Here is a 144,179-nt window from a genome sequence, read left to right on the forward strand (position 1 = left end):
CACAACATCATAGAGAAAAGAATCCAAAGCAAGGAATCACTCCTCTCACCACAAAATAATTGATCAAATAACGCATCAAAATCTTACTCCAGACATCCAAGAGTGCTAAGGATGACATACACAACCTTTGGACAGATGAGGAAAGACATTGAGAAAATGAGCGGAATGGAGAGACTTCTATCAACTCGAATGAACTTCATGTATAAGACTAATCAAGTTAGCTTCTTTGTGATGGAATAGAAAGCTCAACAAAAATAATCTAAATAGTCTGGAAATTCACAAATGTTGTCCTGATCCTGAGATGCCTTGAGATTTGGCTAAGTCTGAAATTTGGAGAATCTTCCAAAAACTAGATTTTGCATTATAACTCTTAGAGGTCCGAAACCCCTCTCAAACATCCTGACAATATATATGGAATATAGCTTAAAGTATAAGAAAGAGAAAAGATAAGAGGAAATGCCACTTATACTTAAATGTTATATTCCATATATGCATCCCAATGAAATGGACCAACTGTGACTCGATAGACACTCATAAATATGGAAAAAGACTCAAAACACAGAAGAAAAGCTAGAACAACGCTTTTACTCTATAGTTTAGCGCTTTTGACATACAAGATAGCACATATACCTTATTGTTTAGCGCTTATGACATACAAAGCAATGCTTTCATGATACATATTAGCACATTCAAACTAAAACAGTGCATTTAACGATTAAGATAATGCTTTTGATAGGTATGACAACGCATATGAAAACAAGGATAGCGCAAATGATCAATGGGTTAGCGCTTATGCCATTTTAGCACAAATACCCAAATACTCAGACATAAACATTAAACTTACGGGAATAAAATAAATTCTAAGGCTTAACCAAAAGACCTGGAAATACAATCAAGAGGAACACAAACACCGTAAAAACCTAAAGAACCAAGTATCAAGCTCAAATAGAAAGCATATAAGGCTCAACCAAGGTTTGAGAAAACTCCTTTTGGTATTATCCAGACATGAAAACTCACAGATAAATTGACACAAACTCCCGACTTCAATTACACAATATAGGGGCTCAAAACAAAGTCCAAGCCTCTAATCTTAAGCAAGAATCAACATATAGGAACCAACAATCACATAGACAACATTCATAGTGCCAACCATACACGACTATGAACAAGTTCACAAAGTAATAATTTTTTTCCTCAACTATAGTTAAACTTTATAACAAACTTCATACATAAAATTATACAACTATACCAAACTATATAAATAAAATATTTTTCCCCAAGACACCCGAGAATACATAGAGAAGACAATCTTTTCAAATCTGAAAAAATGCAAAGGTAAGAAATCCTCAGACCTGGTAAAAGCTGAAAATGAAAAGATGAATTTGCTGAAGTCAATCCAACAAGCTACAATCCAAATCCCTCTAAGCAATCCAAATCCAAAATCACAGAAAAATACTTTTGGAGCCAACCCCCGTGAAATCATAGGAAAGCAATTAAATAGAAAACCAAACCAAAACCATATAATATGTCGACCAATAAAAATATTAGACTAAATAATATTTCTTACCAACCCATATCAAACTCCAAGGTAAAAATAAATAAAATAATAGTTAATTTACTTACCCAATAATTCAACCAAACACACGAAAGGGTAGGTAAAATAATATATGAACAACCCAAGAGGTAAATAATAAATCAATCAATTTAAAATAATACTCATGGGCACAATTAACTATAAAGCCCCACAAATAATTAAATATAATAAACCAAAGGCTATAAATAGATTAAAGCCACAATAAAATATAATCAAAGGCTATTTATTTAATTAAATATCAAAGCCTTTTATTACTAAGCAATATTAATAATAATATCAATAATAATTCCAAAAGCCCAAGAATAATAAAGACATCCAATGATTATAAAATCATTTACAAACATTACTTTCTCAACTATATTAAATATTATAACCAAACATTTATTAATTTTATTATTGCCAACTATATATATTTTTTATTTTTATTATAAACAATATAAGTCTATTAATTTAATTTAACATTATTAAACTATATAAATTACTTAATTAATTAAAAATTAAACCAATCAATACATACAACACTCCAAGCATACCAACAAGAGACAACTCAAGAGATCACTTAACGCCGATCGAGAACTCACACAAAGACTGACAATGGTAATCAATCTTAAATCTAGAGTGTAGAATGGGTTTTCATGTCATCTCCGATCAACTTGCCATTGGGATAAGACATGCTCAGACCTGTGAAGCTAGGTAGAGTCGATATCTAGTACTTGCAAATCTTGCATCCACAAAGCCACGATACAACATATACAATATATAGTACAGACAAGTGATAGAGAATCGCAATGGCACATCCTGCTCGCAATGAGTGGTGTGACATTGTCCCTATCACAAAGACAATAGAAGACATTCGCAAACAATCAAGCAATATCATAATCGTGATCATATCCAATATAATCATGAATTAAGGTTAGTACATGGTTAGATACCATCAAATCATCATAAAGTAAACTAAGCTATATTAATATGATCTATTAATGCAAAATAGACAAGATGAATCAGGGAGGGGCACTACAAAGGTGGGCAAGGCTTCTGCCTAGATCAACATGAACAGAGTCAAAGACTACTTGAGGGCAAGGAAAGCACATAGCATCTGGGAAGAGCTTGCAAAATGGGGGCCACGTGTTGAGTGCTCACCACCAATTGTTGAAGCTTCTACTTCAAAGCGCAAATAAGGGAGGTCGATGGGGTCGACGAAGATGAAGTTGATTTATGGTCTGTTGATTGGCTAGTCTCCAAGCCACATAGATGTTGTAGATGGGATTGATCCCATGGCTGCTCGGATAGAATTAAAGGATGTCAAAGGCAAAACTATTAGGGAGGCAAGTTAGTGTTTTTCCACTCTGTCGGAATAGAATTGTTTGAATCTAGGGGTAAGCCCTTTTGTATTTTGTAATATAGATGGGTTGGATGTAGGATGGGTCGACTGTTTTGGCTGGTGTTGTAGCGTTGGGTGATGTTTTTTGGTGTTTTGTGTATAAGTTTCATGACATTATGCAGACAATGTATTTTCTTTTTCGATATCAATATAAAGCACTATTTACCAATCAAATTAAAAAAAAAATTCAATATAAATGCCTAAAATTTTATATACATACAAAAACATTTAAATTTATTCTATCTACCTAGCTTAATTTTTTTCAATGTTATTCTAAAAACTAAAAATTTGATATTTTATATTTAAAATTGAAACTTTTTGACATTATTTAAAAAAGTCATTAAAAATATATATATATTTTTTGATCGATAAAAGGCCGAGGCCAAAATTTATTTCTTTTATAATAAATATTACATCTCCATTCAGTGTGGGCACCGGTAGGAAAGAATGGAGAAAAGAAAACCTCCGGTCTAGCCCAGATCCCTTATGGGATCAGATATCATAAACAACTGTAATTTTTACAATTCCTCATCTGAGGATGGAGGTTGTCTTTTATAGACATTTTAGTTTCCTTCTATACATAGATTCTTGCAAATCTTTTCCCGGATGGATCCATCCTCTCAGTTTTGGCGGAACCTCTTATACTTCGAGCTTTAGCTTTTGTCCTGTATCCCGAATATGCAAAACCTTATTGCATCTTACCTTGCCAGACTGTTAGTAGCATAGTAAACATAATAACTTGCAACAATCATTCAATGATTATTAACATCTTTTCTATCTTATGTCGGAGGATTATAGCCTGGATATCCCTTAGCTTGAAACCATCTTAACCTTTTGGGTCTCAATTTAAGAGATTATCCAGGCTACAATTCTACCAACACTAATGAAAAGGATCAAATTCTGTCAGTTCTTTAATTACTTCTAACTCTGCAGACATCTAATTCACCAAAAACATAAATATATTCATATGCATATGTATGTATTTTGATATGCCTATATGCGAGTTAATCTAGCATTGAGTCGGACAGTATTGTCATGAATATATACAGATGCACACAGATATATATATATATATATATATATATATATATATATATATGTATGGAAAAAGGAATGAAATGACACAAGAGCAAAGAGCCTATCCAGATGCAGAACATATTTAGTTCCTTCTAAATATCTGTATACCTATCTGAACATATCCTCTTCTACCCACCACAATACATCTAAAAAACATGCAACCCATACCTCAGATGTTTGTAAGAGCTCGAATGAACCTCGTACTGTAAATAAAGGGCACCTCAAGATCCTCGAAGATGTCAAACACTATGTCATACTATAAAACCTCTTATACCATATAACCAACGTAGCTGTAACCAAAGATTTCTGACTCGTGTTAAACAAAAGGCTTAAATCCTATGCTATAATGATAACTAACACTATCCAATACATAGAATAAGGGTCTTAAGTACCAACTTTCAAAAAACCAGTAATCTTAGCACGGAGACACATAACCTGTCAGTACCTACTTGTCATTGGAAGGCAAAATAGATTCCTCATAGATGTCAATTCCCTCGCTGACCAGGTAAGTCTTGACCCAGTCCACTCGCATTGGAGGGGTGACCTGCATGCACCAGAGCAGGGATTCCAGGCTACTTCCAATCTCCTCTCTTCTCGCCTGAAACATCCCTAATTCACCCACACGCAGAATTAGGTGTCTAGGGACAGGTGAGAAGAGAGATATACTAACAGAAATACGAATGTTCAAATACGGATAGATATAAATATATATATATATGTGTGTGTGTGTGTGTGTGTGTGTGTGTGTGTGTGTGTGTGTGTGTGTGTGTGTGTGTGTGTGTGTAATTGTGTATGTGTCTATTTACACCCACACACACACATATATAGATATATATGAGTATATATATGAATATATATATACATATATATATATATATGTGAATATATATATGTATATATTTATATATATATGAATACATTATATATCATGAATCTAACCTTAAATACTTGACGATAAAAATATATGTGATTATATATATATATATATATACATATATATATATATATGTGAGTATATATATATATATGTATATATATATATAAATCTGAGGCTTAATATACCTATTATGCTGCTATATGGAAACGGTGACATCACCTCCTAGAACTTATAAATGAGGGGCTTGGAGAGGAATGAGATGGAGGAGTGCCCCGACCATCCCCCTAATTTAATCCGAAGGAATTCCCTTCCTACAGACATACGAATTGCCATCTGCCCCTAAATTGGCTAACTTGTCTGCTATAGTATTACCTTCCCTATAAATATGTTTAACTGAAGTTTCCTCAAAGTATTTGATCAAATCCAGGATACTTTTTAATTCTGCTTTCAGTTTCCAGTTTGACACTTCTCTAGTCCTGACTGCATTTATAGTTAAGGTCAAATCACCTTCAATTTCTAGATTTTTAATCTTGAGTGACTTAGCTATGATCAAACCCTCCCTCAATGCTGTAAACTCAACCATGTTGTTTGTAGCCTCACCAATGGGTTTATTAATACTAGCTATTAATGCTCCGTTATCTTGGTGAATAGCACACCCTATACCTGCTACACCAGGGTTCCCGCGGGAAGCACCATCAAAGTTTAGCTTAGCCCAGCCCTTTCGGGGGGGTTCCCATTTTGTTAGCTTCCTATCTATCTCAGCCTGTCTACCTCCAATCCCAATAAATGGGGGAATTATCAAACCCATCCATTTGGAACGAAGTATCTCATCCCATCTGGTTAAATTAATAGACTTTTCCTGTGTATGTCTTAGTATATTATTAACTTTTTCCACAATTGTTACCTCGATCTTATTTAGAAGGGATTCTACCCTCAATTTTGATTCTTTAAAGATTCGCCTGTTTCTCTCCTTCCATATTTCCCATATGAGGATTGTCGGTGCTATTGTCCACACTAAATGATATATATCCTTTGTGTGAGGAGGTTGCCAACTAAGCAGCCATTCTGAAATGTCCCTAGGTCTCGGTGTCTGCCAACCTAGGCTTGAGCAAAGCCAGTCCCAACATCTTTGGCTGAAACTACATTCGAGAAGCAGATGATCCGCATTTTCTTCCTCTGATTCGCATAGAGGGCATCTCGATGGACCTGCGAATCCTAATTTTGAGAACCAATCTGTAGTAAGAATCCTTTTTTGGGAAGCTGCCCATGAGAAGATTCCTGCTTTGGGGAGACCAATGTTATTCCAGCATAGGCTAATCGGAATATTAGGATTGGTTACAGCTCGTCTAAGTTTTAAAAGTGAATATCCTTCTTTGGCTTTATAAATGCCCGATGAACTACCCGCCCATATTATCCGGTCTTTCCCACTATGTAATGAAAAATGCCTATGCCTCAAATTATTCCAGAGGATATCCTTTTCTGCATTTGTCAAGTTCAGCTCATCAAGGGGTTTCCACTCCCAACCCAAAGCGGGGTCATTGGAGATTAGCTTAATATAATCCTTGACAAACCTACCCCTGATTGATTTGCAATGTTCTATAACATCTCCGCTTATACCTATTTTATCTAAGGCTGTATAGCCCCCCCAAGAGTTTTCCCAAAATAGTGCCTCATAACCTTCCACAATATCCCATGTTAGATAATTACTGATCACCTCCCTACATTCTAGCATAAAATTCCAGACTTTGGATCCCTTGGGTAGTATTTCCGTCCTCAGTATACTATCAGGATTGGAGTTAGTAAGATATTTTGCTTTGAGGATTCTTACCCATTTAAGATCAAGTTCCGAATACATTTTCCAGACTAACTTTGCCCCCAGAGCCATGTTTTGAACCCCCAAATCTTTGATGCCAACTCCCCCTATACTGATAGGTTGGCTGATTTTATCCCAAGAAATTAGAGCAAATTTCTTTTTGTCTGAGGTCATATTCCAAAAGAACTTCCTCATCTTTTTTACCATTTCTAGTCTAGCTCCTTTAGGTAATTGCTGGCAAGACATTTGATATATCGGTATAGCCGCCATTACAGCTTTTAATAATGTAATCCTCCCAGCCGAAGAGAGGCATTTGTTCTTCCAAGAATTCAACCTGAAATCCATCTTTTCTAAGATGCCTTTCTATAATGAATTAATATTGTTACCCTTATGCAACGGAATCCCTAGATATTTACACGGAAGTTTCCCTTTATCAAACCCTAAGATATTACAAATATCTGTCTCTATGCTTTGCGATGCGTTGAAGAAGAAGATTTCAGATTTACTCTTGTTTACTTCCTGACCAGAAGCTAATGCATAGATGTCAAGTATCCTTTTGAAAGCCATGGCTTCAGTCCTATTCGCATTTCCCATCAGCATTGTGTCATCAGCAAACTGCTGATGGGTGATGGCCTCCAACCCTCTAGTAATTTTAATGCCTTTAATAATCTGATTCATTCGAGCACTAGAAATGATTCTCCCAAGGCCCTCTGTCATTATGATAAATAAGAAAGGGGATAAAGGATCTCCTTGTCTAATCCCTCTAGATATCTGGAAGAAGCCAGCTGGGGAACCATTTATAAGTATTGAAACCCTGGGAGATGAGATGCATTCGAATATTAAGTTAATCCATTGTTTAGAAAAACCAAAGGATTCTAAACATTTACACAGAAATCTCCAATCAACTTTATCATATGCCTTCTTAATGTCTAATTTGATCATCATAGCAGCTGATCGATTCTGTTGTAACGAGTGCATGACTTATTGAGCAATAATAATGCCATCAAAGATAGATCTCCCTGGTACAAATCCGGTCTGTTCTTCTGAAATAATGCAAGGGAGGATGCCTTTTAATCTATTAGCTAAAATTTTAGTAAATAGTTTGTAAATTGTGTTGCATAAGGAAATAGGTCGGAAGTCTTCAAAATTTCTTGATTCCTCCTTCTTTGGAATCAAGGCGATGAAAGTATTGTTGATCTCCCTCAAAATGCTTCCCGAATTTCTAACTGCTTCCAATGCTTCCACAACCTCCTTGCCAATAATGTGCCAGCATTTTTGAAAAAAGCAAGCAGGAAAGCCATCGGGACCAGGGGCTTTATCAGGGTTAAGTTGCCCCAAGGCTAATTTAACTTCTGATTCCGTAAATTTGTTGCTGAGCGCTTTGTTTTGGTTTTCAGATATGATCTTAGGAATATTCCTAAGCAAGGTTAAATTGGCGTCTAAAAGGGAAGATTCCGAACTGAACAGGGTTTTAAAATGGTTCATTGCTTCTGTAGCAATGTCCTTTTGATCTTCCAATAGAATACCATTATTACTCATGATCTTGTGAATACTATTAGTGTTCCTCCTGTTTTTTGTACTGTTGTGAAAGAACATAGTATTCCTGTCCCCATTTTGAAGCCAATTCTCTCTTGACTTCTATTTCCAAAATATTTCTTCCTTAGTTAATGTATCCTCATATTTCCCGAGAAGCTCCTTTTCTTTGAGGAAGCTATCCTGGTCCATTCCTAGTCTAAACACTTTTTCATTTAGGTCTGCGATTTCTTTTTCTAATGAAATTTTGGTTTCAAAAATGTTACCGAATACTTCACTATTCCATTTCAATAGCTTGCTCTTGATATGTTTTAGTTTATTTACTAGGCAAAACATCTTTGATCCCTGAAAATTTACCTCTGACCACCACCTGGAGACGAGATCATAGAAATCCAGATTTTGCATCCACATTTTTTCAAACTTAAAAGGGCAACACCTTGGTGTTACTTCACCCTCAATGTTGAGGATGACAGGATAATGGTCAGATCCTGATGATGGGAGTAACGAAGCTGAGAGATTAACAGCTAGATCACTCAAGTTCCCCCTAAATAGGAATCTATCTAATCTCTCTGCGATTTGTGTAAAGCCTGATCTTTTATTGTACCAGGTATACACTCCATTACTAGTTTCTATATCTACCAGATTGTCATGAGCAACCCACTCTCTAAAATCTTTTAAGGACTGCGGTTCCCTACGAATACCACCCTTTTTTTCCGATAAATTTAGGATAGCATTGAAGTCCCCTCCTAGAATAACAGGGGAAGAGGTGTCTAGCCCCATCATAAACGAGATTTCAGACCAAACTCTACGCTTTCCTGCATCTGGGATCGGGCCATAAATGTTTATTAGAGTAAATGTGAGATTGCTGTGTTTGTTAGTTACCTTTCCCAATAGCCAGTTTCTGTTTCCTGCTATTGGACAAAATAATGTGCTACGCGGATTCCAAATGATTCCTAAACCACCAGAAGCTCCCCTGGCTTCCACAAATTCACAGCTAAGAAGACCTAATTTCCTTTTAAAAGCCTCAGCTTCTACCTGGGCTAGTTTAGTCTCTTGTATGAGAACGATGTCATGTTTCCACTTTATGATGTTGCGTCTAATTAGACGCTGTTTGTTAGGGGCATTCATGCCCCTAACATTCCATGATGAGATTTTCATTGGACCGTGGGAAGGCCCTTCCCCTTCCCAGCATCAAAAAAGGCTGTTAATTTGCCTTGGTCCTTTGCGTTTCCATCCTGCATTCTCAATTCGCTCAATGATTTTCTGCCTCTACTTTTAGCTTCTTTAGCGCAGTTAGGAAATTTTTTTCCGTCATAGATATTTGTTATTCCTAAGGTTTGCTGGGAAACTTTCACTTCCTCTCCATCATCCTCTCCCAGCTGGGGCTGAGCTACTGTGTATTCATTATCAGGGAGAGGTATGATATTTCCTACCCTATTCTCATTATCTTCCTCATCCATAGAAGCCATGAGCTCTTGAATTAGATACCTCTTCTCGGCTTCCTCTTCAGGAGAAAGATTTTCAATTTCTTTATTATTGAAAACCTCTAATACTGCAGCCATTCTAGAAGAAATTTCTTCTTGGTCTACCTCATTTTCTTGTCCCATGTTATCGACTGTCTTTGTTTCAGATGGTATTCTCAATGAATCCACCGAATTGGAGATTCTTTTTGACATCTCCACAAGGGCTTCTTCTTTTATAGAATTAGCCTCGTCTATTATTTTATCAAGATCTCTGATATTACTAGTATTATTGTGTTTATTTTCATCTGCGTTAGCCACAAGAGGGCAATTAGCATGTACAGGGGTTGAATTCAATATGATGTTATCATAATGTGCTGAAAGAGGGTTTTCCTTTTGATCGACACTTTTAACCAGTTCTGGGCATGATTTCAACCATATATCAGTTTCATTTATGTCCCCATTGTAGAAGGTGGGATGAATGCTCCACTCCCCCCTGTTTGAAACTAACATGGTGGGTTCTAAGTCCGGAGAATTGATGGCTGATTCTACTAAGATTTTGATGTTCATATTTAAAACCTCTCTATCTAATCCTTCACAGCCCAGAAAAGACCCAAAATGTTCCCCTATGCATTCTAAGATTTTGACATTTTTATATTCGACTGGTAATGCGCCCAGATTAATCCATCTTGGGCATTTATTTAAAATCTGAGAGTATGGGTCAAAATTCGGCATCCATTCACAGCGAAAAAAACCATATCCTTTATATAATTTTAACTTACCATAGAGAATGCCATTCCTTATATTTTGGTTATCACACAGAATTGAGAGAAAATTATTTTCCAGGAGAGTAATACTTACCTGTCCCGGGTATAGGGCAAACCACCAATCGATAATCTTTTTTATATCTTCTCCAAATCCTATCCATTTTGCTAAAACCCCAAACTGGCTATATATATTCCATTGGGGATCCATCAAATTTGCCGGGATGTTACATATTCGCCTCTGCCTTATTTTAGGTTTTGGCTTAAAAACTCTAATTTTCTTGAGCGGCACCAGATTAGCACCAGATGTCGGAGTTTGATTTGTGGCTATGCATTTGGGCTTTTCGAAGTTTAATGAAACATCTCTTCGTTTGCCCATCTTCCTCATGACTTTTTTTGAGTGATATACCTGCCATTTTTCGACGGAGGGTTGCGACATAGCTTCGGCTTTACTTGCCCTAATTTCTACATTTTTCCCAAATATGCCCGCTCCGAAATCCGAATCCCACCTTGCGTTTAATGTCGATTTATCTCTTGCAGGTTTTTTCATGCATGGCAGACTGAACACAGTGATACTCCTCGGGCAAGTGGCGAACACCTGTCTGCACCCCCCCGACGGAAAACATGGAAAATTCGCAGAATTATTATTTCGCATATTTCGCAGAGCTCAATTTTTCTTGCATTTGTAATTAATGCCCGGTTGAATTTGAATATTCATTAAAAATAATATTTGCTATACATTTTAATTATGAAATGATAATGATTTTTTAAATATCTTTATTTTTTATGTGATGTTTATTTTGAAAATATTGATGTTTATAATTAATATTTAAATTTTAATATGTAAATAACTGTCAAATATAAGATAAAAAGTAAGATTTTTTTAAATTTTTTTAATTTTTAATTTATTTATTAAAATTAGCACACTCACAAGACCATCCTTTTCTTCCATAAGACATCTTGACATTAATTCCATTTTAGATATCTGCAGTGTACTACTATTAAATAACTATACACCTATTAAAAAAATCTATAGACTAAATATTTCTGAAAAATAAATTTAACAAACCTCCTATAAGAGGTTTAGATACTTTCAATTATATTAGTTTTTAATTAAATTATTTCGATCCATCATAGACCTTTGAAAAACATTTTCTGTTAATAAATAAAAATAATAAACAAGTTAAAGATTACTTCATTTGATGGCGAATATTGCAAACAAACATAAGAAACAACTTAGCTTCGCATTGCAGTTAGTACATACAAAAATTGTTTGTCCCTCTCTACACTGCAGTATCCCATGGAAAGGTAACTATATAATTACAAAATAAATAATCCATCAATTATAACTGAATTGATTAATCGCAGGCGAGAAATTACTAGATTTCGTTTACGTAAACCCATAGAGCCATTCAGCGATCAATTTGGGACACAGATCAGGTACAAATTCTCAAAATTCTAAACAGTTTGTTATTTCAGTGTAAGACGTTTGCAGTTTAGAAATCAACCACCTGATTGCAAAATTGCCATGGATGAAAAAAGTACAGCAAACTAGGGTTTAAATTACAGCATGATTAAAAACCATCATTCCCCGGCTATTCTAGGGTTTGATTATGGCCTGGATTTAAGCATGACAGAATATTTTTCATTAATGGGTATTTGAAGGTCCAAGGAGTTTAATGCGAGACTGCTGTATTTTTGTTTTCAGAGTTTGTATGATTTGTTGTTGGGGTATTTAGGGCAGGGCCGAAGATGATGGAAACTATGATTTAGTGCTAATTGAAGGGGTTATCACAAGCCATTATTTGGATATTCAGAGTCTAAGGGTTATCATGAGAAAAACTGTTTTATTGTTGTTAGTGTTTTTAGGGTTTCTGAGAAAATAATTGTGAAGTGAGGTGTTCAGAGCGCAGCCTAAGACTAGGAGGCTTCTGATTTAATCATAACGAAGTTTCTATTATAAGATTTGCTGGGTATTCAAAATTCCAGGTGTTTTCATGAGAGAAGACCATTGTTTTGTTTTTCTGAATTCCGATTTTCAAGAGCTTTTGGGAATATAATTGGGATTTGGGGTTGTAGGGTAGGGCCAAATATGGGGAGGCCCTTGATTTATCAGATTCTTGATAAGCCAGCCACAAGCTGCATAATTGGCTTGTGCAGTGCAATATGGTTTTATATACAGAAGAAAAGTCTTGGGTATGGAGACGTGGGGCTTAATTATGAGGCTGCTATGGAGGGTCAGCATTGGAGGTTTATAACTTCGGCATTTTCACATATAAGTGTTATTCATCTGGTTTTCAATATGAGTGCCCTGTGGAGCCTAGGTGTTGTGGAGAGCCTGGGGCACATGGGTTTGGGGGTTCAGTTTTATCTTCAGTATACATTAGTTTTGGTTGTGTTGTCTGGATTGTTGGTCATAGGGACATATCATGTTTTAATTCAGAGATTCAAGATTGATTATTTCCGAAGAGTCACGGCAGTTGGGTATTCTTGTGTGGTGTTTGGGTGGATGACCATTCTTGCAGTTAAGCAACCCTCTTCCAAGTTGGATCTTTTTGGGGTACTTTCGTTGCCTATTAGCTTCGCACCATTTGAATCTCTGGTCTTTACATCTATAATAGTACCACAAGCAAGCTTTCTTGGGCACTTGTCGGGGATCATTGTTGGTTATGCTATTGCTTGGGGTTTGATTCAAGGCATGAATAATTACTGGGCAATTTCTATGCTTGGGTGGATTGTCATTGCTTTCATTTACAGCTTGAAACGGAGTGGTATGATTGATCTACCTTTTATTGAAATAGAACCTGTGATGGATGCTTCATTGCCTACTGTTGGTTTCTTTACACCCAGCAATGTAAGAGGGTTAGAGGGGAATGTTCTGCCCACAAGGGGATCTGAACTTGTATGAATAACATGCTTAGATGGGTGTGGTACACAATGTTTTCTTAGTGAATTTCCATTGTATTGCACTCCAATGGGCACTCATGTGACAGGTTCATTATTTGTAATTTGGAATTCTTACTTTATGAAGAACCAGGATTGGGCCAAGTATCTAACTTATACGCGTTTTAAGCATGTCATTAGGCCAATATATCTGGTGCCTATTGCAATGGGTAAGGTAAATATTTATTGTAAAATTGTATCTGATATTTTTGCTTCATCATTGATGGGGAAGAAATTGGCTAGAAATTTATATGTTTGGAAATTAAATGGTTCATGTCAGCAGGGGTTTTCCTAGTCATGCCTTGCACAAAAAGACATCAAGATTGTTTTACAAATTCAATCTCTGCAGCAACCAATAAATATTGGAACTGTGAATTTGAGATGCTAACATTGGTAAGATATTGTCATCCATCAGTTGCAGCTGTCATTTTTCCTTGGCAATCTGACCGCCACATTGCCTGTCAAACTTTCTTAATTCGTTTGTGGTTTGTGTTGAATATTATATTTTTTATGTTGTGCATGCTTTTTATCAGATTAATAAGTAATTGGGAATGGTAAAAAATGTATGTATTTAGGTACAAATGTGGAAAAAATTCTGCATAAGGGATATATTTTTTTAAGCTTTTTAAATTGGTTAGATGTTTCATGAATGATGATTATGGAGGTAATTTGGTCATACAGACTCTGATACTTTAAAAAATTCTTTATTCTTTAACTTTTGTTGTATATAAAATTGTGGTACTTATTTGATATTATACTCTTCGAGCAGAGTTCAATTGATGATTATCATTAGAAAACGTATGTACTCTTTCTTATGCATATCTTAATAGATTTGCAAGTTTTCGCATAAAAAAAATTAGTAAACTTTGGGGAATGTTTTAATCATTTTCAGTGTACAATACATCTCCTTCTTCAGAACCTGAAGATTAAAGAGGATTAAATCTGATATAAATATAGTTTAAACTTTATATAATATATTGTAGACCTTTGATTTGTCGTTGTTACCTGCAGTGGCATTGCTACTTTTCGCAATTGAACCTTGTGATTTGCCTCTCTGTTTGATTAACCTAATTGTCTGCAGCATCCATGGCCAGTGCAAGGAGGCAAATCATGTATGAGGTACATGATGGAATTTTTTCATGGTTTTCTTGCTTGATGGATGCACCTCAATATGCCAACTTATATTAATGCTATAATTTTGATGCGTAATCAGCTTGGTTATACCAACGAACAATTCACCAAGATCCATTCTAACCATGTATGGCTGAGATCATATGTACTAATATACCAGTTCTATGTCTTCTGCTTGTCAAATTAGATTTAGCATAAAAAATCACCAAGGAATAAACATGAACATGAACATAAAACAAGTATAAGTTACAGTATACACCTCACAATGAGCATAAGTTTACCTTGGTGAAACTAGTGCAGATGGGGTTTCATTCTTTTGAAGTGACCAATTTCAAGAATAACAGCCTTATCTTAACTATGGAGCATCATAAGACCATCATGAGATGACAACACACTCCTACAATCACCTTCACACTTGCCTTGCAATGAATTGACTATTTACATGGAGAGTTATCTACACTAAGTACACTTTGTTGCAATCTTATGGTTAATTCTATGTGCCTTGGCCAACTTCAATGCATACTTACTTATGCTTACTAAGGGATAATAAAGTGATGGAAGTGCCCATTGGGCAATGGTAGGATCCTTTATTGATTTACTTACTATCTAGGTAGTTCATTTTGCCCATTGTTGTGTTTGGGTGAGTTTGGCACATTAGTAGATGCCTAACTCGATATAATTTGATGAGGTAGCTTTCGATTGGTTGTCTCATGGTCCTTATTATTGCAAAATGATGAATTGGTCAGAGTCATATTTGTAGATTTTTCCATAGTTCTATAGGATGTATCCATGGGGTTCCAACTGATGATCTTGGGACAAGGATGAAATACCCCCTTCCATTTTTTTGGGAAAAATCCAAGGATGCCCTTGGATGTTCTTAACTTCTTGTTACATTGGGACTTCTTTGTCAGATGGTAACATCCCTATAACTTTCCTATTGTATTGGGAGTTTATTGTTAGATGAGAGCATTCTTGGGGACATCTTTGAAATGTCATGGGATGTGTTGATGATAGAATAGCTATGGTCGGACTCCATTAGGGCCAATAGAGACAACGTAATTGTCTAATTGGCCTATCAGCCTTAAACAATTACGTATGCCGACTATTAATGAAAACGCTATTAAATGTTCATATGTGAGGTTTAATAAATATGCAATTAGTTAATGATTACTATGGATTTTACATAACCGATTCTATTGTTATCGGGTTGGTTAATATCGGTTATGCTGTGTTTGTTATTGGTTGCATATAACCAATGGTATTTGAATCGGTTTGGTTTATCATCGGGTAATACCATATAATCGATTTGTTTTATTATCCGTTCTACATAACCGATTGTTTTTGTAAATCTGTTTGTTTATAAAATCAATCATATGTGTGAATCGGTTTGTAACCGCTGATGGAGAGCCATCGGGTGTGATAGTATAGAGTCACGACTTTATGTAGAACTCTCGATGTTTGTATATTAGTAGTCTGCGTTTTCCTTGGCGGGATGATAACAGCGAAAAAAATAAGAAATCAATATACAGCAGTTGGTGATCACATAGTTCGTGGCATATAGAAATAGGTAACAGTTCGTAATTATCTTCAACAGGAAGAAAGTCAATAACCTACAGCAATCGATGATCAGTAAGATTGAATTACACACATACACTGCAGATCGGATTACATATATGTTGGATTACCTACAACCTGTGGCACTCAGCAATTCATGATATTCACTCACAGTGAATTCAACATATATTCTGCAGATTAAATTTGTAACTTTCATAGTTCAAATTAATATCAGACTGAGATTAAGTTCAAATAAAATTTAAAATTACCTTCTATTCAAATCTGATCGAAACTCAACATGGTATCAGAGCAGGTTTAAGGAAAGATCAGATCAGATTTATAAGAGCAAGGTTACCCTCCATTATTGTTTTCGACTACTTCTACCAAATGTCAAGATGGTGAATGGAATTAGAGTTGAAGACAGACTTGAGGGAGCATCAAACTTCGTATCTTGGAAGTTTAGAATCATGCTTGCTTTGGGGGAAAACGAATTAGATGAATTCGTGAAGGATATGGTACTAGAACCAAAAGAAGAGGATGAGAAGCTTCAATAGAAGAGAAAGAACAACAAAGCAATGAAAATGCTGGTTGACTCCGTGAAAGATCACATTGTGCCAATCATCTCCAAGATGACGAAGGTATGTGACATGTTCAAAACATTAGAGGAGATGTATGAGATCAACAACACAAGTTGAGCGCTCGCACCGAAACAACAACTTCACCACATCAAGATGACGAATGGAGAATCCATCATGTCTTTCTTCATGAGGATAATCAAATTGAGTGATCAACTCTCTACCATCAGACACATTGTAGATAGCAAAGAATTAACCATGTTGGCTCTAAATGGTCTTCCTTCATCATGGGAGTCATTTATTCAAGGGATAAGTGCAAGATCAAACTTCCCTAAGTTTGATCGATTGAAGACAGATTGCATTCAAGAAGAGTCAAGATTGGCTACAAGAGGCATTTGCCAAAGCTCCACAAATGGAGATATTCATGCTCTTGCATTGCACTCCTCAAAGAAGAAAGGTAAGAAAGGACATTTCAAAAGGAAGAAAGATAAGGACTCCAATAATGCTCCTACATTCAAAAGAAGGAAAGATATTTCAGAAATCCAATGCTTTAGATGTGACAAATATGGTCACTACGCAATGAAATGTCCAACCAGGGCTATGCCTCAAGTTTCCATTGGGGATGTTGGTGAGACTCTTGCACAAAAGGATTCAAATGGATTCATATTTTGATTTGAAAAAGATTTTTTTTTATGGTTGAATAATGTTCATGAATTTCATATTTAGTTATTAATTCATTACATTATGCTTGTTATTTGTGAAACAACATTATTAGTAGATGTCTGCTTATGACAAGCTGCATTTGGATACCTTGTTGTTTAAATTTCTTCAATTTACTATGAGAAACTTGTCCCTTACATACATGACATCTTTAGAATCACAACTTGTTGCTTTTCAGGTTATAGAGTTTTTTTTGAAGTTCTATTTGTGATGAGGAGATTGAAATTCAGGAGGAATATACAGAGGACTTTAGTGAAGATTCTGAGATTTTTTGCATTTCCATTTTTTATAAAACAAATGTTTACCTGCAGAAGTGCAGCAGTTCACTTGTGCAAGACATGGAGGCATTTGTGTAGGTGATGATAGCATCTAGGGTTACAAAGCAAGTTGAGACAAGAAGGCTCTTCCAGTGAGAGGGAGCATACTGCAAGGAGATTTTTTTCTAAATCTTAGGATGGTCATATTCCTGCCTAGGGCTCGATCTTATGACAGTAGATTCTTGGTGGTTTTTGATCTAGCACTTCTAGCCATATGAGGATCATACCAGATGATGAGAGTCTCCTGAAGCAAGATATCTTCCATGATTGGGACCATGTGAGCAGGGGATACTTCAGTGACAGAGGGAGCAGCTAAGAGGATGTGCTTCGATTGATATCCAAGGACCTTGGTCATATTGCTTCAGAGGGAGTGGACCATGTCAAGATGGTTTCTCTAGTAATCAGTCAAAGGACTATGATTCATGGGATGGAGCCCCATGTATGTAGGCTGGAAGGCCTTTTTGCTGACCCCTAAGTCATGATATTCCTGAACAGATGAATACTTGGTGAGCTTGAAATACACCAAGAGTGATGCAGACTCCAACCTTGTATTTCATGAAAGGTCAAAGCATGTGGAGATCAAGTATCACTATGTTAGAGACATGGTTGAAAGGTATGTTATTCAGTTAAGATACATTAGTACTAATGAGCAAACGACAAACATTCTTACCAAGCCTCTCTTCAGAATAAAGTTTGTGTGCTTTTGAGGTAAACTTGGTATGGTGGAAAATGAAGCCCTAGCTGAGATTGAGTCTCAACATCATTGATTTGTTTATATTTTTTGTACTAATGTATTCTTCTCTTTATAAGATGTTTAAAGTGTAAACTCTTGTTATTGCATTTCTCTTTGAGAGAGACTTAAGGTGAAAGCCCTTATCTACACCCTCTGATATGGTTCATGGTGGATGTCATGTGTGTGACACCATGACAAACATCACTTGAGATAGTCCGTGATGATTTTATTGTACTTGTGTGTTTACCCTCTGGATGAGCCATGGTGAATATCATTGAGAGGTGATGATCTCACAATGATGAACACTTGTACATCTCACCATTATTATGAGGTGACTATATCACAATAATGGTTGATACCATGTGAGGTGATATTTATGTATAAACCATAATGGTGGATGTCACGTGAGGTGATGTCTATGGATATGCCATAATGGTTGATATCACATGAGGTGGTATCTATGTATAAACCATAATGGTGGATGTCACGTGAGGTGATGTCTATGGATATGCCATAATGGTTGATATCACGTGAGGTGATATCTATGGATAAGCCATAATGATTGATATCACGTGAAGTGATATCAATGAAGGAGCCATGATGGTTGATATCACGGTGAGGTGATATCTTTCCTTTCCACATATGGATGTAGCCATTGTGGTGAATCATCATGATGAGGTGATGTGACTCATAGAAATTAAGAAGGATTCCTCTCTAGCTAAGAGGGAGTGTTAATGATAGAATAGCTACGATCGGACTCCATTACGGCCGATAGAGAAAACGTAATTGTCTAATTGGCTTATCGGCCTTAGACAATTACGTATGCCGGCTATTAATGAAAACGCTATTAAATGTTCATATGTGATGTTTAATAAATATGCAATTAGTTAATGATTACTATTGATTTTACATAACCGATTCTATTGTTATCGGGTTGGTTAATGTCAGTTATGCTGTGTTTGTTATTGGCTGCACATAACCAATGGTATTTGAATCGGTTTGGTTTATTATCAGGTTATACCATATAATCGATTTGTTTTATTATTGGTTCTACATAACGGATTGTTTTTGTAAATCGGTTTGTTTATAAAATCAATCATATGTGTGAATCGGTTTGTAACCGATGATGGAGAACCATCGGGTGTGATAGTATTGAGTCACGACTTTATGTAGAACTCTCGATGGTTGTATATTATTAGTCTGCATTTTCATTCGAGGGATGATAACGGTGATAAAAATAAGAAATTAATATACAGCAGATGGTGATCACATAGTTCGTGGCATATAGAAATAGTTAACAGTTCATAATTATCTTTAACTGGAAGGAAATCAATAACCTACAGCAATCCGTGATCAGTAAGATCGAATTACACACATACACTGCAGATCAGATTACATATATGTTGGATTACCTACAACCTGTGGCACTCAGCAATTCATGATATTCACTCACAGTGAATTCAACATATATTCTGCAGATTAAATTTGTAACTTTGATAGTTCAAATTAATATCAGACTGAGATTAAGTTCAAATAAAATTTAAAATTACCTTCTATTCAAATCTGATCGAAACTCAACAGGATGCCCTTTCATTTCTAGGATGGTAGAGAAAACATCAAAATGGCCGTTGATTGTCCTAGGGATAGTAGGGCATCTTTGGTGCCATACACAATTTTTGAAAACTAAAAATAGTAAAAGAAACTAAATTAAGAGATTTGGCAGACTTGGGTGGCATATTGCATGGTTTGGTTTGGGTTTGGGGCCCGAGCACCTTGGCTTCCTTGTGGGTCGGTCATTGGGGCTCTACAATATTTTTAAGGAAAAATGGGAACATAGGGAAAGCATTATGCTTTTGCTTATCAAAAAGAATGTGATGGTGCTCATCATAGGTGTGTTGGGCCAATGTGGGCAACTTGACAAATGTGGTGATGGTGATGAAAGATCCCTGATGGATCTTTTAAGCTGACAGGCTGTAATTTTTAATTATTTGTTTTAAAATAAATTCTTCCTGTTTATTAAATGATCTTTAGAGAGAGACAGAAGTTGCAAAAAGGTTGTGTCTTTTGTTTTTGTTTGTATTTTTCCAGATATAGGTAAATAATGAATAACAATAGCAGCAAATATGAAATAGGCTGGAAAATAATGTGCAATAATATAATATTCAGCCAATCCACCTATAAGACATCTTGCAAGGATGTAGAAGTCTCATATGAATTATTCCCTAATGCTGAGATTTTTTTTTCACCAATCAAATCGGCCCGGCTATCAAAGTCATCAACTAATTTTCTGCCAATCTCATTTGCAGACATCATTTCCTTTGCTCCTCCACTGCTTCCCTGGTTCTCAAATGACTCATGTTGCATCCTTGGTTGATGACGTGGACTCAAAAGCATCAAGTCATCTTCATCGGGTATTCCCATGAATTGTGTGAAGGAAAAACAATCGCGTATCTTTTTCGGAAGGGAACAATAGTTGTCATAGTTGTTCATAACTGTATCATTCAATGTCTTTGCAGGAGACCTCCTCTTTGTACTAGTTGATGAAGTCGTACCCTTAGAATGTCTGGAACTCCCTGAAGGTGTTTGTTCAAATTTTTTCCTTGTTTGTTTATTCTTAGACAACCCCGTCATGATGACCAATTTGGTCTGCAACCAAGCTTCAATATAAAATCAAACTATTGATCTTCACCCAACAGGCTGGCAAGATCAAGGCTCTGATACCACTGAAAGATCCTTGATGGATCTTTTAAGCTGACAGGCTGTAATTTTTAATTATTTGTTTTAAAATAAATTCTTCTTGTTTATTAAATGATCTTTCAGAGAGAGACAAAAGTTGCAGAAAGGTTGTGTCTTTTGTTTTTGTTTGTATTTTTCCAGATATAGGTAAACAATGAATAACAACAACAGCAAATATGAAATAGGCTGGAAAATAATGTGCAATAATATAATATTCAGCCAATCCAAAATAGCTACAAATCGTACCAGGCAAAATACATAAATGATATGCCAGCAAAGTATCTACCAACCAAAACAATGTTGCCGGCTGCAAGAAAGACCATCCACACACAATGAAAAGAGATGGCTGATGAATACCAATCAGCAACCCACGTGCCAGCTGGAAGGAGGCCGTACGACTGCTGTAGTCACGTCCAGGAAGCCAAGGAACTTCCACGTGCCAAGCAATATACCCAACGTCCAAAGTCAAAGCTCTTCCAATGCTGAACTTGCACTCCAATCAAAGTCTGAATCCAAATGAAGCTGCTGAAACCTTCTATTGGGGTTTGCGTCCCAGTTCTCCAGAAATCGCTCCTCAGAGCAAATTCACAAATGCCAAGTTTGAAGATGTAAAAAGACTAGGTTATCGAGTTTGCCTCTGGGCCCCCCTGGTACGGGTCCGGGTTCGACCGGGTCCGTGGTACGGGTCCGGTTCGACTTGGGTTCAACCAGGGTTCGAAAAATCCAGAGTGGGTTCGACCCTGGTCGAACCCAGTCGAACCTGGGGTCGAACCCAGTCGAACCTGGGCGGACCAAGTCGAACCTGGGCGGCTGGATGGCCCGTAAAGTCAAAAAACAATGCAAATTTAATTTTTTTTTCAATTCCGCCTTGTAAAAAGTGAAAGTTATAACCTTAAAAAGCAGAAAATTAGACATCTTAAAAAAACAGAAAACTGATGCACGCCATGGAGTTCCGTGTGAGTTTGAAGGTTGTGATTTGGTGTTGGCGGCGGGGCGCTGCCCCTCGACCCCGCCCTATACTGTGACAGGGAGTGCGCACTGGGCGCTGCCCTGGGACCCTGCGAGGGGTGCTGCGCCTTGACCCTGCTGGGGGCGCTGCCCCCAGACCCCCGCAAGGGGCGCTGCCCCTTGACCCCATTGGGGGCGTTGCCCCCAGACCCCCGCAAGGGGCGCTACCCCTTGACCCCGTTGGGGGCATTGCCAGCAAAATCCAGGTCCTCAGTTTGAAAAATTAAACTTGGATGTTCTTAGTTTGAATCCATTTAATGATCAAAGTTTAAATTGTTGAAAGTTGAAACAATGATACTTGAATATTTTATCATTTTGATATTAGACTTGATGTATATGATGTTGTTATGGTATGATCATGATGCTACGATTACAAGTTTATGTTGGTTTTGTTGTTTATATGATGCTATTTGACATGCTAATCTTAATTCATGCTTATAGGTTGCATATATATATAATTTACATGTTTTTGTATTAACGAACCCAAACGAACCCAAACCCCTTTTCAAAATTTTGCCGTACTGGCGTATCGGGTTCTTCGAACCCGAACCGGTGCCCGACCCGAACTCGAACCGGTAACTTAGTAAAAAGATAATAAAATAATGAGCCAACATCTCCTTTTATCTCCCTCTCAAAGCTACTCGAACCCTAAAGGGAGAATATGCTTTTACCTTTATTAAATAATGGCATATTCTTAATTAAAAGGCCTTTATGTATAGGAAAAACACCCCTTTCGTCAAATAACAAAACTCAAGGTGCCAGAATGTCTCCGGATGATGAAAATAAGTTATAATAATTCAAGACCTTTCCAACGAGCTATAACACATATGCCTGCTTGACTAGAAGAAGCCAAAATCCCCTTATTACTCCAATTAGCTATATAAATAGCTTTATTTAATTAATAAGACGCTAACTTAGGAAATATTAAAAATATATCCCAAATAGCCGTATAATGCTCATCTGACTCCACAAGTCTGAAATGGAGCCTGCCACCTGTCTGTGACTGTTGTTGGAAATCATGGATCCTCGAGCAATCTTGTCCCTAAAATCTAGGGATGCTCCTAGAAGCTAGGAAACATACCCAAATCTCTTGAAATTGAACCCAAGGAATAGTCTCATGGTAACCCAACCCTGGGCACTGTCAAATCCTCCTAAATAGTAGGAATAGCCTCCACAAAAGAAGGAAATGCCTCCTAAAATTAAGGAATTGCTCCAAACTGGTCCACTACTGCCAGAATCCACTACTGCCAGAATACCAAATCCCAAACACTGAATATCCTCTCTGAGTCTCCATCCACCACTGTCAGCCTACAAGACCCCAAAATAAGCTGACTCACATGTCTCTGCTAGACAGAGCTAAAGAGGGGACATGACAGGTGAGAATGTAGGTAGATAGGTGGCTGCCCTTCAACAAAAGGTGGGAAGTATAGAAATGTATGGATGAGATGGGGCAAACGGTTAGGTAAGGGGGCATCATCTGAAAAATAATCAAATGATCTTGAGTGAATTGATAACGAATATACAAGCATATATAAAGGAATTAGAAGATGGCATTCTAAAAAGAACGAACTGTTAAAGTAAAGCTGTTAAAGTGAAGCTTCAAGATGAAGCTAAAGCACAAAAAGCACTAAATAAAGCTAAGAAGCTAAAACTAAAAAGCAAATTATGCGATCTTATAAAGAAGCAATAGTTGACTAAACGAACTAAAAAGCTAAATAAGTCGACAGCTAAGATGACGAACTAAAAAGCTAAATGATTAACTAAATGACCATTAATAGAACCACTAAAAAGGTAACTGACTAAAATAGTTAATTATTCTAATATTATCAAATCACTCACCATGCCGCTCTAGATGGGCCTAACTTTGATGGTGCAGAGGGCCATCATTGTGACAACCTCATAATTGGCTTTGTATGAGCACTTCTTGGAGTTCATTCTTTCCCATAATGTAATGGTGGACGTAGTGGGCATGCATGTGACAACTAGCAGTGGCACTAGATTTGTGGCAATTGTGGTGTCAAATCCTATGGATGTTATAAAGACATGGATCATAAACGCAAAGCTAGACCCTAGGTAATTGACACCTTATTCTAATGCCTTTGACTACGTTCTAAAATGCTTTAAAGTCGAGGTTCTTATGGCTCTTTATAAAGGATTTGTTTTGATTATCACTAGATAAGGGGTGTTTTATTGTTGTACTTTTCATCACTTTGGAGCAAGTTAGGAAGATTTTAAAAGATATCAGTCTCTAAATTTTGTTTAATATTATCAAGGGATGTTGTTACTTTCTAGATCTTAAAAGTTGTATTTATAGTATTTTGCTATGTTACTAGTTCATCCTTAATTGGTTTCATATCTATGTCTGCTTCGAACTTGGTTTGGATTTTGAGTTGATCTAGTTGAGGTTTTTAGTAGGGGGTGTTTCTCTTATAGTGGATTCATCTGGAACAAACTCGTGCAATTTAAGAACCTACGTATTTTTTTAATTATTTCATATGAATTTGTCAAATATCTTTGCATGCTTTTTGTTTTTTAAAACTTTAACTCCTACTCAATATCTATAACAAATACTCAACTCTAAAGGTAAGATTGTTGGGCATGACTTCTTCCTTGTTGCTTTGTTTTTTGTTGTCTTGATCATGTGAATTTATTCATTTTGCTAGCATCAATGTACATGGACTCCTTGCATGCGATAAGCATGCCAAAATATACTTCATAGTGATGATGCACTCAACCCACCAGACTTTAGCGATTGATAAAACAGTAAACACCCACCCATAGCCCCAACCACTATAGGTAGAAGTAGCAATTGGGATGATTGGTTAATAAATTGTCTCACTCCAATAATAGTATACAATGATAGATGTGCATTGGGAGATGAACAAGATGTAGCTAGACAATTAGAAATGTGCCTTGAGAAATGTCAGTGGGCTCCTAAATACAATTGCAAATATGCCATAGCAATAGTTTTGGTAGTGCGTAAGAATAGAAATTTATTTATTTATTTAGTTCAATGTTTCAAGTATTTAGTTTATTTATTAATATAAACTTCATTTATAAGTTTTTATTATATTATATTTTAATGTTGTTAATATTGTATAAGGTTTATAAATGTTTCTATAAACTAAAAATATTAGGAAATAGGTATTTGTTTTTTATTAGGCTGCAAATATGTATATATTTATTATTTTAATATGTTTTTGTTAGGACGAACCCAAAATGAACACAACCCCAATTTTATTGACCTAATATGCAAATTGAACTCCAAGCCTAAATTAGTACTAGGAACGTTAACCTAAGTATTTTGAATACAAGTTTGCTGATGGTAGATCAATGAATTATTAGGGTTTTGATTTTTTTTCAAATTATCTGCCAAGAATTACCTAAAGTTCTTTAAGTTACTCTTGCAGACCCCATGCACAAACAACTACAAGCATTTCTAGAGATTTGTGTTTGAGTGATTGAAGATTCCACCAATGTCATGCCCAGCAGCTAACCTTTTGTAGTTTGAGATGGTAGAGAATAATTTCTCTTGCCATATGTTTTGCACGTGTTCATTCGCTACCAGCTTTCCATACATTTTTTGCCCCAAGACATCTATGGACACCATTGGGAAGTTTGCAATGATTTCTTTATTGTGAATGTGCCCTGCTTCCGAGAAACTTCTACCCACAATAGAGACAAATGCTTCATAAGTTGAAGGAACAACTATGATGAACGAATAATTTATTTGTGCTTCCAACAATTTAGAGGTTCACTTGTATTGCACCCCTCTTATCAGCATGTTGTTTGCCATGCTTGACCCTTCCGGCCAACCCAAACATCTATATATTCTTTCCTTGTTACACTAGGGACTTTCAATGGGGAGAGGATGAAATCCATCCTTAGGATTTTGTAGATTTCTTGGATCACCCAAGTGGACTATTTGCACAAGGGATGACAGGTGTTTTGTCATTTTCTAATCCAAGCCACATTTGCATACAGTTCAACAAAACTAATAATTTTGATTGATTTATTCCTTGGTTGGACAAAAAGTTTGTCGCATTGTTTGCTTCGTGATAAACATGCCTTAGAGAAAGTCTTTGATTATATCCAAAATGGGGCACATCGTGTCAATCCACTTGGAAAGCTTCCACCTATAGGCTGATTGGGAGGAGATTGCATTAATACAAACCTATGAATCAGCCTCGATGCCTATTGAAGTTAAATTCTTTTGTACACAAATCTTTGAGCCCTCATATAATGCAACAAATTTAACATCATTATTGGTGCCCTTAGGAAGATACATTGAGAAGGCCCATTGGAGGACTCTTACCTCATTTTTGATGATGCATCTAGCACTAGAGGCCTTGGGAGGTCCTATTGAAATCCATCTTCAAGCTACCACATGGGTGGGGCAAGCCATATAGCCTTTTCTCTCTTTTTTGTTAAGTGTCCTTTTAGGTGAAGAGAAAAGCGTTGTTGGGGACTTTCATTAATGTCCAACTTTACCAATTTTGTTGTCCCAATCTAAGAAATGTTTTCTTCTTACATGCATGGCGTTCATATTTAGAAATGGACACACTCTTATCTTGATCTTTTTTAGAACTCCTTTAGTCGGGGAAGCTTTATCTTTTGAAATTTTGTTGTTCCTCTCCTTTTAGAGCTGGTTATGAAGGACAAACTAGGCAAAGGCACTCGATTTGGGAAGAACATACAACCCCTAACAAAGATCTATAGGCCAAGTGGGGGCAAATGGGGCAAGAGTGTGTTTGTATTGAAATTCATCTTCAACCTACCATGCAAGGGGGTCAAGCAATTTAGCCTTTTTCCTCTTTTTTGTAGAAGCATCCTTGTTGGGTGAAGAGAAAAGCATTGTTGGGGACCTTGAACGATGTCCAAGTTTACCAATTTTGTTGTCCCAATTTGAGAAACATTTTCTTTCCACATGCTTAGTTTTGATATTTAGAAGGTCACTCGCTCCTATTTTTGATCTTTTTTAGAACTTCAGCTGGGGAAGCTTTATCTTTGAAAATTTAGTTGTTTCTTTCCTTTCAGAGTTGGCAAGTGATCATAGGACATTTTAATCGAATTCCAACCTAGATTGAGCTAGGAAATGGTTGATGCTAGCTTTGGAATGTTTCTAGTAGGTTATTTTATATGGCACCAAACCACCTAGGGGGCATTGAATTAATAGATGTTCAATCTTTCTTCTGCATTTTGACATAGAGGATGTTAATTTTAAACAATCAGATGTTAATTTAAGCAATTAGATTATAATCAGACTGTGAATAAACAGTAACAGCAATAAAACACAAGACAAGACACCAATACCCTGGGAAAACCTCCCTCTTGGAGGTGAAAAATCCAGCCTTAAATATGATATGTATTATCTCAAATGTAGGCAATTACAATATAGCGAACTTATCTCAGATAGCTGTCCAAACAGCAAGTTGGCAGAGCAATGAAGGATACAGCTCTAATCAACAGCAGATGACTAAAGGAGATCAGCAGCAGATGTCTAAGGTAGGCTGGAGTAGAATCACACAAGGAGAGCCTTCAAGTTCGCTTGAAGATCTTGACAATTTCACCTAACAATAGCCTCAATAAATTCGCACAAGACAAGGAGAGTTTGCCAATGTAGGAGAGCAGATTGTATCTGTGGTGAATTGATGATCAAATGACTTCATTTTGTTGTTGGTTTTATATCAACCTTTTGGCACCAAATATCCCCAAGTCGGCTTGCATGTTTATTTAATTATGTTACATTGTCATTGTGTATTCCTCATGCTACACATTTGGGTCCAGCCCAATAATTATTTTTAATTGCCTTCCACGTTACATGCTTTTACATTTGGGTCCAACCCAATTACACATTTACATTAGATAATACATATGAATTTTAATTGTCATTGACAATATGAAAATTCGATAATCAGGTATCCGAGCTAGCTAATATTTTCAACACTCCCTCTTAGCTAGGGAGGATATCTGCCATTTGTCATGATTCATTCATGACTTTCATCTTGCATTGCCCACAAGGATGAATGTATAAGCTATATAGAGTATACTTGCAATAAAACACATAAATATCATGAACTCATTTCATGATGTCTATCTTGTATTGCCCACAGAGGATGGATCCACCTTGCATTGCTCATAGAGGGTGGAAGAGGTCTTACACCTCAGCCTTCTCCCAGAGAAGGATACGATGTCACCTTGCATTGTCCGCAGAGGGTGACTCCACCTTGCATTGCCCGCAGAGGGTGGAAGATGCAGACTGAATTGCATCACTAAGATTGAGACTCCCTCTCAATCAATGCTGTGTTCTCCACAATTCCAAGCTTCTCTTTGAAGTACTCAAACTTCACCTGAGCTAGAGGCTTGGTGAGAACATCAGAAACCTGTTCATCAGTGCTGATATATTTCAGCTGGATGGCACCTCTTTGTGCCATATCACGAAAATAGTGATAATGAGTTTCCACGTGTTTTGACTTGTCATGAAACATGGGATTATGAGACATTTTAATACAACTCTGATTATCACAATAAATAATAGTGGATTCCCAAGGTTGTCCAAACAACTCAGCAAGAAGGTTGCGAAGCCAAACTGCTTGTCTAGTTGCCACACTTGAAGCAATGTATCCAGCTTCCGCAATACTTAATGCAATTGAGGACTGTTTCCTACTGGCCCAAGAGATCATAGCGGAACCCAATCAGAATCAGAGTAGCCTTCCAAATTGATTACTGTGTTGATTGGATACTTCAGCCCATAGCCAATTGTTCCACGCAAGCATCTCAGGATGTGCTTGGCTGCCACCAAGTGAACATGCTTTGGCTGGTTCATGAATTGACTAAGTGCACTCACTGCATAGCAAATGTCTGGTCTAGTGTTGACTAGATACATCAAGGATCCAATCAACTGCTTGTACTTTGAAGGATCTGCAAAATCAGAGTTAGCTGTAGAAATACTCAACTTCTTCAAGTTAGTTTCCATAGGTTTACAATCCACCATACCAAATCTTTTCAATATATCAATAGTATATTTGCCTTGACTTCGAATAATTTCATTAGGTCTTTGCCACACTTCTAACCCTAGAAAGTAATGCATTAGACCTAGATCCTTCATTTCAAATTCAGTAGCTAATTCTTTCTTACACCTAATGATGAGACTATCTTCACTAGTTAGAAATAAATCATCAACATATAGAACCATAATTCGCATTTCACCATTAAATACTTTAAAGTAAATGTTAGGGTCAACATCATTTTTATAAAATCCTAAACTGACTAAGTACTTATCAATTCTTTCATACCAAGCTCTAGGAGCTTGCTTGAGGCCGTAGAGAGCTTCTTCAATCTACACACGAGTTTCTCTATTATGAATTTCATAACCTTCAGGTTGTTCAATATGGACTTCTTCCTCAATAACACCATTAAGGAAGGCAGTCTTTACATCCGTCTGATGTAATTTCCAACCTTTGGCTGCAGCAATAGCTATACTAGTTCTAATGGAAGTATATCTAGCAACAGGGACAAATGTTTCTTCATAATCTATGCCTTCCTTTTGAGAAAAACCACATGCTACAAATCTAGCTTTATATTTCTCTATACTACCATTAGCAACATGTTCAATTTTAAACAACCATTTGGAAGAAACAACAGACTTACCTTTAGGTCTAGGCACAATATCCCAGACATCATTCTTGATGATGGATTGATACTCGTTGTCCATGGCTAACTTCCATGCTTGCTGGTTCATGGCTTCTTCCATGTTGGATGGTTTAGCCTTAATGATGCAACATAGTTGGAGAGCTTCTGAGGTCTCTTACTTTCTTTGAAAGTGTCACTTGGAGCTGCAAACTTTTCTGCATCTTGAATTGTGCTTCTAACCCAAAGAGGTCTTTTCTTGCTAACTGCAATGTCTCTAGGTCCATCAATTGGAACCAGACAGGATGATCATCATGCTCAATAGGTTCAGGAGGTTCAATAGACTCCCTCTGAATCTCAGGGTTAGTATCAATATCCATATCATTGACTTCTTTATCAATATCAATAAGAGAACCATTAGATTTCTTGAAAGCAATATTTTCTTCAAAGGTGACATCCCTACCTACCTCAATGTACCTTTGACTAGGAATGTAGATGCGAAATGCCTTGGAAGATTCACTATATCCAACAAGGATACCCTTCTTCCCGGAAGGCTCTAACTTAGTCCTCTTTTCCTTTGGCACATGAACATAGACAAGACTTCCAAAGATCCTTAGTTGGTTGCTATCTGGTTTGACTCTAGTGAAAGCTTCCTCGGGAGTTATGTTCTTCACGACATGGTGAGGGCATCTATTCTGAATGTACATTGCAGTCTTGGATGCTTCAGCCCATAAGAAGGTCTGGAGGTCCTGATTGTGAATCATAGCTTTGGCAGCTTCAATAATGGCTCTATTCTTTCGTTCAGCTACACCATTTTGTTGAGGATTGTAGGGAACGCAGAACTCCCTCTTAATTCCTGTTTCTACACAAAAGTCATTGAAGCTACTTGAGGTGTATTCACCTCCATTGTCAGATCTTAACACACTAATCCTTTTACCAGACATATTTTCAGCTAGAGCTTTAAATTCTTTAAGCCTACTTAGCACTTCATAAGATTCTTTAGATTTTGGAAAGTAAATCAAAGTCTTTCTAGAAAAATCATCTATAAATGTAACATAGTATAGAAATCTGCTAGGTGAAGGAACATACATGGGTCCACATAGATCAGAATGAACAAGTGCTAATTTCTCCTTAGCTCTCTACTTTCACTTTTATGAAATGGACTTTTAGTGTTCTTACCTAATGCACAACCTTTGCAAGCATCATCATGAAATTGATTAAGTTTAGGCATACATTTAACCATTTTTTCAAGTGAAGGAAGTGCTTGATAGTGAAGATGATCGAGCCTTCTATGCCATAGCTCGCTAGATTCAGGAGCTTCATGAATGAGTGCTCGAATGGGGTTAGCTGAAGCTTATACAAACTATCATATCTATTTCCAATAACACGAGTAGATTTAATACTAGATTTCTTAGGCCATGCAAGTACTTTACCCTCAGAAAATGTTAGAAAATGCTATTTGATAACCTTTATCTTCTAGAGCAGAAATAGAAATTAAATTCCTCTTAATTCCAGGGACAAATAAAATATCACTAAGATGCAAGGACATGCCAGATTCTAAATTTAAAGAAGTGCTACCAAAACCTCTTACCGAATACTGAGCATCATCACCAATTACCACATGAAGGTTGGACTCTTTCTCCATCAAGTTTGAGAGATGCTCTCGATATCTCGTGATGTGTCTAGATGCACCACTGTCTATCAACCAAGTGTTGCTATCGGTTGGCACATTGCTGGACAAGGCAAAAATGAAGAGGTAGTCTTCATTATCCTCTGAGTTTGCAACTTCATTCAGGTTGGCCTCTCCTTGCATGGGCGGGTTCTGACATTCTTTAGCATAATGTCCAAACTTGCGCATCTGAAGCAACGGACACGTGAAAGATCCCTTGGCTTCTTCCTTGAATCGTAAGCAAGAGGTCTGAAGTCTCTATCTCTTTTGAAGTTGTTCTTCTCCCAATGGCCTCCCTTTCTTCTAACATGTTGAGATGCAAGCACATGTTGATCTCCTCCATGAGAGCCTTTATGCATTTCTTTGGCAGCAAGGCATGACTCCTCTTGAATGCAATCTGATCGGAGGTGATCGAAGGAAGGGAATTCAACTCTTCCACTTATGCTTTGAATAAAAGAATCCCAAGAGTCAGGAAGACCATTCAAAGCAATCATGACAATATCCTTGTCCACAACCTTGCTTCCAATGGCGCTGAGGTGGTCCTTCAATCCTGAAATCTTCATGAAGAAGGACTCATTTTGACTTGAAGAAGTTGCTGCCTCAATGTAAGTGTCCGGCTGATGTTGTTGATCTCATATATCCCTTCTAGATGTTTAAACATCTCTCGGGCTGTCTTCAATTTGGAGATGACTGGAACAAGATGATCCTTCACGGAATCAATAAGGAACTTCTTTGCTTTGAGAGCATTCTTCTTGAATTGCTTTAGCTCTTCCGGATCCGAAGGTTCAGTCAGATCCACGTCTTCCACAAACTGTAACAGCTCTAATTCTTCAAGAGCAAGGAGGACACGAACCTTCCATGATGTAAAATTGAGGGCACCTGCAAGTCTATCCTCTACTTTCAGACCTGTAACCATCTTGCAAAACTAAAAACAGCAAACTGAAAGTGAAGGACAAGTAATAATCTGATTATTTTGAATGAACCTGAAGCTCTGATACCATGTTAATTTTAAACAATTAGATGTTAATTTAAGCAATTAGATTATAATCAGACTGTGAATAAACAGTAACAGCAATAAAACACAAGACAAAAGACACCAATACCCTGGGAAAACCTCCCTCTTGGAGGTGAAAAACCCAGCTTTAAATATGATATGTATTATCTCAAATGTAGGCAATTACAATATAGCGAACTTATCTTAGATCGCTGTCCAAACAGCAAGTTGGCAGAGCAATGAAGGATGCAGCTCTAATCAACAGCAGATGACTAAAGGAGATCAGCAGCAGATGTCTAATGTAGGCTGGAGTAGAATCGCACACGGAGAGCCTTCAAGTTCGCTTGAAGATCTTGACAATTTCACCTAACAATAGCCTCAATAAATTCGCACAAGAGAAGGAGAGTTTGCCAATGTAGGAGAGCAGATTGTATCCGTGGTGAATTGATGATCAAATGACTTCATTTTGTTGTTGGTTTTATATCAACCTTTTAGCACCAAATATCCCCAAGTCGGCTTGCATGTTTATTTAATTATGTTACATGTCTTCGTGAATTCCTCACGCTACACATTTGGGTCCAGCCCAATAATTATATTTAATTGCCTTCCACGTTACATGCTTTTACATTTGGGTCCAGCCCTATAACACATTTACATGGGATAATACATATGAATTTTAATTGTCATTGACAACATTAAAATTTGATAATCAGGTATCTGAGCTAGATAATATTTTCAACAGAGGACACCGAGAAGGTCTACAATACCAGTTGAGTTCAACTTTTTTGCTATGAGGATTCACTTATGAAGGATAGACTAGGCTAAGGCACCCGCTTTAGGAAAAACATACAGCCACAAGAAAAATTTGTAGGCCAAGCAGGGGCAAAGGCAGCAAGATTTTGTATTTTATAACTTCTTGTCGTGTATCTCCGAAATTTTACCCCACACTAGATAATTTCATCCTTTTTCTTTGCTAAGATTTTTTCTTTTTTTCTAATTCCTCTTTTTATTATGCTCTTTACCCTCAATGGTATGGGCACCTTGTCAAAATTCCTCTAATGACACTCCAAACCCATAGACCTGCTGAGCAAAATAATATAATGTGGTACTTTATATCACCCCAAACTTTTTTTATCAAGTCTTTGCATTCAGCTAGCCTTGGGTTATCCATGTCTATTCCACAAATCTGTCCAAAAGTTCGCATGTTTACCATCATTTACAATGTAGGAAAGATGATTGGTGATAATGTGCTTGCATTTCATCAAGAAATTCCACACAAGTATTAGATTGCATATTAGCAAGAGTGAGGATCCTCTTTGGGTCATCACTTTCTCGATATTTAGTTTGTAGAGTTTTGCTCCATTCTTGAACAATTTTCTAAGTTAGATCTACCTCTAAAGCTAAGTTGCATTCCCTAAGTAATTGAATACTTGCACCATCTACATCTTTCTTTTTCCTTCAACATCCTAGTCAATTAGTGGGATTTTGTTTGTATTGCTTGAACCTTACCATAGGAATCTCAAAAGTATTCCATCCATATCATTGGAGGCTTTCTTTGTGAGTTCCAGACAAGACAACATATAATTTTAGATTATTGATAAGACAACCTTTAGCATCACAATTCTACAAGCTTGCATTAGTCCCCTTTTTTATGCTTCAAAATTCACTATGCAAGCACCAGTTGTGTCCGCCACAAACTAGTGTGAATTTGCACCCTTATATAGTGGGACACCGAAATATTTGCATGGAATGTTGTCTATGTTGATACTTGAGAAACTTCATGATTCTTCTCTAAGTTGTTTTCTTGGTGTTGAAGATTTAAATTCTTTTTCTTTATTTATCAATTGACTAGAGCAAGAAATGTGTGTATTGAGTGATGCTTTTATCATCACAACTTCCTCCACTCATGCATTCCGATACAAAATCATATCATCAGCCAAAAGTCGATGAGTAATTGAATCAATGTTGCAGGCAATTTGGATGCCACACTGGCTCCTTGACACAACTTTAATGGAAATAGCTCTACCTAGAGCCTCCACCATCATAATGAAGAGTAAAGGGGACAAAGGATTCCCTTGTTGTATGCCCCAAGCTATTTAAAAGAAGCCACAAGGATTCCCATTGACTAGGATGGGAAATCTTGGAGTAGAGATACAATTGAATATCCAATTAATCCACTTCTGTCTAAAACCAAATTTCTTTAGAACCCTCATCAAGAACAATGAACTTTACCCTATAATAGACCTTATTGACATCTAATTTAATTACCATAGTTTTCCAAGTTGTCTTCACAATAGAGTGAATTGCTTCAAATGCTATGGAAATCCCATCTATGATGTTTCTACTTGAGGTGAAGCCACTTTGCTTAGGAAAATTTAAGGTGGGAAGAAGATCCTTTAATTTGTTTGCAATCACCTTGGACAAGATTTTATAAATTGTGTTGCTTTGGGAAATGGGGTGGTAATATGAGAAAGACAAACAAACTATTTTCTTGGGAATCAAAACATTATTGGTGTTTCTTAGGTCCTTCAATATTTTGCCAATTCTCCTAAAGTCCTCCACCAATGTCCACTCATCCTCCCCTATAAAGTACAAACATTTTTGATTAAAAAGGGAAAGAAATTTATCCAGTCCTAGGGCTTTACTTGGGGTGAATTTGAAAGATGACAACCTTCTTCACCTCCTCCACCAAGATAGGTGCTATGAGCATAGCAATATTATCATCCTTGACCAGACATGGGAATATTCTCCAATAAATTAACCATGTCTTGGAGATTTAATAACTCATCCCCTGCTAACAAATTTTTGCAGAAGAGAACCACTTCGTTTTGAATTTCTTAAATGCTTGTTAAAATCTGTCCATCTCTTGAAGTGACATTGATTGTGGTTTGTCCTTGCTGAATTTTTGTTGTGTTATGAATTTTTTATTTATTTAGATTGTCCTCTACCAACCATATCTCTCTTGATTTGGACTTACTATAATAAATTTCCTCTCCGACAGGGATGTCTACATGTTCCTCCAATTCTTTTTCCTTTAAATAATTGGATTGGAACATACCATTCACAATTATTTTCTCATTTAAATCTGCTAAACCTTTTTCGATCTTGTCTTTTTCTTCAAAGATATATTTGAAGGAACACTAATTTCAAACTTTCTATCTCTCTTTAATGTGCAACAAATTCCTTGTGAAAATGAAATTTAAGAGCCTTTTATATTCTTGGGCTCATTCCACCATTGCACGAGTAAGTCTTTTAGATATCTTCTAAACTACATCCTCTCAAGCTTGAATTGATGTCAAATTGGGGGCTCATCTTCGAGTAAAAGAAAGTCGGATAGTGATCTGATCCAGAAATTGGGCATATAGAGGAGTCCAAAAAATGTGTAGACTGGAGCTAGTTAGTTGTATGTAAGAAACAATCTAGTCTCTCAACAATGTTGGTGAAACCATCTTGTTTGTTTGTCCAAGTAAAGGCCCCATTGTTGTGAGGTACATCCATAAGGTTGACAACTTGAACAAAATTTGGAAAGTTAATTTGTGTTTGAGTCATCCAACAAAGATGCTCTCTTTTTCTTACAGTTTCATCGATCACCTCAAAATCCCCCCAATAATAAAGTTCTCATTTCTAAAAGGTTGCATTGTGGCCAAGATTTCATTCCATGCTATAAGTTTATCTTTAATTTTTGTGAAAGTCAAGATTAGAGAGATTGCTTTGTACCTTTAGAAACACCTAGTGTGTTTGAGAGAAAATCACCTCCACCAAAGAGTGCAAAGGATTCCATAGAACCCCCAAGAAATTAGTGGAACCAATAGCATCTTCACACCAGCCATACCAGCCTTTACAATGTATTATGAAATTCTCTGCCTCCACTTAATAGTATTATGTCAACCAATAAATTGTCCAAATGGCACCCAATCATTTGCTGCTTGTTAGAGGCATAAACCCCTAACATTCCAAGTGTTTGACTAACCAATAGACATGGTAGTTTCTTTGCTTACCTGTTGATTGGTTTTTCTTCCTCTTTTTCTTCCAATCCGTAGTTATTGTTGAGAAAATTAGATTTAGATTGGCTAATGCATCATTAGTTCACAATACCCACTTCCTCCTCCATCTCATTGTCAGAGCTTTTCCTAAGTCTCCAAATCTTTTGCACACTCCTTTGAATCCTCTGCTCTCGCCAAAATCTCCTGCAATAAAATTATAGCTAGATTCGTAGACAAACTAGTAGGCATATTAGGTTCCCTTTGATCCCACAGCCAGTTCCTTACCTTTTCCTAGTTCTTCCCTTTCTAGATTTGCATTGGCCAGTTGTTTTGGAATCTAGTGTTGAGTGGGAGTTGATAGAAATTGTGGACACATTGGTGCCATCTGGTCTCTATCCCTACATTCTAGACAAATAATTTTTTCGCCTCCACTTTGAATGATTGAATCCACTCTCTGAGTGTAGCAGTTAAAGTATTATGGATTAGAATTGCTTTGATGGATGCCAACTTAATTTTAGCAAAGATGCATGAATTATTTTGTAAGATCTCCTTGCCAACCTCAACAATCACCCCAAGGCTGCTGCCTATTTTTGAGAGGCATTTTTTTGACTAGTATTCTAATGGTACATTGTAAAGTTTGATCCAACAAGTTGTGTCACACGGGTAGAGAACAGTAGGGTTGAAGTTAGGGTACCTTTTTTGGCATATATAGCATTTTAGAGCCAAGCATTGTTTCCTCATCACAAAATTCCTATCTTCAACTCTCCAAAAGATTGTAGAAGTGGCAGTATTCAAAAGGGGATTGAGTCAGAGCAATAGATCAAGTTGATGGAGTGGAAGCACCCCTTCCTATTCAACAACCACTGATGTAAGCACCTGAACTAGTTCCTTGTCAGCATCCTACTTGAGAAACAGACCACCATATATATACAGATACACACACATGTATGCACGTGTATCTGTATGTATGACCAGATACACACACATATGTATGCATGTGTATCTATATGCATGACCATACCTAGCCATACCAAATCTGCCATATCAACAAGCTTGATCCCAAACCTGAACAGGTAACTTAGAAAACAAAACTGTAATAACCCTAAACATTGTATCTGAAATTTGCATTTGCAGTTCCGAGTTTTACAGTTTACCGAAGTTTTGTATATGTAGTTTATGAGTCAACACATTTTAATCATTAATCGTTATTATGTGAATGTCTATTAAATCAATGTTTCTAGCCATTTATTGGAAATTTGGAACCATTAAGTATTTCTTGTTTATACCAATATCTTTTTCTTTTGAACCCTACCCTAAAGGCCCTGACTAATCTTTGTGTGTGTTTGTTTCTGTCCTCTCTTGTCCTTCTAACTTTGACACACTACTATGAGGCATAGTTGGCAGACTCGGAATTGACAAAAACTCTACAAACCCAAAATTTTTGACTTGGAAAAAACTATGCAAAAAACTTGACAACTTAAAAAATTGCTTAAATTTCTTTAGAAACACATTTTTGTGGCAAAATTCAATGACAAAATGTATCTAATGAGTCCATAAATGAGTACAAAAGTGTTTTCTATTAAATTTTATTGATTTGAATACAAATTGTGTACAAGATTGCATCATCATGCAAAATCTTGATGGTTGATGTGATGTCCCCAAACTGAACCTCATCAAATATTGTTGATATTAAGAAAGCTCCTTGTATTATCTTTACAAATGAGGAATGGTAATGTATATTACAAAGACCATGTCAGAATTATGGTAAAGTCTCTTGTATTGAGCACAAGTATACTAGTTATATCACAAAGACTGATAGTTATAGAGGAAAACAAAAAACAAATATTGGCCACTGAACCAGCCATCATCTAGAAAAGACAGCGACTATGCTTCCTCAATGATGGTTGATTCATTCATGCAAAAGCAGAAACTATACATTCATACTAAGAAGTCGCTTGTGTCAAGTCAACGGATACAAAGGATGCAAATTCATTAAGAATAATAAGGACGATTTATTTATCATCACAACAGAAAACATATGTTAAAGTGATTATCATTAAGGTCACCGATATAATTGGCTACCTAGTCTGATGTGGATACAAGTTATGAGTCTAAATGGTGGTCAAAGAAATGTTTGCAGCTTAAATTGGTGGATGTTCGAAGCTTAAAGTGGTGGAACCGATACACAATATGAAACGGTGAAATTAGTAATTAAATAAAAGTTTTTTTGAACTCGTAAACAAACAAATCGAGTCAGCAACTGATGAAAAGCTACGACCCTTCCACGTAAGATCATTGAGTGTCTCTTTGTGAAGGGACAAATACGTGAGTATATATTCACATTTGAAAATTAGTTTTATTTGGGAAGGGAGTGTGTGGTCTCTGACGTGTGCAGATGATCACGTATGGAGTGTGGACTAAGTACGTGACTAATAGATAATAAAGTATCTATTCAGATCTGCACTTGTATAGATTAAAAGAAGATTACGAAAGGAGTTGGAATGGAGATATAAGAGAGTGGGAAAGAAATATACATGAATAATCAGTTGTAGAAGAGCATATATCTGAGATATAACAGCAGATATATGAACTTAGCACATGCAAATTTGAAATGAAGAATATGCAGATTTAATGATCAGATTCATGAAGATTCTACAAAGCATAACTATGAAGATTATATGAGACTAATGAAGAGTGTGGTGTGTGTTGAAATAAAAGAAATATCAGACGTACCATTCAGACCTGTACGTAAAAGTAACAGAAGATTGTCAAAGGCAGATGTCTGAGTATATGTCTATTTGACAGCAGATATAAAAGTACATTGAAGCAAAGGTTGTGAAAATTAGTAGGGCAGATTTATGATCAGGTTATAGCAGATTTGAGAAAGAAATTGTGACATGTAAAAAAATGGGTGGTGTGTTTATGTGCTTGAAGACAATCATTATAAACACCTAATCGTAAGAGGGCTGACCCTGAAAACATTATATCAGAGGAATTGATAGCAAGAGATTTGGATTATGCATCATCTATTTATGACAAGCTATCAAGATAAGTTCTCCATCCTGAACTATATTTAGAATTATAAATCAAATATTATAATAAAATGTTTCCAGTTTGATGAAATCTTATTCATAAATATATTACATTTCTCACTATAAGCTGGAATTGTTGTTTCAGGACTGAATTATTGTAAAATCTCAAACTGGGGACATTACAGTTGATACAACAGATAACTAACAAAATGAAAATCCAACATTTTACATCTTCCTCTTCCCTAATTCAGTGAAAACTTCAGGAGAGGTTGAGGTTCTAATCCATAGAGTTTGTTGTGGCTCTTCGCTTGGCATAGAGGCTTTGGCTCAACCTCCATCTTGCTTGTACATGGCAGTGACACCTCACCTCACCAATCTCATCCAATCCTATATTTTCTGCTGCACCCACATTCTCTAATGCCTACCTTTCAAAATCAAGAATCACATCTTTAGTAAATAATGAATGCTGCTCATCCTACTTTGTCCAATTGCTATAAGGATCAATCTCATCCAAATCAATGAGCTCTTTGATTTGTCCTCTACCCTTCTTGTGTTCCACCAAAGGTTGTATTTCACAAAGACAAGGTCATTGAGGTGTTTTTGAGCTAATTTGTTTCTCTTGTTTGTGTGGATGGCCTCAAACAAGCTCCAATTGCACACACAACTTGATGCACTACAAGTTTGCACCGCAATCTATCCACCAAGAATCTACAAAATAGAATATTGAAGAGTTAGAAAGCAAAGTCGAAACACATTTTATCAAATTATCAATAGCATTATATATGAAATTTATAACATGTAAGATGCATGTATAGAAAGACCCCAAATTTTATACTCGGTGTCTGAGTGATTCTTCCTTGATTAGCCAGCTCTGAAGAAAAAACCTACTCCAAGTCCTCTAATTGTGCAATTCTTGGATAAGGAGTTCTCTCACCTCAATCTGGGGTGTCATTCTTTGAATGCATGTTGTGGGATCCTCCATAACCTCTTCATTGAATGAACGAATGAATGTTTTTTAATAGCATCCATGAGGCCGAACAGCCTATGGGACCCACAGAAAAAAGGGGGTTGAGGACGTACTTTGTTGCATAGATGTTCCAATCAATGATCTCCCAACTTGGATGGAATTCGTGGCTGTCTCCCTTGTAATAATTTTGGATGGACTCTTTGGCCCTATCCATGGCCTCATAAATATATCCCATGGGGTTTTGATTCCCATGTACCAAATGGAGAAATCTAATCAAAGGATTTGACACCTATAATTTACAAATACAAAAAGGATAAAGTTACAAATTTATAATGAAAGACTTAAATTAAGAAAATAAAAAATTCAATTTGAATTTAAATTCAAAGTTTTGAGGTTACCTTAATGATCTCTTTAGCTCTTTGTGCAAAAAGGTTGTCAAAGGCTATGATTGCAACCTTCTCTCCTTCAAGCTCTTTTGAATATGATGTGTCTAGCTATGCTCGACTCACAAACATCTGTTTCAAATAAGTAAACAAACAAATAATGCTTTGCAACATTAGGAAAATTGTTGCAAACTTTGTGACACTTGATCGCATCACCTCTTTCTCTGGATTGTGAATTCTTATCAAATTAAGAACCCAAGGGTGATTGTAGATAATTTCGGTTATGCTCTTTGTATCATCTACAACTGGTCTCATCCAATCAAGTTTGCCTATGTCCTCCAAAACAAGGTCAAGGCAGTGTTGTAACATATACCCCAAATTTTTTCCACAACACGTATTTGTCAACTGCTGGCATGCATAGATAGTAAATTCTTCTGTTTTGTTTCTCTTCTGAGAAGTCTAATTGTGCATTTGAGTATTTATTATCATACATGCAAGAATCATAACCAGGCATATAATTCACAGCAAAACTAGAACATGAGCTAACTGCAAACTGAAAATGTGCATATTTCTGGGTTTTAAAGAACTTTCTGTGTATAACAGCAGGCTACATGAAATGAAGAAGTCAAATTTTCTGACCTTTGACATAGAGCTAAACAGGGAATACAAGTCTGCAATCTTTTTTCTTAATGACTGCCAGCAGTGAAAGCTACAGGAGTAAGCTTCATGTTTCCTATCACTCCAAGGTCAGCGCTCCAGGGTCTTAAAGTGGAGCCTGAACATCTGCAACAGCAGCAACCAAACCCAGATCTACTTCCCAACTCCTCAAACTACTTTAAATGCCCTTTGCAACCACTTCAAGGTCCACGCCAAGCCTGAGAATTGTCAATCAAGCTCCCATGCCACTCTGCAACAGTCATATGCCCCTCCAAATTTCCAGTTAAACCGGCTTTTGGTTAATAACCTGCACCTTCATGTTGACTATCTCAAAACCTTCATTCACCTCGAAAAAACCAAGGATTTTATGTTTGCAAATTGCAACCCTTGTTACCTGCACCATTATTCACACAGCCAGGTCTCTAGTGGTTTATTCAGTAGTAAGAATGCTCAGAAGAACTAAATCTGCACTCCAGCTCATATTTTCCACCACACCAGCCATCTCATGCCATGGTAGTGGCTCTAGGAGAAAGTCAATCCTCGGAAAAAATTCCAGTCGTCCAATACCCTGCTCACAACCCCATTTCTCTGATATGAGAATGTTCATGCCTAGCTCTAAATGGAGAGGCACCATTTTAACAAAAAATCACTGCCATTCAATGAAAATAACAGTGCCCAGCAATAACACAACTCCACGCCTATCCCCAAAAGTGGAAACAGTGCCAAACATCACCAAGATTCACTGCTAACAATTCCTCAGATTTAAAATCAAGCAAACATAAAATACCAAAAAGGTCTTCATAGTCTGAAAGAACTTGGAAACCAAAGAAGCTCCAAATAAATGCTCTGTCCAATCCTGTAAACCCCAGCAAAGTGTTGTCATTATGATCAGATTAACGAATAAGCAGAAAATAGTACAACACAGTGAGCAAAGAACACATCATTTATCCTGGGAAAACCCTCCTACTTGAGGGAGAAAAACCCAGCAGTAATATATCTCTCATATATTAGAAAGTGCAGGATAAGAACAGAAAACTGCTATACAATCAGGCCACATACAAGGCTAGTTTGATACAATAAATAAGGCACCTCTCAGATGCAAAGACACTCGAGCAATAGATGAAGAAACGATCTGTTGAAGATGGCAAACTCCTTCCTGAGAACATGTGAACGTCTGCTTTGCTCATGATGATCGAATTTAGGAAATGAATGAATTACTAAATGAAGGAGAATGATTTCCTATATATACATCATTGGCACCCCTTCATAAGAAGTCGGCCTTTACTCAAGAGGGACGACTTTACACAATAAATAATATGTATTTGATTAAATGCATCATTTAATGGAGGTGCCAATTTACAAGGTCGGCCTCAGCAATTTTATAAGTGATTTAAGGGAGAAAGAAATGTCCCACAGCTATTATATCAACACAAAGAAGCACCTACGATCACGCCAGTTCAAACTATGTCCAATCCTCTCTGTTTTCACTCCCAAACTAAGTAGAAATTTACTTGCAATAAAAAATGAAAAAACTATAAAGATCTTCATTTTGCTCGGAAAACTGAATCAAAACCCCTGAGTAAATCATCACATTTGAGCCACCAGCATAGCCTCTGTGTGAGACTATCAACAATCACCCAAAGAGGATTTTAAACCACCACAGATGATCTTCTTCTTGAAGATTTTCGTCCTCAAGGAGTTCCTGGAGAAACTCCAGCAATATATCCTTCACCAAAATGTTCACACAGTTTGCAAATGAGCTCTAAATTCTCTTTTTTATATATATCACAAACTTCAATCACAAACTACTATTTATGTACTCATTTTGTTTGTGTCAGGAACCTGTTATCATTGTCATGTACACATTGCATATTGCAATAAATGCTCTATTTCCAAAGTTATATTGTACTTGGTATTTCTATGTTCTGAAAGTTACAATTCGTTCACTCTGTATGTAAGTAGCATAATCCTACCCAAGTAAACATGCTATGCAAGGTGTCCAAAAAGGTGTCTTATGTTTGTCTTGGATCAATCTCCAAGCTGCCACATTAGTAATGATTTGTACCACATTTTCGGTACCCACCTCCATGGCAACTTCCTCAAATTTTTGTGCATTTTTTACTTTGTTAGAGACATCATTCGATTTCAAAAAAATCACCTCACCATTTGAAGCTACAAAAAATTGATAATGGTGCAGTTTTTTCCATTTGTCCATCCATTTGAAAGAAAAGTGCAGCCATATTTTTTCCATTGCTTTTTGTTCTTCCACTATTAGCTTTGCCTTTTCGGTTGCTTTCGTGAACAACTTACGAGTACAAAGTGGAAGTACAATATTAATTTTTTTTTTGTCGGTAATGAGAGTTTATTATTAAAAATAAAACAGTCTACATCTTGCATGAGAAAGTTTAACTTCCAGCCACGCAAAAAAACCACCCATCCAAACCACCCATTTAAACCAAAACCTACCAACCAAAACACCCTTCCAAACCATCAACCCCAAACCCATTACATGATCAATTTGAGCTCCAAAATTTGCTCATTTAAACAGTTACAGTTCAGATTTAACAAGGAAATTAAAAACCTTATTCACTGTCTGATCACTTTACATACATGGATTAACCCCGCCCGAGCATATAAACAAAAACCATTAAATCTTACGGAATTTTAGCTTGAACTACCCGGGATTACTGCTAAAGCTTGCTCATCATCTGCCTTACTCTTCCTCGGCTGCAGCTTTCTACGCTCCACGAGCCCCGCCTCCTCTTTGACTTGGTTCAGAGCCGCCTCAACCTCCATCAGCTGCACAAAAACCTTCAAAGCTTCCCAACCTCATCTCGCCTCCTCTCTGCAATGTGCCTTGTATTGCCCTTCAGGCCATCTAACAAATGGAATGCATCCATCGAAAACTTCATGGTGTAAATTCTCAATTCCCTCTCTCAAATCGAAACCCTCTCCAGGTTTCTCCCATTCCAAGATTGAATCCATTCTCAAAAGGTATTCCTGCAGGACTACAGCCTCCATTACCTGCTTAACTTGCTCCACTGAATTCTCTAGGTCCAAGACCCACGCCATAATCAGGGAGTGTACATCCATGTTCGTTCGGTATCTATGTCTCAAATCACCAAATGAGTTGCCCAGAATCAACTGTACACACTTCACCAGTCTGTCATCCTTAAACAAAAACATTCCCTTCAACCTCCTTTCTGATACAGAGCCAAAGAAGGGACAGTTTTTTCTCTTTTTTCAGCGTAAAAATTTCTTCCATGGCTCCCAGTTTCAACAATGGTACCACCTTACTTCAAACCCATTATAGGCAAATAATACCGCCGAGACCAATAAAAGTTACTTCTCAAAGAGCTACCACCGATTCCAAAAAAACCTCTTCCATAAATGCACTGTACAAACCTTTCCCCGCCACCTTTCTAAAACCTGTATAAATGCACTGTACAATACTGCCCATTTAGAAAGTTTATCCGCTTCCACATTCCCCATTCTTCTGATGTGGCTAATTCTAAAGTCTTCAAAGGTTGCCAACTCTTCTACTATGGTGGAAATTGTATTCTGAAGATACCACACATCAATATTTCCCCTCATAATTGCTTAGAGTTATGATTAGGGAGTCCCCTTCTAAGTGTATTCTCTGAGCTCCCAGCATCTTGCCAAATCTTATTGCTGCTAAAGCCGCTGATGCTTCAGTCGCATTGATCGTCCCCACCTCCAATTTCTTCGCCCCCAAAGCCAAAATGTTGCCATTCCAATCTCGAGCAATGAAGCCTGCCCCTGACGGTCCAAGATTTCTTTTTGAAGCTCCATCAAAGTTAACCTTCCACCACCCCTCCAATGGTTTTTCCCATGCAATATCAATGGACACACTTGGAGCTGAACAACATTTTAATCTTTAAACAAAAGAAAATAGTCTAAATTAATGAACATAAATTACTAAGTATAATTTAGCATAAATTAATCGACCTCCCATTCAAGTCTTTACGAGAAGGCGCATTGTAGTTTTTCCCTACCAAATTCTCCCAATGAGGACTATGCACAACATTGAAAGGAATTTTGTTGAAGTACCAAAAACTAGAACATGCCATATTTGTTTTTTCATGTACCTCCTTGTTCCACCCTATAGCTTCTAATGATGGTTGTGCACTAGGTGTGTTTTTGGGCACAAAAAAACTATGTGGCGTGTATGTAGGTGTAGGCACTGGCACTTTACTTGAAGTAAATAAAGTGGAGGCTGATGTGCTTAGAATGCGTGGACCTCAAAAAGAGCCCACTATGCTTTTGACATGTCGTATCTCCATCTTATTCTAGTTGCACTTGAGGACCATGATCATTAGATATGGATGCTACTATGGCTGCCCTTTTCTTCACTCTTTACAATTTATTCTATTATGTCAATGCAAGGTGGCAATTCATCTCTCTTTTTATCTCTTTAGTGGTGTTGATATAGGGTTTGACATCATGATGAGTAATGCTTGCAAGATGGTATTTGAGGCTATATATGTCTTCATGATATAATTTTGTGTATCTCGTGCAAACAATTGTCTGTGGTATTGGTCCTTCTACGACATATTTCTAGGTAGGGTCTCTAGCTCCAATAGGACGAGTACTTGTAACTGGTAGTGACACCGATTGGGCAGAGCTTGAGTCTGAACCTATCCAAAAACTTCTCAAGGTGTCATTATATTATGTATTTAACCTACACATCAAAGTGAAAGCACAACCTTTTAATTTTTAAAGACAAAAAAAAAACCTAAATTCAACATAAATCACTAAAAAATCAGCATAAAATTAGTTTAGATTAATACAAATTTCTTTAAATTAGCAAAAAATTAATATAATCTTAAAATTCTGAACATTTGATTCCAAGAAAAAAAAGGTTAATAAAAAAGGTGTGTATGCAAAATATAGTGAATGCTTAAAAAAAATCAGTATAAGTGATTAAAAAATGGTGATGAATCCAATATTTTGGAATTTAAATGCAAAAATATTACTAGTTTTAGCAAATAATAACTTTTGTTATAACCCAGATGGTGGATTTTGCAGCCAAAATGAAGTAAAATGTTTTAAGAAGAACAAAAAATGAAAAAGAGAATTTACGGGTCTGCCTTTCAAATTTGCCAAAAAACCCTTTTAGATCTTCTCTTTGAGATGCAAAAGCGCTTTGAATGCTGCGTTCAAAGAGGGAAGGGCATTGGAGGTTTAGCACAGCAGAATCACACTTTTCTGGAGTGCTTTTTGGTGTTTTTGGTCTGTTTTTAACCTGATGTGCTTTTTAGGAACTGCTTGCGATTTTTTCCCTCGGACTCACCGAGTTTCTAGTGAGTACTTGGCAAAAAATCAGCGAGTACATGCCAGAAACTTGACGAGTTGCTCTCTCAAGTTTTTTTGGCGAATACTCCGTGAAATAAACTTGGTGAGTACTCGCTGAGTCTGCAATCTATGCTGTGAGGAGCAATCATATTGTTATTTGATGGCATACAAACCTTCTTGGGATCATCATTTGACTTGACTTTTGTTTTGTTGTTTGTTGGGGCAAGTTGATTGCTTCACTTTGACTTGAACCATCATTTGCTTGAGCCAACCCTCTTTCCTTGATTTCTTTTTTGGGTCAGTCTTCTTTGCTTTTGACATAATGATATAAAATTTAAATGACATAGCACTCAATGTTTGATCATATGATTTGGATAAAGTTTCTACTATTGCTTAACTAACACACACGCACACGCACACGCACACGCGCGCGCGCACATACATGCGCACACGCACACGCGCACACATGCACACACACTAAATAGTCCTCCTTGATGCGATCTCCCAAATTTTGGAATTTTTTTCCCACCCCCATGATTGTCCACTCCTCTCACACACGCAAACATATATTTAATAGTCCTCCTTGATGCGATCTCCCAAATTTTGGAATTTTTTTCCCACCTCCATGACTGTCCACTCTTCTTCCCCAATACCTTGAACTTGGAGAAATGCTGAGAGTTCTCTGAAAGCAGCGCAATGAGTTTGGCAGGGGCCAAATTTGTCAAGATGGCTCTCTTTAAGCTAAACCTGCTACCATCAGGTTTGTGAGGGTACAAGCATACCCCACAACCCTGTTCTTTGTTCAGCTCTGCTTGTTTTGACTGTCTGAATGCATGCTTCTTTTTTGTCTTGTTAGTCTTGTGATTGACTTGTTGATTTTGAGTGCTTAGTGTGCTTGGTCTCAATAGGAGGGTGTTACAAAATATTTAATGAGTTTTATCTGATCCATTTTGGATCACGTTTAATATGAGACCACCATTTATCTTGAAACTAGTTCACTTTTGTGAAGTACAACTGTAATGTCCTCTACTAGGTTTAGGCAAGTTGTAGCCATAATTAAACTATTTCAAGATACTTATGACTCAAACTAAATATATTAGGAGACAATTCCACCTTAACATGCTTCAAATCAGTGATATTCCGCAGCCCAATCAACTATTAATAAATAAATTGTTCATCTATCATACATCCATAGTTCTTAATGCAAGTGTCAACCCAATTGTAATGTCTCCTATTAGGAACATCTCCTTTACCAACTTCTTAAACACAGACAGTCATAAACAGGAAAAACATATTTTTCTTCCTAATATTAACTTAAGAATTCTTCTGATTTATATTCTAATGTTTATTTGTCTGATCAAAGCATTAATTTTATATATATATATATATATATTCATATATTTTCATCTATTTTCATCTATTTTCAGATATTATTAGTATAGTTCTTAAAAATATTATAATAATTATAATCAGTTTATTATTGCCTACAATTATATTATTATTAAGTTCTGCGTAAGAACATTATCGTACCTCATCTATTAAGCATTCATATTAAACACATCCCATGCATACCAACAAAAACAAAGATGTTACTGCCTGTAACTTAATAACATTTCTGATCTGATCTGGACGATCTTCCTGATTATTATTATCTCCTATCTTCCCGTCCTCCTACCCTCTACAAATTTCATTTACAATCACCATATATATGGCTAATTAATTCTGAAGAGACATATCGTTTTTGAAAATAGAGATCTCTTTGAAAAGAGACACATCCTCTCCTTTTTCTAATCGCTTCCACATCATGATTATTTGTTTTATATATGACGGTGTAATCGCACCTTTCTGTTTTGTTTATTTTTCTTAACGAAACTTAACTAATAATTTCGGTGTGCTTTTGCTTAAATTAGATTCCCACATATCGACCAACCTTGATGGAACACCAAAAAGTCAATTGTCACATAAACATAGAATTACTTATTAGTTTGAGAAATCTCCTTAATGAACCGGGCTTTATTTGCTGAACTGAAACATCCAAATGTAATGCTTACTCATGTTAGTACATTGAGCCATATCTCGATACCATTATTAATTGAAATTTTTTTAATGGGTTTAATAATGATAACAATATAAATATGGGAATGGAGATAATCATTATATGGATTTGTTACATATACGTTCACGTAAGCAAACAAACCATACGTTGTACTGTCTTTACTTCTTAATAAATTGGTTTATTTCAATCTATGAGTCTGTATAATATATTAGTGATCAGATAAATATATTAATAATTGATAATAATTATTCTTAATTAATTAATTAATATAAAATTATTAATTAAATAATTACTGTTAATAGTGTATTTATATTCTTGGAAATAATTTTTTATTTTATTTAAGTATTTTAAATATATAAATTGTGTTTACTATTAAGGATATGTAAATTATGTTTATAATTTATAATATATAAATTAGGTTTATAATATAATATTAATTTATTTTTATTTGATTATTTCAAGAATATTATAAGTAATAAATATAAATAAATATTCATTAAATAATAATATTTAATAAATAAATAAATTTCAAATAATCATTCGTTGTTAATTATTATAGTGATCAATAATAATAATAATTGCTTCATTTGGGATATACATAACGATCAAGGAGGGGACATGACAACAACACTATAACAAAGGAAACAATTTATTTGTTTCTTTTCCGATATTTCTTATTCTCATAATATAAACAAATTCAATTTGTTTCTGACAATTGTGATAATTATGTTATGACACTTAGAAGAGAGTTAGCTTGAAAATTCTGAAGCCGTTGTTTTATGTTGATTTGTGCTTTATACTGTCAATTATAGGAAATAAACTTAATCTGAACATGGCACACCGATTTGAAGTTAGACATGTCAAACATGGGACTTCGTAAATTTGCAAATGCTTCATGTTGGTTTTCTGAAATTATGAATAGTTATTGCAAGGACTTATTTATTTTATTAACTTCACCCAAAACATATGAGATACTTTTGATCCCTTGATTCTCATTGACATTAGCTAAATCTCCTTGGATCTCGTTCTTCTTTGGCTGGCACTACTTCTCATCATACATGTTTAATTTAGTTTTGGGCTTGTATAGCACAGAATGCAAGAAGGTAGATTATAAAGATGCCTTTGAGCTTCTCTGGGTCCTCTAACGTTTAGCATTGTATCTACAATATTAATAATTTTTCTCTTAGTATTTTGAACTTTGAGTTTTGCTGGTTATCTCTGTCTGTCTCTGTCTCTCTCTGCTGTACCCCCCCTTTCCCCACTATTCTCTTTTACTTCTGTTCCTTTTCATATACACGACTTCATATTATATCACATAGTTTTCCATTTGATATATGTTCTTTCCGATTTCCACAGATTTCTCATTTCAAGTCTTCTAGATTTGCATTGTACTTTGTTACAGAGCTGATGATTTTGCATCCTTTGTTAGGTTCTGTAATTCTTGATTTTTTTAGTTACTATTGTACTTTCCTTGCACAAATAGAGTGGGGTTTTAATCATCTACTGTTTAAGAATTAGCTCATCTCCTATAACCCTGTACAGCTCAAATTCTTTAGTTAGTCTTTCCCGCTTTTTCGTTGAAACTCTTTCTTCTTGGGCACATACTATCTCACAGCATTCATTATTTATTTAGATTGTTCTTGTATAGCCTAGAACCTATGTTGCTAGTTTGGGTTTGCAATAGAATGAATTGTTTTCTCCAGGCTTGGCATGGCCAGGTACAGCTATATATATATATATATATTTATATATAATATTATTGAAATATTCATAATTACCAAAAAAAAAGGTACGCATAGTTCATTGGTTCAATGTCAAATGTCAATAGAAAATGAATATTACAATCAATAATATTTATATTGCTCTCATCAAGAGCATCAAAGTCAACATATGATTCTTTGAACCGGCCATAACACCACTCCCACTAACCATGTCATATGGATTTGAAGAGACTAAGGCAAGCTGTGCCATAGAAATGTCTAAGTTAGCACAGTTAGGGCTACATCTCAATTCCTCATCACCCCCTCGTTGTAATTGAGTTATTTATGTGACGAGATGCAAATTACAATACACAAAGATCAAATTCTCAACTTTTTTTGTTGCTAATTGTTTGTGCTTAATTGAATGGAGAAAGGAGCATGTATTTTAATTCTGCTTAGTCAAAGAAATTATAGCTGGTTGAAATTGTATAGAAACTCAATACAACATTTGCAATTGTAAAATGTAATATATAGCAGTGAGAGAAAAAAATGTAAAAAAATAAAAAATGCATATATGAGATAGAAGTTTTATTGCAGTAAACTACAAGTAAATAGAGCCTTGGTCATGGATGTACCACCATTCATGAACATGTTTCTTATTCTTGTCTCAAAGAGGGAAAGCTTTGATTCTTTGAGAATATAGAGTTGCTAAACTCAACCAAGACAACATTATGTGCATTTGTATTTGGGAATATTATTCTGAATGCAGCCATGTACCCACCAAAAACCTCTTGATTTCTATACGGTGCTACCCTACTTGCAAGGAAAGTGTTTTTGTGCTGTAATATTTTGGGAACAATGCAAATGTTAGGAGATGCAATGGTTTGATCATCTTTTTCTACCAGTCATGAATGATTATGTGCTTTCTTTTGAAATATGCTTCTGTGGGGTCATTCTCCTTGGGTTCTATATGGTTCTTATTTTTTCAATCATAATCATGGTTGATCCATTTTAACATACCTAATTATACTCATGACGGGCTTTGTGAAACTCAAATCATATTCCACACAAGCCCATCATCCATCATCTAATTAAAGTCATTGCAATGTACCCTCAAATGGGTCTTATGGATGGAAGAATTGCAAAAATAGACTACTAATTAAAGTCGTTGAAATGTACCCTAAAGGGGTCAGTGAAAGATTCAAACTTCATTACCAAAATCCTCATGATGGGCTTTGTGAAACGAGTTGTATTAGATTGCACAGTTTTCCCTTCTTGTATATTCCCTGTCTGATTCCCAGACTAGTCATTTTCTTGTCTAGTATTTGTTTTTTGATTCATAATTTGAGGGATTTTTTGCCCTCGCCTGTAATAAAAGAGTCAAATAATATTAAGATGTCTGAGAGAACTCAGCCTTTTACAATAGCATAGGTATGCAGCCGTTTACAGAGAAGAAAGCTGAAAAAACTTAATTTCCCAAGAAAAGTAGAACAAGAAGCAGTAGAAAGAGGTGGAGATTCTGCCCTATCCGAAGAAACTACCTGAGGAGCTACAAACTAATCAAAACTGAAGAACACAATTAAGCGTGTGCCATATGAAGTCTCCAAAAGATTGTTTTGCAGATTGCTTCTTCCTACTTCTGGTGAGCAGGGCATCCATAGTTCAGCGAGTGCCATTGTCAACTGAGTCACGGCCTTCTAAGCGTAGCTTTCCTGCTTCTATTTTCCTCCCTTGCCGCTTCCCTATAGCTCTGCAATTGGGTTTTGTGATTTTGCTTCCAGTCTGGGAGATTTCTGGGGAAGGGGACCGAAGGAACTTAAGTTTTAACATATCTGACTCCTGCACTTCTGCGAGGTTCTAGAGGAAGTGATCCTCATCTTCCAGAATTTGCCCTATCCGAAGAAACTACCTGAGGAGCTACAAACTAATCAAAACTGAAGAACACAATTAAGCTTGTGCCATATGAAGTCTCCAAAAGATTGTTTTGCAGATTGCTTCTTCCTACTTCTGATGAGCAGGGCATCCATAGTTCAGTGAGTGCCATTGTCAACTGAGTCACGGCCTTCTAAGCGTAGCTCTCCTGCTTCTATTTTCCTTCCTTGCTGCTTCCCTATAGCTCTGCAATTGGGTTTTGTGATTTTGCTTCCAGTCTAGGAGATTTCTGGGGAAGGGGACCAAAGGAACTTAAGTTTTAACATATCTGACTCCTCCACTTCTGCGAGGGTCTAGAGGAAGTGATCCTCATCTTCCAGAATCTGCTCCACACACTGCTTCTAGTCTAGTGGATTTGCCTTGTACTCTGTTTATGAATTAAAAGAGCTTACATCCTTTCATTAGGCTCTGTCTGTGACTTTTTGATTTTTATAGTTTTCACTGATATTTCATGCAAAAAAGTAGAGCAGGATTGTAACTGTCACTTGTCTAATAACTTACTCATCTGCTCCAAGTTTACATGGCTTAAGATATTGTAGTTAACCATACTGTCCATCTCTTGTTAGTTGTTAGTCATAATGGTTGCCTCAACGACCTCTAACAAGCAATGAAATATAGCAAACATTTATAAAATTATAAAATGATAACTGTAATGTGAAATTATTCAACATGATTGGAAGCAACCATTTCCACATATCTTGTAGATTTATTGGCTTGATTTAATTCCTTCCATTGATGTTTCTTTTCAACATTTATTTACAGTCGATGCCTGTTTTCATAACGAGTTTCCTTCAGATTCTTGCTTGTATATGTTCTGCAGCAACATTTCAGATCACATCAATCTAAGATTGTAGGTTAATTTCAAACTGTTGCTATTTAGACATTGAAGAATTACTCAATTTTCAATGCATTGCCATTCAATAAGCTTGTAACAAAATGGACCTATAATTACCTTTTGTTATTTCATTGTTCTTCTATCTCCACAGCACAGATGGCTTTGATATAGTCATTAATTGCTGAGAAGTTTACTGGGAATTATGTTGCATATTCAGAATCAATATAGCCTATTCTGGGGTTGATCCGAAACTGTAATAACATTTTTTTTTTCAGTTCATGTAAGGATTTAATAGGTGATATGTACATTTCTGAACAAGACAATTTCCTTGTTAGCTTGAACAAGGAGTACAATCATTCTAACAGTTGATTGCAGTTGAGATGGTGGGATGCAACCATTTAATATATTAACCTGTAGAAATTGAAGAGAGTTGTGGGCTATACTCTCAAGTCACAAGACCCTGTCGTAAAGAGGCCATTGTTCAGGTATGTCTGGAGAGCGACCTTGGTGAACTAGGGTGAGTAAAGCTTGGCACATGTAGCACTAGCACCGATCTTACAAGATTTTATTTCAGTATGAAGATTGTTGTCACACAAGATTATTGGACGTAATATCATATAAAAGCCAAATCAGCGATTAACATGCAAAGATCCAGAAACCCATTTGAGATGGTACTTTTTTTCACTTTTGTGTTTCAACACCAAAATGTTGCTCAAATGCACATGGATAGACACCAAGGACAATGCAATTATATTTCTTATCAAGATTTTAAGACATTGTACTGTATGTGTCAATCATTTAAAGATTTTGTTATGTGATGCAAGTTATAAAGATGCTATCAATTTTCAGTATCCATATCAGTAAACTAGAATTATTACAAGCATATACACAATTGTTGAGAAAGCAAGCTTTCTAATTGGGAACTGTCGGATTAATCTAGAGCTTGCCTAAATCTTAGAGACATGTTTAACTAGTTTTCTCACATACGTGTTTGAATTCATGAACGTCTAATGATTTTTCTCAAATATGGATAGTAAACTCTTTTAAGAAGATGAGGCTTCTCCATCAAAGGACGTGCTTCTTGCTGATACTCTCCAGACTTGCTGAAAGCCAACTAATTATTTAAAAAAGACTTCAAGTTTGTCTTCCAAATGGTATTAGTTTCAATAGATAATCTACCCAAAAAAGACGTTTCATTCAAAAGAAGTTATTTTCTTTAATAAGACAGTTATTATATTTTTAGGATTATTAACGTGGGAAATATCTCTAATAACTTACGAATATAGGTGAATGATCACGCACGCACCTCTAATAATCTGTCTCTAAAGAAGAGGAATGCTGATTTTGAAGAGAAAATATTTTCAAATGGATAACATCGTTAGACAGTAACATCCATGGCCTCAGCACAATATATTTAGGTCTTGTTTAGGCCTAATCACAAGACCGCAAAGTTTTTTTCTACCCATTATAATTTTGACCAAAAATGTGAAAAAAAAGGATGGAATGCCATTGACACAAATCCAGGTTAAGTTAGGGAAAATTGATTCAAGATATATAAGATTTGGTTATAGAGATGGTCACACAATCAAAGAATTTTAATAAAATCATTCAAGAGGTTGAAAATGAGAATAATTTTATTCTTTTTATGAATGCATGCGCACAAATCCTACTGTTTACAAGAATAAATGATTGTATATAGGATAAACACCAAGAGGTGTGAATGTACAATCAATGTGGGATAAAATCATTAAAGAGGTTGAAATGAGAGAATAATTTTTTTTTTTTTTATGAATCCATGCGCCCAAATCCTACTGTTTACAAGAATAAATGATTGTATATAGGATAAACACCAAGAGGTGTGAATGTACAATCAATGTGGGATAAAAGAGATGCACTCCATCAAATAAGAAATGTATGCCATTTGTACAAATGGAACCTACAAAAGTAGGCACCTACTTAAGTAAGTTTGTAAAAAAAACATATACACATCAGCACACATAAACATGATTTAGGTAGGTAAGAAGGATGTACCTTAACAAATGTTTAGCCATAATAGGTATCCATATACAAAATGTTGCCTCTTAGAAGATGAGAGGGGAAACTTGTAGAACAAAATTTCATAAGAAAGATAGATGAGTTGTAACAAATTTGTAGTCATAATAGGTACCCATGTAGAAAACGATGCCTTTCAAAAGATCAGAGAACTTGTAGAACAAAATTTTATAAACATAACTTGGATGGGTAAAAAAAATGATGGGTCCTAACAATTGTGTAGCCATAGTAGGTACTCATGTACAAGATGAGGCCTCTTAGAATATAAGGGAACTTGTAGAACAAAATTATCTCCCAAATAAAGAAAAAAGTAGAGAGCCCTGTTGCCCCTCCCAATGCATACTCTCTTGTGTTGATGGTAATGTTGGATAGTGAATTTCTCCTTTATGAAAGAAACAAATGCAATGGTGCATGTGACATGTCATCCATTTCAAAAAGGAGTATGAGGGAAGAAAGATAAGATTATACAATGCCTTCCATTTCAAAAGGAATATGGGGAAGGAAGATAAGATTGTTCATTGTCTTTGCAAATTTCCTAGATGCTGACATGTTGATGCTAAGAGTTGCCACAATCAAATTAGGTTTTTTAGATTTAACTGAAGAAAGTGGTAATCTAGAACTTAGTGGAAATCATTGGGGAAGCAAAAGAGAGCCATATATTAGAAACTACAATGGTCCAAATTCAAGGACAACTCTCCACACTACAAGAAGTGAAAACGCATGGGAGAAATCATTCAACCAAGTCAAGGTCACTTATTAGGGCCTCCTCCCCAATTTAGCATCATGTCTTGAGGACAAGGTATCATTTTAAAAGGGGGGATGACATTAGCAGGTCAAGGAGTATAAGCAAAGCCAACTACATGCTACTGCAAATGATCACTAGTTGTATGTGCCTTCATGGGATATCATATATACAATGGTTGCAAATCATATTTGAAAAATATATAGATATACACAAAGATGAGAAGATATATGTGTGAAAGCAAAGACTAGACCTACATTTTGATACAAAGTTATACTATAATAGAAGATAAAGGTTTTATACATACGCGTTGTGGATAAATGAATTTCTTTTGTTGATGATAAAGTATGGGTTATCTATTCTCTTAAGTTACCTACCTGCAAAAGTTTATTTCTCTTATTGTGTCCTTTCGGATATAAATTGACTACATAAGAAATCTTGGGGTACAAATTTCCAAATTGTGTAGCTCCATATGACTTGCTAATATAGATGTAGAACAAAATTCAAAATGCTGAGACAACTATCATGGAATTGCCATTAAAGATGTATAATTATCAATGATGTCCTCCAAACTTGCAAGATGGGATTCTCAAAACAAATTTGATATATCTATCAAGTACTCATTCCAAAACATATCCAGAAGATGATGAATACAATCCTATTGTGTTGCATCATTGGAACCCTAAAGGAAGTAACACAAAAATGGAATTTGAACACAACTATAGAACCTCAATCAATGAGTGGATACTCAGGTTTAGATGACCATATTGTATCTCCTAACAATTGCCAACGCTAGATGCTAGAGTGTGAACATTAGTTAAAGGAAAATTAGGTGTACGATCTAGATTGATCATTTACCTTTCCAATTGTTGCAATATATTTGTTGAACAAAATTCCAAATTATTATAGGATTTTGTGTGAACTCAACACTATTCCTTATCCAACTATGCGTGATTTGATATATAGAAATGAGATTAGTTGATAATGGTAGTGGTGTAGAACAAGTCCCATGATGACTTTGTGATGAAGTTGTATGTTGTCAAGATTCAAAATCAAGGATCCATCTCCTTGACTTAGAATTTGCAACTATAAGTGTATTACCATGGTGTTTTGATAACTGTGTACAAGACAATGATGAATCTTGGCATAGTTTAAGGAAATTTGATTTGTTTCTTCATTAGAAAATGCTTCATCTCATCAATGTATTTTGAATAACATCGATGTTCATCATACCCAAGGTTTTTGCAATATGTACACTTGGGCTTCTCCTTCTTAGATGATTTCCCTTATGTAGATGGGTTTTTGTGCTCTTTTGTTGATGTTGATGTAGATTGTTTTTTTTTTGGTCGATAAGAGGCAGAGCCACAAAATTATATTGGTTTTTATGAAAAATTTATAGAAAACTAAAATTTCTACAATTTTGGTGCAGTAAACCTTAGAGAGCTAGGGCACATAGACCTTGAAAGACTATATCTGTTCTTGAGAATGTACAGATGATTAAAGTCTTAGAAAATAAAAGACTAACAACATTCAAAGCCCTAAGTCTAACTCGACTCAAAATAGGCTTAATCTGCTAAAAATATATCAATTGTCCTTTGCTGGTAAGACTACAACTTTTTTAACCAAACATCTAGATTCTGTGACATCGTTTAAAGTTTCACTTTAAAGATTTAGAGACAAAAAAGAAAACCAAGAGCCCACTAAGTGCTCTGAAAAGGGCGACCAAAAAGAAGCCAAAAAGAAGCCAAAAAGAAGCCAACTAATAGCATATTTGATTAATCCTCTCCTCAAGGAGTGAGAGGAGGCATTGGAGGAGTAGATTGGTTTCTTGCATGTCCACGTCCATGACCCCTTCCTGGAGAATATTTTCACTTAAAGATTAAAGCCATGAGGATTGTTGTTATCCTCCCACCAGTGTAGAGAAATACCTTTTGCTGCAGATTTTGAGAGCTCGTCTACTTCTGTATTAGCCTCTCTATAGACATGTTTTGAAACAAAATTCTCTAACTTGGTCAAATTCTCTAAAATGCTATCAAGTATTTCCTGTAGTCTCCAGTTTGGAATTCTCCTTGTTTTGATTGCATTAATTGCTATCACTAAATCTCCCTCAACTATAAGATTTCTGATCCCATGTTTGTGACAGTCTATTAAGCTTAGGTGCAAGGCTTTGGATTCTTCTATATTGTTAGTATCCGGTGGCATTGGCATGGCCATCTTGCCAACTACTGTCTCTTTGTGATCCCTTATCACATGTCCTATTCTAGAGGCACTTGGATTTCCTTTCGAGGCTCCATCAATGTTTAACTTGAGCCAACCCTGTTTTGGAGGAGACCATTTAGCATCCGCTCTTGCACTAGTTTTTTTCCCCAAGGTAGGAGGAATCTTGATTCCATTCCAATTGCATCTGATATTGTCATCCCAGGATGAGAACACTTTGTTGGAATATGTTGAGAAGGCTAATTTGCAGTTTATTGTCTCAACAATAGATGCTTCAATTGAGGATAAGACTGATTCAAATCTTCTTGCTTTGTCATCAAAAAGTCTTATATTCCTCTGTTTCCAGATTTCCCACACAAGGCAGGAAGGAGAGATTTCCAAAATCTAGCTTAAGGTGCTTTCCTTGGATGGTAGAGGCCAGCATTGAAAAAGTGAGACTATGTCATTAGGGAGAGCTGTTATCCAACTGAGTTTTGCACATAGCCATCACCAACATTTTGAGGCAAATGGACAATTTAGAAGGAGGCGATCCACTGTTTCTGCTTGAGCTTTACACAAGATGCATCTAGAGGGTCCTTCATAGCCCATCTTGGTGAATCTTTTTGTAGTGAGGATCTTCTTTTTGAATGCCAACCATGCAAAAATACCTGCCTTTGGGATGATCTTATTGTTCCAAAAGAGTTTTTGAGGGATTACTTGATCCTCCTATTTTCCATAGTTTGCTAAAACCTTGTAACCATATTTAGCATTATATTGGCCTAGTTTGGAAGAGGCCCATACTAAAGAATCCTTTCCTATTCTAGGATTTAGACTTCTAGCTCTGATAAGGTCTGATAACTGACTTATTTTATTGATAGAAATAGGTAAACCCTCCCTTTGCTTCCATCTCCAACCCTGTATACTGTTATCCTTGTCAAGTGCCATATAATCACTAACTCGAGTTCCCTAGTGCTGTTGCAGCCATTGTTTAGTTGTTGGTATGTTTAGAATACTGTCAATGCTTGGGTATCCTCCTCATGAGTCTTCCCAAAAGAGGCTAGAGGATCCATCGTGAACATCCGAAGATATGGAGTTTGCAATTAAGTTTTTGCATTTGACAATGAAATTCCAGATCCTGGATCCCTTTGGGTGGGAAATAGATCTTAGGAGGTTATGAGATTCTCCATCTGCAAGGTATTTTGTAGCCATCATCCTGACCCATCTTGCTTTGGGATCTTTAAGGATCTTCCATACTAGTTTTGCTCCCAAGGCCTTGTTTTGTAATTGTAGATTTCTAATTCCTAAACCTCATAGGGACTTAGGTTTGATGATTTTCTTCCTTGCAATTAGAGCTAGTTTATGCTTTTCTTCGGTGTTTTGCGAGAAGAAGTTTCTCATATTTTTAATGATAAAGGAATTTACACCAGTGGAGAGAGAAAGATAAGATAAAAGGTAGATGGGAAAAGCAGAGATGACTGCTTGGAGCATAACCCGTCTACCTGCCCCTGAAAGCCACTTCCCTTTCTAGGAGTTGATATTCTGATCCATGTTTATTTTAAGGGGGTCCCATAGCTTTGAACTTCTCAGTCCTTTGTCAATTGGAATGCCTAGGTAAATACAAGGAAGATTGCCTATTTTGCAGTTAAAGATTCTTTGGATCTTTTTCTCTAAGGGGGCTAGGGTGGAGAAAAAAAAAATTTCTGGCTTTTCTTTGTTGACTGTCTGACCTGAGGCTTTCCCCTAAGCATCCAGAAGCATTTGCAGCTGATTTACTTCGTTGATCTTAGCTGAGCCAAGAAGAAGGTTGTCATCTGCAAATTGTTGATGTAGATTGTTGTTGTGTGTTATTCTTAGGCCTATTCTTTTTATTATATTTTCCACCAAAACCTTCTCATCTCTTGCAAGAAAAGTTTGCCAAGTCAAAGAATTCAAAGTGCCCATTTGGATAAGCTTATCTTGACCATGACAATGCAAAATCCTTAAGGGTAAGCATTTTAAACTCACTTCCCAAAACATTATTTCTAGTATAAAAGGTAGACACAAACATTTAATAGTCACATCTAAGCTTAAAGAGAACACTTAATGTCAATTGTGTATTCGATTTTTTTATTTTACAATTCTTCAATTGTGCTCTTAGACACTTGAACTTGGTGACAGTCCTATCTATTGTCAAAATTACAGGGATTGAGACTTATTAGTTTACTTCGAATAAATGTCCTAAGATATTATTTGTTTTTGTGAACAAATTTGATAATGTACTCCACACAACCATAGGTGTAGCAAGGTGCTCAATGTGAAACAACTCAAGAGAGACTATAAAAATAGCCAATGATTTCTTCACAACTACAAAACCACTTACTTTTTGTATGTTCATCTTTTTAGTCCACCATCAAGCTAATAAACATTTTGGTATAACTTTTTAATTCTTAGCGATTTGTTTATTTCATTTTTTCAAAAAGAAATTGTAGTGGGAGAAGTAGGATTGAAGTTTGCTCCATGATGAAGTAAGAAAGCTACAACACAAATCAATAGGAAATATAAACACAACCACATAAGACACCAAATTCACTCAAATCAGTGATCCCCCAACAAAATATAATAATGATGCTTGATAATTGAAATTATAGTTGTCACTTTCCAGGCTAGGTAAGTGGCCTTGATATCAATTTATTACAAAGGCTAGAATATGCTACAATGTTGAAAGTACAACTTTGTCATAGAATGTGATAAGTTAGATTTCATCAATCAAAAGTACATGAAAAATTATGCATTTTAAAAAATTACAAAAATAATGTTAATATATAAGCTCAAATGAAGCTCTAAAAGTTACTAAAACAAGAATTACTTAGCATCAACTATGAGAATAAAAAATATTGAAATTAATATTGGAATTTATTTGCATCACTGCAAAGCTCTCAAAAAATTAGTTTAGATTAAAAAATTTCTTAAAAAAAGAGTTAATATGACTCAAAATGGAGCCCACAAAATTTATTGCCAAAATCAAAATGCAAACAAAGAGGGGGTAGAAGTTGGGGAGAAAATTTTGATATCACTTTGGTGTTAGTAGAGACTAGATGACCAAATTGCTTAGGCTAATGACATATTCCCTTGATACCCAAATTGCTATTCGTTTGACAGAAAAACCACCTCGAAATCGTAAAATTACCTTTCTAAAAACAAAACCATCACATGAAATCACCTTCCTATGGATCAATCTATTTATTGGTTGTTTTGGTAGATTATTTTGTGAATCTTTGATGTCTAGGTGTTGGTCCCAGTTGGGCTGAGTGAAGGATTCAAGTGGCCGTGATTGTTGGAATTCTTGTTAGTGGTAGTGGTTGGTGCCATAGTTGTATAATTGTTGGCGGCAATGAATATAGATCATGTACTTTTTGGATTTATAACATTTTTAAAGTGACACCCTTTATAGATCTAGCCTCCAATATTGGGAATTGGACACAACGAAATAAAAAATAAAAAATAAAAAAACTTTTTCTAAACATAGTGGAATTAATGATGAGTTCAAATTTGATGCATCAAGCTCTAGCACTAGTAATACAAAACCGCAAAGACGAACCCCTTTAAAATTTGACTTTTTTCTATTTTATAATTGTTCAAGTCAATATTCAAATTTTAAAGAAAAATAAGATTTGTAACCTAGGTCTCCAAAAAAATAACAAAAAGGAGTCACAATAGTTTTGATACCATTTAAGATTTGGCTATGGAAATTGTAAATGTATTGTAATTTCCAATTTAATGGACAGGTTATATGCAAGCTGGTGTATTTGAATTTAATATTATGTCAATGATACTAATATTGTAATCTTTCACTTTTACTGCAGGTAAGGAGAATGAACATTTATTGATTTTGATGTCATCTCCTTTGATTGGAATGATGTATAAGTAGTAGGGTGGCCACGATCAAGTGGCACCTTGATCGGACATGTCTTTTAGACATGTTCGACCAAGATGTCACTTGGTCGTGACCCCTGCTAACAACAACCGATTCATAACTAATCGGTGCTTCATACATACCCAATAATGAATCGGTATCTTTAATGATAATAGCGTTTATACCATGCCCGATAATGAATCAACATCATTAATGATAACAATGTTTATAACATGCCTGATAATGAATCGGTATCATTGCTGATGATAATAGTGCTTAATCATATCCGATCGATATGTTATGTTAATTGTTAATTGTTACAGATAAAACATACCCGATTATGAATTGGTATCAAAGCATATGGATTATAAACAATAACAATAGTTGTGTCTTGCATGCTATTGGGTTAATACCCCGATAGCATATTAATGCCGATATGGATCGACATTAATATGCTATCGGGTTAATAGCCTGATAGCATTATAGATTGACGCTTAACATAGTTAAGCAGGTCGTCAATCTAATCCATTATTAATATCATGATTGTGATCAAAACATAAAGCAAGAAATGAGTAAACAGAATATAGGAGATTATTGAGTTAGAAGGTTCTTATCTTGCAGAGGCTACTAATGCATTAACACTCCCTCTTAGCTTTTGGAAGATAAGGTAACCTACATCACATTTCTTTTTCAAAGTGTCAGTCTTCAAGAATATATATCATCTATACATATAATATGAAGTACCATAAGAACATAGGATACAAACATAAAACATTATCCTAAGTATGTGACATAGAGTATCACCAATCTATGTGAGATAATAGATTCATCATTTTATTATGACAAGATATCACCTAAACACGTGATATCAGTATTGCCTAAACACGCAATACGGAGGATAAACATATGAGGATGGTTAAGTTCTCATCTTATCCAGGTTGTGATATGTGCACAAATATTTCATTCAAATATTTTATCACAACAGCATCATGGCACATCCATGACATACCAGAGATCTAACATTATAACTACTTTGAGAATCATAAGATCGTCACCTTATGATGTCTGCATGCAAGTGTTCATAATCTGAGAGATCGTCACCTCTTAGACATGAGGACAGGGGGTAAAAACCCAGAATGTCTCAACATGACAAAAGAAGTTTACATTTTCAACATCTTATTTACAAAGCAGATTACCTTTCTATCATACCTAAACCCTTTTTGAAGTGATCAACCTTCACTCTGGAAAGTGGTTTGGTCAGAATATCTGCAGTCTGATCTCTTGTACTAACATATTCTAATTTGATCACATTTTTGTCTACCATCTCTCGCACATAATGGTATGGGATCTCAATATGTTTGGATCTATCATGGAACACTGGATTTACTAAAATTTTTATGCAACTTTGATTGTCGCAATGGATGATAGTAGGTTTCATCGGTTTGCAAAACAATCCCACAAGCAACTTTCTAAGCCACCCCGCTTCTCGGGCTGCCATGGAGGCTGCAATGTATTCGGCCTTGGTGGAACTTTGCGCTACAGAAGACTGCTTTCTGCTGATCCAGGATATCATGGCTGATCCCGCACCCAGAGGTGCTTTTCCGATCAGTCACACTTCCAGCCCAATCTGAATCTGAGAATCCGTGTAGATTAAGATTAATTTTCCTATACTTGAGACCAAGGTTTAATGTGCCTTGTAAATATCTCATAATGTGTTTTACTGCTACTAGGTGTATTTCCTTTGGCTCACACATAAACTGACTCAAGGCATTTACTACATAACAGATATCTGGTCTTGTATTTACCAGATACATAAGAGACCCAATCATTTTCCTATATAGAGTAGGGTCAACTGAAGGTGATTCTGCTGCTGATTCTTTAAGTTTATGAAGATTGGTTTCCATTGGAGCCGTCATAGGTCTACAGTTGAGCATTCCAAATCTCTTTAGAATATCTAATGTATACTTGCCTTGGTTTAGAACAATATTGTCAGGATTCTGCCATACTTCCAACCCTAGGAAATAATGAAGGAATCCCAAGTCCTTCATATCAAATTCTTTGGATAGCTCTTTCTTGCATTGATCTATAAGATGATCCTCTCCTGTGATTAATAAATCATCAACATATAAAATCATTATTAGCATATCACCTTTATTCTGTTTGTAGTAGAGATTAGGATCTGCTTCATTTTTAGAGAAGCCTAGTGTTGATAGATATGTGTCAATTCTTTCATACCAGGCCCTGGGAGCTTGTTTGAGTCCATATAGGGCTTTCTGGAGTCTGCACACATGAGATTCTGTATGATGGATCTCAAACCCTTCAGGTTGCTCTAGTTATACTTCTTCAGATATCTCTCCATTAAGAAAAGCTGTCTTTACATCCATTTGATGTACCTTCCATCCCTTTGTTGCTGCAATAGCTAGTATAGCCCTTACTGAGGTCTATCTGGCTACAGGAGCAAATGTTTCTTCATAGTCTATCCCTTCCTTTTGAGAAAAACCTCTGGCTACAAATCTTGCCTTATATTTTTCAATGCTGCCATCTGTTGCATGTTTGATCTTGAAGAGCCATTTAGACGAAACAACAGACTTCTTAGTTGGCCTAGGGACAATTTCCCATACATCATTTTTCATTATGGATTGATACTCTTCAGACATAGCATCCTTCCATACTTGATGTTTAAGGGCATCTGTTACATTGTCAGGTTCATTTTTAGATAGGTCATTCATAAGAGCAACATAGCTAGTAAACTTATTAGGTCTTTTGCTTTCTCTAAAGGTTCCAGAGGGAGCAACAAACCTCTGAGCTTCTTCTACTGTTTTGGTGGCCCATAGTGGTCTTTTTTTGATATTTCTAGGTGTGTTTTCATTTTCATTTTCAGTTTCATCTAGATTCTCCCTCTGAAACTCAGGGGCAGGATTTTCATCTAAGTTAGAGGTAGGTATGTAGATTTCAGGTTCTATGAAGTTCTGAGCTCTTTTGAAAGCTAGGTCTTCTTCAAATATTACATCCCTACTTAGTTCAATATTTCTTTGACCAGGTACATAGATTCTATAGGCTTTGGAGGTTTCACTATATCCTACAAGCAATCCTCTTTTTCCAGAAGGTTCTAGTTTTAGTCTCTTTTCTTTAGGTATATGGATATAGACAGGACATCCAAATATCCTAAGGTGACTAATATCAGGGTTAATCTTAGTGAATACTTCCTCAGAGTTTTATCCTCAAGATGGGAGTGAGGGCACCTGTTTTGTATATATACAATAGTGCTGGAAGCTTCAGCCCAGAGATTAGTGTTAAGGTTTTGATCTAGTATCATGGCTTTGGCAGCTTCAACTATAGTCCTATTTTTCCTTTCTGCTACCCCATTTTGTTGAGGGTTATAAGGTATGGTAAGCTCCCTCTTAATCCCATTACCTATAGAAATTTTTTAAAATGAATATGATGTGTATTCTCCCCCATTGTCGGTTCTTAGGGTTTTAACTTTGTTTCCTGAGTGGTTATCAGTTAGTGATTTAAATTCTTTAAACCTAGAGAGGATCTCTTCTGATTCTTTACTTTTCAGAAAGTAGATCCAAGTCTTCCTAGAGTAGTCATCAACAAATATTACATAATACAAGAATCCCCCTAGAGAGGATACATACATAGGTCCACATACATCAGAATGAACTAATTCTAGAATTTTGCTAGTTTTCCTAGTACTATTTTGGAATGCACCTTTGGTATTCTTACCTAGGGCACATCCTTTGCATGCCCCTGAATGATCTTGCTTTAATTTGGGTAGACCTGTGACAAGGTTTCCCATTGAAGATAAAGCCCTAAAATTCAAATGGCCTAATCTTCTATGCCAAACTTCATTTGCATTAGTGGCTTCATGGATTAGAGCTAGATTGGTTTCCGTACACAGCTCATACAAATAGCTCTGTCTCTGTCCAATGGTTTTTGCCTTCTTGATGGAGGAGTTCCTTGGCCAGGCCAATACTTTGTTGTCCATGAACGTTACTCTGTATCCTTTATCTTCCAGTGTTGATATAGAAACTAGGTTTCTTTTGATGGAGAGGACATATAGCTCTCCTTCAAGCTGTAAGGTTATGCCTGTCTTCAATTTGATGGTGCAGGTTCCTACTCCTTTGACTGGATATGTGGATTCATCTCCGATGGTTACGTCCTCATCACTCTCCTTTGTCATGGAATCAAGTGCTTCTCTAAACCCAGTGATGTGCCTGGATGAACCACTGTCAATTACCCATGAGTTGATTTTGTTAGAAGCTTGACTTGTGAGTGCTGAATAGAATACAAATTTCCCTGAGTCATCTTCCCCTTTAGTCTTCCCTGCTTTGACAAATGTAGCATGCTTCTTGGTTCTTTCTGGGCATTTTGCAACAAAGTGTCCGAACTGATCACATCTGTAACATTGAATATGAGATAAGTCCTTCTTTGAAGTGTTCTTGCCTTGACGACCTTTTCTTGTTTTGCTTGTTGGAGTTGGTGTTTAGAACCTGCAGGTCTTCATCTATATTCTTGTGTTTCATTCCTATTTTGTTCAATCTTGATTCTTCTGGGAGACAGTTATCTCTTAATCTTTCAAATTTGGGATATTTGGACCTTGCACTGATGCCTTGGATGAATGTGCTCCATCCACTAGGCTACCCATCTAAAGCAATGAGTGTTAGCTATTTGCCTTGGATCTCGTAGTCCAGAGGTGCAAGTTCATCTTTTAGAACTAATATCTGCATGAAGTAGGCATTGATTGTCTCCCCTTTGTTCATGGTGATATGATTTATTTCTTGTTTTAGTGGTAGAGTTCTACTTGCATTTGATATCTCAAATGTGCTTTCAAGAGCTTTGAACATTTTATAGGCTGTCTGATGTTTTATTATGATGGGCATTATGTTGTTTCTCACCCCATTAACTATTATTTTTATTGCTTTCTCATTTCCTTCAATCCATGCTGTTTTGTCAGGTTCATTCTTGGGTTGATCATTTTTAGTTTGAACAAATGAATCCACTTTGTTCTCCTTTAAGATCATTTGAATTCTGAATTTCCAGGCTGAAAAATCATCGCCACCTCCGAGTCTGTTTTTGAATCTGATAGCACTGGCCATTAGAAGAAATGTGATTTAGTATATAACCTTGTTCTTAAATTTGTTTCACGAAATTAAATAGCCTCAAGTTCGATCAACTTGGCTCTAAGTATAACCATGTAAATGTATTGTAATTTCCTATATTCTGTTTACTCATTTCATGGTTTATGTTTTGATCACAATCATGATATTAATAATGGATTAGATTGACGACCTGCTTAACTATGTTAAGCGTCAATCTATAATGCTATCGGGCTATTAACCCGATAGCACCCGATAGCATATTAATGTCGATCCATATCGGCATTAATATGCTATCGGGGTATTAACCCGATAGCATGCAAGACTAACAACTATTGTTATTGTTTATAATCCATATGCTTTGATACCGATTCATAATCGGGTATGTTTTATCTGTAACAATTAACAATTAACATAACATATCGATCGGATATGATTAAGCACTATTATCATCAACAATGATACCGATTCATTATCGGGCATGGTATAAAAGTTGTTATCATTAATGATGCCGATTCATTATCGGGCATGGTATAAATGCTATTATCATTAAAGATACCGATTCATTATCAGGTATGTATGAAGCACCGATTAGTTATGAATCGGTTGTTGTTAGCAGGGGTCACGACCAAGTGACATCTTGGTCGGACATGTCTAAAAGACATGTCCGATCAAGGTGCCACTTGATCGTGGCCACCCTACTACTTATACATCATTCCAATCAAAGGAGATGACATCAAAATCAATAAATGTTCAAAGCTCTTGAAAGCACATTTGAGATATCAAATGCAAGTCGAACTCTAGCACTAAAACGAGAAATATGCAAGCTGGTAAATTCCCAAGTCATGCTGGTAAATTCCCAATCTGAATCTAAGAATCTGTGTAGATTAAGATTAATTTTCTTATACTTGAGACCAAGGTTTAACGTGCCTTGTAAATATCTCATAATGTGTTTTACTACTAGTCGGTGTATTTCCTTTGGCTCACACATAAACTGACTCAAGGCATTTACTGCATAATAGATATCTGGTCTTGTATTTACCAGATACATAAGAGACCCAATCATTTGCCTATATAGAGTAGGGTCAACTGAAGGTGATTCTGCTGCTGATTCTTTAAGTTTATGAAGATTGGTTTCCATTGGAGCGGTCATAGGTCTACAGTTGAGCATTCCAAATCTCTTTAGAATATTTAATGTATACTTGCCTTGGTTTAGAACAATATTGTCAGGATTTTGCCATACTTCCAAGCCTAGGAAATAATGAAGGAATCCCAAGTCCTTCATATCAAATTCTTTGGATAGCTCTTTCTTGCATTGATCTATAAGATGATCCTCTCCTGTGATTAATAAATCATCAACATATAAAATCATTATTAGCATATCACCTTTATTCTGTTTGTAGTAGAGATTAGGATCTGCTTCATTTTTAGAGAAGCTTAGTGTTGATAGATATGTGTCAATTCTTTCATACCAGGCCCTGGGAGCCTGTTTGAGCCCATATAGGGCTTTCTTGAGTCTGAACACATGAGATTCTGTATGATGGATCTCAAACCCTTCAGGTTGCTCTAGTTATACTTCTTCAGATGTCTCTCCATTAAGAAAAGCTATCTTTACATCCATTTGATGTACCTTCCATCCCTTTGCTGCTGCAATAGCTAGTATAGCCCTTACTGAGGTCTATCTGGCTACAGGAGCAAATGTTTCTTCATAGTCTATCCCTTCCTTTTGAGAAAAACCTTTGGCTACAAATCTTGCCTTATATTTTTCAATGCTGCCATCTGCTGCATGTTTGATCTTGAAGAGCCATTTAGACGAAACAACAGACTTCTTAGTTGGCCTAGGGACAATTTCCCATACATCATTTTTCATTATGGATTGATACTCTTCATACATAGCATCCTTCCATACTTGATGTTTAAGGGCATCTTTTACATTGTCAGGTTTGTTTTTAGATAGGTCATTCATAAGAGCAACATAGCTAGTAAACTTACTAGGTCTTTTGCTTTCTCTGAAGGTTCCAGAGGGAGCAGCAAACCTCTGAGCTTCTTCTATTGTTTTGGTTGCCCATAGTGGTCTTTTCTTGATATTTCTAGGTGTGTTTTCATTTTCATTTTCAGTTTCATCTCCCTCTAAAACTCAGGGGCAAGATTTTCATCTAAGTTAGAGGTAGGTATGTAGATTTCAGGTTCTATGAAGTTCTAAGCTCTTTTGAAAGCTAGGTCTTCTTCAAATATTACATCACTGCTTAGTTCAATATTTCTTTGACCAAGTACATAGATTCTGTAGGCTTTGGAGATTTCACTATATCTTACAAGCAATCCTCTTTTTCCAGAAGGTTCTAGTTTTAGTCTTTATTCTTTAGGTATATGGATAAGATGAGAACTTAACCATCCTCATATGTTTATCCTTCATATTGCGTGTTTAGGCAATACTAATATCACGTGTTTAGGTGATATCTTGTCATAATAAAATGATGAATCTATTATCTCACATAGATTGGTGATACTCTATGCCACATACTTAGGATAATGTTTTATGTTTGTATCCTATGTTCTTATGGTACTTCATCTTATATGTATAGATGATATATATTCTTGAAGACTGACACTTTGAAAAAGAAATGTGATGCAGGTTACGTTATCTTCCAAAAGCTAAGAGGGAGTGTTAATGCATTAGTAGCCTCTGCAAGATAAGAACCTTCTAACTCAGTAATCTCCTATATTCTGTTTACTCATTTCATGCTTTATGTTTTGATCACAATCATGATATTAATAATGGATTAGATTGACGACTTGCTTAACTATGTTAAGCATCAATCTATAATGCTATCGGGCTATTAACCCGATAGCATATTAATGTCGATCCATATCGCCATTAATATGCTATTGGGGTATTAACCTGATAGCATGCAAGACTAACAACTATTGTTATTGTTTATAATCCATATGCTTTGATACCGATTCATAATCGGGTATGTTTTATTTGTAACAATTAACAATTAACAATTAACATAACATATCGATTGGATATGATTAAGCACTATTATCATCAGCAATGATACCGATTCATTATCGGGCATGGTATAAACGTTGTTATCATTAATGATGCCGATTCATTATTGGGCATGGTATAAATGCTATTATCATTAAAGATACTGATTCATTATCGAGTATGTATGAAGCACCGATTAGTTATGAATCAGTTGTTGTTAGCAGGGGTCATGACCAAGTGACATCTTGGTCGGACATGTCTAAAAGACATCTCCGATCAAGGTACCACTTGATCGTGGCCACCCTACTACTTATACATCATTCCAATCAAAGGAGATGACATCGAAATCAATAAATGTTCATTCTCCTTATCGGTAGTAAAAATGAAAGATTATAATATTAGTATCATTGACAAAATATTAAATTCAAATACACTAGCTTGCATATAACTTGTCCATTAAATTGGTATCAGAGCCAAGTTGATCGAACTTGAGGCTATTTAATTTCGTGAAACAAATTTAAGAACAAGGTTATATACTACATCACATTTCTTCTAATGGCCAGCGCTATCAGATTCGAAGACAGACTCGGAGGTGGCAATGATTTTTCAGCCCGGAAATTCAGAATTCAAATAATCTTAAAGGAGAACAAAGTGAATTCATTTGTTCAAACTAAAAATGATCAACCCGAGAATGAACTTGACAAAACAACATGGATTGAAGGAAATTAGAAAGCAATAAAAATAATAGTTGATGGGGTGAGAAACAACATAATGCCCATCATAAGAAAACATCAAAGAGCCTATAAAATGTTCAAAGCTCTTGAAAGCACATTTGAGATATCAAATGCAAGTCGAACTCTAGCACTAAAACGAGAAATAAATCATATCACCATGAACAAAGGGGAGACAATCAATGCCTACTTCATGCGGATATCAGTTCTAAAAGATGAACTTGCAACTCTGGACTACGAGATCCGAGGCAAAGAGCTAACACTCATTGCTTTAGATGGGTTGCCTAGTAGATGGAGGACATTCGTCCAAGGCATCAGTGCAAGGTCCAAATATCCCAAATTTGAAAGATTAAGAGATGGCTGTCTACAAGAAGAATCAAGATTGAACAAAATAGGAATGAAACACAAGAATATAGATGAAGACCTGCAGGTTCTAAACACCAACTCCAACAAGCAAAACAAGAAAAGGCCATTTAGAAAGAGAAAAGGTCGTCAAGGCAAGAACACTTCAAAGAAGGAATTATCTCATATTCAATGTTACAGATGTGATCAGTTCGGACACTTCGTTGCAAAATGCCCAGAAAGAACCAAGAAGCATGCTACATTTGTCAAAGTAGGGAAGACTAAAGGGGAAGATGACTCTGGGAAATACGTATTCTATTCAGCACTCACAAGTCAAGCTTCTAACAAAATCAACTCATGGGTAATTGACAGTGGTTCATCCAGGCACATCACTAGGTTTAGAGAAGCACTTGATTCCATGACAGAGGAGAGTGATGAGGACGTAACCATCGGAGATGACTCCACATATCCAGTCAGAGGAGTAGGAACCTGCACCATCAAATTGAAGACAGACATAACCTTACAGCTTGAAGGAGTGCTATATGTCCCCGACATCAAAAGAAACCTAGTTTCTATATCAGCACTGGAAGATAAAGGATACAGAGTAACGTTCATGGACAACAAAGTATTGGCCTGGCCAAGGAACTCCTCCATCAAGAATGCAAAAACCATTGGACAGAGACAGGGCTATTTGTATGAGCTGTGTACGGAAACCAATCGAGCTCTAATCCATGAAGCCACTAATGCAAATGAAGTTTGGCATAGAAGATTAGGCCATTTGAATTTTAGGGCTTTATCTTCAATGGGAAACCTTGTCACAGGTCTACCCAAATTAAAGCAAGATCATTCAGGGGCATGCAAAGGATGTGCCCTAGGTAAGAATACCAAAGGTGCATTCCAAAATAGTACTAGGAAAACTAGCAAAATTCTAGAGTTAGTTCATTCTGATGTATGTGGACCTATGTCCGTATCCTCTCTAGGGGGATTCTTGTATTATGTAATATTTGTTGATGACTACTCTAGGAAGACTTGGATCTACTTTTTGAAAAGTAAAGAATCAGAAGAGATCCTCTCTAGGTTTAAAGAATTTAAATCACTAACTGATAACCACTCAGGAAACAAAGTTAAAACCCTAAGAACCGACAATGGGGGAGAATACACATCATATTCATTTAAAGAATTTTGTATAGATAATGGGATTAAGAGGGAGCTTACCATACCTTATAACCCTCAACAAAATGGGGTAGCAGAAAAGAAAAATAGGACTATAGTTGAAGCTGCCAAAGCCATGATACTAGATCAAAACCTTAACACTAATCTTTGGGCTGAAGCTTCCAGCACTGCTGTATATATACAAAACAGGTGCCCTCACTCCCATCTTGGGGATAAAACTCTTGAGGAAGTATTCACTAAGATTAAGCCTGATATTAGTCACCTTAGGATATTTGGATGTCCTGTCTATATCCATATACCTAAAGAAAAGAGACTAAAACTAGAACCTTATGGAAAAAGAGGATTGCTTGTAGGATATAGTGAAACCTCCAAAGTCTACAGAATCTATGTACCTTGTCAAAGAAATATTGAACTAAGTAGGGATGTAATATTTGAAGAAGACCTAGCTTTCAAAAGAGCTCAGAACTTCATAGAATCTGAAATCTACATACCTACCTCTAACTTAGATGAAAATCCTGCCCCTGAGTTTCAGAGGGAGAATCTAGATGAAACTGAAAATGAGATGAGCCACCCTACTACTTATACATCATTCCAATCAAAGGAGATGGCATCAAAATCAATCTGAAATTACAATACATTTACAAACCATGTAAATGTATTGTAATTTCCAATTTAATGGTCAGGTTATATGCAAGCTGGTGTATTTGAATTTAATATTATGTCAATGATACTAATATTGTAATATTTCACTTTTACTGCAGGTAAGGAGAATGAACATTTATTGATTTCGATGTCATCTCCTTTGATTGGAATGATGTATAAGTAGTAGGGTGGCCACGATCAAGTGGCACCTTGATCGGAGATGTCTTTTAGACATGTCCGACCAAGATGTCACTTGGTCGTGACCCCTGCTAACAACAACCGATTCATAACTAATCGGTGCTTCATACATACCCGATAATGAATCAGTATCTTTAATGATAATAGCGTTTATACCATGCCCGATAATGAATCAACATCATTAATGATAACACCGTTTATACCATGCTCAATAATGAATCGGTATCATTGCTGATGATAATAGTGCTTAATCATATCCAATCGATATGTTATGTTAATTGTTAATTGTTACAGATAAAACATACCCGATTATGAATCGGTATCAAAGCATATGGATTATAAACAATAACAATAGTTGTTAGTCTTGCATGCTATCGGGTTAATACCCCGATAGCATATTAATGCTGATATGGATCGACATTAATATGCTATCGGGTTAATAGCCCGATAGCATTATAGATTGACGCTTAACATAGTTAAGCAGGTCGTCAATCAAATCCATTATTAATATCATGATTGTGATCAAAACATAAAGCATGAAATGAGTAAACATAATATAGGAGATTACTGAGTTAGAAGGTTCTTATCTTGCAGAGGCTACTAATGCATTAACACTCCCTCTTAGCTTTTGGTCAAGGTGCCACTTGATCGTGGCCACCCTACTACTTATACATCATTCCAATCAAAGGAGATGACATCGAAATCAATAAATGTTCATTCTCCTTACCTGCAGTAAAAGTGAAAGATTACAATATTAGTATCATTGACATAATATTAAATTCAAATACACCAGCTTGCATATAACCTGTCCGTTAAATTGGAAATTACAATACATTTACATGGTGGTTGTTTTGGTAGATTATTTTGTGAATCTTTGATGTCTAGGTGTTGGTGCTAGTTGGGCTGAGTGAAGGATTCAAGTGGCCGTGGTTGTTGGAATTCTTGTTAGTGGTAGTGGTTGGTTCCATAGTTGTATAATTGTTAGCGGCAATGAATATAGATCATGTACTTTTTGGATTTATAACATTTTTAAAGTGACACCCTTTATAGATCTAGCCTCCAATATTGGGATTTGGACACAATGAAATAAAAAATAAAAAATAAAAAATAAAAAAACTTTTTCTAAACATAGTGGAATTAATGATGAGTTCAAATTTGATGCATCAAGCTCTAGCACTAGTAATACAAAACCACAAAGACGGACCCCTTTAAAATTTGACTTTTTTCTATTTTATAATTGTTCAAGTCAATATTCAAATTTTAAAGAAAAATAAGATTTGTAACCTAGGTCTCCAAAAAAATAACAAAAAGGAGTCACAATAGTTTTGATACCATTTAAGATTTGGCTATGGAAATATCCACCCAAGATCAAGGAGTTTCAATGAAATAAAGATACCCAAAATGAGAGAATAATTCTATTCTATCAAATGATATACACATAAATAAGATTATTATAAGAAGAAATGAGGTGTATATATATAATACATCACCAAGATATCTAAATCTACAATGAATGTAAGATAAATGACATGCACTCACATGTGTAATACAATTTCATCAAACAAGAAAAGTACATGTCACATGTACATATGCAACCTATCTAAGCAAACCTTATCGTATACTAAGAGTAAATATGTAATAAAGAAATTCATTAAATGCGGGGAAATAAATATGCACCAATCCCCTCCATACGAATATCTTAGGTGGATCATATAGATGGATAAGTCCCAATAAATGTGAATCCATCCATGTTATGTACCTACATACAAAATGATGTCTCTTAGAAGATGAGAATGAGATAACTTGTAGGATAAAATTGTCCCCTAAAGAGAACAAAAAAGAGAGACCATGCAACCCCCTAAAGTTTAGTCTCTTGTGCCAATAATGGATTCTCAACATTAAATTTTGAAAAGAACCCATAATCATTAAATAACATTTATTTCCTTAAGAAGAAATAAACTCAAAGGTCTATGAAGGATATCGTACCATTCCAAAAGGGAATATAAGGAAAGCAAGATAAGAATTTATAATGTATGTAGAAACTACTTAGATGTCACCAAGTTGACCTTGAGAAGCACCACAATGAAATCAAGAGTCCCAAGCCTACAATAGAGGTAAAATGTTTAAACCTTCCAAATTAGATGATTTAACCAATTTATCACCTAGGTTAGTTTATGTTTAAAAATGAAAAATTATTGTGGGTAAAATGGATGCGTATATGTATATGTGTATATACATTTAAAAATATTTACATAAATATGTTAGGAGTAGTGCTCAACCAATATAAGATTAAACTATCATCCAACCAAACCTAACTAACAGAAAGCAAAGCTCAACCACAAGTTTTTATAAGCATTATGGTTAAGAAAAACCAACCATAACCAAAATGTTGAAAGCAAAACTCAACCAACAAAGTTGAAAACATTCTACCATCCAGTTTAGAAGAGAGTAAGGCTCAACCCACATAGTTTTACATACAAAAAATCGTGTATAATGCAAAGTATCAATACAAAAATATTTTTAAATGTATTCACAAATTTGGAAAACAAAACAAGTCACAAAACTCAATCCAAGAGGTTTTCCTTCACTTTTTCCTCTTTTAATTTGACTTGAGCAGCATGGAGTCACCTTTTTCTATTTGAACCGAGCATCCCTGAGGAGAACAAGAGTGCTTATGATGGTCCACTGAGTTGATAGGCCAAAAAGCCTTCATTATGGCTATGTGCTCTATTGTTGAATGGTTTACAAGAAGATTCACTGCTTGATATTTATTTTGCATCATCTCTAATTTTGCAGGTCCTAAACGATTCGAGAATGCAAATAGGGCCCTACCCAAGATGGTTTCATTTTGGACCTCTATAACTACTTTAATGCATCATACATAGTTGCAAGTGAAGAATATTTTGCAAGTACCTCTCTTATGAACAAACCTCCAATTTCAACACCCCCTTCAAATAAACTGTATCAATGATTTGTATCATCCAGAGATTACCACACGATGTACTCATCGTGTACAAACTCATTGACAATATGCACTATCTGTTTATATGACTACACTAAATCAAGACAATTTGATAGAAATATAGATATAACTTGGGAAGGGAAGATCAACCTGGGTGAGGTGGCCAACAAAAAATGATACCTCTGATTTATTCCTTTAGGACAAATGGGATTTTCTATTCCTTTATGACAAATGTATCCCAATCTGAGAACAAAAAGAATCTAATCTTTTTAATTTCATCACAGTAAGCATGTGTAACTTTTAATATTGATTTCTGAATTTTATTTAGGGTGTGATCAAGGTCTGATATCTCTTTTCTGAAGATCCTTTTATTTCATTTCCACCATAAATTTCATATAATTAATGACAGAGCAATTCTCCATATGCATGGAAAAAATGAAGATTTGTTTAGCAATGACCAACTTGTGAACATGTCCTAAAGATTGTCTAGGAGAGGGGCATACCAATTTAATTTTCTCATAACATATAGCTAGCAACTTTAGGCAAAACTAAACTAAAGCAAAAGGTGGTCAACATCTTCACTACATTCTCCACACAAAACACATAAGGAGGGATGCGGGCCTTAACTAGGAAGGATTATTTTATTTAAATAATGTCAATCATGCAAAACAACTTGTTTTTGATAAAAGGGAGTTGTTTCAATAGAAGGAAAAAGCTATATGTCTTTTTGTTTGTTCACTTTGAGACATTAACGATTTGTATTTTTGTTTGACTATATATTGGCTCGACTTAGATGGAATGTTACAAGATTCTTTAAAGAACTTATATGTCCCACCCACAGTGACACCTAATAATATGGCTTCTTTGATTGACTCTATGAAAACACCTAAAGCTCAATTGTGTTCTCACAAGATGGGTTACCTTCTACGGAGATTCAAAATCAATATGATCCTCTTATGATTGTTGTTCTTATTAATGGTAATTCTATAAGATGAACCTTAGTGGACAATGGATCTGGCCTTAATGTTTGTAGAATTGATTTATTGCGTACGATTGATGTGGATACTTCTCTTATTAAACTTGAATTTCTTTTTATTCGTGGTTTTGACAATGTTGCTAGAGCTTCTTTAGGTAATATAACCTTACCTATTAAGGTAGGACCTATTATTTTACCTACACCTATTCAAGTCATGCTTGATAACCTTATAATATTTTGTTAGGATGACCTTGGATTCATAGTATGCAAGCTATTCCTTCTACCCTTCATCGTCATGTAAAATTCATTTATAATAACAAGATGTATACTTTGCACACTGATACCAATTTACAAGCTTGCTTGCAAACTTCATCTGATTCCAAATCTTCTCCAAGTACTCCTACTTCTTCTACCATTCAAGATGTATCACCATCTCCTCTCGATGATACTTCTTCATCTGAAGAGGTACTCTTAGATGATGATTGGGGGTCAATAAATTTTACACCTTTTCTTAGAGAATATAAAATCCCCCCAATAGAGCCTGAGACTAAAAATGAGGATGATATGGTTAAACCTAAAAGGAAACCCACTTTGTCTAAACAACTTAGTAATAACTTTGTGGTTGCTTCAAAATCAAACAATTCTTCTACTTCATCTACTTGTGACATTGAGACATATGAGGCCTCGCCTTCCCTTACATAAATGTCTACTCTTTATGGTCCTGGTTTACACATCTTAGCTATGAGTGGATATAATGGAAATGGTTGTGGAGTAAATGAACAAGGGATAAAAGTTCCTTTAGAGAATCATGCTCATGAGGCACTTTTGGACTTGGATATAATCCCTATAAGCCCACCAAATCCTCTAAGAGACCATCCCTTAATGTCAATATCATATTTTCTTCTAATTCTCTTTCTTTAACACATCCTCAATTAATTGATTCTGACTCATTGCCTTCCTTTGATATCCTTTCTACAGATGATTCCTTGGCTGAGTTCTTAGTAGTTTAAGTTAATCTTCCTCGTTATCACCATAACCATAGATTTTCATATTGTTTAAATATCGAGGCATACTTTGGAAAAGGCACTAAAATAGGAGTTGATAGTGAAAAGATGCTTCACGACTTTCCTCAACAAAGCAATCTTCTTGTGAGTGATATTATTGATGTCAAAATGGATCCTCACAATGAGGAGAAAATCAAAAAGATTGGGAAGTGTTTAAGCAATGATTAACACGATGAATATTCTTCTCTTTTATGCGAATTCCTTGAAATTTTCACTTGGATTTATTCATATATACTTGACATTGATCCTAAGATTGTGACTCATAACATTGTGTTAATTCTTGATGCTAAACTCGTGAAGCAGAAGATTAGGAAAATGAATCCTAAAATAGCCTTGCTTGTTAAGTATGAAATAGAAAAGCTTCTAGAAGCTGACTTTATTCACTCTATTGATTATTCCCCTTGGATTTCAACTATTGTTGCCATTGCCAAACCCGATAATAAGATTAGAATGTGCACCAACTTTCACGATCTCACTAAGGCTTTCTTGAACGATGATTTTCCGCTTCTGAACATTAATAATATAGTCAATTCTATGGCCAGTCATGCTTTGTTATCTTTCATGGATGGTTTCTAAGGATACAATCAAATCTTTATTAATCTTCAAAATCAATATAAAACTAATTTTATGACTCCTTGGGGTGCATTTTCTTGGGTTGTGATTCCTTTTTGGTTGAAAAATGCTAGTGCCACCTATCAATGTGCTATGGCCCTTCTATTTCATGATTATATGCATAAAATTTTGGAAGATTATGTTGATGGTATCCTAGCCAAGTCTATCTCTTATCAAGACCATGTTGGGATCCTTCATCAAAGTTTTGAATGAATTCGTAAATATAACATGCGCTTGAATCCCCAAAAATGTGTTTCTGGTGTGGATGGTGGAAAACTATTAGGATTCATTATTTCACATTGTGGTATTGAGGTGGATATGAAAAAAATAGATGCCATTGTAAGCATTCCACCTCCCTGAAATATCTCTCAATTGCGAAGTTTACAAGGAAAAATTTAGGCTATTCATAGGTTTGTTTCACATCTTGTAGATCATACCTTCCCTTTTACTCAATTGATCAAGAAAGATAGTACTTTTCGATGGAGTATGGATTGTCAAAATCCTTTTGAAGATTTGAAACTTTATTTGTCTACTCCTCCTATTTTACAACCTGCTATTCTCAGTCAACCTTTCCTTCTATATATTGCCGCTTCTTCTCATGCTCTCATAGCTTTATTGGTGCAACATGACAATGATGGTAAATAATATCCAGTTAATTATATAAGTTGCATTTTACTCGATTATGAGTTCTGATTTACTGCAATAGAAAAGTAATGTCTTGCTCTTGTTTTTGAAATTCAAAAGTTAAGACATTACGTTTTGAACACTGAGACACATGTTATCATCAAATTTGATCCTTTAAAACATCTCTTTTTCTAAAAGTGATCTTTTAAGATGCTTGGCAAAGTGAGTTATATTGTTAATCGAATTTGACCATTAGTTTGTTTCTCAGAAAGCAATTAAAGGGTAAGCTTTAACCAACCATTTGGCCAATGAGGATCTTCTAACTTTACCTAATTAGGATTCATTCCCTGATTATTTTGTTCTTCCTTTGGATATTGATAACACTTGGGAATTGCATTTTGATGATCTAAGTGTCAAACTAGTTTAGGTGTTGGTGTTATTCTGACACCACCTTTTGAAAAACTGACCCCTTTATCCTATCGCCTAAATTTCCTATGTTCTGACAATATCGACGAGTATGAAGCCCTTATTGCTTGTTTAAAACTGGCTTTAACCTTTAACATTAAATATTTGTATATCTATGGTGAATTATCACAAGGACATACTTTTATTCTCACTGCCATAGATCATTTTGCGAAGTGGGTAGAGACCGTTCCTCTTTGATCCACTACTGTTGATGTAATTTGTCAGTTCATTCTAGATAATATCATTTATTGATTTGATATACCTTCTACTTTGATTATTGATAGTGGTACTTCATTTAAGAACAAATATGTGATGAAATTCCATGAGAAATACCATATCCAACATCAATTGTCTACCTTGTATTAGCCTCAATCAAATGTTCAAACTGAGGCTTCTAATAGGATTACTGAGCAAATTCTCTGCAAGACTGTAAATAAGCATGGTAAGGATTGACATACTCAATTTACCTATGTTCTTTGGGCATATCAGATAAGTGTCTGCATAACTATGGGTACAACTCCTTATAATCTTGTTTCTAGTGCTGACACAATTATGCCTTTAGAGTTAGAGATTCCTTCATTGAGAATATCTTAAGGGGATAACCAATGTCGATTATTATAGGGAACAATGTCTTCACAACTTGAAATTATTGATGAACAATGCATACACTCTCTTGAGCATATCCAAGCCTATCAAAAAACTCTACAACATAGTTATAATGACAAGGTTATTCAACGTTCCTTCTTAGTGGGTGATTTGATACTCTATGAGAATCAACATAACGTGAATGCTTTGTTGGGTGAAAAAGGAAAGTTTAGTCCAAATTGGCTTGGACCATACATCATTACTGATGTTTACGGATTGGGTTCTCACAAAATAGATGGAAGACACGCCTCTTAAGGAACCCATAAATGCTACGCACCTTCGTAGAAATTATGCTTAATGTTCTTCTCTCTCTTTCTTTCCTTCTTTTTATTTCATCATTATTGAATGGTATGCTAACATGTCTTCATTAAAGCATGTGATATTATATAGTTGTTATTTAATATGCATTGCTTCATTCTTGACAAAAATTGGTTGTCTTGAATTCATTATGCATTTTCTTCTGAATTTACATTTCTTTATGGTAGCTTATCATTTCAATCTTTCTATGTGTTATGTTAGATTACATCATGTTGTGTTTAGTTAAGACATACTTTAATTAGATCACATTTGTCATATACTCTAACATAATCACATTACATCATCAATAGTAGTATTTATTTAAACACTTAGTTTGCTCAGCTAAATCAAACATGTATCGATTTCTAGCATCCTAAATTGTACTCCCTTACAATTTGGTCCACATTTGGCCCTCCTCTTAGCGTTCATGTCCTGAAGCCAGACTAGGACCTAATTTTGCTCATACCATTCAATTCTAGTCTCATTTCCACTTTACACATCACATGGCCCCTTGATTTTGGCCCTAAAATGGGGTAGGACTAGGGCATGGTACCATGGTCCTTATTGGGACTAAGGCATGGTGCCTTGGTCCTCTCAAATAGGACCTTAATTTTGCCCCTCCCAATGGTCACAATGAACTATTGGGATTGTGATCTCCATGTCAGCCTATGTCAAAAAATTAAGGTGTTTTTTGACAAGAAAGTATAATAGGAGGTCCATACCTCTCATTTGATCACCACAAAGAATAATAGGAGAATCATAAGGTGCCTATTCAAGCAATCTATCATTCAAGCATTGAATTATTCATCATCAAGCATCTCTAGATATCTTCCAAGCTGCATATTCTTCATTTATCCATTGTGGAGCAACATTACATCATTCATATGTAAGCATGTGTGTGTGATTAGGGTTTTGTCATGTTCATGCCATTTCATACAACATGCTCGATTACATTCAAGAAGCAAAACATCATTATGAGTTATTGCAGATCTATGATATATCTTTCCATTTTAGTATTTTTAACATTTCATTCAAGGTTAATTCCTAAACTAGGGTTTGACTTAGGCAAAACCCTATTCCCAACCTATTTTCCCTTCTTTCTGTGTGCAAGAAACATGTACAGAGCTGTGATCGTCAAAAGAAGCATTATTTACAGTGTCGAATCAATCCCCCTTTGGAGTGCAAAAAGTTTGGAGGGCCAGAGCGTGGGTGAAATGGTCCCAACATTTTAGGAGCTGTTTCTGGGAAAAGTTCCGAATTTTCTTATATTGCTTAGATCCAGGTTTGTGGTTCAATTTGACAATTGTAGCTTACTGTTTCCACATTTTTACCTTCATTTTCAACACTTTTACCCTAATTTCAATAGATTCAATTTAACTCAAGGGAAAGAAGAGGAACATCTAATACCCCTGGAATTTGATTAGAATTCACATCTATTAGGTTTAGATCTATCAAATTACTATCTTTCTCTAATGTGATGGTCCCTAAGAAAAATTAGTGGTTTTACTACATCCAATGGTGGAAACCCTAATTTTCACCATTACATTTTGGTGAACTTGACTCCTTACACCTTAATTTATGATTTAAGTTCTCAGATTTGAGTTCTTTGTGCATTTAAAATTCTAATTCTCACTTACAAGCTTAATTTCCAATTAAATTTAAAAAATTTAGAGGTTAATTTCACAAAAACCCCAATTTTTAAATTTAAAATTTAGCTTGTGGGATGTTTTAATTTGGATTAATTATTTTAGATCTGATTATTCATGCAATTTGAAATTCAATTTTGCATTCATAGATTTTATTTTAAATAAATTACATAAATTAAGAGGTTTAACTCACAAAAACCCTAATTTATTAATTTGATTTTTGGGTTGCATAATTTTTCAAATCCATTTTTCAGATATGATCTTTATGATATGTTATACTATGATTCAAAGGCATTTATCTTTCAAAGTCACAAATGAAATTGCTTCATTAATTGGTTAATCAATCACTTGCACAAATTTTTGCATTGTTTAATCACAATTTTCAAAATTGAAATTGAAATTTTCCCTCCTTTATAAAATTTTCCATGCATATATTGAGTGAACATAACATTGTTACATAACATATGAGTTTATTGTTTGAGCATAAGTGCATATGGAGTTATTATCTTATTTGCTAGTTCAATTTCAAGTTACATTAAAGATGTTCACGATGTTCTCTTTCATGCATATGATGATAACTTAGTTCTTCCTTTCATTCATAGCTATGATCTACCCTCTCCTAAAATTGATCCTACCAATGAGGGCACATTGGTGCAAGAAGAGATATGAACACTACTTTCAAAGATATCCCCCCTAAAGAGGGAGCTATGGGGAATGATGTTCATCCTTCTTCTAAAATTTACCTCCCCCATAAGGATTATTTGGTCTAAGAGGATGATATTGTAGCTATCTTTCCTAGCAATACCATACCTTATTTTCACGATCTCCCCCTAGAGATGAAGCATTAATTACATTAATTACATATGATACTCCCTTTCCTTTTGTTGGTCTTAATCAAAGAGATACCTTAGAGAAAGAGAATGATCCTATTTCCCATCATTATAATTTTTTAAATACTCTCTCTCCTAAAAATGAAGAGCCTAAAAAAGATCAAAGCAATGCCATTCACATTGCTGAAAACCCTAAGATTTTTCCTAATTATCATGTCATGCCTTACACATATAATAATGAAGTGTTTGCTTTGGAAACTGATGAGAACATACGAATTGAAGCACATTATGCTTTGTTATTTCCTACAATCCTCTCTCCAATTCAAACAAATACACCATCTCCAACTAAAGAATTTCCTAAAGAAGAACTCTTGGAGGATGATTGGGGGCCATTAGATTTCACACCTTTTTTTGTAGAAAATCTAAGATGACTGAATTTGATACTCAAATTTTTTAGCCTAACACATGTCTAGAAATTGACTGGGCCTCTTTAAACTTCAATCCAATTCCACCTAAAAGTGAACCCTCTCTTGATCCTACACATGGATGCAATGCACAAGTTTTAGGGTGTACACAACAAAGTCTTGAAAGTCATGAGAAATAACACTTTTATAATGAAAAGGTAGGTTCCCAACCTCTTCCTTTGTCAACATCCCCTACTCCATCGTCTACTGAATCCACACCTTCTCATTCCAATATGGTATTACAACAAGATAATATTTTGTCCGATCTTCTTCATGCTAATTTAATCTCTCTTCTTTGGCCTAAAAGAAGAAGGAAATGTAGACAAAATCTTGAAAATTCTCCTTTTTGCAAGTATCATCAAATTCATGGCCATTCTACTAATGAGTGTTAAGCTTTGAAAACAAAAATGTAACATTATATTGATTTCTAAGGCATTATAAAAATAACATTTATCTTCTCTACCTCCCCATCTATCTCACTAGGCTCCTTGGACACCTAATCTCTTTCCTCTTGGCTGTGTGACTCTGTTGGTATCACCCATTGATCAAGATTCCCTCTCAGGTAGTCTAGAGGAAATTTGGCTCCTAGATATGAAGCCTCCTAGTATCTAGTGTAGCTGCGCTATACACTTGCATCATCCTCTAGTGGGGGAACATATCTATTGTGCCTCCTCCTCATTATAAGTGATCTCCACATCCTATTCTATAGGTCTAGGCCTAGCTCATGGGTTCATAACACTGCGAGAGTGTCGTATGTAAATCGACATAGTTGTGGGATAACCCTTCTCTAGACCGAATTGCCTCATGATTGTCAGAATAAAACGACACACTAATGTAACTGTGGTGACCATCTATAGTCAGTCCTTCTGCATATGATGTAGCTATACATTCTATCCTACACAAATGATACATCCATATGTAGGCCTCTATACAATATCATCAAACCAAATATGGTCTATCAAAACTCTCTAATAAAATAAGTCTCCTTGAGTTGCCAAGGTCTTATGCATAGATACACATGTGCTCGGGGAACCTTAAGGCTAAAATCTATAGGAAACACCATAGGCCTCATACATATGATATGCTCAAAAATCTAGACCTAGAGGAGAGTGCACGTCATCAAACTCTTCCCCTCATAATAAACAGTCTCCCAAGTCATGGTAGAGATGCGCTAACATGCCGTGTCCCCATGCAAACATAGTATGTGGTTCCTCCATCTCGCGTATGACATAGGTTAGTCCTCTATGCATGTGACTACCTTGACCATCTAGACATATGACTAATGCCACTGTAGAAATTATCAATCTCCTCACCAATGGGACATCATCTGTCAGATTGAGAAGACATTGAATAAATATCCAACCCCTCCTCTCTCTAGGTGACACTCTCAAAACATAATAGATCTAATCTCTCCTCATCTCTGCTTGTTATCAAGATGACTGATATCTCATAATCCTCCCTATCACTAGTATTCACAAGATGTGATATACATCCTCTATCATAACTGTCATCTCTTTGACAAGAAGGTAGAATGTAGATGTATCAGGATCCCATCTCTCCATCAAGGCCATCAATATTGGCCCATGAAATTTGATCGCTAACATACAACATACCTAACATAAAGAAACTACATGGAGAAGCCTCTAATGATCCGATGTTAAGTGAGGGATCTGGCTCCAAAGATGGCTGTATATGTGACCCAAGGTATGCTCTCGTAAATATGGTATCTCCTACAAGAATCAACTGTAATGTATCAGTATCATCATCATCATCAAAATCTGTCTGAGCCCCATGAGCGCCACCTGATGCTCCTTTTCTAAGACCATGGTGCCCATTATGGGTGGCCCATGTTATAATTAGGGCTTTGAAAAGCTAATCTAACCAATAAAAAGACAAAAAAACAACAAAGTATAGGTTGGTGGTCATACCTTGTCTAGTGGGATGTCCTCTAGGATCGATTGCCTTCGATTCTTCATTTTAGTAGGCACTTTGGGTCATCGACACGACATTTCTTACTCCATGGGATCGTCCTATGCTCTACATGACTAAAAGGTGAATAAGACAAATGAATAGTGTTCTTATTAATATTTAAAAGGTAATTCTTTTCAAAATCCTATTTCTACATTTGTACTTAATCTTTTGCATCTTGAGCTAGAGAGCTTCAATTCTCGCCCTGTCGATTCTGTTGGAATCGTGCTTTGATTCGCTTTCTTACCAACTGGTTCTCCATTAGTTTTGATCCTATATCAAACCTTGTTGCGGGCATCTATTATAAATTTTCCTTCACAATTCAAAGTGGTAAAGATAATATTCTATTCCAACATACTAATTAACAAGCTGAAATAGGAGAGCATATAAATACCCTCGAATTTCATCACTCTTAGTAAGAATTTTAGTAGATTTTGCGATTTCAACTAGTAATGTAGTTTTGTAGAATGTGGTTCCTAACATTGTACTACATATATTGTCGGGGGCTTCATTCAAAATATTATGGACATATCATTTTCCCCATGAATGTTTACTTTTATGTACTTTAGCTTTCATATGTATGTAGGGTCATATGACCGCTAAAGTGGGGGATAAATGTAGCATCATAAATTGTACACCCTTAATTAGGTTGTCCAATTCCACACTTGGGTTAGCACCCACCTTAGTGTGTCTCATTGCATTTTGCATTATAGTAAGTTTTTAGCCATTTAATTATTGATTTAATTAAATCAAAGTCCTCTCTCATCAATCTACATATCATTAAATTGGGCCCTTGATCCTTGGTGCACCCCTTTTTATTTAATCTTGATTTAATCCTAATATTACCCTAATTTCAATCTTCAAGGTATGTTTCACACATATTCACATCTTGGTTTGAGCCACCAAGCTGGATTTAGTATTAGAATCATGCTATCTTGCATCCTAAAAAAAAGGAAAAAAGTTGATACTACCTGGTCCTTAACTTTTTTCTCAAATTTTGAAAGAAGATTAAGGCATTCTTACCATATTCAAATCCAAATTTAATCAATTCTAAGTAGACCTTTTATCAAATTCAAATTTAGGGTGTTATATATGATGGTTCTTTCCCTCATTTGAGGATCCCTAATCTAGCAATTTGGAAGGAGATTCTAGTGAAGTGAAAGTATTGCTTTGTATGAAGTCTTAGATCTACAAATATCCACTAATTAAGTCTTCATCAACATCTTCATCAATTATGGAAGTTTAGGAGATATTGGAGAACAATAAGGGAATCATCGACTGCTGATTGGCTTGTAGCTCTTCCTTAGGATTTGGTATGATTTCATGTTGCTTTTATGTCTCTATATTGAAATTCAAATCTACATTTCTTTAGATTTGCATTATAATTGTGATTTAAAGAACTCTCATTACAAGTATTTAGGGTTTTCTAAAAAACACAAGATAGAACGCTAGTTTGTATTTAGCTCATAGATATATTACAAGCACATAAGATTTAAGAGAACTCACATATTTGGAGTTACAATATTTGGGTATTTGGGTATTTGTGGAGGGAAAACCCTTATATAGACACAACACCGCCAATTTTAAGATTTTAGGTACGATTATAGGTTTCTGTTATAGCAGACAGTTTCTAGAAGATCTCAGACAATAGGTACATACCTCTTGTTAGAATTTGGGCCTTGTTTTTAGAGACTTGGACACCCCATGCCCTTGTCCTCTAGGACTAAGGTTCTTGATACCCTTTTCTTCCAAGACCAAGGCGCTCCACATCTTGGTCCTCCTTGATCTACTGCAGATATCCAGAACAATGTCCAAACAGTCTCATGAATTGGATTTCTAGTGCACAACTCATCATGGTTCCTTAGACTAGGCCTTATTGCACCTTGGTCCTATCAGTTCAGGCTTAGTTTTTGATCATAGGTGCACAATATAATCTCATTATTAGATATGTACTTATTGCCTCAATTCTGTTATCAATCAGTTTATTTTTCTTACTATTTTATTCATTTTTGCTTGCATTCTCATCATAGTTTTACATTCTCCTGTCTTACACATTCCCTTTCATACAAGTGAAGGAATAGAAACCCTAGAAGTATCCCTTGACTCTCTTTCACAAGAGTTAGTCAAAGATGACCACCCCTCTAGGTGCTTTTATATTTCAATGTTTAAATGAAAGTGGATTTAGGTCCTAATACTACCTAATTTAATTTTCACCTTAAACACCTAGTACATGCTATGTGCTCAAACATTCAAAATTGAAGAAGAGTGCATGTCATCAAAATCTTCACATCATAATAAACATATATACCAAGGTCGTGATAAAGATGTTCAAGAATGCTCCATCTCCATGAGTAAACAATTTGACTCTCCTCTAGATCTTGTATGGTATGAACAAGGCTTCATAGAAGGTTAGTGCCTTATCCATCTAGTGTGATGGCTAGAGCTATGGCAGTGATGGGTATCCTCTAGAGAAGAGGAATGATATCAGTAGTATGTAGTAGCCATCATATAAAAATTTGACCTTTGGGATCTCTAGGTGTGGCCTAACCTTGATACAATACATTTGGTCCTCCATTATCATGGTGTGAGAGCACCACCCATCCAGTCTCACGATTTGAACTCATACTAGAAGCCACAAAATTCAATATACATCCACTAGTGTGACCGTCATCTCTCCTGTCAGTAGATGTAATGTAGATTTGTTCGAGTCCTACTGCTCCATCAAGGCCATTAGTATTACATCATTATAACATGTAGTAGGCATGCGATATACTCAGAAAAGTCTTATATCCTAGAGTAACTTTCATTCCTCTAGCTTAATCTTTCTAATCTGACTATGAATATACATGTAAGTGTGGCCACTTGTATTCTCTTGCATCAAGGGAAGCACTTGCATACACAACAATCAAAATCTCTTACCAACATTTCTACCGTCATATTATTTATCTCTCTATCATCATTCTTGTAACCCTTGTATGTGCCTCATGGTGTCCATTTTGGGACCATGGTACCCATGTGATACCATGATGCCAATATGGGACCATGGAACCCAGATGAGACCATGGCGCCCAAATGGGAGCATGGTGCCCAATCCGGGGGTCCTCATGAAAACTTAGGGTTACATGATGAAATCAAATCTTGACGTCAACAAAATTAAATGTAGGGTAGAGTTGGATGTCCTATCTCATGTGCTTGGCCACCCTCCTTGACTACTTTCCTTAGAACCTCCATCCTCGAAGGATGGTATGTGCATCTATTCAATATCTTGACCTTGGTATTTTTACAAGTGTGGTTGCCGTTGTACCAAAAGATCAACCTGTTAATGCCCAATACAACCAATAGACTTATAGAATTCACAGGAGGTGGTTAAGCCATGTCACAAACCTGAGCACCACGTTGCACAACACAAGGAGACCAAGGGAGCACACCTTGAAACAAACCCCCTAGTGCAAGCGAGGGGTTTGAACCTGTGACCAATCTATGATACCAACAGCCAAGAAGGAAGACCGAGAGGAGGGGTGTGTGAGTTAGTCTTCACTGGAATACCAAACTTTAAACACAAAATATAGATCTGATAAACTGTAACTTTAAGATAGATAACCAAATTGAAGGCACAACACACAACACCAAGATTTTGATGTGGAAAACCCGGTTAAGGGAAAAATCACAGTGGAAACCTACTCACAGTAAGATGATACTCTGTAGTAGTATGAGAAAATATTACAATGGGGAATGCACATGCATTTAGGCACACTTCCTAAAGCTCACTAGTCAAAAGATAATGGCCCGAAAGGCTACAACCCCCAGGAAAGTGTCACTGACTTACAATAAGATTTAGACAACAATCTAGAAGAAATGAACTGAAAGAATAACATCTCCAAATGCCTGATTATAGTTCCGGTTAAGCACATATGTCTGCCCTGCAACACCAATCTTTCCATAATCACAACACTGAAGGATAAATCACTTGTTCACATGTAAACCTCTCTCTGATAATGAAGACATAACATTGACACCTAAATTACATGAATATATCACCTATATATACAAATCATCAATCTTGATAACAAGGTCAGCTAAACCCTCAACCCTCAATTACAAAATTACATCACAAGATACAAAGATCAACCAATAGATGAATATAATGGTTTACATAACATAACATGGTCTTAAAAAAAATTCCCAAACACGCAAAACCACCGAAAATCATGCTAAGATCAACCGCAACACGCTACACCACCAGGAAAACCACATAACATGAAAATCATTACCGGTTCATAGAAACCACCAAAAAATCGCACAACGATCAATACAGACCATTGAAACAAATAGGAAATGACTAGGAAACACCAACAAACATGTTAGAAACATCAGGAAAAGCTTCACTGGCACCACTTATCAAATCTTCATCAATCAACATCCAAAAGCTCAAGAACACAACCAGTCGACAACTGTCACAAAGAAAGATAACTTGTGGAGCACCAAACCATGATCCATCTGAAATGAAGATACACAAAACCATCCCAAGAAATATCCCAAAATCTCAGCACAAGATCTGATCACACCATAATATACCAAACTCTGTAAAATAGTGATCAACAAAACAAAACAACAAACTAGATCATAAGATCTTCCCAATTTGCAATTATCAGAGCAATACATAGGAATGTGCTAACATAAATGACAACAACATATCCTAGTAGCAGCAATGACCAACAATATTCAACAATCTCCCCCTTTGGCATTGATGGCAACATATGAATGTGAAAAATAATCAATGCAAAGAAAGAAGACATCTCCAGCAAACTCCAACAAACTCCCCCTAAGATCATGACATATAAAGTAGTTTTTCACATGATCACTCTCCCCCTTTGACAACAATGCCAACGATCTCAAAACAAAAAACCAAAATCTCTCTCCCCAAAACAAAAATACGAGTCTCATAAATCTCTCCAAAAACACAGACTACTCCAGCAAAGGAGCAACATCAATTCACCAATTCGGATAAAAGGATAAGACCGTGAAGTCTACTGGATTGATGCAAATCAATGCATCTAGTTCTCATCAGGAGGGGTGGATACCCCTAACTTATCTCTCAAATAGAAAAATGTATCTACAGGAAAAGGCTTAGTGAAAATATTAGCTATTTGTTCCTTTGTAAATACATACTCCAGCTTCACCTTCTCTTCACTGACTTTCTCTTTCAAGTAGTGATATTTGATTGATACATGCTTAGTCTTTGAATGTTGTACCAGATTCTTTGACATGTTAATAGCACTGGAATTATCACAGTATATAACACTAGGCTCATCATAAATAAATCTGATATCCTTCAACATTTGATTCATCCAAACTACCTGAGTGCAATTACTAGCAACAACAATGTACTTAGCTTCAACAATAGATAATGACACTGAATCTTGTTTCTTACTACCAGTAGAAATGTACTCAGCTTCAATAGTAGATAAGTGTGGTTTTTGTTGCACCAAAAGATCGACCTGTTAATGCTCGATACAACCACTAGACTTATAGAATTCACAGGAGGCAGTTAAGCCATGTCACAAACCTGAGTGCCACACTGTTGATGCAGAACCATACAACCAACCAGGTGATAATCTTCTTTCACCCACAACTACTATGTTCAAATCAAGTTCTTTTGTTTGTTCAAGGTGTCAAACAACACACCTACCAACTACTCAACTCACACAACAATTTGTGTGATTGGGTCCATACCGGTTTAGTATCTTCTGGTACCGATGGGATGAAAACACTCTACCCTTGTGTGAATGGAAAACAATCTTCCGGTACAGATGGGATGGAAGCCTATTGGATTTTGTCTATTGGTGGTCCAAACAACACAATATCCATAAGATCTGAATATCAAATGTTTTAGGGGGTACTTGTCTCCCAACTATCCTATTTGTCTAGTAGCCCTACCAATAGACTAGTATCCCTATTGGTTTAGTTCTTCACACACAAATTAATAAAATTCCAAAGGAAAAGACATACTAAGGGTAGATTCAGATACCCTTTATCAAGTTACACAATTTCACAAAGGCTTAGACTCTAACCACAAGTTTGAAGGGTCTATATCCTTACTGTCTTTCCACACCTAATTAAGATAATTAGGCCTAATTTACAAAGTAAGTACCCCTTGTATTAATCCCTTGAATAAACCAAAACTTTTGGAAGGTGGGGTAAGGTGTCAAACAACCAAATCCAAGGTTTCAATAATTGATCCCATCTTCTTTGTTTACTGCAAGTGATTTTCACTTCTTCAGTTCAGGCAGTCACATAGAGATGCCCGCTTAGGGTCAATTCAATCTCTTCAAGCTTGGAGCCTCCTTGCAAACCAACAACAAAATATTATGATACAATGACTCCTCTAACATTTTCCCACATGTTGTTTGGGCCTCTGGTGAAAATTTTAGATTAAGGGCATCTTTACAGTGAAACCCTAGGCACCGAGATGGTTTGTGACCAGTCCAGTTAGTTTTTGATGGATCTTTACAAATTGATTGTTACAAGACCTCAAAATTGATTCAAATGAAAGGTAAGAGACTTACCTAACTCATATTATTGGTTTCAAGAATCCACCAATCCGTATTGGTCAGAAATGAACAACAAACACGTAGAATTTCAGGACTCCAAAAAGATTGTATTGCTCCAAACTCCAAAACATTACCAATTTCAACAACAACACCAATAACAACCTTGGAATCAATCCAAGTAGGAATAATATATCCTCCCTAATGGTTTACAAATACTTTTCAAACTTTGGAACCGTTGGAGGACTAGTTACCCTTTTTTACAACATTTTGCAATGACAACAAAAGTTGTCAACTTGCACTTTTCAAATTTTGCGACTCCAAGGTGTATTCGGCCTATTCCAAGGATTGGTCTGATGTTTCTAAGACCAATATTTATTTTCGTAACTCATGCCTAGACTCCTACTGACCCAAATGGTCATTTGTCCATGGTGGCTTATAAAATGCAACCATGACAATGCCTTACATTAATTGGATCTTATTGACTCACAAACCTATCAACCTATTACATATGAACATTTTCACTTCATGAGTGATATTAGAATATTTTAGGCTTCTTGTGCACCATAATCCCCGAGTTGTTGAATCTCAAGTCCACTTGAGATGAGTTCCTGTAATGTAGTCCCATGTTTCTTGATCTGGTCTTCATCCATCCATACTGCATCTGCCTCAGGGAGTTCTTGCCATTTGACAACATATTATTTGTAGACCTTATTCCTATTTTTCTTCACAATCTTGGTGTCTAATATCCTTTCAAGTTTGGGTGGCCCTTGACTTGGAAATTCTTTCAGTATGGCTGCAACATCTTCCACCGAGAATGTACCATCTTCCTGCACTGTACCTTTGAATGGTGTTAGATCTGCAACATTAAAGATTGGGGTTATACCTATATCTGAAAATAATTGGATTTAATATGCATTGTTCCCAAACTTGTTGAGTATTTGACAAGGTCCAAACTTTCTCATCATGAGCTTTGTGTGTTTCCCTTTTGGCAATCTCTCCTTTTTTTAGATTTGCCCATACCATGTCTCCAGCTTGGAACTACACATCTCTCTTTCTTCTGTCAGCCTGCTCCTTGTACTTCTCTGTACTTCTCTACAATTACATCCTAACTTGGTCATGAATCTCCTTTATCCCTTTAGAAAATTCTTCTCCACAAGCAGTGATATGTTCAGTTGAGGGTAGGTTTCTCAATTTCAACACATATCTTAGATTTAATCCATAAACAATTTGGAAAGGGCTTCTTCTGGTACTCCTATTTACAGTCATTATAGGCATATTCTGCTTGGGAGATGATGGAATCCCACTTTTCACCATGCTAGTTGGTGAGACACCTTAACAAGTTTCCGAGTGACCTATTGACCACTTCTGTTTGGCCATCCATTTGGGGATGATAAGATGAACTAAAAGACAAGTTTGTGCCTAACTTCCTCCATAAAGTCCTCCAAAAATGTCCTACAAATTTCACATCTCTGTCTGACACAATGTTCAAGGGTAAACCATGTATCCTCACCACTTCATTAAATAAAAGGTTTGCAACATATGTAGCATCATTTGTGCTCTTGCATGGCAAGAAATGTGCTATCTTTCTAAACCTGTCAACAACCACGAAAACACTGTCAAAACCTTTTTGAGTTCTTGGAAAACCCATCAAAAAGTTCATGCTCACACTTTCCCAAGGTCTTGAAGGAATGGGCAATGGCTTGTATAGTCCCACGTTTGTTTTTGTCCCTTTGACTTTTTGACACACCACACATGAATCCACAAATTTTCTGACATCTATCTAGAATTTAGGCTAGTGATAAAATCTTCTCATCAACTCAAGAGTTTTGTCTAGTTCAAAGTGTCCCCCCATGCAACCACTATGCTTATCCTTAGATATGTTATCCCTCATTAAACATTTAGGAATGCATAACTAGAAACCTTTGAAAATAAGACCATCTTGAATCAAATAATTAGAATACTCTAAATGATACCTACTACCAAACTCAGTGCATACCTTGTAGATTTGTTTGAAATCTTCATCTGCAACATACATACCCTTGAGGGAATCAACTCCTACACTCTCCAACTGAATTTATGAAACTATTAGTGCCCTCCTACTAAGAGCATCTGCAACTTTGTTTGAGACACCTTTCTTGTGTTTGATTGTAAAGGTGTAGGCCTGAATGGACTCAACCCACTTCATATGTTTATGGCTCAATTTCTCCTGACGATTTAGAAAATTTAATGCCTGATTATCTGTATACACAAAAAACTCTTTGGGAAGCAAATAATGCGTACACTTCTTTAGTGCTTGAACTAATGCATACATCTCCAAATCATAGGAAGAATATTTATTTTTTAGCATCATTCAACTTTTCACTAAAAAATGCAATTGGTCTACCTTCCTGGCTGAGTACTGCACCTATTGGTAAATGATTGCATCACATTCAATCTGAAATATTTTGTCAAAATCAGGTAAGGTAAGAACCGGTTGTTGGGATACCTTTTTCTTCAAGATTTAAAATGCTTCATCCACCTCCTTGGTCCATGAAAATTTTCACTTTAGTCCCCCCCTGATGGTCTCTAACATGGGAGCACAAATCTAGCTAAAATTCTTGATAAACTTCCTATAAAAGGTAGCTAGGCCATGAAAACTCCTTACATCACCAATTGTTCTAGGATTTGGCCATGTGAGAATGACGTTCACTTTATTAGCATCCATTTTCAGATTTCCTCTAGAAATCACAAACCCAAGTTAAGTCAGTTCTATTGGCAAATGCACACTCCAATGAGAAATTGTAGGTGATTGAAGGTTTTGTCATTGATGGAAACCTTGCAATCATATGAAACGGGCAAGACAAAGATACCAGCACCGACACCGACAGACTCTACACCGACATATAGAACACCGACAGTGAAAGGAAGGATACCGACACCTTGACCAACTTCAATTTTGTTTAAAATATATTTTGTAATTAATTGTAAAATCATTGTAAGCTGACATGGCAAGTTGTAATATGACTCATATATATATATATGAGATCATTGTAGATCATTTTGTAATAAGGATATAGGCAAAATTATGCAGACCTAATATGCGAATTATTGGTTAAGGGTTTATGTATGTAGTAGAGCTTAAATCGGTACTGAACTTGACATAGGAGATGCTAATCTGAAGCAGTACAAGACATTGGATTTTTATAATCCTTTTTGTAAGTCAGTGTGACTTATTTTGTAATTGAGCATCGAGCTCTAGGCACTTGGCCTTCCTGCATGTGCAGGCCCCTATTGTAAAAGTAATATTCTCTTATCGGCCAGTAAGCGAATATTGTGGGTCACAAATCCCACCGAGGTTTTTCCCACATCGGGTTTCCTCGTTAAAATACTGTGTTATGGTGTGCTTCTCATGTTGTTGTTATTGTTCTTAGTTACTGCATTGTTTTTGGTTTACCAGTACACAGTTTTGATATGTTTTTCATGTTTTAAGTCAATTTAATTTCTATACCGGTTAGACAATGATTCACCCCCCCCTCTCAGTATCTTTGGGAATCCTAACAAGTTCTTCTTGCAAAAACACACACTTTTCCATGTTTATTATTAATTTCTCTTCATTCAACCTTCTCAAGACCATATCTGAATGTTTTAGGTGCTCCTCATTTGTCTTCCTAAACACTAGGATGTCATCTAGATACACTATTACAAACTTCGAATGAACTCCTTCAACACTTCATTCACGAGTCTCATGAAAGTTCTAGGGGCATTTGATAACCCAAATGGTATCGTCCTCCATTCATACAATCATTCATTTTAAAAGCAGTTTTCCATTCGTCACCTGCCCTAATCCTTATTTGGTGATAACCACTATCAAAATCAATCTTGGAATAATATCTTGCACCTCCTATACAATCAAGCAAATATTCTATTCTAGGCATATGGAATGTATACCTGATGGTTATCTTGTTAATGGCCCAGGAATTAGTGCATAATCTCCATGTTCCCTCCTTCTTTGGTACTAAGAAAGTTGGAAGTGCACAAGGGCTCAATCTCTTCCCTATCAAACCTTTATCACGAAGCTCTTGGATCTGCCTTGCAACTTACTCATTTTGTTGTGGAGTGATTTTGTAGGCTGGCTTGTTTTGTAAGGTGGCACCGGGAATGAAGTCAATGCAATGACTTATCTCCCTTATTGGTGGTAGGGTCCTTGGAAACTCTTCTGCAACTATGTCCTTGCATTTGCTCAACATTTCCTTCACCTCCTCAAGGACTGTCACCCTTTTCTTTTCTACCTTGCCATCTACAGTAGGCTCTTCTTTTTGCCTTGGTACTGACATCATTGCAAAACAAGGTGTTCCTTCTTCCTTGATTGCCTTGAGGAACTCTTTTCCTTCCATGATCATGATCTTGGCCTCCTTCTCCTTCTGATCCTCACTGTTATCAAAAAGGGTATCAATTCAATCACCTTTTCATCTTTGGTGATGGAGTAGGTGTTCATGTGTCCATCATGACAGGCCTTGAGGTCATATTGCCATGGCCTCCCAAAAGGAAGATGACAGACATCTATCTCAACAATATCAAATAAAATTTTGTCTTTGTATGCTCTTATCTAAAATTCAACCCATGATTGCTCCTCTACCAAGGTTTGTTTTCCTTTAGTAAGCCAAGAAACTTTATATGGAAATGGATGAGGAATTCTTCTCAATTTTAGTTTCTCTACCATTTCTAAGGATACTAAAAAATTAGTTGAACCTGAATCTATTATAACATTCCATACCTTGCATCCTGATTTGCATGTGGTCTGTAAAAGTGTCTTCCTTTGTGGAGGTTCAATATTGCTTGGTACCTTTAATAATGTTCTCCTCATGATCAAGGCTTCTCCTCTCTCTGGAAGTCCATAGGAATTAGGTGAATTGACACTCTGACAATTAGTGTTTTGAACCAAATGTGTTCTCCTCTCCCCTTGGGAGCTTGATCTGGTCTTCTCAGGGAACTTAGCTGCGGTATGACCTACTTGATTGCAGTTGTAGCATCCGAAAGGCTCTGAGTTTCTTCTACCAAATCAACCTCTATGATTGTGTCTTTTTCCTCTAAAACCCCCTCTTGTGTATCTCCATGCTGACTTTTTTGATTAGCCTCTCCTTGTGGTATCATTTGAAAAAAAGACCACCTTGAATCAAATAAATAGAATACTCTAAATGATACCTACTACCAAACTTAGTGCATACCTTGTAGATGTGTTTGAAATCTTCATCTGCAACATACATACCCTTGAGGGAATCAAATCCTACACTCTCCAACTGAATTTATGAAACTATTAGTGCCCTCCTGCTAAGAGCATCTACAACTTTGTTTGAGACAGTTTTCTTGTGTTTGATTGTAAAGGTGTACGCTTGAATGGAATCAACCCACTTCATATGTTTATGGCTCAATTTCTCCTGACTATTTACGAAGCTTAATGCCTGATTATCTGTATATACAACAAACTCTTTGGGAAGCAAATAATGCCTCCACTTATTTAGTACTTGAACTAATGCATACATCTCCAAATCATAGGAAGAATATTTATTTTTTAGCATCATTCAACTTTTCACTAAAAAATGCAATTGGTCTACCTTCCTGGCTGAGTATTGCACCTATTGCCAAATGACTTGCATCACATTCAATCTGAAAGATTTTGTCAAAATCAGGTAAGGTAAGAACTAGTTGCTGGGATACCTTTTTCTTCAACATTTCAAATGCTTCATCCGCCTCCTTGGTCCATGAAAATTTTCACTTTTGTCCACCCTTAATGATCTCTAACATGGGAGCACAAATCTGGCTAAAATTCCTGATAAACTTCCCATAAAAGGTAGCTAGGCCATGAAAAATCCTTACATCACCAATTGTTCTAGGATTTGGCCATGTGAGAATGACATTCACTTTATCAGCATCCATTTTCAGATTTCCTCTAGAAATAACAAACCCAAGGTAAGTTAGTTCTTCCTGCAAAAACACACACTTTTCCATGTTTACCATTAGTTTCTCTTCATTCAACCTTCTCAAGACAATATCCAAATCTTTTAGGTGCTCCTCCTTTGTCTTGCTAAACACTAGGATGTCATCTAGATACACTATGACAAAATTACCAATGAAATCCTTCAACACGTCATTCATGAGTCTCATGAAAGTTCTAGGGGCATTTGACAACCCTAATTGGATCACCCTCCATTCATACAATCATTTGTTTATTTTAAAAGCAATTTTCCATTCATCACTTGCTCTAATCTTTATTTGGTGATAACTACTATTTAAATCAATCTTGGAATAATATCTTGCACCTCCTAAAAAATAAAGCAAATCTTCTATTCTAGGCATAGGGAATCTATACCTGATGGTTATCTTGTGAATGGCCCAAGAATTAGTGCATAATCTCCATGTTCCCTCCTTCTTTGGTGCTAAGACAACCGGGACTGCACAAGGGTGCAAGATCTTCCCTATCAAACCTTTATCAAGCAACTCTTGGATCTGCCTTGCAACTTCCTCATTTTGTTGGGGAGTCATTTTGTAGGCTGGCTTGTTTGGTAAGGTGGCACTGGGAATAAAGTCAATGCAATGGCTTATTTCCCTCATTGGTGGTAGGGTCCTTGGAAAATATTTTGCAACTATGTCCTTGTATTTTCTCAACATTTCCTTCACCTCCTCAGGGACTGTCACCCCTTTCTTTTCTACCTTGCCATCTGCAGTGGGCTCTTCTTTTTGCCTTGGTACTGACATCATTGCAAAACAAGGTGTTCCTTCTTCCTTGATTGCCTTGAGGAACTCTTTTCCTTCCATGATCATGATCTCGGTCTCCTTCTCCTTCCAATCCTCACTATTATCAGGCATGGGTATCAATTCAATCACCTTTTCATCTTTGGTGATGGAGTAGGTGTTCTTGTGTCCATCATGACGGGCCTTGAGGTCATATTGCCATGGCCTCCCAAAAAGAAGATGACAGGCATCTATCTCAACAATATCAAACAAAATTTTATCTTTGTATCCTCTTATCTAAAATTCAACCCATGATTGCTCCTCTACCAAGGTTTGTTTTCCTTTAGTAAGCCAATAAACTTTATATGGAAATGGATAAGGAATTCTTCTCAATTTTAGTTTCTCTACCATTTCTATGGATACTAAATTTTTCAGTTGAACCTGAATCTATTATAACGTTACATACCTTGCCTCCTTCTTTGCATGTGGTTGGATAGAGTGTCTTTCTTTGTGGAGGTTTAGTATTGCTTGGTACCTTCAACAATGTTCTCCTCATCATCAAGGCTTCTCCTCTCTCTATAATTCCATAGGAATCAGGTAAATTGACACTCTGACAATCAGTGTCTTGAACCAAATATGTTCTCCTCTCCCCTTGGGAGCTTGATCCGATCTTCTCAGGGCACTTAGCTGCGGTATGACCTACTTGATTGTAGTTTTAGCATCTGAAAGGCTCTAAATTTCTTCCACCAAATCTACCTCTATGATTGGATCTTCTTCCTCTGAAACCCCCTCTTGTGTTACCATCTCCATGCTAACTTTTTTGATTAGCCTCTCCTTGTGGCCTAGGACTCTGTCATCTAGCATTCATAGGGCCTCTGCCTCTAAAGTTTCTGTCCCTTCTACCTCTGTTATTCTAATCGTTCTTTCTCTTTAGCTTCTCCTCTGCTCTTAGTTCTAGTTGAAGCACTTGTTCATTGTCTCTGGTGCTAGTATGCTGATCTCATCTTGGATACTATATTTCAATCCACTAAGACATCTTGCCACTTTCTCTGGTTCCTCCTCATGGTGTTTGGTCCTTAGACTCAACCTATGTAACTCCTTGGTATATGTACTCACATCAAGGTCTTTTTGCCTCAAACCTTGCAACTTCTTGTAGACTTGGACTTCATAATCTACAAGGATGAATTGCACCTTCATTTTTGCCAACATTCTATCCCATGAGGTTATAATAGCTCTACCTTCCTTCACCATCTCACCTTGGAGGTAATTCCACCAAGTGAGCGCTGCTCCTTTCATCTTGGACTTAGCAAAGATAACCTTCTTATTCTCAGGGGTCTCTTTGCATTCAAAATGGTTGTTCAATTCCTCAATCCAATCCATTACTTCTTCTACATTCATTTTCCCACTAAATATAGAGATGCCATCTTTACTTGATGAGGATTCTCTACCAACTTCTTGCCTTGGGGTCTCTTCTTCTCCCCCCTGTTCTTCTTCTTCATCAAAGTCACATTCACCCTCCTTTCCTTTGCCTTTGGCCTTCTCCAACTCCCTCACTCTGGTTTCAAACATCTCTTCAAACAACTTCTTGATGGAATCTTGAGACATACTCTTAGGAGGCATGTTGCTAGCCTCTCCCTCACTTCTTTTCACAGACATACACCAAAAATCACTTTCCCCAAGTGATCCAACTCGCACTTTGATACCAATATGATGCAGATCCAGGAAACTAGTTAGGTGATAACCTTCTCTCACCCACAACTACTATGTCCAAATCAAGTTATTTTATTTGTTAAAGGTGTCAAAAAACACACCTACCAAGTACTCAACTCACACAATAATTTGTGTGATCGAGTCCATGCTGGTTTAGCATCTTTCGGTATCGATGGGATGAAAACACTCTACCCTTGTGTGAAAGGCAAACAATATTTCGGTACCGGCGGGATGGAAGCCTATTGGATTTTGTCTATTGGTGGTCCAACCAAAACAAAACATCCATAAGATATAACTATCAAATGTGCTAGGGGGTACTTGTCTCCCAACTATCCTATTTGTCCAGTAGCCTTACCAATAGACTATTAGCCCTATCGGTTGAGTTCTCCACACACAAATTAATAAAATTCCAAAGGAAAAGACAAACTAAGGGAAGATTCAGATACCCTTTATCAAGTTACACAATTCTCCAAAGGCTTATACTCTGACCACAAGTTTCAAGGGTCTATATCCTTACTGTCCTTCCAGACATTAATTAAGCCAATTAGGCCCAATTTACAAAGCAAGAACACCTTGTATTAATCCCCTGACTAAACCAATACTTCTGGAAAGTGGGGTAAGGTGTCAAAACACCAAATCAAAGGTTTCAATAATTTATCCCATCTTCTTTGTCTACTGCAAGTGATTTTCACTTCTTCAGTTTATGCAGTCACATAGAGATGCCCGCCTAGGGTCAATTCAATCTCTTCGAGCTTGGAGTCTCCCTACAAACCAAAACTCAAATATTATGGTATAATGGCCCCTCTAACATTTTCCCATAGGTTGTTTGGTCCTCTAGTGAAAATATCAAATTAAGGGTATCTTTACAGTGAAACCTTAGGTGCCGGTCGGGTTTGTGACCAGTCCGGTTGGTTTTTGATGGATCTCTACAACCCGATGTTACAAGACCTCAAAATTGATTCAAATTAAAGTTAAGAGGATTCCATAACTCATATAATTGGTTTTAGGCATCCACCAATCCGTACTGGTCAGAAATGAATAACAAACATGTAGAATTTCAAGAAACTCCAAATAGATTGTATTGCTCCAAACTCCAAAACATTACCAATTTCAACAATTTCAACAACAACACCAACAAAAGACTTGGAATCGATCCAAGTGGGTATAATATAGCCTCCCTAATCATTTCCAACCACTTTTCAAACTTTGGAACCGTTGGAGGATTAGTTACCCCTTTTTACAACATTTTGCAATGGCAACAAAAGTTGTCAACTTGCACTTTTCAAATTTGAAGACTCCAAGGTGTCTTCGGCCTATTCCAAGGATTGGTTTGATGTTTCTAAGATTAATGTTTATTTTCTTGACTCATGCCTAGACTCCTACTAACCCACATGGTCATTTGTCCATGGTGGCTTATAAAATGCAACTATGACAATGCCTTACATTAACTGGGTCTTATTGACTCACAAACCTATCAAGCTATTACATATGATCATTTTCACTTCATGGGTGATATTAGACTCTTTTAGGCTTCATTTGTGTCTTTGGGTGCTCCTGCACCAGTTGCACAACACAAGGAGAGCAAGGGTGCACACCTTGCAATAGATAGACCCCTCTAAACTAAAGAGAAAAGATAAATAAGTCAAATGAATATTGGAGTTTTCACTATTTAAAGGTATGTGAACCAAGGGAAAATCAAAGTGAGGGTTAATGGTTTGTTTAATCCATAAAACATTCAAATACATAAAAATAAAGATTAAATAACATTATACCTTCACAAACCTTCACTTGTTCCTCGGATTGAGCCTTTCATGAAGTGAAATGCACCCAAATGCTCCACTTGATTGGATTGGCTCCAAGATGGGACGTGGATTGCTCTCCAAGATGCACAAGAAGGATAAAAGGGATGGAGTGTTGAATGCTTGAGTGATGTATATGGATTCTAAGTGGGTATTTGGATATAGTGATGATGCTTTTTGATGGATTTCTAGAGCTATATGGACAACCTAAAATTACTTGACTTGGAGATGGAAAATGAAGGGGAGGAGACCCCAATTTATAGATTTGAAGGAGGATGAATGGATGGTTGAGATTGAAGACGAATCAAGGGTGGAGATTGAAGGAAAGAGGAGCACATGGATTGAGAAGAAATGAGGTGACAAGTGTGGAGACCAAGAGATTTTCCATAAAGGCATTTCTTGTCTCCACACTCCACAATGTACATGGGGATGAGATCCCCAAGTACATAGGGAAGTAAAAAAGGAATTAAAAATTCCTTGGGGGATGAAGAGGGAATTAAAAATTCCTAAATTATTGGATGCATGGGGGAATGAGACAAGAAAAGGAATTTAAAATTCCTTGGGAAGGTGAAAGACATGGGAGAATGTGAGAAGTTGAAATCCTTGAAATGACCTAATTGGGTGCATTTAAGGTGGAAGGTGAGGAGGGGACAAGTGGATTTAGCCATTTATGGCTATGATTTGACTTGGTGGCTAATCATGGGGATTAGCCACTAGCAAATGATTGAGAAGGAGTATTAGGTGAGATAATGAGGGATTAGAAGACAAGTGGGATTTGTAGGAGGATTTGACAAGAGGAGAGAGAATGAGTGGGGGAATTTAAATTTGAAGAATAATGTTAAGCATGATTATGAGAGATTCTAGAAGAAATAATTAGGCTAATGAGAGTTTAGAAAAGTGATTTGTAGGAATAACTTGATTTAGTTAATTAATTTAGATTAATTAACTAAAGGGATTTTAGAAGAAATAAATAATTGGATAACTTTTGAAGAATAGGGGAATAATTGATTTATTAAATAAATCAACTATCTGGACAATAGTGACAAGATTAAATTAAATTAATGATGAGAAGAATAAGGACTAACATAATTAAATAAATTAATTATGTAGAAAAGATAAAATTAATTAAATATTTAATTTAATTAATTTTGGATGTCTACATTTTGCCCCTCTTTTATGTAGGGGCAAAATTGGCGATGGGTAAAAAGATAGAAGAAAAGGATGCCCCAACGTGAAAACACTGGTGGTATATGCCCCCTTGAGAATTTGACTGAGAAATTTTTGGGGAAATTCTCGAAAAGAAAAAAGAATGACATATGAGATGATTAAATGAAAAAGGTGAGGAAGTGAAGGAGGCCCCAGAAAGGTGAGAAAAGGTGAGAAAGAGGGCCATAGGGGGCCCAATATAAGGCCCACAGGGCCCAAGGAAGGGTCATTGTCACATACACCTATTGGAGAATAGAGAGCGTAAAGCCCTTGGACAAAGAGATGGCACAAATTCCCGTTCATGAGCATCACGCGGAGAGTGTCCGACAACATGAGAGACCAACTCACTATGACCCACAGTTACGTACCCTGGACTCACTTAGTGTTTTGGCAAATTAGGGAAAATTTTAGGGCTAGAAATAGGGTTTTGAAGGGTAGTGTGATGCAGGCGCTGATTGCCATTTCAATGCCACTGCCCTAGGTTAGCATGTGTGCTTGCGCGCAATGCAAGCAGATGCGGGGTAGGGATAAGGAAAGGGGATCGGGGTAGGTGCACGTGGTTAGCACGTGCGATCACACTAGAAGGCGTGAGAGCGGGGGTCAACAGGGTCAAAGGGGTGGAGGTCTGTCGATTAGCACCTCCGTCTGTGGCACAACACATGCACCACGGTTTTAGCGCGTGCACATGATTGATTCAATGTGTGTGCTAGGTAAGTAGAAATGAGAGAATGAGAGGTGGAATAGGGATCATAGAGGCTCAACGGGGCACATGGATGCCCCAGGGGTAGATTATAAGATATAATTGGCTATAATAAAAGAAGATTAGGCTAATGAAGTAGCTTAACTGGGTGCAGGAGGATCTAGGACCACTCCCATCACGTGAGCACTGGTCGATCACCATGAGGATATATAGGTAGTTGCGAGAAAATGAGCGAGAGATATTGAGCACTGTTGGATTGGGATTTGTGGGTTGATGGCCGAGGGTCAAGGTACATTCAACTATAATGACTAAATTAGTGGAGTGATGGGATAGCAGGACTTGTACCTTTCATGTGCCCACATGAGAGGCTACCATTACACTATTAAATGTCTAGAGGATCTTGAAGATCCCCATTTGCGGTGTTATTCTTGAGTACTGACTAGATGTAAACACAATACTACCTTCATCAGGTGTGTGAGTATGATAGATTGCCGATGGATGGGACACGATTACATCTTGGGCAGGTGATGCATATCGGACACATTTCTCACCTAGTGCTTGTGATTTGTGGATTGATCAATGGATGAGTGATGCCAGATCTTGGTGGACATGGTTTCTTGATAGGGTGGGACAGGTGTGTTTACTACATGGTACACGATTGCATGGAGTATGCATGGTGAGTGGCTATGCTGGGGCAGTTGTACCACAACATGCATTTAGTTTTGTATCGAGAGTACCAGAGTCTTTCTATAGGAGTGACTCTTTTGCATATATGGGCGTGGGAGCATATTGCAGTGACACAACCAGTGGGGTTATGGATAGATGGCAACAGTTCCCATATGTGGACCAATATAGGAGACTTCTACACTATACTAGGCTTGGGGCGATATGATTTTGGAGGAGGGTCTTCGATGAGTTGTGTTCTTCACCTGGAGGCCCTTTTTAGGTTGTGAGAGATGGAGAGGGGACTGGTAGCTACACTAGGAATAATCCAAGATGTGGTTATTCAGTCATTCAGTACATGTCATTGAGCACTATTTGCCACATCGGGTGGCCCAGCAGTTTGGGGATATCCAAGATATAGTGGAGGTAGAGCGGTTATATCCGAGGATCACTTACGAGACCAAGACATGGGGGTAGACTATTAGCCCTTTGGAGGTTCAAGTGAGTTGGGAGGGTGCAACCAACAGGGTATGGGATGAGAAGGGGGAGGTGAGAGATGACACAGGTATGACCGACGTATACAAGGGCTGGTGGGGGGCTCACTTGCCAGCTCGACTCACTATTCTCAGAGTTTTAGAGGAGGATGAGCTACAACCATCTATTGATGAGGTTGTAGGGGAGGATGCGGGTCCTAGAGACAAGGCAGTAGCAACAAGGGGAGGGGATGGAGGAAAGGATCAGAGGAGAGGAAGGGGGAGGAGAGGAGGGGTCAGTAGAGAAGGCGAGGGAGACAGTGGGCATAGGTCTAGCCACCGACCACACAGGTTGGGCCGATTGGGGGAGAGGGAGAGGGAGGGGATGGAGGACAACCAATGGACATCCTATACAAGTGCAGGGTGAGGGAGTACCAGTATAGGTACATGTACCAGGTGTAGTAGATGAGAGAGTGGTGAGGGATGAGTACGACACAGTCATACGAGAGAGGGATGGTGCTTGAGCTAGGGCTAGGAGCTTGGAGGATGAGTTACAGGGACTGGATGCTGCTAGGGAGAGGTACAAGAGGGTAGAGGAGGATAAATAGGTGGAGAGGGTGAGGGCATATAGCCTATAGTCAAAGGTGAAATGACTAAGATGGGAGGCAGATGACCTGGTGGAGAGCTTGGAGGCAACTCGGGTGGAGGTGGTGGCCTTGAGGGAGGAGAGGGATGATATAGACCGACTGCTAGAGGAGGCCAGGAGTGGGGGAGCCATCGAGCAGTTGAGGACAAAGATAGAGAGAGTGGATGGGGAGATGGATGCACTCTGAGCATGACTTAGTAGAGCAGAGGCAGATGCAGGGAGATTGCAGGGAGAGAGAGATGCAACCCGTCTTCTTTTGGAGCTTGCTGGTTTTGCATAGGTGTATGCAGACCTCACTAGCTAACATAGGTGAGTAGAGAGTTTGGGTTGGGAGGCAATATATTATAGGTTTCTATATCATGGGGCAATGCTAGTAGATCAGAGAGCTGCATCTTACACTGAGGGGGTGATCTCAGGGGACTCAGAGTCAATGCCCAACCCAGAGTCAAAAGACAGAAGGATCAGTGGCTATGAGGCCATCAAGAGGGGGTGCATGACCATCTAGAGGCACAACTGGGAGAGGGGACGAAGATGAGGAGACATGGAATGTGGGATAGTTGTATTATATGTGACATTATATTTTGACCCTTCAGGGATTTATATCATTGTACTATGATTGACACATTCACTAATTTTTGAGATATATATGAGATATGATTTTGGCGGCATATATGCATGTATGGACTTTATTATGGACTTTGATGGACTTGGAATATTATTTTATTATTGAGTGATGATGCAATTATTATTGATGCATGTGATGGATATTGTTTGACTTTTTGTGATGCAGGATGGATGCATATGTTATATGATATGTAATGTTGTTAACATGTTTATGGATGCAGGATGCACGTGGATGATATGATGTGCATGTTTTTTTTTGTGATTTTATGTGCTGAGATCTGAAGAAGATATCCTTAAGGCTGTGCCTTTGGGACCAAATTCATAATCTGTAATGAAAAAAATAAATCCTAACTCAAAACATCTAATCATGTCATTGCAAATTAATATGGAATAACAGTACTTTCTGCATTTAATTTGATGCACTGATCAAATATTCGATTAATGATTTGTTCTGGACTTGTTAATTTTTTCATTATATTTAATTTTCTTTGCTCATAGACTAGGGATTTGACAATGGATGCGACCTGGTACTGCTGTTGTGAACTTTACTTTTTTAGGCTGTTAAATTTCTTGTCATTTGTAAAGTATCCCAAAATGAATGATGTGTTTGATAAAACGATATGATCATTAATGATATGTGAGATGCTAATGTTTGAATGGACTTTAATTAACCTTATATTATTATGACCCCAAGATGTGTGATTTTGAACATGCATGGCAGATACATTTCGATAGATAGTCAAGATTGTATGTACTAGTTTACATGTTTGTAATGAATAATGCAACTAAATGCTACTAAATGAACAAAATGATTATGATAATAATGAAATGATTATGCAACTTAAATGGACAAATGCAATTAATGTTGAATGATAATGTATAATGAAGTGATTTTTTTTGGAATGTGCCAACCATAGTACAACAACATAGGATTAGAAGAAATTAAGAAAATGAATAAATTGAGGTCTCCAAAATGCGTAATGATAGGATGGAATGTATGTGAGTGAATGGAAGGGATTTTTTGTGCAAAATGTGGAGAGAAAACCTACTTTTGATTTTGCCAAGGATAGTCTACACCACTGATTATAGGAATCGGGATGTTATGAAAAATACAAGGTGTGGACTGACTCTCAGACAAACATGAATCTGTAGTACACAACCATGTAAACACCATATAGATGTAGGTACAAGGCTACAGGTTCGTAGAAGAGAGACCTTCAAACATGCCATACCACAAAACATGCCCCAGTATGCCCCTTTCTGTAACATACCAAGATATAGATTGATCCCGACAACCATGAGTAGGAATAGTCGTAGGAAAAAGTGATGCAAATCAAAGGAAATAGACCAAATCATGCAAACAAAATGCACAAGGCCAACTGACATCTCTTGCCAAGAGTAGGACTTAGGATTTGTGGATATACTATGGGATAGGGGAAGGATGCATCCCGATGGGTAGGAGTGACTGATGAATGTGAACATGCAATAAAGAAGATGACATGGGCATATGAGTGCAGATGTGATACTTGACTGCTGAGACTTGATGGAGTACACGTGGATGAATGTTTTGATAACGTGCAAGTCAAGAAGAAGCCTAAGATCAAGATTGGGAATTAAGATTAGTTTAGTGGGATGAAAGATCAGATTTATGGGATGGAAGCTTAGATTGATGGGATGATCCTTATTCACAATTCATGCAAAGACTCATCATCATATGTTGGGGGAGAATGGATAACCGACATGTTGAGGATAGTTTAGTTGGAGAAGAGGGTAGGGATATTGCAGAGGATACTAAAATGGATCACAACATCTTTGGAGGTGATCAGGGGCACCTTGTTCCTTTTCCTTTTGTTGGGGGGGGGGGAGGCAGGGTCATCATATCAATTTTCTTGTTAGAATGAAGGAGACAAATGACAACAAACATGGTGATGGATATCGTGGGAGAAGGTTTACGCAATGGCGTGGATTAAAGATTATGGATATCGAGTGGGTGGGTGGGGAAGATAGAGTTTGACCTGATAGACAATGGATCCAGATTATTTACCTTGATGTCTGTAAACAAATTTTCACCAAGGTACTTGCGTATAGCGCCACAATGTGGGTTTCACTGATGGATGAATTGATTTTTCACTTTTTTGCTTTGCTTTTTTTTTGTATTTTTGTTGTTTTTTGATTTTTTTTGTATTTTTGTATTTTTAGACAATTGGCAACCTGATGAGGACTAGGCATAAAATATCTTCAAGTGCATGATGTTCATAGGATCATCCAAGGGACCTCCTTCAGGAGTAGCCAACTGATATGCCCCTGATCCATAAGTTGTTGTGATCACACTTGCCTTTCTTTTCTTTTTCTTGAAGATTTTTTTGATTTTCCACAAGGACAAGATCACCAACTTCAAATTCTTGGGTTCTGACCTTCTTATTGTAGCTCAAGCGTAGATGATTTTGATATACCCGAAAATGATTTAAGGCCTTTAGGTGCCTTTCATCCAATAATTCTAGCTCTTGCAGCCTGACAACTCTATATTCCTCATCAGAGTGGATATTCTGCAAAGATACCCTTAGGGAGGGGATCTCGATCTCAAGAGGGAGGACAAATTCAGAGCCAAAGAAAAGGGAATATAGAGTGGCACTTGTGGGCATGCGGATAGAGGTGCGATAAGCCCACAAAGCGAGATTAAGCTAGAGATGCCAATCATGACCAAATTCATTGACCATTTTTTTAAGGATTTTGATTCAGGTCTTATTAGAAGCCTCAGCTTGACCGTTGCCTAGCGGGTAATAGGGGTGGAGAAGCGACGTTGGATATCAAAATTCTGACATAGCTCTTTAACATCCTGATTCTTGAAGGGTTTTCCATTATCCATGATGATAACTTTGGGGATTCGATATCTATAAATTAAATAGTTTAGAATGAATTTAGAGATCCACTTCCCACTGGTGAAGGTAAGATGGATGGTCTCCACCCAGTTGGTGAAGTATTCAGTGGCAGTGATGATGAATTTGTGATCCTTGGAGGATGCAAGGTGGATTTCCCAATGAGATCGAGCCCCCAATGTGAGAAGGGCCAGGGTGTGATAAAAGGCTGTAGATCTTTTGATGGAGCATGAATCTTGTCACCATGCTTCTGACAAGGGATACATTTCTTCACATAATTATACACATCTTCTTCCATTGTAGGCTAGTAGTATCCCATTCGTAAGATCCTTTTAGCCAAAGTGAGACCACTTGAGTGTGCCGCACAAATACCCTCGTGCACTTCACACAATGCCCATTCAACCTCTTATTTGTATAGACACCTTAGGAGGGAAAAATCAAAATTCCTTCTGAATAGGGTGTCTCCAAGGATGGTGTAATGGGCACAGCGATGGATGAAGGTTTGTTGTTGGGTTTTGGTGAGGTGTGGAGGGATGGTGTTGTCTCTTAGGTAGTTGAAGGTATCTTGATAACAAGGGGATTCAGGACCAGTGAGTACACACACCATTTCAAAATCAGGTAGATCATATGCTGGTATGAAGAGTTTCTCAACCAAAAACTCACGTTTCTGACTATGTGCCGATATTTGAAGGAGAGAACCAATAGTGGCCATTGCATCTGCAACTCTATTATTTGTGCATGGAATCTGATCAAACTTTATTGATGTAAATTTCTGCTTGAGATCCTCAACCATACTACGATAAGGAAGAAGCTTGTCATCCTTTGTTTGGAACTCGCCATTGACTTGTTTAATGACAAGTTGGGAATCACCATAGACATGTAATTCTAATATCTTCCATTGGATAACCAAGTGGAGTCCAGAGATTAGTGCTTCATATTTTGCAATATTGTTGGTGCATGCAAAGGCTATCTTGTATGATTTAGGGATGCAATCTTCTTGAAGTGTGACCAACAATATGCTTTCCCCCGATCCGTTTTGTGTGAAATAACCATCAAAATACAACTGCCATGTGGAAGACATAGTAACATTCATTATGGATTCATGTGGGAATTCTGTGAGGATATGGTGATCACCTTGAAGTGGAGCATCTGCCAGTTGATCTACTATCACTTGTCCTTTGTTTGCTTTTCTAGCTACATACTAAATGTCGAACTCACTTAGTAACATGAGCCATTTAGAGCCTCTCCCTGTGAGAGAAGCTTTTGATTTAAGAGATATTTGAGAGGGTCAATCTTAGCAATCAATTTTGTTTTATTGTTAAGCATGTAATGCCATAGTTTTTTTGTGCTAAAGACAAGTGCTAAGTATTCTCTTTCAATAGGGGTATAATTGAACTCATATGCTACTAAAGTGCGATTGATGTAGTAAATAGCATGCTCTTTTCCTTGATCATCTATCTAGGCCAACAATGCCCCTAGTGCCACTATAGTTGTTGATATGTACAAAAGGAGCGACTATCTTGGAATAGGAGGCATAAGTATGAGAGGTGATGCGAGGTATTCTTTGAGTTTCTCAAAAGCCTTTTGACATAGGAAGTCCCATTTGAACTTGGTATCCTTATGTAATAAGCGTACAAATGGGTGACATTTATCTGCAAGTTGTGAAATGAAGCATCTGATGGATTGGAGCTTTTCTTGGAGGCTGCACAGTTGTTTGAGAGTCTTCGAGGGAGGCATTTCCATGATATCTTTCACCTTTGCGGGAAACAATGAAACCTAATAGCTTCCCAAATATAACACCAAAGAAACATTTCTTGGGATTTAGGTGCAGCTTATATTTTTCCAATCTCTCAAAGATCTGCCTTACGATAGGGATGTGCTTGTCTCTTGTCTTGGATTTTTCCTAGGAGATCATCCACGTAATCCTCCATGATTTTATGCAAAAGGTCATGAAATATTGTTGTCATTTCTTGTTGATACATTTCTCTAATTTTCTTGAGACCAAAGGGCATGCCTTGATAACAAAAGGTGCCCAATGGCATGGTGAATGTTGTTTTGTGTTGGTCCTCTTTTGTGATCCTTATCTAATTGTACCTAGAAAACCCATCCATAAGTGACAACATTTAATGTCCCACTGTGAGATCTATGATCATGTCTATGCTAGGGAGTGAGAAGTCATCCTTAGGGCATGCTTTATTTAAATCTCATAAATCTATGCAATGCAAATGCCCCTAGTAGCTTTGCCAACATGAACAATGTTGGACACCCATTCAGGATAATCTATTGGTTTTATGAATTCAGTATCCAACATATTTTGAAGCTCTGCTTTGACAAGGAGTGCAATATGCAGATGCATCTTGTGTAATTTCTGCTTTACAGGTTTAGCATCTGGACATACAACAAGATTGTGGACTACTAAGTCTGGATCAAGGTTTGGAATGCCTGCATATGACCAGGCAGAGTTGATCTTTATTTCTGAGAGAAAATTGATGAAGTTATGTTTGTCTTGATCCGACAGGGACGTAGAAATGAGCACGTTCTTTGGAGAGTCTTTAGTACCCACGTTGATAGTGTTAATTTCTTCTATAAGAAGAGTTGACCTGTCTCATTGTGGGGGAACCATGGTAGGGAGGTCAAGTCCCTCATCATCAAGTGCCTGATCTAGGTTTTCACTTGCGGATACACCCTTTATTTTTACTTTTTCCTTATCCAAAGGTGCCTTAGGGAGGTTTTCACCTAAGGAATCATGATTTTTTTTTATTATCCTTTTTCTGACTAAGGGCTTTGACCTGACTACCAAAGTATTCGTTCTCATGTAGCTGGATCCCATGAACTCTATTGTAGTCTTCAAAATTTTACATAGTCAGGAGAGTCATGAGAGCATTATTATTGACACATATGTCCAAAGTAGGTTTTTCTCATTGGTCCTAGTCTATAAGCTCGGGGTGGACAAGTTGCAACTCATGTGGAGTGGAAGGGATTACGGGGGTGATGGTGTTGATATGGGTGTCAAAGAAGATGTCATCTTTGTAATCAAAAGGCATTTCATGAAATTCCTCTTCATCAAAGTCTTTGACATCCAAGGAGGGACTTGAAGGGGTACCAACAATAGTGATCTTAGGCACTGGAGTGTAACCCAAGCCCCTGTTATACTTGTATGAGATGGGATTTATTGGTGCTTTGATTCCTTTTTCTTCTGGCCCTAGGCCGTGTCCCTTATAACCCATCTTATCCACTATGGTTGATGCTTTTGGATACATCTTCTTGGGAATCTTTGCTAGTTCTTCATCCTCTTCATGATACAACCAAGAGGAAACATCTGTCTCAAGACTCTCTTCATCAAGTGGGCCCCATTGCTTGAAGGTGGTATCTTTGCATTGTATAGTGGGTTTTTGATCTTTTTTGATTTCTTTGGGCTTGCCAAAAGACTTGGGAGATAAGGGAAGTTTTCCCACAAGTAGGAAATCCTCAAGTTTGTACTCTCCACAACCATTATCTACAACCTTGACCTTAGGTTATTATTGAGATGAGGTGGAGGCAACTTTAGATGCATTAGATGGAAGAGGTGGAGCGGGTTTGTTTAACGGGCAGTGGTATGGATGTTTCCCCTCTAAGAATTTGCAATAATGAAAAGGTTGTGGATCACCTTTGATAGTGATCTCTCTACCATTGAAGGGAAATTTAAGGCATTGGTGGTAAGTGGAGGGAACGGCTTGAAGGGAATAGACGACCAAGTAGAATGTTATATGGGAGATCAAGATCTAAGACTTGGCAAGGGGTCTCAAGTGTGACAGGGCCCACTTGAAGAGGTAAAGTGATCATGCCTTTGGAAACCCTTTCTGCATCATCATAGGCTTTTATTGTGATTCGTCTTGATGTATCAACCAGGTCCTCTGAAAGTCCCAATTACTTTATTAACTTGTATGTATAGAGATTGAGTCCAGATACATAATCTATCAAGATGAATTTAACCTTGTGTTTCTGGATAAGAGCTTCAATGTGCAATGGTTTATTATGATCCTCGTCAGATGGAGCATCATTGGAGGTGAAAACAAGGTGGTGTTGGGTAGCAAGGTTTTCGATGAGTTCTTGGAACTGGGCAACATTGATGTTATCAGGGACACACGATTCAAGGAGGGCTTGTTCTAAAATCTCTTTGTGAACAGGGGAGGTCTTGAGGAGCTCTAGGATGGAAATTTATGCAGGAGTCTTCCCAAGATGAGCAAGGAGGTCATATCAGTGGGTGGATGACATGAGGGGAGGATTCAGTGGAGGAGGAGCTCCTTGGAAAGTTACTCTTCCACGATGAGGGGTTACATTATAGTTATTTTGAGAATGAGACATGGAAGGTGTGACACCTTGAATGACTATCTTAGTAGGGTTGGGCATTCTTTCTGATTGTGGAGGAGGAGAACCACCTTGAATGGTGACCCTAGGTCTATTTTGGGAAGGGAGAGGGTTAGCTCCTTGGATAGTGATGACGTTGATGTGGTTATTTGTAGGCTCTATATGACCCACCAAGGAGTCAAAGTGAATTATATGATTAGTATAATCATAGTTCATAGCATTAGATGACGAGGCCTTGCCTTTATCATGCTTCAGGAAGGGTTCCTGGTACATCTTGAGTTTATCGTTATTGTCACTAGGTTTTGCTGTTGCTACCTCAATATCACCCTCATCAATGAGATCTTGGATGTAGTTCTTCAGTTTCATACACTTTCATGTATCATGCCCATTAATGTGGTGATAGTCACAATACTCATTCTCATTATACCACCTAGGTTTGGGTTGGTTAGGGTCAAACAGGTGAGTTATCAAAAAGACAACCGCACTAGCCTGGACAAGATTTTGAAACACAACCTCAATGGTCTTAGCAAGGGGAGTATACTCCCTTGGAGTCCGATTGTTAGATCGAGGTGATCACCCTTGGATTGAGACATTGTTGTGGGGCCATTGAGATTGACTTTTATTATTTTGGTGATTGTTGAATGGATTGTTGGTGGTGGGTTTTGGAGGAGCGGCCATAGTTTGGACCCGCTTTGCATCAATGACACCATTGTTGACTACGTTCTTGTTTTTAGACCAAAATTTTGGTTTATCATTGTGATAAGAGGAAGTATTCTAATTTAATTTCTAATAATGCTTTAGAGTGCCATCCTCTAACAAGACACATTCAAGGGCTAAGCCTTTATTAGTCAACTTTTGGAAGGATTTTATACACTGGGCTATCAAGGGTTTTGATAGTTCAGGTACCTTATTTTTTTGGAATAATTCAATTTGGTGTTCCTCTAGCATATCCCACTAGAATTTATTGATAAGGTGTCACCAGCTCTACAATAAGTTGGCAAAAGTTTCTCCAGGCCTCTGTTTTGTGTTACAAAGGTCCATCATGGAAACATCATTGACGATGTTGTAAGCATGGTGGGCCACAAACTTTTCTGCCAAGTCCGAAAAGGAGGTAATAGAACCTCGAGGCAGGGACAAGAACCACACAAGTGCATCTCCTATGAGACTTTTATGGAAAAGTCTTTGAAGGTACAAATCACTATAGGTGACCTCTTGACATAATATGTGGAACTCACGAACGTGGTCTCAGAGTCCCCCTAGACCTCATACTTCGTGAACTTAGGCATTTCAAACCCTGGTGGGTAAGGTGCGACTGATATTGATGGATCATAAGGACAAGGATAAAATTACTCAAATGAATAAGTTTTCTTTTGTTAGTACCTTCCTTCATGTTTTTGATGATGTTTTTCATGTCCTGAATTTCCTTGATTATATCATGTTGTGGGTCTTGGACATGATGGACCATGTTTGCCCCAAGTACCTGGTGAGTCATGGATGAAACCCCACCACCATTAATATATTGATATGATGAAGATGTGGGAATATGAGATGTGATGATCTATGTGATGGGGTCTTGGGAGGTGATGATTGGTCGTGACCAGTGGATTGTGGTAGCATGAGAAAGAGAAGTATTGATGAAATTAGCGACATTGTTGAGGGGAATAAAAGATTAAGGAATAGAGACATTTGGGCGGGTAGAAGGTGATGTCATAGAAGCATGTTGAAGAATAGATGTGAGCAGGTTAGATAATGGTATATATGCTCAAAAGGAAGAAGAGGGTTGGATGGAAATCACAGGAATGGACACCGTGGGTTCTATAGATTGAGGATGAATAATAGGAGCAACGATGTGATCAGGAGAGAATTTTCCCTATGGTTGTTGATCAAGAATGGATCTATCAAAATCAGGTTGAAGGCGAGCTCCATTTTCAATGAGAGTCTCTAAGAGACCACTAGGATCATGTACGATGAATTTCTCCATCATTTCTTGATTGTTAGGAATGTTCACACTTCTGGGGAGAGGTCATCTTGATCAACCATGTTAGGATCCACTTGTGATTGTGGATATTGAATGTCGGGTTGTAGATTTTCCCCTTGTGTGGGATCTTGTGTAGGATATTGATATAGGACACAAATGTCTGACATATGCCATATTGTTGTTTGGCCATCTTCTTCTTTTGAGATCGAGTTGTGACCATACAAGAATAATCTTAGGGAAGATCTATTAGAAGAAAAGATTGATAAAAGGACTTAGCAATTTTTTTAAGATTTTGATTGAATTTGATGAGGTTGGATTGAAAGATTGATGGGATCCCTAGATTAGGACAAAGTTTGATTAAGATTGCACCTTAGTCCTTGGATGGGGATTTTAGGTGGTTGATGTTGATGATGAAAACCACAAACAAGGTGACAACCAAGTTGGGTGAAATTTAGACCTTAGGATAATGATCAAAGTCTCTTTCTAATAAGGATTGACTAATGATCCCAAGCAAAATAAAGACATGGGATTGGGGTCTTGATCGACCCAAAAGATGAGGCAAAGGAACTTGGGGGAGATTATTTCCCAAGCACAAAAGCCAAATGATTAATTTATTTAAGATGAGGTCTAAATAAAACTTCAACAAGGTATAAAACCTTAGAGAGGTTGATTTGATGTTGATTAAGGTTTGATTGTTGGATTGATTGATGTGCTAAGTCCTTGGAAAAGATGGGTGATGAAAGATTAAAGGGGAATGATAGTGATGACTAAAATAAGGTGATGATTAGACCATCCTTGGGATGGAAATGTGATGAAGGAGCATCCCCAGTTCACAACAATTTTGCATCAACCAAAAAAAACATTTTCTTTCCTGTTTTGTTTTCTATTTGCAGTTTTAGTTTTCCTTTGTGTGTCCCGGTTTTGGCTCACTAGATCTCGTGGAGATGGATTCTACTTGAAGACTTGATCATCTTTCTTTCTTTCAAATCACATCTCATTTGGATCACTTTTCGACAAGATATCACTACTGGTTTCCATGACAATTTCTTGTTACCAATTGCCTAAGACCTATTCTAGTAATCTACCGAAACCCATTATGAATCTTGCAGAGCCTTGGACGTTGATCTCGATGTTTCTTGGTGTGTGGTTGACCTTCTACATTTCATCCTTTGGATTTTCTGGAGGAATCTCTTGGCGGAGGCCAACCTTGTTCATTTTGCACGTTAGGGCTTGTTCTTTAGGTTTTGATCCTTTTTGGGCTGACCAGATCCTTTGGATCAATATATATATATATATATATATATATATATTTGTAATCATTCTTTAGAATGTAATCAATTAGAGAATTACGAAGTATTAGATAGATAGACTCTGCCTAAAAGATAGATCTTTCGATTCAAGGTCTCAGTGTGACCTATTCTACTAGGCCTGTGTGTCAGTATGTTGTAACCCGATTGTTACCGGTTGGATGTAATTAAATTTCATGCAATAAAACTATCTGGTCTGCATTGCCTCCATCATATTTGCATGTTTTCATTGTGTTTACTCTTGCTGACTGGTTTGGATTGATCTCCTTGAGGTCCCTCCTCACTGGTGACTGCTTCAAAATGTTGAGACGACAAATTGTATGAAGGGATGCAACCACTCTGATTTTGATGATAGTTGGTATTTAAAGACAATCCTGATCCTTGGTGTAGGGAAAGGACTCTTAGTTCATCACTAGCATCAAACTCATTGCTATGACCATGAGTATAATCATGATATTGGTGCAAAAGGGTCCTATGCTTGAGCAAGAGTTTGCGGTTGGTGTACCAAAAAATTTGATGTCTAATGAGTTGATATTGGGTGAGCTTCTTCTTCTTGATTGGATGATGGATAGACTTATTGGGACACTTGTACATCTTAGGATTATGGAACATGAGGTGGAAATGAGGTGGACTAGATTTGGACCTTGTTTATGCAAGTGTAAGAATTTGGACTTTGGAATGTTTGTCATTGTGGAAAGTGGGGGGGTTGTTTGTCAATCTACCCTTGGTAAGAATACATCAAGCATAGCAAACACATTGGCCAAGTATAACACAATGACGAGTGTGCAAGTGATGTGGGACCTAGATTAAGCCAAATTGATTTTATGGGTATAACTCAAATGAAGACACTTGAAGACAACAAAACTTAGCTGGAAAGTGAAAACCACTTGATAGGCCCCTTGCATAAGAAATACCTCACTCAGGCAGACAAATAGAGATTCTGGTAGCACTGGCTCCCCTCCATGACACTCACTTCTTGGGCATACCAGATTCTATTACCCCAAAGATCTAAGGATCTATTATATGGGGAATTTATTTCTCATCCTGAGTGGATAGATGAGGAGTAACTTTGGGTTATGATTCGCATCCCCTGCACTATCAAATGTAGGATTTTGGCTACTGAAACTGGTGTCTAGAGAAATTTTCGAGGGATCACCAATCCGAGGATGGATTCTCGAAGAAAGACACTTAAGGCTCTAACTAAGCTTATCGGTGTAGGGAAGGCCCCACATACATCAAATTCACTCAGCAACCTAGCCGCTCGACCATCTTATTTATATAGAAGCTCAAAAAACCCACTCGAGATCGTGCTGGGAGAGTGGATATCCCTGATGTGTCTCAATTCATGATACTCTTGTTGGGTGATGAAATCCCCAATCAAGAAATACCCCTCAACTACTAAAATAAAAAGAGAGTGTCGTTGATCACTTGTTCTCTTGCACCCATGATCTGCGAAGGCGAGGGGAGAGGATACTAGAGTGCAACAGTGGGTCCACTCAACATAAAGTGTGCAAGCGCACAAGACACAAAAGAAAATGGTTTATTTTAGTCCCACATGAATAAGATTTTCTATCTAAAAAGCATAAAATGAGACTAAACTAGTGGAAAAATGATTCTTTGGCATGTGTGCTACAAGAAAATAGGATTAGTAGTTTGATTTTGACCTCAGACAAACGAAAAAAGTGATAACTCAATGATGAAAGAATAGTACCAAACCGATATTGAGAGGGGGGCGGTGAATCAGTACAGACAAAAACACACTCTTAGACCGGTTTGTCAGCAGACACTGTGCATTGATAGAAAAATAGTAACACAGGTCCTAAAACAAAGTGCAATTGGCAAAAACCCAGAATAACTGAGACAAGCATAAACTGGTTAATACCTATCTTCTCATATACTCTAACACTTTATTTCCATTTCACCCTAATACATGAACAATTAATCTACCATCAAAGATATACATATGATCAACTAGATCAACAAGATTCACCGCTTGACAAAAAACAACAAAGCATCACATGAAGAAGACATCACACATGACACACATATTTTTCATGTGGAAACCCAACAGGGAAAAACCATGGTGGGGATGAATACCCACAAGCTTGTTTTTGAACTCTTTAGAAGTCCGCTTTGTTAGGAGCCTTGTCTGGTTAAAGACTGATACAATAGGTTCTGTTAGGAACTGATCCTATTAGGGATCACCCAATTAAGGGATGGCAAGAACACCTGGTTAAGGGTTAAACCCTATTAAAGGTTACCTTGCTAGAGGATTTCAAGAACTCAATTATTTTGAGTCACCCTGTTAAAGGATTTACAACAAGCCAGTTAAAGCTACCCTGTTAAGGGATTTTCCAACTATTGAGGTGGTTAGAGATCAATAGGTATTACAATGATCTAGTAACAACACTCAATGCCAATGCAGATCCGCTTAAGCTCCTCTTCACCTTCTGCACTTACACTCTGCAGGTATCACTTCTCTCCTTTTGGTCTAGCAAGAATCATGTATCCCTTCTCTTGGATACACACACACAACTTTTGCCAACAACCTCATAAAGAATCACAACATCAACCTTATAGGATAATAGATAGGTTGGTAGCATAAACCCTAAACCCTAAAACCTGTTACGTTAAGGAATTCAAACGGTTCAATCCTGACCATTGAGCACACTGCATTAAATGCAGCAGTCTTGATCCAATCTCCATCGTCCATTTTCCACCGATTTCATAGCGACTGATAACCCATCATACGTTATCACCATTTACAGACTTCACACATTCCTGAGGTAGATAGGAACAATCTCCTTCATGCGCACAAGGCTTATGTGGCAACACGATCTGTTCTTCATTACCATGCTAACTCTTCACACAAAGTCACCGGTTGAGCCACACAGGCTTGAAGCACTTCAACCGGAAACCCTAAAGTTGAGACTACCAACCGGTAGTCATACAATGCTTCCATGTGCCGGTTCCCATAACCATATGCCGGTTCACCTTGAACAAACACACCGCTTCACTTTGGCACAAATGACGGTTCACAGTGTTATACCGGTTCTCACATATGCCGGTTCTCACCTCTTCAACATATTGATATCAACGACAACATACAATGTCATTATGTCCTCATACCGGTTCACATAATGCCAACAAAAAGTGCCTGCAAAACTGAGAAAATTGATTAGTAACCAAAACTCCTAAGGATACAACGCATGTGTTGATCCATGGTGGATGCACTGCAACGTCTGCGTAGGCGCTGAAGTAAGTCCATGACCCTCAAACAGAGAATAGCGGGAAAAACTAGAAACCTGACACTAATAATTAGGCGAATTTTGAAATTTAAAATTTGACGAGCTTTTGGGTTCAGTGCATGCACTGATCCACCTGCGTAGGCACTGAATTGCTTATAAGCCCAAAAATTCTAACTAATTGCTTAAATTGATAGAAACATAACAAAAAAGCCTATTCTATTATTGTTTTTGACTCTTTTTTTAGGTATTTTAAAATGTTTTTATGGTTTTTTAGTTAGTAGAGAGCAAAAAATTAAAAATCTAGCTCTAGAAATGAGTGTCAAAAGACACTATGGCACACGCGCTGATGTAGGGGCAGTTGCACTGATCCACATAACCTGCAAAAATGGCGGTTATAGATTTCAAATTTTAAATGAAGGCGCTGATCCACATCAATTGTGTTGAAGCAGCGGAGCAGATGCATTGAAGTGCAAGCGAACGCACTGATGCAACAACCTACGAGCTAAAAACACTTAAATTCACAAAAAAGGTTAGAAAACGGGACATGGGTCCCACTGGGCATGCCAAAATGAACCAAGGAAAAATCAAAGTGAGGTTTAATGGTTAGTTTAATCCATAAAATATTCAAATACATAAAAAAAGATTAAATAACATTATACCTTCACAAACCTTCACTTGTTCCTTAGATTGAGCCTTTGATGAAGTGAAATGCACCCAAATTTTCTACTTGATTGGATTGGCTCCAAGATGGGATGTGGACTTCTCTCCAAGATGCACAAAGAGGATAAAAGGGATGGAGTGTTTAATGCTTGAGTGATGGATATGGATTCTAAGTGGGTATTTGGCTATAGTGAGGATGCTTTTTGATGGATTTATAGAGCTATATGGACAACATGAAATTACATGACTTGGATATGGAAAATGAAGGGGAGGAGACCCCAATTTATAGATTTAAAGGAGGATGACTAGATGGTTGAGATTGGAGATGAATCAAGGGTGGAGATTTAAGGAAAGGGGAGCACATGGATTGATAGGACATGAGGTGACAAGTGTGGAGACCAAGAGATTTTCCATAAAAGCATTTCTTGTCTCCACACTCCACAATGTACATGGGGAAGAGATCCCCAAGTACATAGGAAAGGCAAAAAGGAATTAAAAATTCCTTGGGGGATGGAGAGGGAATTAAAAATTCCTAAAATATTAGATGCATGGGGGAATGAGACAATACAATGAATTTAAAATTCCTTGGGAAGGAGAAATACATGGGAGAATGTGAGATTTTGAAATCCTTGAAATGACCTAATTGGGTGCATTTAGGGTGGAAGGTAAGGAGGGACAAGTGGATTTAGCCATTTATGGCTATGAGTTGACTTGGTGGCTAATCATGGGGATTAACCACTAGAAAATGATTAAGAATGAGGATTAGGTGAGATAATGAGGGATTAGAAGACAAGTGGGATTTGTAGGAAGATTTGACAAGAGGAGAGAGAATGAGTGGGGGAATTTAAAATTGGAGAATAATGTTAAGCATGATTATGAGAGATTCTAGATGAATTAAATTAGGCTAATGATAGTTTAGAAAAGTGATTTGTAGGAATCACTTGATTTAGTTAATTAATTTAGATTAATTAACTAAAGGGATTTTAGAAGAAATAAATAATTGGATAACTTTAGAAGAATAGGGGAATAATTGAATTATTAAATAAATCAATTATCTGGACTATAGTGACAAGATTAAATTAAATTAATGCTGGGAAGAATAAGGACCAACATAATTAAATAAATTAATTATGTAGAAAGGATAAAATTAATTAAATATTTAATTTAACTAATTTTGGACGTCTACAATATGTCTTTCCTAAAACCCTTATTTTGCAAAGTTCACTAATTCTTTCACATCTTGAGCTAGAGAACTCCGCTCTATAGGTTGTTTGTTGCATTGGAATTGTGATTCAGTGTTGTAGTTGTTGGGATTCAAGAACACTGTGAGGGGGGATGAATCAATGTTCAACCAGAATGGAGAATTTTAACCTTATTAACACAACAACTCAACAACCGGTATACATAGAAGCATATAACAATACAATGCAACCAAAAAGTTAAACACCATAACACCACATAATTATACGTGGAAAACCTCAATGAGGAAAAACCACGATGGGATTGGAGACCCACAATATCTATCCATTGATCAGATGAATAAATATTACAATAAGGGGCCTGCACATGCAGGAAGGCCAACAAACTAGAGTGCACTGCTCATCACAAAAGGAGCCTCAGTGACTACAGAAAACATTGGACTACAATCTGGAATGAATATTGAACTGCAAGTGTAGCATCTCCTATGCCTGAGCACAGTTCCAGTTAAGCTTAGTATCGAAGGTCTTAAACCTCTTACACAAACCCAATTTAATCACCTATGATCTACCAAAACCTCTGCATATGATTACATCTTTATTCGCACACAGATAATCCCATAACCCACATATAATATACAAAGAGATCTTACATAATATTTATACCAACTCGGGACCTAAACAATTAGGTCGGCCACCTAAAAGATAATACAATAAATTCATAACATAAACCCACAATCCAATGATCATCCAAGTCGGCCTAAGTTTGAAACAACATAATACAATCAATAAATCCAACCGGTAATGCATTGGGATCATCCACCAACACGTTACATAAACTGGTCCATAACCTAGCAAAATAAGATAGCATTAGGTCCGGTACTAAATGCAACACCATCGATCAACAGGAACATGAACAAGATAACCAACAACATCCTAAAAGCCATCTAGAAGCCGCACCAACACCACTTATCAAGTGCATCAAAAAATCTCCAACAAACCTCTGCCGGTAAAACCCTTACCGGTGACCAAAAGGCTTACTAGAACAAATGATAGTTCCTGATTCATCAAATCCCGAACCAACTGACCATGATACGCATCAGAAAAGCATGAATGGAAAATCAATGACAAAACATCAATGCAACACATAATCAATTCCTCCAATTTGCCAATAATCTCCCTCTTTGGCATTGATGGAAACATTAGATGTGAAAAACATCCAAGTGCCAAGAAATGCCAAACATGTCTCCCCCAAAGGAAGATAACCAACAATCTCCCATAAAATGATATTGCAATAAAGTTAACAAACTCCCCCTATGAATGATATCCCTATTAATTTTTGATCTCTCCCCTTTGATTGATATTTTGTTAAGCTGTGTTTTTCACACATATCTCTCCCCCTTTTACATCAATGCCAAAAATATGACATAAACATCAAAGAAAAATCATAAATCCATTGAACCACATAGCTGACTACTCACCCTAAGTAGTAGCACCAACACATCAATCTAGAATGAATAGTAGCTTTGTAAATACATACCAGATTGAAGCCAATCATCATCACTCAGGTCTCTATCGGAGGGGCAGAAACCCCCAATCCATCTTTGAAGTACTCAAATGATTCCTTAGGCAAAGGTTTGTTGAAGATATCTGCAATCTGTTCTTTAGTGTTCACATAAAACAATATGACTTCATTTGCTTCCACCTTCTCCTTCAAAAAGTTGTGCTTGATAGATATGTGCTTTGTCTTAGAATGAAATGCCAGATTCTTTGATATGTCAATAGTAGTAGAGTTATCATAGTGAATAACTACCGATTCATTACAATCCACCCTTATATCCTTCAATATTTTCTTCGTCCATAGAACTTGTGTATAGTTAGTAGCAACAACAACATACTCAGCTTCAACAGTAGATAAAGAGGTACACGATTGCTTCTTGCTGATCCATGAAACAAGTTTCTTTCCAAGAAAGAAAACTTCACCGGATGTGCCTTTTCGGTTACCTATATCTCCAGTCCAATCCGCATCTGAATATGCACATAGTGTAAAGTCATCATAAACCAAAAACCATACCAGAAAATCTTTGAAAATATCTAAAATCCTAGCTACCGGAGCAAGGATTCAACATAATCAATTCCTTCCTTCTAAGAATATCCTTTTTAAACCAATCAAGCCTAGTTCCAATAACATCCATGTGTTGTCCTTTTCTAACTGATCCAATTCCTCTTCCATAACTTACATCCAACATTCATCTTTAAATGCTTCATATATTGATGCTGGTTTAATTAAAGAAATTAAGCATACCTCATCAACTGCCAACCTTCTTCTTATCCAATTATCCGATCCTATGAATGATTCATCCTTACATACCTAGGTGTCTTCTGAATTTCTGTTCCCCTGCTCTGATCTTTTGTTACTGTTGAATTTTCTAATACTACTGGAGTAACTAGTTCAACATTATGTTCCAGTGTAGGTGCTACTGGTTCAGGTATGATCATTTCCATTGTCGGTTCTCTCTCACAAGTTCTGATTTAACTTGTGTTTTTCTCATCCACCTTGACATTCGTGCTCTCCATAATTCTTTGCAATCTTTTGTTATAACATCTATATTCTTTTTGTTCATTAGAATAACCAAGAAATATCTCTTCATCACATCTAGGATCAAACTTTCCAATTCACTACCAATAATTCTGAATTACATAACTGTAGATGTATGACCAAACCATAACTCATAAAGTGACTTACTGATAAACCAATCTAGATCCAAGATCAAAGATACGATATCCAACAAATCTTCACCGGTTAACCTTCAAACTGACTTCTGCAAAGTCTAAAACAAGCTTTCAGACCACTACCAGGGGCAATGCAATACCTATCATCAATTTGCCTCCTCCTAAGGCAAATGCCTTAGTTACCAGATGAGTTTCCTGCCAATGTAGGAACATCCTGCTTTGCTGGTTGAGTAACCGGGTTGTTTGTCTCTGTCGGTTGATCTTCAAATTTCCTAACCCATTTCTTCTCATGCTCCTTCCGGATATCATCAACCTTTTGTTTTCCTTTCTCATTAGATTTATCACTTCCTACCAATAGGTTCTTGCTTCTGCAAAATTTAGCAATATGTCCTATTTTGTTGCATGCATAGCAAGTGACATTATTTTTCTGAATTGCCTTATTGTATCCTTGATCATTCCTTGACCTGCATTGATTAGCCATATATCCAAACTTTCCACATGCATGACATCTCGCATTTACTCTACAATCTTCTATCCTATGACCATACTTCTTACATTTTGAACACTGACCGAGAACTGCATTATTATCCCGATTTTCTCTATTTTTGCAATGTCTTGCCATATGACCAAATTTATTGCAAACAAAACATCTCCCATTAAATTTATGTGCATTGGGTTGCCTTACTGGTGATTTTTGGTTCCGGTTGACAGGTGGATTCTCCTTTTGACCGATTGCTTCAACTTCATTTGCAGTACCATAGTTTTCTCCATGCTCAAATCCAAGACCTGTAGTGTCTCCCTTGTGCCTTTGATCCTTCAATAGCTCATCAAGCTTTGTAGAACTTTCCTTAAACTTGTCTTTGTATTAATTTGCAGTATGCAGATCTCCTCTTAGGACTATTATCAATCTTTCCAACTCTTTCTCATTATTCTGGGATTGCACCAATTCAATTCTCAACATATCATTCTCATGTGCCAGCCTAATGCATTCCTCAGATCTATCTTTTAGAGATTTGCCAAGATTTTATTCATTCTTCTTCTGGCCTTCAATCTCCTTGGACATCCTTATAGTTAGGGCTTGCATTTCATTATTCATGACACTATTCTCCTGACTTAGCTTCTGACATTGTTCTTTAAGGGCATTCTTCTCTTCATCATCTTGATTTTTTAAAATTTCCTTCCTTCTAGCTTGAACAGATGACAACAGCTTCTGTAGGATAAGAATGAATTCCTTTGCAGAGTTCAACTCATCTTGCAACTTCAAGTTCTTAATCCTTTCAGCATCATAGTCTTCAAGTTGTTTCTCCATACTCGTCTCCATGTGTTACGGATTCACAATCTTCCTTAAGCTATTAGACTTACTCCAAGGCACTGGGCGCTGATAACAATTGTTGGGATTCAAGAACACTGAGAGAGGGGGGGGCGGTGAATCTTTAACCCTATTAGCACAACAAATTAGCAATTGATATACATAAAAGAATATAGCAATAAGTAACAATGCAACCACAAAGATAAACACCATACTACCACAAAATTATACATGGAAAACCTCAATGAGGAAAACACATGGTGGGATTGGAGACCCACAATATCTATCCATGGATCAGATGAATAAATATTACAATAAGGGGCTTGCACATGTAGGAAGGCCAACAACCTAGAGCTCACTGCTCATCACAAAAGGAGCCTCACCGACTACAGAAAACATTAGACTACAATCCAGAATGAAGATTGAACTGCAAGTGGAGCATCTCCTATGCTTGAGTATAGTTTTGGTTAAGCTCAGTACCAGAGGTCTTAAACCTCTTACACAAACCCAATTCGATCACCTATGATCAACTAAAACCTCTGCATATGATTACAAGTTTATTCACACACAGATATTCCCATAACCCACATATAATCTACAAAGAGTTCTTACATCATATTTATACCAACCCAGGACCTAAACAATTAGGTCGGCCACCTAAAAGATAATACAATACATTCATAACATAAACCCACAATCCAATGATCATCCATGTCAGCCTAAGATCGAAACAACACAATCCAATCAATAAATCCAACTGGTAACACATCGGGATCATCCACCAACACGTTACACAAACTGATCAATAACCTAGCAGAAGAAGATAACATTAGGTCTGGTACTAAACACAACACCACTGATCAACAGGAACATGAACAAGATAACCAACAAGATCTTGAAAGCCATCTAGAAGCCACACCAACACCACTTATCAAGTGCATAAAAAGATCTCCAACAAAGCTCTGGCGGTAAAAGCCTTACCGGTGACCAAAAGGCTTACTAAAACAAATGATAGCTCTTGAGTCATCAAATCCCAACCAATTGATTTTGATAGGCACCTAAATAGCATGAATGAAAGATCCAAGCCAATTCCACAAACCAAAGAATACCAGAGCATACCAGATCAATATCATAATCCAACCGCTCTACTAGAAACTGGTAAACAAGCAAAACAATCGGTGTTGCCATCAATGACAAAACATCAATGCAAGACATAATCAATTCCACCAGTTTGCCAATAGTATCTTCCCAAATACTCACTGGATGGTTTCAAATTGATTTGGAACCTCATATAAAGCATTTGTCATCACCTATCCTTCACAATTCAATGTGGTAAACATGATACCCTATTTCTACCTCCTAATTAGCAAGTAGAAATAGGGGAGAATATAACTACCCTAAAATTTCATCTCTTAGTAAGCAATCTAATGTGATTTTGATCTTGACTAACAAAGTGGTTTTATAAAATGTGGTTTATAATGTTGTATTGTAGGTATTTCTACACTAGGGGCTTCGTTCAACACCTCTGGGAATATCCCTTTTCATGAATGTTTAGTTTTTTTTAACTTTAGCTTGCATATGCACATAGTGTTTAGCTAAATGTAATGTCATAAATTATACATCTTTAATTGAGGTGACCGATTTCATGTTCTCCTAGCACTCAATTTAGTATTTCTCAGTCTACTATGCATTGTAGGACTTTTCAATTCATTTAATTAACGAGTAAGTCAAGAATAGGACCCCTCTCCAAATTCAAATCTCATCACACTCTTATTTGGTCCCTTAATTTTAGGTGTGCCCTATATCTCTCATCACTTATATTCATTTTAAGTCTTACCCTATTTAAAATTTCAAATTAATATTTCACCCACTTAAATATCATAAATTATTCGTGTAATTTACAATTTTGGAATCAAGATCCTATAATCTCGTGACCTTAAAATTTCAGGCTTATTTTGTTGGGACAAAGGTGCTCGGGACAACATTGCCTAGGATGATGGTGCTCAGGGTAGCATTGTCTAATACTTTTTGGCTAGAATTTTGGGAGGTTAAAGAGTTGGTCTTATCCTTTCCAAAACTATTTCCAATGCAAAAAAAATGATAATTTTAAGTCGACCATTTATCAATTCAAGGTTAGAGTTGATGAATACTAAGAGAGGGGGGGTGAATTAGTATACCCAAAAACCTTACCAAACACTTAAGCAATTTTACTGCAGACCAGTATAGCCCTTTAGACAGCAAACCGGTTAATACACAAACAAGCCAAATAGAAAATAAATCATTCACCCACAATATCACAATCACCATAACACAAGATATTTTGATGTGGAAACCCAAATGGGAAAAACCACGGTGAGTAAAACTCACAAGTCTACTATCTGTAGAATAGCAACCAAATCGGTTAAGGCCTTACAATGTTCTTCACTAGAATAGATCCTATTAGGAATCCTAATCTTTGTTAGGAGATAAGTCCTATTAAAGAATACCCCGTTAAAGGATTTCATATCCACAACTATGAACCACCTTGTTAGAGGATTTCGAACAGGCTTAATTGAGCCTACCTGGCTAAGGGTTTTTGACTTGTCAAAGAGATTAGTAATCAACAAGTAAGTGATCTACGAATTAGCACAAAATGCTTAGTTAGATCCTTGATTGCTCTATGTTAATGAATTGCAACATTACTTCAGTCTTCTTCCTTCGCATGTTCAATCTCTATCGTAAGATACTTTTTGCAAAGACCTAATCTTCTTACACACCACACTCAAAACCCTAGACATGATGTCCTCATATAGGAATCTGATTTCATGTCGGTCCAATGAGATTAGATTAAAATTTCCTAGGTACAGTGCATCTGGACACAATTGTAACATGACACAGAATCACCGCATCGGTGTCGGTGGATGATAACTCATCACACTTAAAAAATTTGCCGGTTAACAAAACAAAGTATACCGATTACTAGTTTACAAACAAAGACTGGTAAACTAGAACATAGTGTTCCGATCTTAAAAATATTGGCTGTCGCTTGGGGTCCTCGTACCGCTTGAGGTCCTTGGTCATGCTTTGACCAATAAGCTCCTTCTGCAAACACCGATAATCTTCTACAAACAAAGACTATGCATATATTAGAATACAATACCGGTTTGAACAATACATCACATACTACGGGTTGAGAATAACTAAATAAGTGTGTGTCCATCAATGACAATCACAACTAAGTAAAAACATCATCAAAATGCCAACAATTTCCCCCTTTGGCATTAATGGCAACACTTAGGAAAATTTGACATCTAAGTACTTACAAAACAAAAATGATGCCATAATCAAAATTTCTCCCCCTAAGCATATACACTACTCCCTTTGCCAAAATTACAAGCATGTACTATTTGCATAAAATTTTCATTCAATACCACTCCCCCTTTGCCAACAATGACAAAGTAATGCAAACATGCCGCAAAGATTTACCAAAATCATATTGCATAACATGAAAACAGAGTATATGTTTTTGATTACGGGAAAAACAAGTTTTGAAGGGGTCCCGAAACCCTTCACAAAAGATACTTAAAAGATAAAAGCATAAGAAGCAAGAAAAAACATACTGCAAAAAACCAGCTAAGTTCTGGGCAATATCCAACAAAAAAGCCCAACAAAACCAACAAAACCAACAACCTCCAACTAAAACATAAAGAAAACAAATGACATATTACTTAATATTTTAAAGGGCATTAGCCAAATTTCCGCTAATCCCTTGCAAGTCTTTAATATTATCCCTTAGCTTAGGGATATCCTTATAAGAGGCCAAAGTTGCTTTTCTCATGCTTGCTCTGGTTCCTTTTGCCACACCACCAGGAGCACTTTCCACATTTCCTACTTTAGTAGTGTCCTCATCGATGTCAAGATCCACCATAGGTTTGGAAGTGCTGGAACCTTCAATTAACTTGGCAATTTCCTCTAAATTCTTAGTCATAGAGGAAAGGATATGCAGAATCATACCCATAAGGTTTTTCATTGCATTTTTGCCTTATTCTAGATTGCTAATTCGTGCTTCCATCTTCTCCAATTTATATGTTTATGACAATAATGAGTAAAACTTCTTAAAAATGAATTTAAAGTTTTTTAGAAATTCCTGCATGTCTGTAGACCAAGTATCTAGGAGTGAGGCAACAATTTCACTCCGAGTCTTCATCTGGAATGCTAACTCCTCCATGGCATCCATAGTGCTCATTTCCTGAGTGATAATAATGGCTTCCATGTTTAGAAAGGACTTTTGAAGAATCTACAACTTAGGTAATAAAAGCAACTGAAGCTCCTGCAGATTTTGAGTCCGCTTACAAATGTCTGAATCAATCATGGCAATTTGTTGCCTGTGAGTCTGTACATTTTGCCCATACACTGTGAAGAAATAATATGGCACTTTGAAGGTCTGCATATACATCTTTAATTCTAATTGGAGTTGACCTTTCTTCTTCATAGCATCATCACAAAATAGATCGGGCTGGCAAATTTTACTCAAAAGTTTATGTCCTTTAGCCATTGCCAGACTGCTATCATCTTTCTGATGGATCAGCTTGTCTCTGTCTTCATTAAATTGCTTCACCAATGCAACTTTTAGTGCCTTTTCATGCTTTTTCTTTGTAGTAGCCTGGGCAACATCTTCTAATGATTGCACTTGATCACCCACTATTGTGCATAGAACCTTCAACTGGGCCAGTGAGGAATCGGTACCGAAAAGATCAGTATCGGGGACTAAGTTTGAAAGGGTATCAACAACAAATTGAATAACATATTTTTCTTTCTTCTTTCTTAGTTCCTCCAATATTTCTTTAGCAAGTTGAATACTTCTAAGTAGCTCATTTTAGTCTATAGATTTGGTAAGACAGGCAAGAGTCAATTCACTGTGACCGATGGGATCAACTCGTTTAGCTTGAACTTGATCTCCGGTTTCCTTGGGAATCTCAGAATTCTGTCCTCCTTCCTTTGCTTTGATCTCCTCTTGTCTCTTCTTCTCTTGCTCTTCTTTTTCCTTGTCCTCCTTGTCGGCCTTCTCTTTCTCCTCTTATTTTGCTTTCTCCTTCTTCGCTTTATCCTTCTCTGCTTTCTCCTTCTCCGCTTTCTCCTTCTCAGCTTTCTCTTTCTCCTCTTTCTCCTTCTCTTCTTTCTCCTTCTCTTCTTTCTCCTTCTCCACTTTCTCTTTCTCTGCTTTCTCCTTCTCAGCTTCCTTCAATTTAGTACCTTCAACATCTAATGCATCCACATCGATAGGATCATTTTGCTTAGTTGCTCTTTCTCCCTAATCATTGAAGGCTTCATCTGGTTTTGTTTTTGATAGGTCAATCACTTTCTCAACCTATAGATTTGCTTTGGATACCTTTTGCATCTTGACATCTTCTTGAGCTCGCAGATGAGTGTCCTTTTCTTCTTCAGAGATTTTACCTCCAAGTAACTGAAGTCTTCTCTTTCTCATGAAAAATATGCCTTTGTACCGATCAAGAATCTCAAATAATTCAGAATTGGAAGCATCTGGGAAATATTGAGCAAAAATTTGCTCCCTAATATCTTGCTCCTTTTCAATGACAATGCGCCATTTATTGTCCAAAGAATCATACAATGATTTTGAAACTATAGGTTTAATATCGGTTGGAGACCGATCATTTTCACATAAATACTTTATGAGTTCTTTCTCTACCTCCTTCTTTTCAGTATCATTAAGATCATCAAAATAATCTTTTAGATCATCAAGAATTTTCCTTCTAATATTCTTTATAGTCCTTTGATAATGTGTCATAGGTTTGTAAGAAGCAATGGCTATATTTACCAGTGCAGAGGTTATAGGTACATTATTGGTTAGTTTGGTCTTCTTACTTGATTGCCTCATCTTCTTCATTTCATCTTTCAATTTAGTGTCTTCTGAATCCTGTGCTCCATTCTTGGTTTTCCTCTTCCTCTCAAATACCTTTGGTGGAATAGCCTCCAGTTTTTTCTTGGCTGGTGACCTCTTGGTCACTTTTGGATTGGTAGCAAATGTAATTAGTACCAATGCTGATGGCACAACGTTATTCTTCTTTTGCTTCAATACATTAGTAGAATTAACCCTCTCAGAGTAGTTACCAACCCTCTTCTTCTTTGGATAAAGCGGTGAAGAAACTAGGGTAGAGGCATACCCAATGAGTATGTCGTTCACCACTTCATAGCCCACAGGCTCAACTTTCTCTTTTCTTGGCTCAACTGCTTCCATTATGCAATGATCCACTTTGATCGTGAAACAAATATCATCTTCATACTTCTTAACCAGGTCACCTAATAGCCTTGTTTTCTGGTTCATCTTCAATCTGAACTCATCAAAATACTTGTTCAGAGTCTTCAAATAAGTATATCCCACTGCTTGCAGACTCTCCTTGATTTGTCTTGTAACAGGTAGGTCACTTGACCATTGAACATCACCAACTCCCATAAACTACCCTTGAAAGTAGAAAAACAACCCGACAAGTATTTGACCAAACTTGAACCTTAGTGCCTTGTCCTCTTTGATGGATTTCAAACTCTCCATGAGTTGTTTTTGCATGCAGGTAAACATATCATATTCTGCATCTTCCTTGATCATTCGATAAGCGACATGCACTGCAATTTTAGGAACATAATTCATCCTGCTGGTATAAAATACTCTATGCTTGATCACCATGCACACATACTTCACCAAGTCATCTCTTATGGTGTTGACAGTCATTGCCTGCTTGTTGCTCACAGAACCAGTGAGCTCTTCCACTTTGGATTTTGTGATCTTACGAAGAACAGGGACTTCTCCAATATTGCAGAAACCGGTCATGACATGGATTGCCTCCGGTGTGATATCATGGGTTCTCTCAAGAGACATCTTGTCACCATGAACCCTACTAAGAATAATTCTTACATAATTTTCTGTGAATTCCTTGAGAAAATATGCTGCATCGTGGAAATTCTTCTTCTCAATCACGCTATACTCTGGTTTAATCTTCTTATCTTTTCCACAGAACAAACTCAACTGGGAGTGAATCACTAGAGACCCTAGGTCTTCCAGTCTACAATCAATGTAACCAGAAACATCCCCTTTGATAATGACTCTGATGGGAATTTGAGATAGGGCATTGTAATTCAACTTCTTCCTAAGAGATTTGGCTGACTCCTCCGGTACGAGAGAACTAGAAGAGATTTTGGATGTAGAAGTCATGTCTAAATAATTCCGAATGATAAGAGTGATTCGACGAAAAATACCTTTTCACTCCGAACTAGGGTTCACCGATGTCGAGCAGAACACACTTCTCCAAAAGCTTTCTTTACCACTCTAACCTCCACTTTGGATAGCTTGAAATGACTGCTGGGTCTTGTACAAGATTTCTTTATGGATTTCTTCGAATGCAAGATTGATCACTTTTGTTGCACTGCTCAAGTTAGAAAAATGCTTCTTTGAAAATAGGTAAGTAAAAATGAGTACAAGAGACACCTTTATACATGCTCCTACCTACCATAATAAATGCATCACTGATAGGGTACAAACCCTAATTTTACCTTTTACCACTTCATTTCTTCTGTTGGTCGACAGGCAACCAATATCGATAAAAGAACTTTACCAATATACTCCGGGGGTCCAAAACATTGTTACCGATATGTTCCCCCTTAAGCTTTTCGAAGCTCAATTTGCCGATTCAGGGGTCTCCACACTAGGTGCAGAAAATGGTACATCTTGTGTCTTCTCTTTAGATTTCTTTTTCTGCTTGAGTGGTTTCAACATCGACCTTTACTTTACCTTTTGGGTCGACTGGTCTGTCTTCCGATGGATTCTGTCTCAGTTTGCATGATATGGAAAGATTTACCAGTTTGTGACAATGATAGCATACCATATTAGGTGCTCTCCATGGTTCGGTGTTCACATTTCCATTCTTTGTCCTACATGTTGCAGCAGTGTGACCGCTACCACGACAGATCACATAGGTTGCACTCCAGCCGTTTATTGCTCCATAACCATTTGACCAGTGGTCATAGGTTCTATACTGGTTTGGGTTCTGGTTCATAAGAGGTTCTTGGATAGCTCCTTTTGACCTCAGTGCATAACCTCCAAGGTTTTTCATAACCGATCTGCACTCAAAAGATCTATGCCCAAACTTGTTGCATGCATAGCAATGACCATTAAATCTACCAGTTCTAGCCTTGTGGTCATACACATTATTTTGCATGTAAGGGAAATTATTATAAGTCTTGCTCCTACATACATTGGCAGTATGTCCTTAGTTATGACAGTTAAAGCATACAGGTTTGAACTTTAGCTTACCTTTGCTTTTGCCGCTATTCTCAAGTACCATTTGCTCTTTTGGTGCATTAATATTGGTTCCAGAGGATTCACCTTCCTCATATGCAGAGAAACCAAGTCCAATGGTATCCCTTGATGGCTTCATTAATTCTAGGTTTTGGTCCAATTTTGCGGAGCTTTGGTTGAACTTTGCAAGTATCTCCTTCGTCTCAACAAGTTATTTGGAAAGAGCTTCATTGGTCTTCATTAGGGTTTCATTCTGAGAAATGGTCGCATTGAGTTCTTCTTGCATTTCTTCTTTCTCTTTCTCAACCTCTTGCAGATAAGTGGTAATGGTACCAATTTCTTGATTCAACTTAAAGATCTCATGCTCCTTGTCCTTCACTAGATCCTTAGCTTTTCTTTGGTTTTCTAGTTCCTGACTCATCCTAATGGTCAGTGCTTCTAGCTCCCTCCTCGGGTTATTTTGGACTCATTCAATTTCTCCACTTCTTCGACTAGGGCATCCATGTTTGCTTCATCAGAAGAGCTATTTTTTAGTAATTTCTAGCATTTTCTCAACAAGTTCTCTTCTTTTGGCTAAAGAGGCTTTATACTAGACCTTAAGTTCATCATAGGCTCTCTCAAATTCATCCAGACAGTGAGTGAGTTCTCTCATGCTGTATTCCCCCATATCTCCTTTCAAGCGGTTAGACTTAAAGAAAGGTTGGCTCTGATACCAATTGATGAATACTAAGAGGGGGGGGGGGGGGGTTGAATTAGTATACCCAAAAACCTTACCAAACACTTAAGCAATTTTACTGCAGACTGGTATAGCCCTTTAGACAAAAAACCGGTTAATACACAAACAAGCCAAATAGAAAATAAATCATTCACCCACAATAACAGAAGATATTTTGATGTGGAAACCCAAATGGGAAAAACCACGGTGAGTAAAACTCACAAGTCTACTATCTGCAGAATAGCAACTAGACCGATTAAGTTCAGACCGGTTAAGGCCTTACAATGTTCTTCACCAGAATAGATCCTGATAGGAATCCTTGTCTCTGTTGGAGATAAGTCCCGTGAAAGACTACCTTGTTAAAGGATTTCAAATCCATAACTGTGAACCGCCTTGTTAGAGGATTTAGAACAGGCTTAACTGAGCCTACTCGGTTAAGGGTTTCTGACTTGTCGAAGCGATTAGTAATCAACAAGTAAGTGATCTACAAAGTAGCACAAAATTCTTAGTTAGATCCTTGATTGCTCTTAGTTAATGCATTGCAGCATTACTTCAGTCTTGTGTCCTTCGCACATTCAATCTCTGTCACAAGATACTTTTTGAAAAGACCTAATCTTCTTACACAACACACTAAAAACCCTAGACATGATGTCCTCATATAGGAATTTGATTCATGTTGGTCCAATGAGATTAGATTACAATTTCCTATGTATAGTGCATTTGGACACAATTTTAACACGACACAAAATCACCGCATTGGTGTCAGTGGATGATAACTCACCACACTTTACAAGTTTTGCGGTTAACAAAACAAAGTATACCGATTAGCGGTTTATAAACAAAGACTGGTAAACTAGAACATAGTGTTCCGATCTTAAAAAGATTAGCTACCATTTGAGGTCCTCGTATCGCTTGAGGTCCTTGGTCATGCTTTGATCGGTAAGCTCCTTCTGCAAACACCGTTAGTCTTCTATAGATAAAGACTATGCATATATTGGAATATAATACCGGTTTGAACAATACATCACATACTACCGGTTGAGAATAACTAAATAAGTGTGTGTCCATTAATGACAATCACAACTAAGTACAAACATCATCAAAATGCCAACAAGAGTTTCATATATAAGCAAATTATTTTCTTCATATGTAATATATAGCATCAATTAATTGAAGGTGTAAATTTTTGATATCCTTACGATGTGAAAGCTCTGCCTTATGTGAAGTTCCAGATTGACAAATTCAAAGACAAGTCAATAAACATCAAGCCTTTATTCAAAATAATTTACCATGATGGAAGCTTTAGGAGATGTTGGAGGATGATTTATTGTTGTTCTCATATTTCTATAGGTAAGCTTCAGATTTGTGTATTAGTATTTCAAGTTATGTGATTCATGCATTCTTGATTTAGTTTACATTTCATTTAGGGTTTTTATTTAACACATTTGAGTAGGACTCTAGTTTACATTTATGCACTTTGTCTCATAGCAACCTTAGACACACTTAAGATTCAAGAGCACACACATTATTCTAATTCCAATATCAAATATTTGTGGAGGTGAAAATCACCAAAATAGGAGGTTGAATAAGGCAAAACCCTATTGTAATGGTGAAATTTAGGGTTTCACCCAATGATGAAGTAAAACCTTTGAGTTTTGCTTAGATACGACTACATTAGGGAAAGAAAAATTTGATGGATCTAGATTCTAATAAAATTCTAGGGTTTTTAGATATGCCTCTTCTTTCCTTTTAAGTTGAATTTATTTAATTAATGATGCTAAAACTAGGGTAAGTGTGTGTAAATTGAAGCAATTATATATAAACAGTGAGGTACAATCATCAAACAGAGCCACAAATCTAGATCTGAGCAATATGTGAGTATTTGGATTTGTTTCCAGAAGGTCATCTTGAATTATCAAGACCCAAATGCCCATTGCTTTCCTCTGAACTTTTCGCCATCTGAAAGGGAGTATGTTTGTCTATGTGAATAATGTGGATTTGAAAATTGTAGCTTTGTAACTATTCCTACACATAGTAGAGAAAGGAAAATAGATTGGAATTGTTGGAAATTGACACTCATCTAGTGGATATTGATGCTTGATTAATGGTTTAGGGTTGTCACTGATGTAAAATCTTCATGAGAATCCTATCTATTAGCTATAGGTTTTGGAGAAGTGGTCTGATAATCGATAATCTGACTCTGATAATTCAGGTTAAGAAGAGCAATTTTTATTTGGAAGCTTTTTGGTGATTACGGTGGTCATATTCATGCATGAGATGATACAGCCGACTTATAGAAATCATTTTATCATCATTTGGGTGATCCGCATGTGTTTTGATGATCCCGTTCAAGCCGAAACTGTTACACATTACATTACACGCCGACTTGATAATTTATTATTATGTGATTGCGGATATATAAGACTGGTGTAGAAGATTTTTTTGATGTATGGTATGGTGTGATATGAGTGAGTAGTGATCGAGAAAACTTTTTGGCACAATTTCACATGCGCATTCTTGATCAGGTAGCTAATTAAGACAGAAAACAAAGCAGGGTTGCAGAGTAGATACAGTCAGAGTTTTGCACTTAACCGAAACTCATAAAGGCATTGTTTGATGCTATTTTGGAGTTCAATAATTGTAATTCATCATTGTAAATTATCTATAAGGCAGTATGCCTTCCGGTGTTGTAGCCCTTATTGTAATTGAGCAGTGAGCTCTAGGAAGTATGCCTGAATGCTAGTGCATTCCCCTTTTGTAATATAGTTTTGCTACTAGCCATAGTGGAATAATACTATGGGCTCAAATCCCATCGTGGTTTTTCCCATTTGGGTTTCCACATAAAAATCCTGGTGTTATGATTTTGTGGTTAATTATCTTGTGTTTCTACACTTTACTTTCTTGCATATGCTTCTGGTGGTTTCAAAATAAGTTAGAAAATTTGTTTACCGGTAGATCACTGATTCACCCCCCCTCTTAGTGATCCGTGATTCTAACAATTGGTATCCGAGCCTAGTTACTTTGAGGAAGCCTAACCGCTTGAGGAAGATTTGGGAGATTGAATCAATGGATTGCGGTTTGTAAAGACAACTTTGTGTGGCACTTGAGGATCTTGATGCAACAAGAAATGAAATAAGTTCCCTAAAGAGAAACCTAAATGCTGCTGAAGATTTGATTAAGGATTTGAAGGATCAAGTGAACACTTCAAGAGACAAGAGGAAAGAGCTGATGGACAAGCTGAAGGAGAAAGAAGAACAAAACATGGAAAAATAGGACAAAGCTGATGAATGTGACAAGCTTGCTAGAGAAAATACTGTATTGAAAAATGAGATGAAATCCATTGCGATGAAGCTGACTAAGGAGATTGAAGACCAGAAGAAGAATGAAGAAATATTGACTTAATCAATGAAAGACAGATTAGATGAATGCTTCGGGCTTACTTATGAGAATAATTAGTTGAAGCTTGAGTTGACACAGTCAAGGAATAATGGTCAAGAACTTGAGAGATAGATTGTTGCCCTAAGAGATGAGTTTGCTACTGCAAATGAATACATAGCTAAATTCAATTCTAGCTCAGCAAGGCTTGATGAGATGCTAGAAAGTTAGAGACATGGAAAAGACATGCGAGGACTTAGATTTGAGAAGGGAGAACCCTCTAAATCTGTACAAAGCAATGCAAAGCCTAATCATAAGAAGAGCAAGAATCCTCTGGTAAGATAGCCTAATGCCCATAAATTTAATGTTAGATGTTTTACTTGCAATAAGTTTGGTCATATGGAAAATCAATGCAGAAGTAGGATGAATAATGGAATGAAAAATGTGAACAATGGTCTTACTTTTACTGGTCAATGTTTCATATGCAATTATTTTGGTCACAAGTCAAATATGTGCAAAGCAATAATGAACAATTTTCAGAACACGAGATGTTATGCTTGTGGGATGTTTGGACATATCTCTAATGAATGCAGGATGAGACCAAATTAGATGAATTTAAGAGCTATACAAAAAAATGTTGTTTGTCGTGCATACAACAAAACCAGTCACATTGTAAAGTATTGCAGAAGCAAGAAAAATGCTCCGGTAAACAAAGACAAATTGGATGAGAAAGGCAAAGAAAAGGTATAAGAGATCAAGGACAAGAAAGAGAAGATGTGTGTTAGAAAAGATGAATCCAAGATTGACAATGGATCTGCGCTTGAATCTAGTGCAGGATCTTCATCCGGTAACTAAGGCTTTTGGCCTTAGGGGGTGGCATTTTCATGCAAAATCTTGTAGAACCCCTTGGAGAGATCTATGATCGATCAAGGTTGATTGCAGATGATTGGAAATGATAATCCAGAATTCTTCATATCAATCTTGGAATCTGATAGAATATATTATACTAAACATGGCATCTAGTTGAACCTTAATAGCGCATTTATGTCAACTTAAAATTAGGATTTGCAAGGTTAAAAAGGGCAAATGCGAATCATTTCTTACATTAAAAGAAAAAAGTTGAAGCAGAAGAGCAAGGCGAACCAGTTTCCAAGGCGATCAAAAAGATTGAGGTAATCTGAAAAAGGTTATTGTTCATCCATCAGGAACAAAAGGTATTTATCGAAGCGTTAGAACCCTAAATTTCTTGAAATGATGTCTTCTTCTATTGATACACCCTTGGTAGTAGAAGTTTCTGAGAGAGAAATACCACAATTTTAAACACATCCTTTTAAGTTTGTTGAGGATGATCTAGACAGTTCTTTTTCGTTCGTTCCTTACGGAGTTTTGCATGTTGATGATGTGAGGGCATATATTCACTGTTCAATTGAAGAAACCGGAAATGAGGCAATCCTAGCAATTTATAACAGACCTATTTGGGACAAAGATGGAAACTCCAAGCTAGAATATGCTCAGTTGCAGAGGAAGGGTTTCACACAATTTGTTCACTTCCTGTTGTTTGATGAAGATGAGTGGGTGAGATACATTCTAAGCTGTGTGCACAATGAATTTATTTGGTTGGACAAACAACACAAGATAACCAAGTAGGCCATCCATGCAGTCACTTGCCTAAATCAAAATGGTAACAAACCTAATTTGAGGAAGGTAACAAACCCTACTGTCACAAAGCTAACCGGTGCTCAATTTGATAATAGATATATGACCATTGATGGTATTTTGGAACATGATGAGATTTGCATCCATGATCATTGGCTATAAAGTTTACCAGTCTAGCATATTGAATTCGGTCTCTAGTACTACAATTTATGTAGCCTATCAAATGGTAAAAGAAGACACACAATATGATTTGTGCATATTTGTTCTTGAAGAGCTTCTCAACAATTTGAAGAAGATCAAATCTAATAGGAAGCATGCATTTAAATTTGGTTAACTGATTATCTGTCTGGCACTGTACTTTATGAATCAAATTCTTGGAACAAGAAGAGTTCAATGGGCATTTGACATGCCTGTAGCTACTCAAATCAAGCAAGGTTTGTAGAGATTGGGAAACAAGGAGAACCAGACAACCACCTCGTGGAGCTTCTTCCAGACCTTCCAAGGTAGGATGAAGGAAAGGGAAAGGTTCCTTAAGGGGATTGTGGAAAAATATGAAAACTCCATCTGTTTCATGGTTGACAAGGACCAATGCCACATGGAGGTAGTAGAGCCTAGGACAGTTTGGATTTTGCCAATGGGTTATGAGGTTGATGGTCAAACCCTTGAGGTCTATGCTCAACATCTCTTAAGTAAACCTATTGACCCCAAAGAGCCTAGATTTGGTATCTTCAAGAAGAAAGAGATGGAGCTACATAAGAAGTTTACCCAGCCAACAAGAAAAAGAAAGGTATCCAAAATGGTTAAATAATTGGTTGTGCAGATGGGATTCACTAGAGAAGCAGTCAAAAAAGAAAGGAAGAAGCATGCTCAAATAGAAGCTAAGGAGGAGTCAAAGAAGCCTAAGGCTGAACTGGTTCCTTCTAAGGTAAAGCCTAAGGAGACCAAGTCTGCCCCTACTCTAGTGAAGCCTTCTAAAAGTCAAAGCTCATCTGACAAAGGAGTTCTTAAGAAGAAGGAGAAACCAGAGAGGAATTATGTTGCTATGTCTCTGGTTGCATTTGACACTGAGACAAATGAAGAAGCAGTAAAAGCAAAATTTGTCAGAGCAGAAAGGAAACCTCAGTCCGGTGGAGCTCAGTAGATCAAGAAAGCTAAATCTAAATCTACTCTAACCAGAAGACCTAAGAGATGAAGAAAGATTAGGATGAAGCTTGATTAAGACCTTGAATCCGGTAATCTGCAAGGTAAATATACCTTTGTTCCCCCATTGACAATAGAGAAATTGATTGATGAAATTATTGTTGATGGTAATCTTAAAAACATTGGAGCATATGATGAAAATGTTGTTGAGGATGATCAAAGGAAAGTTGAGGAAGCTATTGTTTTGCATTTACACAAATTCAACAAATCCTTGATTAAATTGGAACGTAGCATTCCAAAGGATCTGTACAACATTCTTGATGCTAGGAGGTTGACCGCTAGCAAAGTAGATAAAGAGATGAAAGAGCGTGAACTAATAAATGTCTGCACTCATATTTCTCATGAAGAAGCACACAGACTCATCGAACAAGCCAATAAGAAGGAATTCGGGAGTAGAAATAGGGTAAACAAGCTAATGATTGGTAGGGTTGAAGAAGTAAGGAAAGCAACTGAAGATACATGGAAAATGATCATAAAGAACAACCCATTATATAATAATTATGCTCAAAAGGAAGATACTTCTCATCCAGAAGTACAAGCAGGTGTCCTCGATGATCAAAATGATGAAACTCAGACCAAGACACATTTGGTAGATCAGTCAAAAGTAACTCTTGATGCCGAGATCAGTGAGAATCCTCCAGTGGAAGGGAATATTGGAGAAGTTCCTGAGGTTCCAAGGGATGATACTGCAGGAAGTGGTGACACTGATGCACAGTATAAAGGGGATGATGCAGAGAAAGAGGAACCAGAGAAGACAAAGATGCAGGACAAGGGAAAAGAGGTGGATACATGAGAGAAAATTGCTGATACTCCAACAATTGACACTCCAAAGGACAAAGGGAAATAGTTCCTACCTAAGTTTTCAACTAATCTTGATGGCCCTTTGGATACTGGGCAGATGCCTCCAACTGAAAAGTTGATGATTGCAACAATAGTTAAGGCCCAAGACAGTCAACACCTGGTTAAATCTGAAAGTGAAGATAAAAAGCTTATTGAAATGTCTATTGATGTTTTGCAAAAGGTGGTACCGGACTTGAAACTAGATCCAAATTCTAACCCCTCTTGTAAATTATTGCAGTTGATTAATAATGTAAATACCAATTTTGAATCATTAAAGAAGTCTACCACCAAGCGGGTATTAGATAGATTAATGAGGAGGTTTGTATGAAGACATTCCAGAAGATGATAGAGTGAGATTAAACAAAGGTATGTAAACTATCTCAAAGGCATTGACTGAAGGTGGTAAGATATATAAATCTTGTCTTTTTTTTCCCAAATTCACAGTTGATACAGACAAACATATTAATATTTTTCAGGGAAAGCTAGATGAAATATCTTAGTCATTTGATTCTAATGCAGTCCTAACCAACATCACAGAAGGGAAAGTAATGGCTCTAAATGATCAAATTTCAAGCCTTAATGCTGAAAAAGACAAAATTTTGGGGAGAGTTGGTGAACTCTGGAACCTGATTGCCCCCCGGATGGACACAATGTTGAGAAATAAAGTAGATTGTATGAAGGCTATGGCTCAACCTGTTCCGACAGAATTGAAGGATGTGGAGATTCATGCCTCTATTTTCAGTGTATTCATCATAGTTTTGGACAACTTCAAGAACCGGTGGGATACCCACTTAAGATTTTTGAAGACCATATTTGCTGACATCTTCAAGTATGTAAAGTGTTCGATAGATATCCTTGTACATAAGTTTTTGGACAACACCCCTAATTTGACATTGTTGTCAAAGGGGGAGAGTAGGAGTGAAAAATGTACAAAATGATACAAATTTTTAAGTTTTTGATCTAAGGGGGAGTCTTATAATTTTTGATCTGGTTTCCAGGTTGTTCCAACACTTAGTCATTTTTCACAAGTGTTGCCATCAATGCCAAAGGGGGAGATTATTGGCAATTGACGCTCATTTGGTGGATATCAAAGCTTGATTAATGGTTTAGGGTTGTCATTGATGGAAACTCTTCATGAGAATCATATCCGGTAGCTATAGTTTTTGGAGAAGTGGTCCGGTAACTAGTAATCTGGCTCTGGTAATTTAGGTTAGGAAGAGCAGTTTTTGTCTGGAAGCTTTCTAGTGATTAGATTCATGCATGAGATGATAGATCCAACTTATAGAAATCATTTTATCATCATTTGGGTGATCCACATGTGTTTTGATGATCTGGTTCAAGCCGACTCACAGTTACACGTTACATTACATGCCAACTTGATAATTGTT

The 144,179-nt window shown here is 36.8% G+C and overlaps 1 protein-coding gene across 2 annotated transcripts; it reads left to right on the forward strand.

The window, feature by feature from the left end:
* Nucleotides 1–11,732: 11,732 nt before the first annotated feature.
* Nucleotides 11,733–13,962, forward strand: LOC131040445 (RHOMBOID-like protein 13). Of its 2 annotated transcripts, none has more exons than XM_057973369.2 (2): nt 11,733–13,617; nt 13,726–13,962. In XM_057973369.2, exon 1 carries the CDS (start codon nt 12,592–12,594, stop codon nt 13,405–13,407), a length of 816 nt encoding a protein of 271 aa, XP_057829352.1. In that variant the 5' UTR covers nt 11,733–12,591; the 3' UTR covers nt 13,408–13,617; nt 13,726–13,962. The 2 variants fall into 2 exon arrangements, with proteins under 2 accessions (XP_057829352.1, XP_057829354.1); XM_057973371.2 differs by having other exon boundaries at nt 11,733–13,612.
* Nucleotides 13,963–144,179: the final 130,217 nt, after the last annotated feature.

This window comes from Cryptomeria japonica, chromosome 6, assembly GCF_030272615.1.
Source record: "Cryptomeria japonica chromosome 6, Sugi_1.0, whole genome shotgun sequence".
NCBI lineage: Eukaryota > Viridiplantae > Streptophyta > Pinopsida > Cupressales > Cupressaceae > Cryptomeria > Cryptomeria japonica.

What these genes read in the sequence shown, in the direction of transcription:
- LOC131040445 (XM_057973369.2), top strand. Translation starts at nt 12,592, where the DNA reads ATGGGGAGGCCCTTGATTTATCAGATTCTTGATAAGCCAGCCACAAGC.